The sequence below is a fragment of the Chrysemys picta genome, chromosome 3 (genome assembly GCF_011386835.1).
Source record: "Chrysemys picta bellii isolate R12L10 chromosome 3, ASM1138683v2, whole genome shotgun sequence".
NCBI classification, from domain to species: domain Eukaryota; kingdom Metazoa; phylum Chordata; order Testudines; family Emydidae; genus Chrysemys; species Chrysemys picta.
The window spans coordinates 18,765,667-18,890,715 of NC_088793.1; the positions used below are offsets into that span (position 1 = coordinate 18,765,667).

The 125,049-nt window shown below is 46.1% G+C and overlaps 1 protein-coding gene across 2 annotated transcripts; it reads right to left on the reverse strand.

The window, feature by feature from the left end:
* Nucleotides 1–33,405: 33,405 nt before the first annotated feature.
* TNFRSF21 (TNF receptor superfamily member 21) lies at nucleotides 33,406–100,567 on the reverse strand. Of its 2 annotated transcripts, XM_065587561.1 has the most exons (7): nucleotides 100,302–100,530; nucleotides 80,910–81,564; nucleotides 78,419–78,922; nucleotides 60,371–60,636; nucleotides 35,990–36,218; nucleotides 35,053–35,105; nucleotides 33,406–34,672 (listed from the first exon to the last, which is right to left on the reverse strand). In XM_065587561.1, exons 1-6 carry the CDS (start codon nucleotides 100,380–100,382, stop codon nucleotides 35,095–35,097), a joined length of 1,746 nt encoding a protein of 581 aa, XP_065443633.1. In that variant the 5' UTR covers nucleotides 100,383–100,530; the 3' UTR covers nucleotides 33,406–34,672; nucleotides 35,053–35,094. The 2 variants fall into 2 exon arrangements, with proteins under 2 accessions (XP_065443633.1, XP_005297418.2); XM_005297361.5 differs by lacking the exon at nucleotides 35,053–35,105 and having other exon boundaries at nucleotides 100,302–100,567.
* Between the last annotated feature and the right edge of the window lie 24,482 nt (nucleotides 100,568–125,049).

A 125,049-nucleotide genomic window follows, 5' to 3' on the forward strand; every position in this document is an offset into this window, starting at 1 on the left:
TTTAGTTGCCTGGTAAGCGCTGTTAATGTCGTGACAATTGCATAGGGCTGTCTCCTACTATCAATTTTTAAGCAGAATCTCCCACTGATTTCAATGGGGAGTTCCAGTTAAAAATCCTTAGCACAATAAGATCCCAGGTAGCAGGCTTATTGCTGACTTTTAAATTGGAATGTAGCCATTGGACCAAACCAAGCCATATTCCAGAATCCCATAACTGCCTACTGAAGGATTTCTTGCACCCTCCTCTAAAGCATCTGGTACTAGTCATTGCAGAGACAATATTAGACTGTATGGGGGTATGATCCAATACGGCAATACCTGCGTGTCAAACCTCCTCCCAACTTTTGGGCAGTTCAGATCAGGACTGAACTTTGCATCTGGCTCTTGTCTCTATCCCGAGCTGACTGAGATCCCAAACATGCACAGGACTAGACACTAGATTTAATGCTGCGGTTCAAGCTTCTCTCTAGAACAACCAGGAGTCTGGTGGCACCTTAAAGACTAACAGACTTATTTGGGCATAAGCTTTCGTGGGTAAAAACCTCACTTCTTCGGATGCATAGAGTGAAAGTTACAGATGCAGGCATTATATACTGACAAATGGAGAGAAGGGAGTTACTTCGCAAGTGGAGAACCAGTGTTGACAGGGCCAATTCAATCAGGGTGGATGTAGTCCACTCCCAATAATAGATGAGGAGGTGTCAATTCCAGGAGAGGAAAAGCTGCTTCTGTAATGAGCCAGCCACTCCCAGTCCCTATTCAAGCCCAGATTAATGGTGTTAAATTTGCAAATGAATTTTAGTTCTGCTGTTTCTCTTTGAAGTCTGTTTCTGAAGTTTTTTTGTTCAATGATAGTGACTTTTAAATCTGTAATAGAATGACCAGGGAGATTGAAGTGTTCACTTAATGGCTTTTGTATGTTACCATTCCTGATGTCCGATTTGTGTCCATTTATTCTTTAGCAGAGGGACTGTCAGGTTTGGCCAATGTACATGGCAGAGGGGCATTGCTGGCACATGATGGCATATATAACATTAGTAGATGTGCACGTGAATGAGCCCTTGATGGTGTGGCTGATGTGGTTGGGTCCTCTGATGGTGTCACCAGAGTAGATATGGGGACAGAGTAGGCAATGAGGTTTGCTACAGGGATTGGTTCCTGGGTTGTTGTGTCTGTGGTGTGGTGTGTAGTTGCTGGTGAGTATTTGCTTCAGATTGGGGGGTTGTCTGTTAGTGAGGACTGGCTTGACTCCCAAGGTCTGTGAGAGTGAGGGATCATTTTAACATCGCTGCCCCTTTTGCCCCCCTCAGCCACCAAGGGGGGGAGCAAAAGGAGCAGCTGCCCCGGGGCGGGTGATTTAAAAGGGCCCTTTAAATCACCACTGGCGCCCCAGGTGGCGTGGGCCAGGCAGCATGGAAGGGCTGACTGGGGCACCCTGACTGCCAACCCTGCCCCTTCCGCCCGTGGCCCCAGACCTGTAAGTCTTCAGAGTTACTTTCATCCCTGGAATTCTCACACCTAGTTCCCCCCCCTCAAAGTATTATTTGTGTTTACAGCTATACCCAAAAAGGGTGCAAATGCCACTTTGGAACAAACAAACCATAAACAAACATTTTGCTCCATTAGTAGCACCAGGTTAAGTAGAGCGAGCCAGTGATTATATGACTGTACAATGTTTCTCTAAACAAAGCTCACCGTTGTAATGATTATTGTATTGCCGGTGAGATTTACATGGCTAGGATTTGTAAGCCTCTTAGAACTTCTTAAAGACCTCATTTAAAAAAATCACCTTTAGATTTGGGGAAAAGTGAACTAACAGAGGCAAATCAACAAAATGTTTTGCTTCTTGCAAAACAGGCACTAAAAGTGGCCCTGCAAAGTGCTGCCTGGATATATATTTGCAGAGCCCTAGTGGGAATGAATGACACTGGAAGCTAAATGGTATTTATGAAGGAAAATCCTGTTGATTTTACCAGGTAGAAAAAGATGACAAATTTGGACTTGTTGATCAACTTGGAAACTTCAACATAAAGGGCTCCATCCACCCAGTGTTCCTTACTCGGGTACAACACCCCAAGGCAGTCAATGAGGGCCTTTGTAAGGAGTGCAGGACTAGGCTCACAGGCAGAGCTGCTAAAGATCCTGCAATCTTTCTTTAACAAAAACTCCGTTCCAAACCACGTGGAGGTTCCCATGAAGTCATCAAAACTACAGCCAATAAATTAACTCTCATGAGCCCAAAAGAACTTAGAACTGGAATGAATAGCAAGAGGGAGAGATTTCTCTGCAGAAGATAGTGATTACAAGGAAGGATGATCTTGTAGCTAAAGTACAAGCCTCAGGATGGTCAGGAGATCTGGGCTCTGTATCTAGGTGTGCTGCAGAATTTCTTTGTGGGACTCAGGCCAACATTGTCAAGAGAGAACCCTGATTTGGTGTGTCTCCGTTTTTCAGGGTGCACCTTAAGACACATTAAAGGACCAAGTTTTCAGAGATTTCCCACTCCCCCAAATCCAATTGCAGTCAGGTAGGGACCATCAAATAGTGGAGGTAAATGCGTGGTTATGCAGGTGGTGTCAGAGAGAGGGCTTTGGATTCTTAGACCATGGGATGTTGTTCCAGGAGGAAGGATTGTAGGAAGAGATGGGATCCATCTAACGAAGAGAGAAAAGAGCATCTTCGCAGGCAGGCTTGGTAACCTAGTGAGGAGGGCTTTAAACTAGGTTCGCTGGGGGATGGTGACCTAAGCCTGGAGGAAGTGGGATACCGGGAGGAAACACAAGGAGGAGGGTGCAACAGGGGAGGCCTCCTGATTCATACTGAGAAAGTAGGGCAATTGGCTAGTTATGTTAGATGCCTGTACACAAATGCAAGAAGCCTGGGAAACAAGCAAGAAGAATTGGAAGGCCTGGCACAGTAAAGGAACTATGATGTGATTGGAATAACAGAGACTTGGTGGAGTAACTCACATGACTGGAACACTGTCATGGATGGTTTTAAACTGCTCAGGAAGGACAGGCCGGGGAGAAAAGGTGGAGGAGTTGCACTGTATGTAAGAGTGCAGTATGATTGCTCAGAGCTCCAGTATGAAACTGGAGAAAAGCCTGTAGAGAGTCTTTGGGTTAAGTTTAGAGGCGAGAGCAACAAGGGTGATGTCGTGGTGAGCATCTGCTATAGACCACCAGACCAGGAGGATGAAGTAGACGAAGCTTTCTTCGGACAAGTACAGAAGTTTCCAGATCGCAGGCCCTAGTTCTCATGGGGGACTGACATTTGCTAGGAGAGCAATACAGCAGTGCACAGACAATCCAGGAAGTTTTTGGAGAGTGCGGAATAACTTCCTGGTGCAAGTGCTAGAGGAACCAACTGGGGGCCTTGCTCCTCTTGACCTGCTGCTCACAAACAGGGAAAATTTGGTAGGGGAAGAAGAAGGGGTTGGCAACCTGGGCAGGAGTGACCATGAGATGGTCGAGTTCAGGATCCTGACACGAAGAAAGGAGAGCAGCAGAATATGGACCCTGGACTTCAGAAAAGCAGACTTTGACTCCCTCAGGGAACTGATGGGCAGATCCCCTGGGAGGCTAATATGAGGGGGAAAGGAGTCCAGGAGAGCTGGCTGTATTTTAAAGAAGCCTTATTGAAGGCACAGGAACAAACCATCCCAATGTGCAGAAAGAATAGCAAATATGCCAGGCGACCAGTTTGGCTTAAGAATGAAATCTTCGGTGAGCTAAAACACAAAAAGGAAGCTTACAAGAAGTGGAAACTTGGACAGATGACCAGGGAGGAGTATAAAAATATTGCTTGAGCATGCAGGGGTGTAATCAGGAAGGCCAAAGCACAATTGGAGTTGCAGCTAGCAAGGGATGTGAAGGGTAACAAGAAGGGTTTCTACAGGTACGTTAGCCAGAAGAAGGTGGTCAGGGAAACTGTGGGACCCTTACTGAATGGGGGAGGCAACCTAGTGACAGATGATGTGGAAAAAGCTGAAGTACTCAATGCTTTTTTTCCTTGGTCTTTACAGACAATGTCAGATCCCAGTCTGCTGCACTGGGCAGCACAGTATGAGGAGGAGGTGAGCAGCCCTCAGCAGTGAAAGAACAGGTTAAGGACTATTTAGAAAAGCTGGACATGGACAAGTCCATGGGGCCGGATCTAATGCAGCTGAGGGTACTGAGGGAGTTGGCTGATGTGATTGCAGAGCTATTGGCCATTATCTTTGAAAATTTGTGGTGATCAGGGGAGGTCCCAGATGATTGGAAAAAGGCAAATATAGTGCCCATCTTTAAAAAAGAGAAGAAGAAGAATCCGGGGAACTTCAGACCGGTCAGCCTCACCTCAGTCCCTGGAAAAATCATGAAGCAGGTCCTCAAGGAATCCATTTTGAAGCACTTGGAGGAGAGGAAGGTGATCAGGAACAGTCAACATGGATTCACCAAGGGCAAGTCATGCCTGACCAACCTGATTGCCTTCTATGATGAGATAACTGGCTCTGTGGATATGGAGAAGTGGTGGACGTGTTATTCCTTGACTTTAGCAAAGCTTTTGATACCGTCTCCCACAGTAGTCTTGCCAGCAAGTTACAAAAGTATGCATTGGATGAATGAACTATAAGGTGGATAGAAAGCTGGCTAGATAGTCGGGCTCAATGGGTAGTGATCAACGGCTTGTTGTCTAATTGGCAGCCAGTATCAAGTGGAGTGCCCCAGGGGTCGGTCCTGGGGCCAGTTTTGTTCAACATCTTCATTAATGATCTGGATGATGGGATGGATTGCACCCTCAGCAAGCTCGCGGATGACACTAAACTGGGGGGAAGAGGTAGATACGCTGGCGGGTAGGGAAAGGGTCCAGAGTGACCTAGATAAATTGGAGGATTGGATCAAAAGAAATCTGATGACGTTCAACAAGGACAAGTGCAGAGTCCTGCACTTAGGACGGAAGAATCCCATGCACAGCTACAGGCTGAGCAGCAGTTCTGCAGAAAAGGACCTGGGGATTACAGTGGATGAGAAGCTGGTTATGAGTCAGCAATGTGCCCTTGTTGCCAAGAAGGCTAACCGCATATTGGGCTGCATTAGTAGGAGCATTGCCAGCAGATGGAGGGAAGTGATTATTCCCCTCTATTCAACACTGGTGAGGCCACATTTGGAGTACTGTGTCCAGTTTTGGGCCCCCCACTGCAGAAAGGATGTGGACAAATTGGAGAGAGGGCAACGAAAATGATTAGGGGACTGGGGCACATGACTTAGGAGGAGAGGCTGATGGAACTGGGATTGTTTAGTCTGGAGAAGAGAAGAGTGAGGGGGGATTTGATAGCTGCTTTCAACTACCTGAAGGGGGGTTCCAAAGAGGATGGAGCCCGGCTGTTCTCAGTGGTGGCAGATGACAGAACAAGAAGCAATGGTCTCAAATTGCAGTGGGAGAGGTCTAGGTTGGATATCAGGAAAAACTGTTTCACTAGGAGGGTGGTGAAGCACTGGACTGGGTTACCTAGGGAGGTGGTGGAACTCCTTCCTTAGAGGTTTTTAAGGCCCGGCTTGACAAAGCCCTGGCTAGGATGATTTAGTTGGTGTTGGTCCTGCTTTGAGCAGGGGGTTGGACTAGATGACCTCCTGAGGTCCCTTCCAACCCTATGATTCTATGATTCAATGGAAGCTGTGGGTGGAAACTGGGCCTTTCTAAAGGAAACTGACACAACCAAGATCAACTGCCCCTTCTGAAAATTAGTCTCAACCACTCTGTGCCTCTGTTTCCCCACCTGGAAGCTAGGGATAACAAAACCTGCCTCCTTGCAGGGGTATCAGGAGGTGTTTGTAAGCCCTCGGAGAGCCTTGAGGGCAAGTTATTGCAGAGCTGGGATTTGCAGAATGGCTCAACATTGACTTAACTCTGCTCCCATTGATACCCATGAGAGTTCAGACACGAGAAATCCAAAGTATACTTATTGCTCTTACCTTTCTACATTGGCCGGGATCAATCGAAGCACCCAGGCACCTCTTTCCTATCCTCAGTCGTATCACTGCCTGGGAACAAATCAATCATAGCGGTGAGTTGCCTTTGCTTGGTGACCCACAGATGGTTCAGAGTTCGGGGCAGCTCAGATCCCTACTTGGAAGTTTATTATTAATAAAACCTGGGCCGGACACCTCTAAAGCACACGCCCTTCAGTGGGATTTCCAGCACTCCCTGCTTCTGGCTCAGCCTCTCTTCTGCCGCTTCAGTTCCTACAAGAACCCAACAACTGCAAGAACATGGAAAATAATGGGGATAGCGCAAGACTGGGGCTGATCCAGTTGCCTCCTAGCCTTACTTAACATGTCAGATGCACCTATTCCTCTTCTCTGTGGCAAACCATTCCTAGTTCACTCATATTGAGCCTCCCAAGGCCTGACTTTACAGCAGAGGTGGGCAAACTACAGCCCGCGGGCCACATCTGGCCCGTGGGACCCTCCTGCCCGGCCCCTGAGCTCCTGCCCCGGCAGGCTCGCCCCCGGCCCCTCCCCTGCAGCCTCAGCTCGCCCCCACACCGGCGCAATGCTCTGGGCGGCTGGGCTGTGAGCTCCTGGGGAAGCGCAGCCGCAGAGCTGTGGCCTAAGCCGGTGCTGTGCTGCCTGGTGGAGCGGCTGCCTGTTCTGCTGCTCTGGGTGGCGCGGCTGTAGCGCTGCCAGCCACTGGTGCCTTCAGGCAGTGTGGTAAGGTGGCAGGGAGCAAGGGGGGTTGGGTAAAGGGCAGGGGAATTCGGGGTGGTGGTCAGGGGGCGGGGGTGTGGATGGGGTCGGAGCAGTCAGAGGGCAGGGAACAGGGGGGTTGAATGGGGGCAGGGGTCCCAGGGGGCCGTCAGGAAGGAGAGAGGGGGTTGGATGGGGCAGCGGGAGGCAGTCGGGGCAGGGGTTCCAGGGCAGTCAGGGGACAGGAGAAGGGGTGGTTGGATGGGGCAGGGAGGGGGGGTTGGATGGGGCCCTCAGGCCAAAAAGTTTGCCCACCCCTGCATTACAGACTCGCAGAGCCGTGGATTTTAAGGCCAGAAGGGAACATTAGAACAGTGGTTCTGAGGGTTTTATTGACTTCAGTGGGAACTGGAGGGACTCACATTTAAATCAATCAGTAGGCGCGTCAATATATTTGAGGATCTGGGCCCCGGTGCTTTATAATACCATCCCAAATACGAGAATTGATGTGGTTCTTTGCTTGATCATCAGATACTGAAGACAAACCAATTCATTGCTTTTTTTTTTAATAAAATAATTATCTCTGAACAACTGTTCTCTTCAGACCCGCAAAGAAAAATAGAAGTTTTCAAGGTTGGCCTATTTTAAAAGCTAATGAGGTTGACATGATCTCCAATATCTACAGCTTTGTTTTTCATCCCATCTTTATCTCAGTCTCTTTTGGCACTTGTTATTTTGAACCCATGTTTAGCTACCTAACCCTACCTGCTTATCAGGTTGTTAGATGCTTCAACAACTAAGGCCTGGACCCTGCAAAGAGCTGCACTGGGGCAGTGCTGGGCCCCACCTGCCTGGAGCAGCTTGTAGGATCAGGGCCGTTGATTGATCCCGTAATTATTTGTTTCTGTAAAACTGCAGATGCCAAAGGGGATGCCAGGTTTTAAAAAGCATCTCTTAATGTTCTGGGTCTGTGTAGTGCTCTGGGCTTAGTGTTTTTCATTTTAAATAATTGAATTCAGAAGAAGAAGAACAACAACAAAAAACAGTTAGGGAGGGGTGGGGGAGTTGTTTGTTTGGGGTGGGTGGTTGTTTTTTTTTCTTGAGAAGCCCTTCAGCAAACAATGAATTGCTGACAAGTGTGGCCTGAAAACATTTTTAACCACAGTACGTGACGACTGCACCAGCAAATCTGCTGCATTAAGGAGGATCCAATTTTAGTTGTGCTGCCCATTGTGGAGAACATTTTTGCAAGGCAGGAAGAGGGGGGGAAAGAGCAAGACAGAGCATGCTTTTAAAGTATCCCAAATGGTACAGAGCTTAGGGTGGGATCTAGAAAGGTACCCAAGGTGTAGGTCTACACGGCAATTAAACACCTGCAGCTGGCCCGTGCCAGCTGACTTGGGGTGCCAGGGCTCAGGCTACAGAGCTATTTAATTGTGGTGTACATGCAGGGCCGGCTTTAGGCCAATTCCACCAATTCCCCCGAATTGGGCCCCGCGCTTAAGAGGGCCCCGCGCCCAGTGGCAGGGTCGCCCAGAGTGGGGGGCAAGTGGCAGAGAATCCCTTCCCTGGCTAGAGGCACCTTTTTAATTTTTACTCACCCGGCGGCGCTCCAGGTCTTTGGCAGCGGGTCCTTCACTCGCTCCGGGTCTTTGGCGGCACTCTGGCGGAGGGGCCTTCAGTGCCGCCGAAGACCTGGAGCGAGTGAAGGACCCGCCGCCAAAGACTAGGAGCGCGGCCCGGTGAGTACAAGCCCCCCGTGTTTTTTTTAATGTGTTTTTTTTTTTTTCAGTCATCCCTGTCGGGGCCCTGTCAAAACTGTTCGAATCGGGCCCCGCACTTCCTAAAGCCGGCCCTGTGTACATGTTAGGGCTCAGACTGGAGCCTGGGCTCTAGGACAGGGGAGGGCAAACTTTTTGGCCTAAGGGCCGCATCGGGTTTCTGAAATTGTATGGAGGGCCAGTTAGGGGAGGTTGTGCCTCCCCAGACAGCCAGGCGTGGCCCGGCCCCTGCCCCCTATCTGACCCCCCCCACACTTCTTGCCTCCTGACAGCCCCCCAGGGACCCCTGCCCCATCCACACACACCCCCGCTCTCTATCGCCCTCAACTCCCCTCTCTCTGCCACAGAGACAGGGCCGGCTCTGGCTTTTTTACCGCCCTAGGCAAAAAAGCCACCCGCCGCCCCCCCCCAGCGCGGCAGGGGAGGGTGCCGAGCCCGGCCGCGGGCCCGCAATCCCCAACCGGCCAGAGCCCTGCGGGGAGGGCAGTGAGCCCGCCGCAGCTCTGCTCTCCCCGGCGGCCAGAGCGCCGGGAGGAGGGTGGCGAGCCCGGCCGGGGCTCTCCGCTCTCCCCGGCGGCCAGAGCGCCGGGAGCAGGGCGGCGAGCCCAGTCACAGCCCCGCTCTCGGGTCGGAGCGCCCTGCCACGCCGCCCCCAGCACATGCTTGGTGGGCTGGTGCCTGGAGTCGGCCCTGCACAGGGGGAAGAAAGGGTTTGAATAAGGGTCTCCTACCTCTCAGGAGAGTCCTTTAACCACCAAACTATGGGATATTGGTGTGGGGGGGGGTCTCAATTGCTCCTGTTGAAGCTGTTCCATTATGGTTAAACCATTAAATAGTCATTGAGCTAGAGAGAAAGTTCAAGGGAGTGGGAATGACTGTAGTCCAGTGGTTAGGGCAGTAAGAGCACCCCTCTGGGAGCTGGGAGACCCAGGGTCCTGTCCCCTGCTCCAATCACTCTTTCATTATGTACCCACAGTGAAATGGCTTCAACTGATGGAGGGGCCTTCCCCTCCCTCCCCAATTTTGTGTAGCATGAGGCAGGCACCTAACGCATTCCCTCAAGCACAGGCGCTGACTTTCTCATTTCCCTGGGGCTGCTCGACCCGCTTCACCCAAGCCCCTGCCCCCACTCAGCCTCTTCCCGCCCCATTCCTCCCCCTCCCCCGAGCACATCCCACCCTCTCTCCTCACCCTTACCCCCAGCGCCTCCTGCATGCCGCTAAATAGCTGATCCGCGGCGGGCGGGACGTGCTGGGGGGGGAGGGGCAGGAGCTGATCGCTGGGGCTGCTGGTGGGTGATGAGCATCCCCTATTTTTTTTTCCCGTGGGTGCTCCGGGGCCCTTAAGAAATGCCTAAGCCCTATGGAGTCAGGCAGCAGGTGCCTGTTCATGGGTTGCTATTCGTTAAGCAGAGCTAGGTGCCTATCTCAGAGAGGGGCGGGGCTTAGCACATACCCCTCTCATTGACATCTTCCAGTGGCTTGCTTAAGAGGTTCCCATTTGTGAATCCGATTCGAAGGCACCTACCTCTTCTTGTGCACTGTCTATGGAACCTAGAAACCTAAATTGGCTTTATGGATTACAGTGTTGTTCCTGTGATTTTCTAGGTATCTCATCGTTGCAATGCCTTAGTCCCTTTATAGATCCCACCCTTAAAGCTTCCAGGGGGCTCAGTAGCATCACATATGCAACCATAATTCTCCTTAGTAGCACATCTTTTCACTTGCTTAACGATAGCAAAAATGAATAATTAGCAGACTCATAATGGCATTCAAGGCTGAAAACAATCTGTGTTTGAGAATGAATGTGGAGCGGTAAACCATCAGCCTTAAAGATTAGATAAAGGAGATAAAAAACCCATTAGGTCATAATTCCTCAGGCTTCAATGTAGAATTTTCCCCTTGTCTGGTCCAAACCTGATATCCTGGGAGTGTTGTTGATGGCATGCAGGATAAGATGAGTCACAGCAGCACAACTGTAGAGGCGCAGGTCTAGAAACTGTGGAAGGAGAAAATGGAGAGTGACATCCTACTTCAATCCAATCCAAAGGGGGGAATCTTTTGTTCTCCACATATTTTTGGTCACCAGACCAGACCAATCTGTTAACAGACCAGCTTTTCATCTCTGGAGATAGGGTTTAAACCCCACTTTACGGCACACACAAGATGAGCTTTGGTGGGCTCCACCATATATGTAAGTACTTGCATGGGTCTTGTCTTTGTAGTACAGTAGTCCTTGGTGGACACTGGTCCACACTAAGGCTGGCTGGAAAATGAAGGTTACTTACCTGTAACTGGAGGTGCTGTGCTGTATTAGAAAGTCACTGGGGCTCCTGGCATTGGCCACTGTCAGAAGACAGGATACTGGGCTAGATGGACCTTTGGTCTGACCCACTAGGGCCGTTCTTATGTTCTAAGGTCCAGCAACATATGGATGTTCCTGGTTGGTTGAAGTGAGAGTTTCAACAGATCTGTAAGCCAGTACTGTCTCAGCCAGTTGGAAGCAATCAGAACAACTTGAGCTCTGCCTTGGCAGCTCTTCTGTAGAACTTGTGGTATCAATGAAATGGGAGGGAAGGCATACCCCAAGAGATCCTTCCATGACACCAGTAGGGCATCTCCCATCCAGCCATTGCCCAGGGCTTCTCTGAAGTAGTACAGAGGAAGTTTCCTGATTGCCCATGAACAGAAAAGTCCCAGGCTGGCATTCCCCATGGTGATTTCTGGAAAAATGTCTGCTCAGGCAGTCCACTAGGGAGTTTTGCACCTCTGGTAAATATGGTGTTGCTAAGGAATATAAGAAACATAAGAATTGCCATACTGAGTCGGACCAATGGTCCATATTGTCCAGGATCCTGTCATCTGACGGTGGATGGTGCCAGATGCTTCAGGAACAATGAACAGAACAGGGCAATTATCAAGTGATCCATCCTTTGTCGTCCCGTCTCAGTATCTGGAAGTCAAAAATCATCTCCAGCTGAGGTTCAGGAGACATCAAGTCTGTGGGGATGGGAACCTCCAACTGTTTCTTTGCCAGAATGTCTGCCATTTTGTTGCCCAGTCACCCGTTTTGTGGGATCCTTTTGTAACTGTAACTTTTGTAGAATTAACTCTGAGTAATTTTGCATTGTCTGCAAACTTTGCCACATCACTGTTCACCCCTTTTTCCAGATCATTTATGAATATGTTGAACAGCACAGGTCCCAATACACATCTTTGGGGGACCCCACTATTTACCTCTCTGTGTTATGAAAACATTTATTCTTACCCTTGTTTCCTATCTTTAACCACTTACTGATCTATGATAGGACCTTCCCTCTTATCCTATGACTCCTTACTTTGCTTAAGAGTCTTTGGTGTGGTACCCTGTCAAAGGCTTTCTGAAAGTCCAGGTACACTATCAGCCTTGTCCACATATTTGTAGACTTCAAAGAATTCTAATAGATTGGTGAGGCATGATTTCCCTTTACAAAAGCAGTATTGACTCTTCCCAACAAATTGTGTTCATCTATGTGTCTGATAATTCTGTTCTTTAATATAGTTTCAACCAATTTGCCTGGTACTGCAGTTAGGCTTACTAGCCTGTAATTGACAGTATCGCCTCTAGAGCCTTCTTTAAAAATCAAAGTTACATTAGCTATCCTCCAGTCATCTGGTACAGAGAGTGGTAGGGTTATGCCATGCAGATGCACCAATTCCAGATGGTGACTGCCTCTATGCACAGAGGCAGAGATCTCACTCCCCCTTGCTTGTTTATATAAAATACTGTTGTCATCTTGTCCAACATTATTTGGACATGTCTGGATTGGATGAGTGGGAGGAAGGCATTGCAGACAATAGACTGCCCAGAATTCTAGTAAACTGATATGCATTCTGTACTCCTGTAGGATCCAGATGCCTTATGATTACCCATGGGAGCATCCCAACCCACGAGACAGGCATTGGTAATGATGGTTGTCTTGGGAATTAGTGTGAGGAAAGGGATCCCCACCTGAACCTTCACCAATTTTGTACTCCAGATGAGAGAGTCTAAAACTTTAGGAGGAATTGTCACTTTGCTGTTTATTTTGCCCATCTCTGGTGAGTGCACAGAAAAAAGCCAGACTTGTAGGCAGTGAAATGAAGCCTACCGAACTGCGTCAGGTGTGTGCATGAGGCCACCTCGCTGAGGAGGGAAAGGCAAGTTCTGATTGACGTTCTGGCTCTGACAGTACTCAGAGAGCTCATAGCCTGAAAACTCCTCAGAAGGAGATATGTGCTTGCTGTGGTCAAGACCAACATTGCACCTATAAAATTTTGTGCCTTGCATAGTGACAGGTTTCAGAGTGGTAGCCGTGTTAGTCTGTATCAGCAAAAACAATGAGGAGTCCTTGTGGCACCTTAGAGACTAACAAATTTATTTGGGTATAAGCTTTCGTGGGCTAGAACCCACTTCATCAGATGCATGGAATGGAAAATACAGTAGCAAGTATTATATATATACACACACACACACATATATACACACACACAGTACATGAAAAGATGGGAGTTGCCTTACCAAGTGGAGGGGTCAGTGCTAACGAGACAATTGGTGCTCTCTCTTAAGCCAGGGGTATAAATGCCCAGCTAGCAAAATGTTGTCCTTGAGCTTTGAGGGAGTGGAGAGACTCATCCATCTAACTTGTGGAATAGCTTGATAGTATCGAAGGGCAGATCTTGGATGGAACTCTGCACCTCTGTCTGGAAATCTGAGGGTTGCAACTACGAGTCTCTCCTCATAACAACGGCCACAGCCATCCCCTTAGATACAGTATGTGCTGTGTCCACCGCAGCTTGGAGAGACGTTTCAGCCACCAATCTGCCCTCATCCACTAAAGTCTGGAAGAGAACCTAAGCTGGACCTTAAATACCATAAACCGTATAATTGGTAAAATCATATTTGGCCAAGAGGGCCTAATAATCTGAGATCCTGAACTGGAGGGAGGTAGAAGAGAAGACCTTTCTCACTAGAAGGTTTATTCACTGGTGTACCTTATCCAAGGGAGTAGCCTTTGGCTGCTTTTGCTTGGACCACTCGGTAGCCACCTGAGCCACCAAAGTGCTAGGTGGTGGGTAAGAGAACAAGAAGCTCTGCCCCTCTTGGACAGAACAAAGTACTGCTTCTTGTTCCTCTTAGGAGTGGAGCACAAGAAGCAAACGGTCATTGCCAGGTCCATGATGGTCCTGTTGATTGGGAGGGTCACTCAAATGGAACCAGAAGGCTGAAGAATGTCTAGTAAACTGTGCTGAGGCTCCTGGACTTCCTCAAGCTGAATTTGTAGCTCTACAGTCATCCTGTGCATGAGCTCTTGATATTGATTAAAGTTGTCTGGCAGAGACAGAAGATGGAGTAACCGCCTCATCTGGTGAAGATGATGAGATTGCTCCCAGAACTGTTGGGACTTACAAATTTGGCTCCCTTTCCCCTTCTGAATAAATATTCCAACAGGGCCAGTTGCCAGGGTGATAGCAAATAGGATTTCTGCACTGATCCAGGGTATCTAAAGTAAGGCTCCCTCAGTCCCCAACTTTACCAGCAGGCTGGATCAACTGGTGAAGGATGACAACATGGCATAGGGACCACCTGTCTCTTGGCCAACTGTATCGGATGACAGGCTACACCCGCAGTCTCCTGGGGCTCCTGTCCCCTCTGCTGGATGCCACAGAGAGTCCTTAGGGGCTTCGGACGCATCCAAAGAGAAGGCCATTTCCCTCATCTCCGGCAAAATTGATGGTACCGATGGTTGTGCCTCAAGGTTGGCAGGTGGAATGGGAAAACAACTGTATCATCAGGTTAGTCTCTTCCTGTGGTGTAACATCATCTTGGAATAGCAACAGTCCCAATAGGTAGGGTGAAGTATCAGGGAGTAGCCGTGTTAGTCTGTATCTACAAAAACAACAAGGAGTCTGGTGGCACCTTAAAGACTAACAGATATATTTGGGCATAAGCTTCCGTGGGTAAAAACCTCACTTCTTCAGATGCATAGAGTGAAAGTTACAGAAAGTTCTGTAACTTTCACTCTATGCATCTGAAGAAGTGAGGTTTTTACCCACAGAAGCTTATGCCCAAATATATCTGTTAGTCTTTAAGGTGCCACCTTGTTGTTTTAATAGGTAGGGTGAATGTGGATAGGGAAGAGTAAAGATATTGTCCAGCAAGATGCACCTCTCAGATCACCTTGCGTTGCAAGGAGAGTCCACTGGTAGAGCCATCAGAACCAGATTCTCTTGGTCATCATTGTGGCTAGCTCCCTCTGGGGCTGCGTCGCTACCAGTATTGCATCGGTTTAGAAAAATATTTGAATTTGTTTTTGTTGCACATCAGAACGCAACTGAACTTTCACCAAAAGAGTGGGGGGAAAAGAGCTCCCTGAATCTAGCCAATAGAGCAGTGGAGAGGGCACTCACCTGGGAAGTTCTTGCTCTGCCGGATTCAGAATCTGGCTCTCCTACATTGCAGGACAGGGCTCTAACGACCAGGCTATAGAATCAATCAGGCTCGTTTTCTCACTCTCTCCTGTTGGAGCTGTTCCACTTGGCATAAATAAACAAACAGTCACTGGTCTACAGCGAGAATCCGCAGAGCAGAGACTTGAACCTGGGGGTCTGTCTGTACTGTAAGTGAGAGGTGGGACTGAAGCTCATGTAGACCTACCCAAAATGGAGCAGCAGATGCTTTGGGGGGGGGGGGGGTCTGTACAATCCCACCTGGAACACTGGGTAATTACTCAAGGGAGTAGCCTATGCTGAAGCATGTACTGCTGCAGTTTACCTACTCCACTCTCTGAATTAAAGCTAGCTCTGGTAGGACTACTCAAATTGCCTTCACACTCGATGAATGTCTGCAGATACCCCACGTCTCTGAAATCTTACATGACTGCCCTAACCACTGGGCTATTGGCTGTTCTCAGACTGGTCTCTTTCTCTCATGTCTATATATCTATAGATACATATATAAAATCTCCTGGAGCTGAAAAAACCTTTTGATGGATCAGCATTTTCTGACAGACAAATGATTCATGGATAAATTCACAACCAGCTCTAGTCTGCGTCACAAAGCCTGTGAAGACCGGCTTAGGGCAAGTCAAGGATTGTGCAAGACAACCCTCAGACGGGCATAATGGGAGCTTGTGGTTCAGGAGCGAGGACCATCAGCAGATCTGTGACAGGAAGTTGCATCTGCCAATTAAATTAGTGCCTCAGGAGGAGTGAATTCACCCAACATCGCAAAGGATATAAACTAGACAAGGGAAACAATAGAGACGGAGAAAGGACAGTCACTGGCTAACTAATGAGCCTAAACCCCTTATTCCTTAACATAATTTGACGTTCTCCACCATGACTGTAAAATCACCCCAGCATGGGCCAAACCATTGGGACCTTCAACACTAAAGGAGTGAGGCCCAGATCCTCAAAGATATTTAGACACTCTAGACCCCTAACTCCCACAATGGGACTTGCCTAAATACCTTTGCGGACCTGGGCCTCATCTCTAGCTGGAAGCAGTAGACGACTCATTAACCTCTTGTGTGGATCAGCCACTGGAAGGGGACAAAGGCCTGCATTGTCCTAGTGTGGGTCAGTGATCCATGATTTTCCTACATGACTGACCCTGACATTTCAGCAGCCCTAAGGACAGCGTGAGGAGAAGCCCGTACTGTCTAACATTTGCTCCACTTTCTCCTGAGAAATACTTCTCTGGCCAATTCCCAGACCCTTCCTCCACTACTGGATCTTCCCTAGTGGGAGTGGGTCACTCAGGATATGTCTACACTGCAGCTGGAAGGTGTGATTCCCGATGTGGGTAGACAGCCTCGTACTAGTTCAGCTCGAGCGAGCATGCTAAAAATAGCAGTTTGGCTGTCTTGGCACTGGAAGTGGCTCTGTTGAAACCAATCTAGAGGAACGTCCCCATACCCACATCTGTCATTGGGGTTTGTTGTTAGCCCCTTAAAAAACAACAACTAGGATGTGTGGATGTTAACAACCAAGGTATTTATTAAACCATCGACAGTTCTAATCAAGGTAAACCAGAGGTAAAGCAAATGAATAAGAACACAGGTAAGGCAAGGACCCCCACAGCAGGTAATATAAGGAAAGTAAAGGACCGGCAGTATGCTGACTGTGACTGAGGGTGAGTTCCCTCCCAGGTAAGAGGATGGAGGATCAATGGAGCACTATGATGTCTTGCAGCTCTGGGGATACTCACGATGACAGGACAGCTCCAGACTCCATCCAGGTAAGGAGTGGACCTAAGGATGAGGTGATGACAGCTCTACCCCAGTGATGACTCGGCTTGCACTCCCACTGCGACGTCGTGGGTGTGTGTTTGTCCTCAGTGGAAGAGTGGCAGCTGGTGACACTCTCTGCATGCAAGTGAGAATCACCCTCCCACAACCAGATGAAAGAGCGCATGCTCAGCGTACTCTTCTGAGGCAATCTAGAGAGCTGAGGTGTCGGCTGTGCTTTCCAACATTTGCAGCAGCAGCACCACCAGACTCTGCCACTCAGAAGGGCAGCCCCTTCCCTCTGTTGTGCAGGCCCTTATATGCCCTGCTGTTACTTGGCAGATCATAGGTCACATGGCTTGCTTGGTTTCCCGCCTTTCGGTAGAAAGGGCAGGAAACTACACCTGGGGTGGGGGAAGACGGGCAACCAAGATGGATTCCCAGTTGTTGTTTGGCATTTCAAGATGGCGCACCTAAGATGTTAAGCACCAAAATTTTTCCCCTACAGGTCAGGCTAACTGTCTGAGTCCAAGTCTGCCTGACCCCCCAGGTCCCAGCGCAGGCAGTTAGCCTGAGCTGCTGCCCATGCCGCAATGCCCACACTGCTTTTTTTCGTGTACTCGCTCCCGCTGAGCTAGCACAAGTCTGTCTGCCTGTGCAGGGAATGGCACCTCCAGATGCAGGGTAGAGGACACATACCCCAGAGCCCAGAAGCCTGAGGGGACAAAAGGCCATTTGAGGAGGAGGAACAGCAACAGCTGTAGGCTGAGGGAAATCCAAGAAGAATGGCCTAAGACATATGTTTGCCTGCAACCAGGAACTAGCTGTCTGCATGCAGCTGTGAGCGCCTCACCGTTCCCACCCTGTCTGGATAGCTGAGTTTCTTTACTGTATGAAACAAGCACTAAAATTCTTGAAATGATCTTGTAAATTACTGACAAATACCCAGTTTACACACACAGGGCTCAGTCCTGCAAGGTGCTAAGCATCCTGCATTCCACCCACATCAATGTCACTAAAGCAAGGAAGGCCGAGGAGGACAGAATAAGAGACATGAAGATAACATGAGCTGGGGACACTCAGGCCCAGAGCCTCTAAGCTAGTTGGTGCCTAAATCCCATTGATTTCAATGGGAGTGGGGACCCAGATCCTTAAAGGTATTTAGGCTCCTAACTTCCATTGAAGTCCATGGGAGTTAAAAACCTAAATAGCTTTGTGAATACCACCCTAGGTGCTAAACGATCTGGGTGGGATTAAGTACATTGTAAAATTAAGCCCTTAGTGTGGAATGGTTACATAACTGAAAGTCATTAGCATCTACCCAATAATGGCACTTGAAATGAATAACTATTATTTGCATTACAGTAGCAGGTAGCTACCCCAGTGGAGATCAGGGCCCTACAGTGCAGTGCATTGTACACACACAGTAAGAGAGACCCTGCCCTGAAGCGTTTACAATATAAACAGACAAGGAGCAGAAGAAAGGAAGTATAATTATCCCCATTTACAGAGGGGCAAGGAGGCAGAGAGAAATCAAGTGATTTTCCCAATTTCCCACAGATGGGTTGTGGCAGACCAGGGAATTGAACACTGATCTGCTGACTCCCAGTCCAGTGCCTTAAACATAAGACCATCTTCCTCTGAACTACCACTGGTTTACTGATGGATTTTTAATACCAGTTGTTAGCCACAGGGTCTTGATAAAATTAACATCAAGTCAATGGCTCTCCAAATGTCCACAAGTATCCTGTTGAGAAGCTATTGTTTCTCTCTCCTTTTTGCTTAACTGATAAATGCCTTGTATGGAAACAAGTGCCCTTGTTAAGAATTCATCACCTCACTGCTGTTTCCCTGCTCGAAATCATAATCCTGTTTGTAACAACACAATTAGTTGCTGTGGAAATTATGATGATGTCATAGAGAACTTTGGGTGGTGAATAAACAGATTTTCTCACCCCCCCCCCCAACACCCTCTTCTTTCTGCAAGTCTCCTGATTAATGAAGAATGAGGAAGACCCCTCTGGATTATACAGAAGCAGTAAGGGTATCTTAAAACCACAGTTTCCCATGGAACATAAGCAGCTGTTTTACTGATTGCGAAACTAACAGGTTTTTACATTGGCCTCTGGGTTCATAGGACACTAGTGAACATTAGACAACTCCCAAAAGCTACAGAACATGAGCTTGTCCAATAAAAGGTGTGTTCTCAGCTCTTTTATGCCTGCACATACCTAATGAACTTGGAGAGTGAGCTTTAATACAGGAAGTATATTAGGATAGCGAATGATCCATACATCATTACAGAAAAAGTAAGCACACACTATTCACCACAACCATCTTGAAATCAGAGACTGGGTCCCAAGCCTCAAATCAGCAATCGCTGTGCTTTGGTGCCACTCAGACCCAGACTGGAGCTTGTTTCTCTGGCCCAGGTCTAATTGGAGATTTAAAATTGGAACAAGGTTATCACAGGGCAAGTGACACTTAATTCAAGAGCATTCAGAGTCCCGGGGAAGGAGGAGGCGGCAGCAGAGAGGTTATGGTTTCAAGGAGAGAGTGGAAGAGTTCGCTGTTCAGCAGGGATGCTACTTGTTTCTCAAGACAGCCTGTGCCTTCAACTCTCTCTGACCCAGCCTCAGGCAGTTGTACCAGGCCAGAACTCCCACATGTTGCCACATTCCTTCCAGTCACGTTCACTCTATTCTTTCTACCAGGCCACAAATTTCATTATCCCCGTTAAACCTGTTTGCCATATTTCCAGTGACGGCACAAAGAAGGTCTGTTTTCAATCAGTTATGCTCTTTGTTATGTAAGGCAAACACACACGAGAAGGAAAAAGAAGCGACTTTACAAATTGGAACCAAAGTAACCCTCTCTGTTAGGGCTTCCTTAGGAGGTACAATTACCCTGCCTAGTAGCAGTGCAGTCTAGTGGGTAAAGCACTGGACTGTGAGTTAGGAGACCTGGATTCTGTTCTATTCTACTCCCAGCTCAGTCACTGACCTGGTGGGTGACTTCGAGCCAGAGCCGTAACTAGGGATTTTTGCGCCCAAGGCAAGGGACAGGAGCGGCATGTCCAGCTCTTCGGTGGAAATTCGGCAGCGGGTCCCTCACTCCCTCTCGGAGGGAAGGACCTGCTGCCGAAAGAGAGACTTTCTGCGCCCCTTACCTTCCGCACCTGAGGCAAGTGCCTCACTCGCTTCGTCCTTGTTACGGCACTGCTTCGAGAAACTCACTTGACCTCTCTGTACCTCTGTTCCCCGTCTCCTGTGTGTATCTGTCTTATTTCGGGAGTGACGTCTTCAGGGTAAAGCGTGCCTCTCAATGTGTTTTCATACAGCGCCTGGCACAGAACTCTGAAGGCATGCTATTAAAGTATGCTTGTCTCCATAAGAATTCAATCATTACTGGTGATGCGTCTCTTTAAGTCCATGCACACGGATTTAGGTTTAGACAGCTTGACTATATTCTTCAATGGGCAGAAAGTGCTTCCTTTACTTCTTGTCAAAAAAGACAGTTACCTTTTCCGTAACTAGTGTTCGAGATGTGTTGCTCATGTGTATTCCACAAGAGGTGTGCATGCTCGCCCTGTGCACCGGTGCCGGCAGTTTTCCCCCTAGCAGTACCCATAGGGGAGTGCCCCTAGCGACCCCTGGAGTGGCGCCTCCATGGTGCGGTATAAGGGGTCCTGCGCGCTCCCCCCACCCTCAGTTCCTTCTTCCCAGACAACTCCGACAGTAGGGAAGTGGGGTGGGATGTGGAACAGACATGAGCAACACATCTCGAAGAACACCAGTTACGGAAAAGATAACTTTTTTCTTCTTTGAGTGATTGCTCATGTGTATTCAACAATAGGCGATTCCAAGCTATATCTTTGGATGTGGGTAGGAGTTCAGAAATTCTCGGGACAGAGCACAGCCCTGCTGAACTCGGTGTCTTCCCTGGTCTGGGAGACGATCACATAATGTGAGGTGAACATGTGAACCAAAGACCATGTGGCAGCCCTACAAATGTCCTGAATGGGAACATAGGCTAAAAAGGCTTGCGCCCAGTGTACCCTCACAATTGACGGCGGAGGGAATCCCGCCAGGTGGTAACAGGGACAGATGCACGAGGTGATCCAGTTGGAGAGCCAGTGAGTGGAGATCGGCTGACCCCTCATTCGTTTGGCCGAGGCGATTAAGAGCTGCGAAGACTTCCTGAATGGTTTAGTCTGCTCCAGGTAAAAGGCCAGAGCCCGTCTCACATCCAGCATGTGGAGGTGGCGCTCCTCACTGGACGCATGAGGCTTGGGGCAGAGGACTGGCAGGAAAATGTTCTGACCCATGTGGTAGGTGGAGACTACCTTCGGGAGGAATGAAGGATGTGGGCAGAGCTGGACCTTATCCTTATGGAACACCGTGTATGGGGGCTCAGAGGTCAGGGCCCTGAGTTCCGAGACCTGTCTAGCTGACGTGATCGCCACCAGGAAGGCTACCTTCTACGAGAGGTACGACCAGGAGCATGTAGCTAGCAGCTCAAAGCGGGGAGCCATCAACCGGGCCAGCACCAAGTTCAGGTCCCACTGCGGGACTGGGGGCCTTACGTACAGGAACAGACGATCTAGTCTCTTAAGGAATAGGCCAGTCATAGGATGGGAGAATACTGTGTGCCCCTGCACCGGTGGGTGAAAGGTTGATATGGCCGCCAAGTGCACCTTGACGGACGAGGGCGCCAGGCCTTGGGCTCTAAAGTGAAGGAGGTAGTCTAAAATGAGCTGGATCGGGGCAGCCATGGGGTAAACGCCCTGCTCAGCCACCCACCAGGAAAACCGAGACCACTTTGCCAAGTAGGCTCGACGCATGGGAGGTTACCCGCTTTCCAAGAGGATGCGCTGAACCCCTTCCAAGCATGTCCTTTCCTCCCAGCCTAACCACTGAGCAGCCACGCCATGAGGTGGAGTGCCGCTAGGTTGGGGTGGAGGAGGTGGCCCTGGTCCTGGGAGAGCAGATCTGGGCAGGATGGTAACGGCCACGGCGGGGCAACTGCCAGGCTCATGAGGGTCCCATACCAATGTTGCCTGGGCCACGCCGGGGCAATCAGGAGGCCTTGTCCGTCTTTATCTTTTCCAGGACCTTGCCCATCAGCGGGATTGGGGGGGAAGGCATAGAGAAGCTGGCCCGACCAGGATAGGAGGAAGACATCGGAGGTAGCACCCACTCCCAGCCCCCGCAGAGCAGAACTGGGGAAACCATCCGTTCTGACGAGTCACAAACAGGTCCACCTGGGGAGTTCCCCACTCTTGGAAAAGTCTGTGCACCACCTCTGGGTGTAGAGACCACTCGTGCTGAGAGGAGAAGTCCCAGCTCAGGCAATCCACCTCCGAGTTCCGGGCGCCCGGTAGGTGGTAGGCCCATAGGCAAATGTTGTGGGCTATACAGAAGTCCCACAGCCTGAGGGCTTCCTGGCAGAGGAGCGGGCCCCACGTTGCCTGTTGATGTAAAACGTTGAGGTTGTGTTGTCCATGAGAACCCTGACCACTCTGCCCTCCAGGTGCGAGCAGAAGGCCACGCACGCCAGCCGGACCACCCTGAGTTCCTTGATGTTTATATACAGGGCAAGGTCCTGCGCAGACCGCAGACCACAGACCTTGGGTCTGAACGTCCCCCACATGCGCTCCCCACCCCAAGTTAGATGCGTCAGACACCAGCTCCACTGATGCCCCTGAATGGGACCCCGCGGAGCATATTCCCCAGGGAGGACCACCATTGTAGGGAGTCGATCACCAGCTTGGGCACAGTGAGGACCTTATCCATCCTGTCTCTGGCCTGGGAAACCAGAGCTGTAGGGGCCTCATCCTGAGTCTGGCGTGGTGAACCATGTCTGTGCATGTCAACATGTGACCCAGGAGCTGGAGATTCATAAGGTTTCCCGTAACCACAGCCAGAGTGTCTTTGTCGATGAGCCCTTTCAGGGTCTCGAATCTGTCCAGTGGGAGGGAGGCCCTGGCCAACGTGGCGTCCAGGACTGCCCCGATAAACTCTATGCACTGTACCGAGACTAATGTGGACTTGGTGTCGTCCACCAACAGGCCCAGGGTGGCACACGTGGACAGGAGGAGCGCCACATGGTCCCGCACCTGCGACTGGGAGCTGCCCTTGACCAGCCAGTCGTCCAGATAGGGGAAGATCTGGACCTCACGACATCTGAGGTAGGCCGCCACCACAGACGGCCATGATCATAATGGTCCCTTCTGACCTTAGAGTCTATGAGTCTATGTGCTTTGGAGCAGTAGACAGGCCAAACGGGAAGACCGTAAATTGGTAGTGCTCCTGCCCAACCGTGAAACGGAGGAAGCGCCTGTGCCCCTCGAATATATGAATGTGGAAGTACGCGTCCTGCAGATCGAGGGCAGCATACCAGTCCCTGGGATCCAGGGAGGGGATGATGGAGGCCAGAAAAACCATGCGAAACTTGAGCTTTACCATGTACTGGTTCAGGCCTTGCAGGTCCAGGATGGGCCTGAGCCCCGCTTTGGCTTTCGGGATAAGGAAATAGCGGGAGTAGTACCCCTTGGGTTTGAACTCCGCTGGTACCATTTCCACCGCTCCTAAGACAAGGAGCCGCCCCACCTCCTGCTTGAGCAGGACCTCATGAGAGAGGTCCCCCAGAAGGGGCGGAGGCAGAGGGTGGTTGTGCGGGGTAGAGGTAAACTGGAGGGTGTAGCCCCGGCAGATGGTGTTGAGGACCCAACGGTCTGAAGTCAGCCACGACGACGCCAGGAGAAAAAGCACACAACCGGTTGGAGAAGGGAAGCTTTATTGTGGGTGGATCCCTGGTATGAACTGGTAGGTCGCCCCCAGGCATCTCCTCAAAACACATTTACCCTTGGAGGACCCAGGCTGGGGAGCAGACCTGGACTGCCTCTGCGGGTGTTTCTTATAGTCCCATGACTTTTCATAAGGGGTCTCATATTTAGAGTGGGTGGCCTGGGTGGGAGCCTGCTGAGGCTTAAACTTGGTCCTGGCCGGAGCCGGGACATAGAGGCCAAATGTCTAAAGTGTAGTGCAGGAATCTTTCAGGCTGTGCAGTTTCACGTCCGTCTGTTCTGCAAACAGGGCCTTGCCATCGAACGGGAGGTCCAACAATGAGTTCTGCGCTTCACTGGACGGCCCAGACAGCAGGAGCCGTGACGCCCTCCTCATGGATACTGCAGAGACCGTAGACCTTGCAGCTGTACCCGCAGCATCCGACGCTGCCTGCAGGGTTGCCCTGGCAGCTGCTGTACCCGCCTCCACCAGCGCTTTGAACTCCTCCTTGTCGCGCTCCTGGAGAGAGTCCTCGAATTTGCTTAGAGCGCCCCACAAATTGAACTCATACCGACCCAGGAGAGCCTGATGGTTCGCCACCCTTAACTTGAAACTCGAGGACGAATAAACCTCTCTCTCAAATAAGTCCAGCCTCCTTGAGTCTTTATTTTTCAGAGTAGGGGCTGGTTGGCCCTGCCTCTCCCTGTGGTTGACTGACTCGATCACCAGGGAGTTGGGGGCAGGGTGGGTGTACAGGTATTCATGCCCCTTGGTGGGCACAAAGTACTTCCGTTCTGCCCTCTCAGAGATGGGGGGCAAGGAAGCCGGGGTTTGCCACAAAGCCTTTGAAATTTTTGCCACCCCTTCGTGGAGTGGGAGGGCCACCCTGCTCAGTACTGAGGCCGATAGGACGTTGAAGAGGGAGTCTGAGGGTTCCTCCACCTCCTTGGCCTGAAGGTTGAGGCTTGATGCCATGCTTTTCGATAGCTTCTGGTGGGCTTTAGAGTCCTCCTGCGGGACACATGGAGGAGGGGCCATAATCACCTCATCAGAGGAGGATGAGGAAGTGGGTGCGGTACTCTGCGTACCCACTGGTACCGGAGGTCCCACCACTTGATTGCCCTCCAGGCGCAGAACCGAAGAGGCGTGCCCCACCGACTCCTTTCTGGGAGGCTGGGAAAGGGAGGCCAACCGTCTTTCCGATGCTCCGGCCACCGAACAAGCCCCCATTTGGGTCTGCGTCAGGGGCCACGAGGCCCACTGGTACCACGGTGCCGGCGAAGGAGCCCGGTGCTACTGCACCTGCTGTGGAACCGTCGGAGCAGGCTGTTCAGCCTGACTAGCCTGTCCCATCGACTGATGACTACGAAGGGAGGCGGGGCTGGCATGCGAGCTGCCGCTGTCCCTGGACCGGGAGGAACCGTGATGTCGGGAATGGTGCTGACCAGGAGACCATGAACCCAACATGGATGAACGGTACCACTGGTAGCAGCTGCTCCGCGATCGGCTCCGGTGGGCGGATCCGCGACAGCGAGGTGCTGGCAATCGATGCCTAGGACTGCGGGATTGGTGCTGCGGCAGGGTCCTGGAGCGAGACGAATAACAGGAATGGCGTCGATGCCTGTATTGCAACGGGCTATAGTCGCCTCTCTGAGACGAGAACCTCTGGTGCCGTCTGTCTTGGTCTTGACAGGGCCCACTTCCCTCGCAAAGCCTACGGTCCCTCGAGGTGGAGCAGTGCCTGGATCCTCTGTCAGTCGGAACCCAGCCAGACAACCTGGTGGGGGTCAACGGTGACCGGCATGGACTACACATGGGACAGTTGATGAGTGACGAATGGCGTCAAGAACATTCCCTCGACCGAGAACAGTACCAATCAGGAGGCGACTGCGGAGATCCAAGCAGTGGTTTGCCTCTGGACCGGGGAGCCAATGGTGGCAGTGCCCCTGATACCGGCAGAGACATAACGTCCCGGGCCGCTTGCAGGGCCTCCAGTGTGGCACCTGGACATCCGGGGAAGCCTGCACTGAATGTGCCGGGCTACTCTGCTCAACTTGAGTTGGAGGCCTAGAGGGACCGAGAACTGCCCAACGTGGGTCTAGTCTCTCCCCCAGTCTTACTCCAGTGCCTCGGCGGAGAAGACCTCTTTTTAGGCTTCTTGGTGTGCCCCGTGGATGGGGAGCGGTGCTGACTGGTGGAAGGCACTGAAGGTTCACAGCGCACTGACACCACAGTACCCGGTGCCGACCCGGAGCGGTGCACTGGAGTCGGGGTTAATGCCAACACCATCAGAATGGCTCAGAGCCAAATGTCCCTTTCTTTCTTGGTCTGAGGTTTGAAAGATCTGCAAATCTTGCAGCAATCGCTGAGATGGGTTTCCCCCAGACAGCATAAACAGTCTGTGTGCGAATCGCTCACAGGCATTGGCCGCCTTCAAGTGTCGCACGACAAAGCCCAGGGCATGCCCCGACCCGGACGCACTAAACTAAACTAATGCTAATCTAAACTACTTCAACTACAGGTACTACTAACTATGAACGAACAAGAGTTCAAGAGGAAAGCTGCAGACAAGTTGGAGCAGAGCAATTCCGATGCACCTTCACCTGGCAGCGAGAAGGAACTGAGGATGGGGGGAGCGCGCAGTGCCTCTTATACCGCGCCATGGAGGTGCCACTCCAGCGGTTGCTAGGGGTGTTCCCCTACGGGTACTGCTAAGGGAAAAACTTCCGGCATCGGTGCACGTGGCAAGCACGCACACCTGTTGTGGAAGACATGAGCAATCACTCAAAGAAGAATGACTACTTGCTTGGCCTTTCTCTTCCTGCTCAGCCTTCTTGGTTCATAACCATGCTTCCTCTTTCCTGCTTAATTAGCATATCCACAATCTCTCTCTTACCAGTCTGATCTGCTCCTGTCGAGCTGAGTTTCATTTCCCTTGTAAAACCCCTGACAGTTAGTCAAGCAAGGACTTGTTACAGAGTGCTTCCAATTTTGCCACCACGGAGGGCAAGGATGGGGCACCAAAACCCCTTGACTATCACCCAGGGCCTGATTTTCTGAGGTGCTGAGCACCCACAATAACAAGTGAAGCCAGATGGAGCTACAAGGGCTCAGCCATTCCGGACATCAGGCCCCAGGTATTAAGAATGCTCCATTTTAAAGAAGAACTGCAAAGCAAGCATGAGCTAAATCCAGGTTTTTCCACTAGCAGCTGAAAGACCCATGTATCAGAGGGCATTCAGCAGAAAAATAAGCTTTAACTACCCTTTTTAAAAATCCCCTCAGAATTTCTGTTGGTATGGTCGAATTCACTGTGACATTACAAGTAGCATGGGGTTCAATGGGAGATTAGGCATTTTGGATGTCACAAAGTACCAAGTTCACAAAGGGTTAAATCATTTACAAAAATGAAAGCTTATTTCTGTGTTGAATAGCCCCAACCGCTTGGCCAGCAAGAACGCGGAGTACAGAAAGCTGAGCTCCAATTTTGCTGTGCACCTTGCCTTTCAGACATCGAAACATTAATCTGTTGGCTGAACGCTGGCTTTATTGCCCATGTCTGAATGAAAGGGCAGCAATCAAGGCCCCAGGGAGCCGTTGATTATTATGAAACCAAACCGGTTACAAAGAACTCTAACGCTATTAAAAACACACAAATCACCACACTTCTCAGGCTAAACTGCTCCAAGCCAAACTTGGCTCAAAAAGGCCCATGGTTCTAAAATCTCAGACACATTTCAAATGTTATTTACCTTCAGATAGTGATTGGGATTGACGGTTGTTTTATTATATCATCCAGCCTAACCCCCTGGATCAGGTCTACCTCCTGCACTTTATGTACCACGTCTACACTAGCGAACTTACAGCGCTACAACTTACCAATGCAGCTGTGCCGCTGTAAGATCGCTCGTGTAGCCGCTCCATGCTGACCAGAGAGCTCTCCCGTTGACATAATAAACAAGCATGGGTAGCTATATCGGCAGTAGAAGCTCTCACACCGACATAGCACTGTGCCCAGGAGCGCTTATGCCGGTAAAACTTATGTTGATCAGGGATGTGGTTTTTTTCACACACACCCCCCCCGAGCTAGATAAGTTTTGCCAACGTAAACGGAAGCGTAGACATGGCCTTCCACTCTTCCCCTGAGCCCATGCTCCCCAGTCACATTTTTGAACATCTCAGGCTTGATCTACCCTGGGGAGGGATCGATCTAAGTTACGCAACTTCAGCTACATGAATAACATAGTTGAAGTCGACGTACTTAGATCTACTCACTGTGGTGTTTTCACTGCAGTGAGTCGACTGCTGCCGCTCCCCCGTCAACTCTGCCTGCGCCTCTCACGGCGCTGGAGTACAGGAGTCGATGGGAGAGCATTTGGAGGTTGATTTATCGCGTCTAGAGTAGATGCAATAAATCAAGCCCCGCTGGATTGATCGCTGCCCACCAATCCGGCAGGTAGTTTAGACATATCCTTAGCGATGCCTCATCAGTCACTCAGGTGTGGCCAGAGAGCAGTGAAAAAAAGGCAACAGAGCTGGGTGAATGATTGTTTTTCCATTTTGCTTCCAGTTCTAGGGGGAAAAAACAAAAACAAACAAATGTGGTTCCAGTTGAATTGAATCCCAAACATTGCACAAAGTTTTGGCAATTGAAATAAAAAGTCTGTTCTACTTGACTGGAAATGGACTTTTTTCCCCTGTTATTTTTAAATGGTTGGATTCACAAATGACGACAGCAGCAGCAGGATCCACCCACCTTATGAGTTTCAGCCCAGGGGTTAGGGCACTCACCTGAGATATGGGAGAGCCAATTTCAAGTCCTTGCTCCAAGGACTTATTTATAAAAAGTGGAACAGCTCCAATAGGAGAGCGAGAATGGGAAGTAGGCACCTAAATACCTTTGAAGATCTGGGCCCTAGTGGGATTTTCAAATGTGCCTGGACACTTAACTCCCATTGCATCACTTACCTTTAAAAATCTGGCAGCTAAATCACTTAGATGCTTTTGAAACTTTTACCCAATGATTATTAAGGTCTAGAGTGACTAACGACAAGTCTACACTAGAAAATAAAGTCCATTTAAGTTACGTTGACATACAGCCACTGCAGTAAAATAAAATTGATTTTTCATGGCCGCACTAGGCTCCTTCCATCGGCGATGCGTGTTCTCTCCAGGAGTGCTTCTACCACTTTAAACAGACAGTGTGGGACATTGTTCACTGACAGCCTGAAGCTGCTGACAACTCCCAGCTGTCAGCCTCACTGGCATGGCTCCGGGCTGTCAGCCCCCTGACAGCCAGAACAGTCAACGCAGGGTCTACGCTGACACGGTGTGCTGCCGGAAGTACATCGACCTAAGTGCTATGCCTCTCGCAGAGTGGGAGATATTAGGTCAGTGTAGCGGGCAACTTACAGCTGCAGGAGCAACATTGTAGTGTAGACGCTCACAGAGTTTGGTTGACGTAAACTGCCTTACATCGACTTAACTCTATAGCGTAGACCAGGCCTAAAGCAGAGAAGAAAATACAAGGGTAATAGACTGTAAACAGATTTCATACGTGTGCAAATTCCCTCTTAAGAAGGTGAATGGAAAGCCTGGTACTCCGGCCTGGTTCTGTAACTATGGAGAGAGGTTGTCACCACTAACCAGCTCTTACATCACTAAGTTGTTAGACTTCTGTTTGGGTTTCACCTTCCCGTTTGGTAGCACTAATCCTGGAAACTTCCTCATTATGCCATCAGCAGTAGCAATGATCAACAAGCAAGTGGAAAACCTGAACAAAGCACCAATTCAATGGGATTAATTTAAACAGTCTCAGTAATCTGCCCAATGAGTTCCCCTCATTGCTGGTCAGCCTCACAGTAATTCAAGCCTTCCCTACCCTACCTTGCCATGGCCTTTCCACACCCTGGCAGCAGAATTTGTCTTTCAAAACCTTTCAGGTGATACCCCAGTTCTTCAGCTGCCACAGGGTGGCTCATACAAAGGCAGGGGAGCTAGAAAGAAACAAAAGAAAATGGCACATGCCCAAGGAGCTAAGACTGACCTTGAAAGAGCTTATAAATGATGCACTTATCACAGTGGCTAAAATTGGCACATCCTTTACCCCAGCTGTGAGCAGTGTCTGATACTAGCCCAATGGCATCTATTGCACTGCACAGAAGATTAATCTGAACCACAACTGACTGTAACTGGTGCCAATACTCAGCTGATGTAGCCTGTTGGCCTGTATTAGGATGGTATCTGGGGTACACTATTGTTCTATATGAGCTCAGGGCTCAGACTCTTCTGGAGCCGCATGACGAGAGATGGTCTTGCGACATCAGAGGCTCATCTCCAAGTGGATTCTTCACACAAATACTGTCCATATATAGTTCCCCCTACTCTCTGCACTGTATCCCAAGACTGTGTCATAGTTTTGCATCATCCAATTGTGAATTAGCTAGCTGGAGAGTAAAGAACCTAAGTGACTTTCAATGAGACTTTGGCTCTTCAGTCATTTTAAAAATGCAGCTCGGGCTTTGAAATCACGTAGGCATTTTTAGAAATTTTACTGGAGATCAAATCCCAGCAAAACCAACACCTCATTCATTGGCTGAGGCAGATGCGCCAAGAGTGACAGTACACAAGGCACCGCCATCTTCAGTGGGACGCTGTTGCAGAAGGCTAGTGTGGTACAAAAGGCCACTTGTCAATGTCCTTAACTGAGGCTTGAAACTAGGAGAGCAGTTTTCACTAAAACAGTGAGGTTATCACCAGTTTGGAATATCTTTCAACTGCAGCCTCCTAACCTGTTGAGCTGACAACTCTGATTAGTGTGATGCAATAACCCAGCCACAATGTTACACAAGCAAGTAGTGTGGGCTGGCAAGAAGGCTGTACATTGTGTGTAGCTGCTATAGAGTGCAAAACCTTATTATGGGAGGTGGGCAGAGGGTGATCCTCCTCACAGGCTGTTTGCTCTCTTGCCTGGAGCAACCAGCTCAGAGTAGATTTTTTTTTTTTACGGTTGTAATTCTTAGTGTCTTGTTTACTGGACTAAGTGGAAAGGCAAATACTTAGAGCTTCCCATAAATGCTTCTGGCAGCCCAAGTAAATACAAGCAACTCCAATGGAGCTTGAGCTAGTGAGAAAGTGAAGGCATAGATCATAACCATCACGCAAACTGTGGAGTCAGTCTCTATGACAGTTATCTGGGGAAAGGGCCTAAGGAACCTGGAAGAACTAATGGAAGTTGATGGGAGGAAGGCAACAGGATTAACTTGAAAGCAAAGCTGTTGTAGGAGCTGCCTGAAACCTAAAAAGGCTGGATTTATCAGGAGGGTAATTTCCTACCCAAAGCAAGTGGTTCAAACATTTCAAACTAGATGTCTCAGATGACAAACTAGAGAAATCCAGAACTCAAAATAGGGGGTGGGGTGGAGGCATGCTAGAGAAGAACAAAGACTTTCATAGTAGCTTGTAAAGGGGGATTTGTTTTAGAACGCTAGATGATGCAGGGAATTGGATGTACACTTCTATGTCTCTAGGATGCTGGCTTAAACCTAGTCCCATTTGATAGCAACCAAAGTTGCACCAGCTGATAGTTCTTTGGGATTGGCTTGATTGACTCATTAAGTCTGTCTGTACACAAACCTTCACAAAATACCACCACCACCACCAGCAGAGCAGTGTAGGGAGGTTTGTACTCACTGCGCGCATTGGACTTGGTCTATGGCTAGACAGAGGGCTTCAGTCTCCAAGACTATCAATCCAGCACTAGAATTCACCTTATTCCCCCTCTCCTGCCCCCATAAGGTCCCCTAAAAGATTCCTCATCAAGCTGGTAGCCACAGCTACAGAATTACATCACTTAGATTGCAAACAGGGCATTCTCCCAACTAGTTTGTTAGCTTCTCTGAGGCGGTGCCCCTTATCTCTGCTGGGGGTGGTGTTCAGTACTGGATCAGGTGTATCAATTACAACTTACATGCATGACTGACAAGCTGTTGCCGGGGCTGTTACTTTAACTAGGAAAAACAGTGGCACAATGTGTAGGCACAACAGGAATAATTACACTGTACAGGCCTGGTGCTATCTCCAATGCAACAGAGACTGGACAGCTAAGCTAAGGCAATTCAAGATTGAAGGGTGAAAGGGAAGGACCACAATTTGAAATGGACACACCTCTGTTCTGGCAAAAACAGCCCAGTTCAATTTGTACAGACGCAGATCAACAGGGAGGGGGAAGCCACAAAGCTCTCCTGGTCAGCAGCAGCAGTTTTCGAACAGCTGTTTTGCTATTTCAGTTTTGTCTAAGTTTCACTGGTTTAAGCACAGCTTTGACCACACAGGGCAGTGAAATTTCAAAGTGAAACAGCGAGCAGATTTCTTTCCCATCTCCTTTGTGGTCTAAATATCTGTACTTGACCTACAGGCCCCACAATAATCAGCTGTACCCCATAAAAATGACAGCGTTCCAGCCACGCAGTGTCATTTATATGGATTTTTGGGGCTTCATTTTGTGTCTCCAGGTCAGGAACGAATCAGTCCTACCCAATTGCTTGAGATGGTCTCTACAGACAGAGCTGGGGATGTTTCAGTCTGAAGCTCCCACACACACTATGGTGTGATAAACTGAACATGGACTACCACAAGCACACGCTGGCCACTGACCCATCTCCCCACAACTTAACATTCCAAGTCTCTGATCAGTTCTAATCTGCTTTTAAAAGGCTGCCTAAAAAAAAGGTTTCCTCTTTGTTCCATTTCCCCACCAGAGAGCCTACACTGGTCGAGCTGGGAAATATCCAGTTCTGCACTTCGGACAGGCCTATGGCTCATCAGGTTGGAAAAATAGGGAGGTTTATACCACTGGAAGGAAAGATTCCCAGTTTTCCAGCATTCATCTTATTGTGGGAAAGTCCTTAGTCTGCTTTCAAAGTACTCCATGTATATACGGAGCACCTAATTTAGGTGATAAAGTAAAATGGTGCTATAATTAAGATCTACTAAGCATGTCTCCTCCAACTGAACCCTGGTTTCTCCTAGTACACCCCTACCTACCATGGGGTCCATATACTAGAGTTCCTTAACATGGCTTGATTCAGCGTTTGAAAAACGTAGCCACTTACTAGCAAGAAGCCAACATGAAAAATAAACAGATGCCTCCCACAATTGAGGGGTAACATGGTGAAAAGTCTCCTGCAAACGTGCTGGGAACAAAGAGGATCCTACATTTTGCCAAGGCCAGATGTGTTCACCTCTGCCTTTGTCGTTGACTACGTGCGCTGCACCAGACTCAGCCTTCTAGTGGTGGCAAGTTTTGTTCAGTCTCAGGTAAACAGAGGTGCAGCAACATAACCTGGCGGCATAGATCTTGGCTAGGTTCTTGTTCAAGAGGAAAGTGCGGTTTTCTGGCACAAGGCACCACGCCTCACCTCTGTGGCTGTCCGCATATCCAAAACCATCAACACAAATGAAGAGAAAGTGTGAGCATTCTTGGGTATGAATTTAATGTAACAGTTTCACTTAAGACAATCACCCATTATGCCTAGATCACGTACGCAGAACTTCAAACCAGGCTACATTCTTAGAACTAGTTCAAACGCCCCAGATCAAAACTAGGGCTTACTGAAACATATTCCAATCACCTTATTTATAGCAGTGATTAGGAGACATCCAACCCACACAGCGAAGCATCACAGAAGTTAACACAGAAGCATGTTAAGTAACAAACATCTAGTATTTATTAATAAATTAGTACACTGGAAGGCAATTTTTCCCATATCAGAACCTCCCCCTCCCCTCAACCTTACCCCATCCCAAGGTAGCAAATGCCATCCTTGTATTATAGTTCTTCAAACTGAGCATATTACAGACTGTTCATTACGGGAGCATAACAGTTGCAAATATAACCGGACCATTCTTACAATACAGCCTTTCTAGTTTTTGCTTTTTTTTTTTTTTTTTATTTAATAAAAAGTGAAGTGTGATTTAAGAGACTGCTAAGACCAGGCAAGGTCTTCGGAACCTTACCTATTAGCCAACATCTGTATAAAAAAACCCCCAAACAAACAAGAGACAACTGTAAAAGCATAGCTCAGGAAGTCTTATGATCACAAGGAGAGTGTCACCGCCAGGGCTCTCCCTCACCTTCCACAGTTCAGCACCAGTGCTGACTGAGATGATCTATATGGGGCCTGCTTATCTCCTAAGTTGCAAGGCAAGATACTCCTTGTTGCGTGTGGTACATTCAGCTGCAGGCCAAGTGACTTTGTTATAGTCTTGAAGGCTGGAGGAATTAAGCCATTTATTTTCTTTAAAACATTTCCGCTTTAGCTTAAAGGAGCACAAGTAATCAAGCATTTTATGCATTGTCCAGGTGAAAACCATACAATAAATAACTGTGCTAGTAAAATCTCAGCAAGGAATATGAACTATACAATAGTACATTTTAAAAAAAAGTCAACTCAAGAAAAAAATAAAAGCTAGTTGCATTAGAGTAACAGACAAAACTCAATTCTCATGTTTTCCCATTTTCCACCAAGGAGAAGAGGAGACAAGGGGAAAGAAAGGTTTGTGGAGAGGAAAGCTACTTTGGAATAAGACAGATATGACAAAAACTAAAATGAGTTAAGAACTATTCCAGATTCAACAGGTAAGTTACACCGGATTCGTGGTCTTTCGTTAATGAACTTTGTTTTAAAGTGCATAAAAAGATTGACTGGAATGAAAACAGAAAAATAATTCAGAAGGGGACAGAGGGAACAAAGATTTTAATTCTGCAAGAAAGTTAAGCATGAAAGGGGCAATGTTGGCAAACTGCCCCTTCCAGAAACGAGAGAGAGAGAGAGAGAGACCCTTGAAGAAAATACTGGCCATGTATTCTACAAAAAACCAGCCTGCATATTGTCACTCATCTTTAATGAGTGCCAAGCTAGTACTAGCAAGATTCAGAGTGTGCGGTGGCCAATGTCTACAATAGATCAGGAAGGTGACTATAGACAGAGTCCAGCAGTGTTTGGCTGGCTTCCTGGCTCTTGACTCCAGCAATTTCAAATAGCCTGTCCAGCTTATCCTCTGCCTGTGGAATCTCTTCAATCACATGGAGCTCCTCAGGAGTTAGGATGTGAAGCATGTCGTCAAAGATGGGTTGCAGGTCACAAGGGTCCAACCGCACCTGACGCAGCACTGTGTCTTTCTTTTCTGTGAAGGGAAGAAGGGATTGATGGTTAAGGCACCATTTGTGGCAGAGCATTCTCCCAGAGAGGAGACAACTAAAAAATAAATTCACACCTTGGAAACCTCACTCCCCATTCCCTGCCTCTAGGGAGCAGGCCACAACTTGCGAAGAACATGAAAAACGTGGGTGGGTGTTAGTCACAGAAACTAAAGATGGAGAAAGTCTACTGAGTCACCTAATCCAAACTCTGCCACAGCAGCATTGTTCCCCTACAGCATATTTGCTAGTGCTGAATTACAAATACTGAAAATCCCCGGGAAAGGAGAGAAGCCAAAAGCCAGGGAGTGTTACATTCTGTTGGTTTCATTCGTTTTAATGGGTCAGATTACTTTGTGTACTCAACTGTAGATGACTTCGGTTAGGTTCCAATGAGTCATGCTTCAAATTACAAGTGACCTTAAAAGGAAGTTTTTAAAAAGAAAAAAAGAAAAGAAAAAATGTACAACCTGGAATTCATGCAACAAGGAAGAGGCTCAAGCAAGAAAGTCTCCCTTCCTTGGGATCTTTCAGATGTCAGATCTCCTAATACTGACTAGGAAAGAGGCAAATGCCATGGGAATAAAAAAAAAGTTCAAGGGAAATCACTGTGTTGAAACCTAGTCTGTTTCGAACACAGCAAATTTAAAATAAATTCAGGTACGACCCTGCCAATTCTTATGGTTTTATAGCCACGTTTTCCCCATTTAAAAATCTCTCTCCCCCTATGTGTGAAAAACCTTTACAAAGGGAAGGAAATTCATTGACTGAATACCCAGGGAATACAGTGAAATCGACTGTAATGCTGGACCCAGTGCAACATCAAATAGCATCAATGGGAATTTACCCATTTCCTTTCATGGGAATTTGATCAGGAGCCATGAAGACACTAAAAAGCCATCTCCAATCGGAGAGATCTTAGATGTTTATGTATAGAAATCGTAGACCAAATTTAACAGAAGAGTGATTTTTAGGTTGAGTGTCCCTTTAAAGCACTTTGTCCATTCTACTCAGGTCTTTATACCACGTCCACAACAAAGGTATCTGGTACTTGAATCCCCATATCAAGTGCCTATACTGTCAACTCATAATAGTCTCTCCAATTGATATTCAAATTGTGTTTATTCTAGTGACAACGTACTCCCAATAACTAATTTCTTCTCCACATATCCTGGCTTCCTAGTTTTACTGGATGCAGCAGAGAAGCAGTCTCCCCTCCTATGGTCAGATGTTAGCACTTTCCGCCTTTTATATTGTTCTGAAAACACATTTAAACTTGCAGACTAGCGTGCTGACTTGGGTACCTTTGGTAATAAAAGAGCCTGTTCGGCTGAGTGGAGAGGTGCCGCTGGAAGTCGAATCACAGCGCAGAAGAGGTTCCGATTCATCAACGAAGAAGCCCTTGTTCTTCTCGCAAGGAGACGGTTCTACGGTGAGGATGGTGGCATCAGGAGGATTCGGATTCAGACTCGGACTGGCAATGGGACTGAGAGGGCTGGGGCTCACTGGAAGGGCCAGTTTGTCAGGTTCTAGCTGTGAGGACAAAAGTTGAGTATGATTTGTTATGCAAAACCTAAAGCAAAGTATATATTTAGAACCATTCACATCTCAACTTACCAAACAGGGACAGAGGCTAGGACATTAATATCGCAACTTTAGGTAGACTCTAGCCCCTTCTCAGTGAAATTTAGAGTAAACACGTAATAGCTCCACCTTTTAACAGGGTTCACAATATTCTGATCGACTTCTCCCCAAGGAGAACGGAAAGTGCCTAATGTGAATGTCCTGTTCTCAAAGAAATTTCTCTCACTACAAACCTGCTGTCCCAATAAACAGGGAACAAAGCAGAGAGCTCGAAATGATGGGGTCTAAATTAGCTGTTATCACTCAAGAAAGATCTTGGAGTCATTGTGGATAGTTCTCTGAAAACATCCACTCAATATGCAGCAGTAGTCAAAAAAAGCTAACAGAAGTTTAGGAACAGTAGGAAAGGGATAGATAAGACAGACAATATACTACTACTACTACATAAACCTCTGGTTCACCCACACCTTAAATACTACATCCAGTTCTGGTCACCCCATCTTCAAAAAGATATTAGAATTGGAAAAGGTACAGAGAAGGGCAACAAAAATGATTAGGGATATGGAACAGCTTCCGTATGAGGAGAGATTAAAAAGACTAGGATTTTTCAGCTTGGAAAAGATGACTAACAGGAGATATGACAGAAGTCTATAAAATGATGGTGTGGAAAAAGTGAGTAAGGAAGTGTTATTTACTGCTTCACATAACACAAGAACCAGGGGTCAACCAATGAAATTAATAAGCAGCAGGTTTAAAACAAACAAAAGGAAGTACTTCTTCACACAATGCACAGTTAACGTGGAACTCATTGCCAGGGGATATTGTGAAGGCCAAAACTATAATGAGGTTAAAAAAAAAATTACATAAGTTCACAGAGGATAGGTCCATCAATGGCTATTAGCCAAGAGGGTCAGAGATGCAATCTCATGTCCTAGGTGTCCCTAGCCTCTGTTTTCCAGAAGCTAGGAATGGGCGACGGGATGGCTGACATGACGATTGCCTGTTCTGTTCATTCCCTCTGAAACACCTGACATTAGACGCTGTCGGAAGACAGGATACAAGGCTAGATGGATCACTGGTCTGACCCAGTGTGGCCGTTCTTATGTGGTGGAAAACGTTACCAGTATTTGGTGTACTTACATGCGTGTCCAAGAGAGATCCGTACGTGTGTTAAAAGCAATTACAAATATACTGGCCGTTTAGTATCCCACATACTTATTCAAAGGTGAGTCACTATAACTTATCTTCGTGTTCTTTTCATTCCTTTGTGTGGTGGTTAATGGAAAGAGAGAGTAAAGCCCTAAGGTGGCTTGTTGATACCAAGGGTCAGGATTCCATATCTCAGTGGTAGAACATACAGGCCCCAGTTCCTCTCTATGCCTAAGCTGTGCTGATATACTGGGGAGCAGCAGCTGCAGGGAGCAGGTTGTAACTCCCCAATTCAGGGGAAACTAGCTCTGGTGAGAGGCTCCATACACCACAAAAGGGGGTTCCGGAGTAGCGGAGCTCAACTCTGCCACACTCCCTCATACCAGTCTTAGCAGGTTTGGAGGGGACTTGTGTAGGAGTTGGTGCTATTGCCAGCACCAGTGGAATTATCCACTGGAAACCACTGGCCACTTAGAGCTGCATAGCAAATTGGAGACCCACAGCTATATCTCTAGGACCTCAGAGCATTCAGTGGGGTTGTACAAGTGTAACTTAATGGAACACCATGAACAGTTCTGTTGCTGACGCACCAGAGGATGAGAATCTAGCTCCCTCTCCTACAGCTGCAGATATTTTCATTAAATGAAGTGCAATTTTCAGCTACTTTTCAAAGTTAATCACATTTTAAATTACTCATTTATTTGGCCAAAAACTGTGTCTCCTCCACCAAAATACATACACCTGCTCTAAAAGTTACACCGTATTTAACTCCACTATGGGTTTACTCACAGATCTTAAAGCCAGAAGGAACCATTAAATTATCTACAGTCTGACCTCCTCTAGAGCACAGGCCATTAAAATTCCACCCAGTTATCTCTCTTATTGAGCACAATAACTTGTATTTGGCTAAGGTGTATCTTCCAGAAAGACATCCAGTCTTGGTCCGAAGACATCAACCTATGGAGAAGACACCACTTCCTTGGGTAGGTCATTCCAATGGTTAATCAGCCTGACTGTGCTTATTTCTAATTTGAATGTCTGCTTCCAGCCATCAGTTCTTGTTATGCCATTCTCTGCTAGATTAAAGAGGCCTTGAGTAACCAGTATTTTCTTCCTGTAAAGATGCTTATACACTAATCAAATCACCTCTCAATCTTTTTCATAAGCTAAATATATTGAGCACCTTACATCACACCGTAAAGCATTTTATCGAGTCCTCAAATCATTTTTATAGCTTTTTTTTTTTTGCACACTCTGCAATTTACCAACATCCTTTTAAGATGTGGACACCAGAACTGTACGCAGCGTTTCTGGACTCCCATTTTCCATTATCTAAACCTATAGGTATTGAGAGAGAGATTTAGGCAACAGCACTATTGAGAATATCCCAGGACTGTTAACACTCAGTTCTTGCTGTCTCAAGTCTCATATCCTTACTCATTTCACCTGGTAGCAGAAAGACCAATTTCCAGATGGAGCCAGTTTTATTTAACTTGCGTTCACTGATAGAGAATAGGGAGCATAATACCACATGCAAGGCAATTTATATTCCATGGACTAGCTAGATACACAAGCAATGAAGCCCATTTAACTATTCCACTAGATTAATAATAAAGGCTCAAAATATAGATTTAGACTCCTATGAAGGTAACTTCTTAGCATTGCTAGCCCAATAGCATTTCATAGCCACACCAGAACCCTACTCTCTAGTAGACAAAGGAAGTATGTAACAATGTTTGCGTGCTGTAAGCTCATGCAGATTGTTTCACGCAGCCTAGCTCTGCTAGACATTTTAGCTGTTGTATTAAGTAAGAAGCTTGCTCCAGTCAGCCCTCTGCATATGCTGGAAATGGTAAAATGATGTTTCTGGAATTAGCTCTGTAGCCTGACCCCCTAAGACACATGACACCTGCAGTCACTCCCTCACATTCATACAAATGTCTTATGCACCTAACAGACAAAGAGGTATTTGTGTACACAGTGTGGTTCTCAGGAACTTTGCACTGATCTTTCATACTGTGAATCACATTAACATAATTCTACATGTGCAAAGAATGTACCTCCTACAAATGTCCACTGAGCCGCCCACCTCATTTCCATCAATTCAGGAAATGAACTTTTAATCCCGTTCCACTGTGATAAAAGGACGTCTTTCAGCAGGAGACAGAGGATTGTTCTACTTCAACATATTTTGCAATATATTTACAGTGGTGGTGGATTTTTTTTTTTTTTTTTTTTAAAAGAGAGACTCTAGTCGCCATTAAAATGTCCTGCATGATTCTGCACTATTTGTTCACAAGAGTTAGGCTATTGTTCTTAACTGAGAAAAAGACCACCAGTAGAGAATCAGTGTAGTAAACCTGGATGCTTCCAACACAGCATCCTACAGGATGGGGATTTTACCTTTAAAAATAATTAGACACCGGGGCTAACTCTTCTAAAACGGTACAGGTGCGATTTACCTGCTCAATACCCAGGTGCAAGCCTATTTTTACCCACAGGAGAGGTCTGAAGAACAAGGGGCATGAAGAGACAAGACCAAAAGGATAAGGGATGTTGAATACTTAATGCCTCCTAACACTACTGTAACTAAATACCACAAACAGCTGCTAAAGCATTCAAGAAAGGGTGGTTTCTAGAACATAAAATTCCTCAGAGCCTGACCCGTTTTGAACACACGGTTAGCTTCTTAGGCAAAGTAAACAGGATTCTGGAACATGTGTTAATGTTTAAATGATGAGGAAAAGAAAGCAGAGTGGAGTGACGGTGTTTAGAAGGAGAGTAAAACACTGCTTTGGAGAACTATTAATAGACTGACTAACTTACATGAACCTGCTTGCAAGTCTTATTTTTAAAGCACTAGTCTAGAAAGGTGCTGTCCACTTCCTGACCTAAGCTGGGGTCATAGTGTTGTATCCAGCTGAGTACTGCCCCATGGGTATCTAGGTTTCAGAAGCTGGAAAAACAGTTCCCATACACAGTTTAGCCAGTACCATGGGCTCCTTGGAGAGTGAAGACGCTACTAGACTCTGTGTCCAGCTGATCATAAATAGTCTACTGGGTAAGACACTGGTCTGGGAGTCTGGAGATCTAGATTCTATTCCCAGCTCTGCCCAGGCTTCCAAGACAGCTTCTATGCCTGGGCTACCCCATTTGCGGAAAAAAGGGGGACAATACAACTTACTCACCTCACAATTGGTTAGAGTTTATGGATGCTTAGATAGAAGGCACTGTGGAACTCCTTGGAATTCTCATTCCCTTTTACCTTTCTACAGGGGAGCCTTACATTAGTTATTGCAGTAACCGTCTAATGAGGATAGAAGCAAATATTGTCTGTAAAGTGCAGAAGAGGCAAAGAAGAGCAATCTCACTGCATTGGGAATCACCATGTCTAATAAGAGAGGCATTCACTATCCCTGACGCGCACATTTATCTCACCGAACAGTTACACATTTGTTTTTCATACTGAAACCACTTAACAGCTTTGATGAATCAGTAACCCTCTGCAACGAAACATGATTAAATCGCACCAATTTTTCTAAGTTACTGCAGCTAGAAGTTTGCATTGCACAAAAGTATCTTTCTGCTATTCCAGGCTCTTTAACTTCCAGGCTCCAAGGACTTGAGTGACTGCACCTCCCGCTAGGTCTGCTCAGCCCCTAAACGTAATGTGGCAATGGGAACTGGCGCCAAGACAAAACAGACAACTTCAAGCTCACTGCCCCAGACACTATGGGATTAGTTCCTAGCTGGGAACAGAGAGGCAACAATTTTTTAAAAACCCCTAGAAGGCACTTAAAGTGGCCTGATGAAATACACAGGACTTGATTCCTAAAGGCAGCTGTGAGGGCCTTCTTAAACAACCTTCAGCCAACGACCAGCTGCTGACAGCATCCCTACGGCCTGTATTTTTACAGCTGGTTCTTTATTTTGGCTGAAAATGTTTCTATTGGCTTTATTACACTGCAGTACTGGATAGTCTTCAGTTCAGCTGGCTGATAATACATAAAGATCACAATAACTTAACATCTGTGAATAATATGAATGTACTTATGCTCATTCGTTTAGATCCCCTTCTAGAGCACTCATGGTACCTGAGGGATTCAGCCAGCCGTGTCTGAAGTTCAGTGATCTTAAATACAGGGGGAAGGAAGACTTGTGTCTGAACCACCTCTAAAGTGAACTGTAAAACCAGACCTCAACATCCTGAACATGTACCTGATGTACCTAACATCCTTGCCCTGCCCTCCCATCTACCTGTACCATTACGCAAGTTGTGGGCAACATCCAGATGAAATTGTCAATTCTTTCCCATTCATGATTGCTGCCAAGCTCTTGTTGGTTTATTAATGGTATCCCAGAATTGATCATATTGGCACATCACCAGTGTCTCCAGAGTTACAGAAGACTTAGATTTGCTAGATGGGGAATTTAGCAAACGGTGCTGGACTTCTACTCATTTTAGCTTTGCATCGCTCCTTTGGATTATTCCTTAAATTTAGCAGTAGCTTTTAGAAGCACATGGTGGGACAGAAATTCACCTGACGAGTGCAAGAAAAGCAACTACTTCAGGGCTCTTAACTCTAGCTGGAAAGATTATCGGGTCAGCCTCATGCAATGAACCTTACAGTTTTCTGTGCATGTCAGCAAACTGCCAAGGTCTCTTACATCAATGGTTATTCTATTACAGCCAGGGCCATATGACTCACTGAATACCTTACTTTATAAAAATGGAGGGCTCGGGAAGTTAAGAAAAACACTGGGCTCAGCTAAATTCAATTCACATTTGTACAAAGCTGCAATTCATACTGGGATGTCTGAGGACTCAAGTGAACTCAAATGTGCATTTGCAGCCCCCTCATGGAAGGGAACAGGCAAGGAACACGTTTCGACACAATAGCGGTTTGGATTTTTTCCCGTAAAGGACACGTGTTGCACTCTCTGCATTCCCTCGGCGCGCGTCTAGTTGTGGGCGCTTCGTTAAGGAACGCATCAAGACTCTCTGCTATCGCTTCACCTCACAGAGACCTTCAGACAGCATAATGGGTTTAAAATTTATATGCAGCTCATGAACAAGCATTAACAGATGAATCTGTCTCACTGGAACCAGAACAGCACTTGCATTGTTTTTGTTACTAAACGACAATGAGGGAACTTAAGTGTTTGGACCTGAAGCTTAAAAAGAAGCTGGATGGTAAGTTTTAATTAAATAGTGCATTATACTGGCTAATTGCCTAATGCCAACAAAGAAGCAGCTACCTGTATTTTGGTTAAGCGGCAGTTTTCTTGCCTAACACACACAACTAACGGAACTGCTATTTTTCCGGCCAATTTAGCAGCTGGCTGTAGTCAACGGAGAAAATCTTAGAGACGGAGACTTTGTGGTCATTGGGTCAGGTGACAGCCCAGATTTCACTGCATAAGAGATGAGGGATTTACATTTAGGACGGGGTTGCTGTTTCCCTGCTTCCTTGCATTAAGATTCCACAGCCCTGGAGGAGGGGATGACCTGAATGAAACTGATGAGAGCCCAGTCAGTTCCAAGCTGTGAGGGTGGACATACTCTGCACAAACAGTACAGCAGACTAGACATGCCTCAGCAGGCATTCATTGCAAGCAGGCATGATCTTACCGGAAGGAACAGAAGGCGCAGCAGGTGGGAGGAACAAGACACTGTGCATTGCCGGCCAGACTGCAATTAATAATCTCTCAAAGCACTTAACTCCCATTAAAGCTAATAAGCCCTCCATGCACACATGAGGAAGAGACACCCCAATAAATTGTGTACATGTTCAACTGGCACCAGATTTATCTATTTTACAATCAGCCCCCTAAGTTAAAATTTCCAGATTATCTGCACCGGTGGAGGAAGTTAGGTGGGGTCACTTAATGTCCACAGCTTGGCAGTTTTGATCATTGTTTGGGGTGTAGGGGGTGGGAGCGTACACTGGATTAAGTTCCTGTACAGAATTTCAAAGGAGAAAGACATTTAAATTGCAATTCTCTTTCCAACCCTCTTCAGAGCTCCAAGCTCATTTTTATCAATAGGGGAACTTCACACCATTCCTGCAAGCTACAGTTTTATATATGCATGTTCATTAAGGGGAGAAATTTAATTTCTGAAAGGTCTTTTTAACTCAAAGTCAGTTAACTGCTACCATTAACTGGTCAGCCAGCCGAAAGAGAGCGTTCTGCTGTGTCTACTGAAAGACAAACAATTGGCTTCTCCCTCTTACCACTCTTCCACAATTTTCCTGGCTCGAATTAAGAGACTGGCCATTTTGAAAGAAATTAAAAGTGCCAGGAAGACTCATACAAAAATCTTCACACCTCTCTCCTGCACATAAGAGCCAGAGAGATGACAGAGACTGTGTGCACAATGCCAAACACCTTCGCTCTTAGTTCTCCAGTGTAACACCCTCTTCCCTCAAAAAAAGCCACTTAAAAATCCATGTTTTCCCCATCTCTGATTTCTGAGTGTGGTCAGGCTGTGTGACTACTGTTGAAATGTTAAGCGCTTTGGGGCAAGGGCTGTATTTGTGCCCTGTAGAATGCCAAGAACATCATTAACATCAATAATGATGTTTATCGGGCAATGTCTTCCTGAAGTGTGCATGCAGGACTCAGTTTTAATGGAACTGAGTTTAACGGGGCGCCGGCCATGATTAAGAGTGTTTGTTCCAATACTTTGTCACTACTGTAGACAGGACATACCATGGTTCTAACACCGAATTAGGGATCATCATAGTACAGGTCAAAATCTTGGGGTTTGTCTACATTACAAATATAATCATAGAATATCAGGGTTGGAAGGGACCTCAGGAGGTCATCTAGTGCTGCTCAAAGCAGGACCAATCCCCAACTAAATCCCCAAATCCCTAAACTGCCCCCTCAAGGATTGAACTCAACCCTGGGTTTAGCAGGCCAATGCTCAAACCGCTGAGCTATCCCTCCCCCCCAATCAAATCAGGGCAGGTGGTTACAATTCTTGTTGTATCCTGATAGCCTTGAACTTTCCAAAGATTTTGTAAAAAGACTACATGGGCACTACAGGTGTTAACCACACTAACCAGTGTAGATCCGGAGCAGGATTAGTTTGAGATCTAGGCTCTAACTAACTGTTTCCCTAACATGTTTAGAGAACAGCACTGTCACACCCACACTGCCTTAGTTCTTAGTTCTCCCTTAGTTCATACTAAGTCCTTCAAGGTCTTGTACTCCCACCCCTACTAATTCACTGGAAGCTATATCTGTGTTCAGATAGATTACAAAAACAGATTCCCCAAATCCCAACTGATATTCATCCATAATCAAACACACCCATATCTGATCTAGTTTGATGCACGTTTTCCCTAAACACACATGCCTTAATCTAAATTTAGGTCTCTTTACACTCCACTTTGGTAAATGGGTGGTCAAATAAATTGTATTCCTGAAATCAAGGGAAAAATATGTTTTCACGTACCCTTCTGATTTAATTGCCTGCCTTTGCATTTCAGATATTCACTACACAGACTGACATCTGTGCAGTGTTTAATTCCTCCCCATCTTGAACCTTGCAAGTGAGGCATTTAGCTGTAAAGCCCCATAAAAAAGTGCCCAGTTCTCTGTTTTGCTAAAAGGGGAAATTAAGAAAAGAATTCATGAACCAGGAGTCTGACACAGCAAAAGATTTAGGCTGCATTTGAAAAGAGCAGCTTAAAAGATCCAGCCCAAAGGGTTTTGAGCTCTGATAACAGGAAGTAACAGAACTGAACCTTGGAACAGCTATAGGCTATTTGCAATACTGCTTCATATGGAACTTTCACATCCTCTTTTCCTTCACCATCCCCCAGATGGGGAAAGCTGCAGAGAGACTGAATGTCACATAGCGTGTCAAGGGCTGAGTCAGCAACAGAATCTAGAGCCCGAATACTAGGAAGATTCAGAAATGTGTTTAGATTGATACACTGAACTTCCCTGCACTAGCCACCCCCTTTAAAACAATTGCACCTGGGATAACAAGTAACATGGGCCTCAGCTGACAGGAGTGGCAAAATTTGCAGATGATACAAAATTACTAAAGATAGTTAAGACCCAGGCAGACTGGGAAGAGCTACAAAAGGTTCTCTCAAAACTGGGTGACTGGGCAACAAAATGGCAGATGAAATTCAGCGTTGATAAATGCAAAGTAATGCACATTGGAAAATGTAATCCCAACTGTACATATAAAACAATGGGGTCTAAATTAGCTGTTCCCACTCAAGGACGAGATCTTGGGAGTCATTGAGGATAGTTCTCTGAAAACATCCATTCAATGTGCAGCAGCAGTCAAAAAAGCTAACAGAATGCTGGGAATAATTAAGAAATGGATAGAAAATAGGACAGAAAATATCATGTTGCCTCTGTATAAATCCATGGTACACCCGCATCGTGAATACTGCATGCAGATGTGGTTGCCTCATTAAAAAAAAAAAAAAAAAAAAAAAAATATATATACTGGAATTGGAAAAGGTTCAGAAAAGGGCAACAAAAATGATTAGGGGTATGGAACGGCTTCCTTCTACGGAGAGATTAATAAGACTGGGACTTTTCAGCTTGGAAAAGAGACGGCTAAGGGGAAATATGATTGAGGTCTATAAAATCATGACTGGGTGTAGAGAAAGTAGATAAGGAAGTGTTATTTACTACTTCTCATAACACAAGAACTAGGGGTCACCAAATGAAATGAATATGTAGTAGGTTTAACACAAATAAAAAGTATTCACAAAACACACAGTCAACCTGTGGAACTCCTTGCCAGAGGATGTTCTGAAGGCCAAGACCATAATGGGGTTCAAAAAAGAAGTAAATAAATTCATGGAAGATAGGTCCACCAATTGCTATTAGCCAGGATAGGCAGGAATGGTGTCCCTAGCCTCTGTTTGCCAGAAGCTGGGAATGAGAGAAAGGGGACGGCTCACTTGATGATTACCTGTTCTTTTCATTCCCTCTGGGGCACCTGGCACTGGCCACTGTCAGAAGACAGGATACTGGGCTAGATGGACCTTTGGACTGACCCAGTAGGGCCAGTCCTATGTTCTTATGAGTAACACAAATATTGCTGTCATGAGGATGTTTACTGCCCTTAAGTCAGGGCTCTAAAATACTTCAACTGTATCCAGTAAAGTCACAAAAAAGGTAAATTAGGGATAAGAGTAATAAAAGTAGCAAAAAACCCTAGTGCATAAGAGTGTTCTGGCACTGTTATTTTAGTAAACCGGACATGCTATGCAACACTGCTAGTTACAGTTAGCTACATTCTGCAGCTGGTGTGAAGATATTTACGGTCATGTTGCAAGACAAACTATACTGGCCTATTATCTTTAAGCTGCTAAGCAGATCACTGCAATTGACCTTGTGCTCCAACAGAACCAAGTACAGCTTAAGGTAGGGACACAAATGTTGAGCTTCTACAACTATCCCAGGAATGGAGATTTGCAAGTTATTAGTAATCACAAAGCAAAGCCCTTTGGGCAAAATGCTACTGGGATTCTGGGAAGAGCGAATACTCTACAAAGTGTTTGGATGCAAATAGGCAATAGAGCCCAACGTATGGAAAACGGCCATTAATTTTTCCCCAACAGGACAAGCCTGGAAAGGAGACATTTTGCAGAATGTGCTCTCTTTCTTGCAAACATTGTTCCAATTCGGTGCGTGCTTTTCCAGCTCATCACGGAAGCCAGAGCTCATTAGGATCTGTACATGCTAACACACCTTAAAGTTCTTCCCAGAGCTGTTCTGCTCTTTGCTTATTTTCACAGCAGTCACTGATCCAGAAGACAAAGTGAGCCAGAGGGCTAATCTAGTTTTAACCTAAATTCACTCCGTGTGATGTAAGACTGGCATAACCTTACAGAGTAACAACCCAGCAAGCATTCAGCAGAGAAATTCTCTTGTTATAGGCCATGCTGCTCTCTACAGATGAATGGATTTAAATTAATTCTATGCTTACGCATTAGTAGTAGGAGTAGTAAATATTTATATTATGGTAGTGCCCAAAGACTCCAATCAAGAGTGGGGGCCCCTGTTGTGCTGGACAAATCCCAGAAAGAATTCTTGCCTTGAAGGTAAAACAGATAAAGGGTAAGGGAGGCAGACAAGTAAGTGAATGAGGGCTGGGGAGGATGGTCCAGTGATCGGGGTGCTAGCCTGGCATTCTGGAAACCAGACTTCAATTTGCAGCTCTTGGGTAACCTTGGAGAAAAAGTCTCTTAATTCCTCAGTACCCCATTTACGAAATGTAGATAAGAACTTCCCCACCTCACCAGTGTGTTCCGAGGATAACTTCATTGAAGACTGTGACGTGCTCAGTTACTACAGTGATGGAGGCCATGTAAGTCCCCGAGGTTTAGCATGCTTTATTACATGGGTTCGTAGTGGGGATTTTAAAGCTGTGGATACAAACAGGGAGTAGGAAAAGGAAAGAAGGGGAAGAGGAACAGTCACAGCTAGTCATCTGTCCAGCCACAGTCAGTGAGCTGGGTTTTGTAGGCACTGTGGCAAAGGAGTCTTATGGATGCACTGGAAGAAGGATGGACAAATGAGAGCAACAGAGTTCAGCTTTCAGGTTAATTCTCAAGTCTCTAACATATGCTTCTGTATCTAGGACACAGCAGGGTGCTAGGTGTACACCACTAATTTGAGAGCAGAGCAGAGCATGGCCAGAACAAGCTAAGGGATGGAATGAGAGCCTCTGCAGTAGGGCCACCCATAGCTAGATATTCTGTGGCAGTACAGCTGCTATTGATCTGAAGGGCGACTCCATAAGAAGCCAGTTTGATGGTCTCAGTGGTGGGTACTCATCCAGTGGGAACTGGATTAACTGGCAACCTTTTTGGAAGCCTTGAAACCATGGCTTTGAGGACGAGCTAGTTACAGGTGCAAAGAAATGAATGGTTTCTCATACCTGAAAAGCTTGTATGAGAAGGTTACCGCTTCAGAAGTGTTCGTTGCCAGGCATTGTACTATGTACACAGCGAACTTTCCTGCTTAAAATGAACTGAGAATTTTTAAGGAACAAGCCAGCTTCATCCCAGTGACAGTTACTGGGAAAGCTAAGGGAGGCAAGTCCTACCGTCCAGCTACACCACCACCATCACCAGCAGCAGCAGCACAAGCGTCTCACATTATCACTGCATCTCAACCCTGCTTTGGAGAGGACACCTCTAGGGGAGAAAACAATCCAGACTCCACCCCAGTTTGTTGTGTCTACTTGCATCAAACCTTTAAGGGATGGGTTGCAATGGGGACATTCTCTAGCTTAGGTAAGGTTCATGTACATGTCCCAGAATCTAGTAGGACACTTTCCCCTCACCTGTCTTCTGTGCCTCTCCAGTCACCTCCCCAAAGCTCTCTTCTCCCCACATATCCCTTTCCTTACCTCCATCTTGACATAAATTCCAGAAACTCATTTAGAGAATACTTGGAGGTAAGCGTGTTCAGGCATAGTAGTAATTTGCAGAAATGCACCAGGCTCTAATCTCAAATCCGTACCCTTAGGGCCCTTTTAGCGTTCGTTTAACATGCTGGGTGTTGCCTCAGCATGTTAACTAGCCCTGTACATTCAGTGGATGGATTGGTGTGTGGAACATTTACCAGTAGAGAGACAACATCTGTACAAAAAAGAAGTTGGCCCAATAAGACTACCTCACCCATCCTGTCTCTCTAATATCCTGGAACCAACACGGCTACAATTACACTGCAACCTCCAAAAAAGGAATTCCAGTCAGGGCCGGCTCTGGCTTTTTTGCCGCCCCAGGCAAAAAAGCCTCTCGCTGCCCCCCCGGTGGGGAGCGCGGCCAAGGCCCCGCTCTCCCCGACCAGCCGGAGCGCCGGGGGGAGGGCGGCAAGCCCGGCCGTGGCCCCGCTCTCCCCGGGTGAGCGCCGCCCCCCTCCAGGTGCCGCCCCAAGCACATGCTTGGAGGGCTGGTGCCTGGAGCCGGCCCTGATTCCGGTGCCGTTAGCCTGATAAAATTAACCCCTCTGCTGGAGCTCTTGTAACTGCCACTCAAAAGACAGACGATGACTTGCCACAGAGCAGCAGGGAAAAAGGATTTGGTCTCACATCACACCAGTGAGTGAACTGGAATGGTAAGTCAGATGCCGCATGGTACTAGTGATAGGGCCATATCCAGTCTCCAAGCTAAAGGATGCCCAGAGCTGTGAGCCACTGTGTTACCTCTCTGCCTAGACAAGGGTGAGTTTTACTGACAATTAGATTGTGTGTCAGCCCCCTGCCGCACCAGCCTGTCTTCCTTGCCAGCAAACTCCTCAGGGCACTCCCGGCCCAAACATCGCCTGGCAAGTAACAATCCGTGAACTCTAGCTTCTGAGCTCCTCAGACATATTTCTCTGCTATGTACAGCCCCTACCATGGTACATTCACAGAAGATATTAAGTTTGCTGCTCTGTTAAAGAGTCAATACATCACAGTTTACTAATTTAACTGCGGTGGATACACCCTTCCCTTCAGAGAGAGCCTTAAGATGGTTTACAGTAAAAGTAAAACAAGTTCATTAAAAAAAGAGCAGAGATTAAGTGATACCAAGCAAAAGAGATAAAAGGTAGAGATTAAAACACACATCTTTCAGAAAGGGGGGACAACACAAAAAATGAGGAAGTTCGTTAAACAGAAATTAAAAGGTACAGTGCAAAAAGTGAAATCCCTGCAAGCTGCATGGAAACTTTTTAAAGACACCATAATAGAGGCTCAACCTAAATGTGTACCCCAAATTAAAAAACATAATAGAATCAAAAAAGGTGCCACCGTGGCTAGACAACAAAGTAAAAAAAAAGCAGTGAGGCAAAAAGGCATCCTTTAAAAAGTGGAAGTTAAATCTTAGTGAGAAAAATAGAAAGGAGCATAAACTCTGGCAAATGAATTGTAAAAATATAACCAAGAAGTGCACAAAAGAATTTGAAGAACAGTTAGCCAAAGACTCAAAAAGTAATAGCATTTTTTTTTTAAGTACATCAGAAACAGGAAGCCTGCTAAACAACCAGTGGGTCTACTGGACAATCAAGATGCTAAAGGAGCACTCAAGGACGATAAGGACATTGGGTAGAAGCTAAATGAATTCTTTGCATCTGTCTTAATGGCTGAGGATGTAAGGGAGATTTTCAAACTTGAGCCATTCTTTTTAGATGACAAATCTGAGGAACCGAGTATCAGAGGGGTAGCTGTGTTAGTCTGTATCCATAAGAACAATGAGGAGTCCGGTGGCACCTTAAAGACTAACACATTTATTTGGGCATAAGCTTTTGTGGGTAAAACACCCACTTCTTCAGATGCATGGAGTGAAAATTACAGATGCAGGCATAAATATACTGACACAGGAAGAAAAGGGAGCTACCTTACAAGTGGAGAACCAGCCAAGGCCAATTCAATCAGGGTGCATGTGGTCCACTCCCAATAATTGATGAGAAGTTGCTTTTGTAGTGAGCCAGCCACTCCCAGTCCCTATTCAAGTCCAAATTAATGGTGTTAAATTTGCAAATGAGTTGTAGCTCTGCAGTTTCTCTGAGGTCTGTTTCTGAAGTTTTTTTTGTTGAAGAATGGCTACTTTTAAATCTCTTATTGAATGTCCAGGAAGATTGAAGTATTCTCCTACTGGCTTTTGTATGTTACCAATCCTGATGACTGATTTGTGTCCATTTATTCTTTTACATAGAGACTATCCCAGATTGAGGTGTCATTAGAGGTGGTTTTGGAACAAATTGGTAAACTAAACCAGTCGTTCTCCAAGCCGGTCCGCTGCTTGTTCAGGGAAAGCCCCTGGCAGGCCGGGCCCATTTGTTTACCTGCCGTTCCCTAGGTTCGGCCGATCGCAGCTCCCACTGGCCGCGGTTCGCCGCTCCAAGCCAATGGGGACTGCGGGAAGGGCGGCCAGCACGTCCCTCGGCCCGCGCCACTTCCTGAAGCCCCCATTAGCCTGGAGTGGCAAACTGCGGCCAATGGGAGCCGCGATTGGTTGAACCTGCGGATGCGGCAGGTAAACAACCGGCCTGGCCCACCAGGGGCTTTCCCTGAACAAGTGGCGGACCGGCTTTGAGAACAACTGAACTAAACAGTAATAAGTCACGAGGACCAGATGGTATTCACCCACGAGTTCTGAAGGAACTCAAATGTGAAATTGCAGAACTACTAACTGTAGTCTGTAATCTATCATTTAAATCAGCTTCTGTACCAAATGACTGGAGGATAAATAATGAGACGCCAGTTTTTAAAAAGGGCTCCAGAGCTGATCCCAGCAATTACAGGTCAGTAAGCCTGACTTCAGTACCGGGCAAACTGGTTGAAACTATAGTAAGGAAAAAAGTTGGCAGACACATATATGAACACAATTTATTGGGGAAAGTCAACATGGTTTTTGTAAAGAGAAATCATGCCTCGCCATTTTACTAGAATTCTTTGAGGGGGGTCAACAAGCATGTGGACAAGAGGGATCCAGTGGATATAGTGTAATTAGATTTTGAGAGAGCCTTTGACAAGGTCCTTCACCAAAGAGTCTTAAGCAAGGCAAGCTGTCGTGGGATAACAGGGAAGGTCCCCTCATGGATTAGTCACTGGTTAAAAGATAGCAAACAAAGGGTAGGAATAAATGGTCAGTTTTCAGAATGGAGAGAGGTAAATAATGGTGTCCCCCAGGGATCTGTACTGGGACCCGTCCTATTCAACATATTCATAAATGATCTGGAAACAATGAGGTGACAAAATTTGCAGATAATACAAAACTACTAAGATAGTTAAGTCCCAAGCATACTGCGAAGAACTACAAAAGAATCTCTCAAAACTGGGTGACTGGACAACAAAATGGCAGATGAAATTCAATGCTGATAAATGCAAAGTAATGCACATTGGAAAACAATCCCAACTGTACATACAAAATGATGGGGTCTAAATTAGCTGTTACCACTCAAGAGAGAGATCTTGGAGTCATTGTGGATAGTTCTCTGAAAACATCCACTCAATGTGCAGTGGCAGTCAAAAAAGCGATCAGAATGTTGGGAATCATTAAGAAAGGGTTACATAATAAGACAGAAAATATATTGTCTCTGTATAAATCCGTGGTATGCCCATATCTTGAATAACGCATGCAGATGTGGTTGCCCCATCTCAAAAAAAAAAAAAAAAAAAAAAAAAAAGATATATTGGAATTGTAAAAGGTATAGAATAGGGCAACAAAAATGATTAGGGGTATGGAGCGGCTGCCATATGAGGAGAGATTAATAAGATGGGGACTTTTCAGCTTGGAAAAGACAACTAAGGGGGGATATGATTGAGGTCTATAAAAGCATGACTGGTGTAGAGAAAGTAAATAAGGAACTGTTATTTACTTCTTCTCATAACACAAGAACTAGGGGTCACCCAATAAAATTAAAAAAAAAAAAAGGAAGTATTTCTTCACACAATGCACAGTCAACCTGTGGAACTCCTTGCCAGAGGATGTTCTGAAGACTATAACAGGGTTAAAAAAAGAACTAGATAAGTTCACGGAGGATAGATCCATCAATGGCTATTAGCCAGGATGGGCAGGGATGGTGACCCTAGCCTCTGTCTACCAGAAGCTGGGAATGGGCGACAGGGGATGAATCACTGTTTTGTTCATTCCCTCTGGGGCACCTGGCATTGGCCACTGTTGAAAGACAGTATACAGGGCTAGAGGGACCGTTGGTCTTACCCAGTATGGTTGTTCTTATGTCTAAAAGTCTAAAATTTATTCTAGCACAATGGTTCTCAAACTTTTGTATGGGTGACCCCTTTCACATAGCAAGCTCTGACTGCGATCCCCCTTAAATATATAAAAAAGTGTTTTTAATTTGTAACACCATTATAAATGCTGGAGGCAAAGCAGGGTTTGGGGTGGAGGCTGACAGCTCGCGACCCCCATGTAATAACCTTGCGACCCCCTGAGGGGTCCCAACCCCCAGTTTGAGAACACCTAGCAAGATACAGCCTTTGTTCGAGAAAGTTTCTTTCATCTAGTCTCCTTTCCAGCCTTCTACCAGTCAGGATGCATCACGGAGATCAAATAGACTGTTTTCTTTGTCTCCTACAGTGAAGGATAAAGATGGAGTTTCTCTGTTCCTTATATGCCCCAAATGGATTTCTTTGTCTTACATGTCAGGAAGGCTTCCTGGGGACTCAGTCTCCTGTCCCTCTTTGGGGTGCAGGAGCCCTGTTAATTTTGTCTCTTGAGTTCAGGAACATGACAACACCCACTGGTTTAGCTTGATGGCTTTGTATACTGCTACTATGTAAACTGAGGCAAACCCACATTCCTTTGTCTAGGGGAGACCTGTTTATCACCTCTACCTAGGCTATCTGGTCTTAAACATGTTCTAGTAACATCATACAGAGGAATTCATAACTTCATATATAAGGCTAACACATGCACTTTACAACGATTCTAATGTTACAGGCTTTCTTCTGACACCTCACAAGGCATATTTTGTGCAAAATATCATTGCAGTAGTATGTAGGCTGTGAATACAGGGGTGCCTAGAGTCACAATAGGGGGCTGTTGGAGGAAGCTGATTAGCAATCTGTTTAAGATGAACTGAAATAAAAGTGTCCACAGAGGGGGCTGCACCAGCTGAATTTTTTTTTTTAAATGAACCATTAGAGCAGCACTGATTGAACTCCTGTAGGCAGGCCTAACGCAGCTTGCTGAAGAGATTAGTGACCTAATTTCACTACTTTCCAGGAAAGCAAACCAATGCCACTGCTAGAAAGTGATCGTTAGAGGCTTGAGGGTAGATTGCTAGCCTCCAGATGCCATATGATGTTTGGAAACAGAGAGCACAGCACTTTTTAAAAAGGAATATCTTTCAGAGTTGCTGCTTGGTGATTTTAGCTTGAATCATGTTTTGATATATGGCAAGCTTGTCAAGTCTATTCCTTGGGATTCTCACAGGATTCTGTTCCCTGGCAGTTCAACCCCTTTCCAGTCCCTATGCCATTTCCATTCTTTCCAAGGTACAAGAGCTATGCAAAGAAACAGTGCTGTCAGCCCTGCTATCTTCCACCAACAGGGTGACTGGAGGCATTTCCACAGTCCTTATCAAGCTGCACTGCTTCCCAGGCAACAAGCAGGCTAGTTTCCTGAATACATCCTTACCCTACCACAGGCAGGCAAATGCAGATGGCTAGGCAGGGAAGCAAGGCTTTGCTACTCACTTTTTAAGATGAAATGCATGCAAAGAAGTGTGCGCCTTTATATTACCAATGCATTTGGCTTTAGGCTAAGTCCCACTCACTGGGCATGTGTAATCCCATTGACTTCACTGAGGTTACATGTGGGAGTGATAGGCTCCGACTCCATGGGTGCTTCGGGGCTGGAAAACCCACAGGAAAAAAAATGGTGGGTGCTGAGCACCCACCGGCACGCTCCCCCCTCCCTCCCAGTGCCTTCCACCATCAGCTGTTCTGCAGTATGCAGGAGGTGCTGGAAGGAGTGATGGCAGGCGTGCTCGGGGGAGAAACGGGGCGGTCCCTGGGCCAGAGCCAGGAGTCAAGCACTCCCCAGCACAGTAGAAAGTTGGCACCTCTGGTGGGAGTAGAGCAAGCAGGAACCCACCCACGACATCCTATAAAGGCAACGTGTGGTCTAGTCAGTTTGCACGCTATTGGAGGCAGGGGCCATGTCTTCCTGTGTGTTTGTGGAGTGCGTAGAACAGAGCTCTGAGCCCAACTGGCGCATTTGGATGCCTCCAAAATGGAACTAATAATGGCCAGAACATTAAGGCCTGAAGCTTAGATTTTTGAAGCCACTTGTGAGAATTTGATAACCAATTCCCATTTACAAGAAGTGGGCACCCAAATCTCTTGGGCAGCTGTGAATGTCTCAGCCTGGATCCTTTAAGTTATCAGGTGGTTTTAGATTTGGAAACTGAAGTAGAAACACCTTGATTTTTAAAGGTGCTTAGCATCTACAGTTTCTCCAAACCGGGAGCTGGAGGTAGCTCAGCACTGTAAACACTTTTAAAGCCTCACCATCTGTAAAAAGGTGATGATTCTTGTTTACTTTCAAAAACTTGTTTTGGAAGATTAAGCATGCAGTATTACACATGAAATTGCATGATATGCCGCATGAAATTGCATGATATGCCACATCTACCGTTAATTAAAGACGTGTTTAATCCACCACATGGTCGTCTGCCCTCACATTGCTCTCTGTGGATAGGTTTACCAGATGAGGGATTTACGGTAGAGCAGTGGCTCTCGACCTTTCCAGACTGCTGTCCCCCTTTCAAGAGTCTGATTTGTCATGTGTACCCCAAGTTTCACCTCACTTAAAAACGACTTGCTTACAACATCAGACATAAAAATGCAAAAGTGTTACAGACACACTATTACTGAAAAATCACTGACTTTCTCATTTTTACCATACAATTATAAATTGATTGGAATATAAACATTGTACTTACATTTCAGTGTATGGCATATAGAGCCGTATAAACAAGTCATTGTATGAAATTTTAGTTTGTACTGACCCTGCTAGTGCTTTATACGTAGCCTGTTGTAAAACTAGGCAAGTATCTAGATGAGTTGATGTACCCTCTGAAAGACACCTGTGTACCCACAGGGATACATGTACCCCTGGTTGAGAACCACTGGTTTAAAAGGCCCCTTTATTTAGCCTGCCCCACACCCCATTTATATGCCTCCTGTGTGCTCCACTGAACCGCATTCTAGTCACACAGTCTCTTTTAAAAGGTAGCAGCAGAAAATGTTCCTGGCTTTTAAGTAAAAGCCGATTCCATCTTACAGTTAACGTCCCTGGGTGTTTCTGCTCCTGTGTTCTCCATGAGCTCTGCATTCCCAGGAACACTGAACAACTTATTTGGCAAAGCAGGTATGTGACAATGGCTATGTCCTAACAAGTACAACAGACAGGATTTTTGTGTCCTTTCAAATAGTGTCTCTATCTACACATGGTAGCCAGTTGTAAAATTGGCAAACATCTAGATGAGTTGATGTATCCTGGGAAGACCTCTGTGTATCCCCCAGGGGTACTCACACCCTTGGTTGAGAACCACTGCAGTAGAGGACTTGTGGCGAGTTTCACGGTCCGCAGAGAAAGTGACAAATAATTATCTTGTCTCAGACCCCACTCAATGTCAACCCGGGTTTGATTTACTGCAAAGGCAATGGAGCCTTCTGAACCGGTTTTGTACTGGACATGGAATTTGTGCTGCAGACAGTGCACTATGTGAATGTGGGCAGCCACAAACCAGGACACACATTGTTGAGGACTCAGATAATAACATGACTCAACTTCCTGGAGGTCTTCACACCTTGAACATCGCTGATAAGAACGCTGTGGCTTGGCGTGCGTGACTGGTTTACATATGCTAAATAAATAGTCAGAGTTTGGAATCGCACTGAAAAGGGATGAGAGAAAGATCAGGGCAAATATTGTGAGCAACTCTTGGGATGCCAAATTACCCTTGTTAGGAGGTTACCACCGAGATCTGTGCTTGGAAGCCTCCACTCCACCCATCACTGCATCCACGTTACCCTGACATCCATGCTCCTAAAATTCAGATCACAAATCCCACCAGTTTCTATTTCCTACAAGCGAATAAGTATTGCCCAGGATTCTGCGAGATTTACTCCTGCACTATTTTTAGTAAATCCCTAAGTTCTAACGACTCCAGCCACCTGCCCTAAATGAGTCAGCAAAAAAAAGTTTCTACGTTATCCAATTGGATACCATCCCACCATGCAAAAGCCCAGAGTAAGACACTGAACTAGCACCATACTCCAGAGATGAACACAATCTGGTTACAAACTGCTTAGGAGCAGCAATTCTCACTTGTGTTCAAACAGCGCCCCTTCCCCGTAACGTTAGTTTCTGAGAACAAGCTCTTAGTCGGTCATGATCTTACAGTAAAGAAGTCACTTTGGCAATTCTTTTTGAAAGATGGTATTAAGGCCTAGTCTACACTAGGAGGGTTTGCTATACCAGGAAAAGCACTTTTCGGTTGGTATAACTGTGTCTATGCTAGGGCTTTTACCAGTATACAAATATCAAGAGAGTCATATCCTTAACCAATATTATTGTACCAGCAAATGTTTCAAGTATAGACCTGGCCTAAGGCTACTGAAGAGTTCCCAATGATACAGACCTACTAAGTTTCCTTCGCTGGGAAAATCATGGATTAGTTTTTAAAAGATGACTTGCAATGTTTAAAATTGCATTTGTACTCCCTTTTAGGAGTAGCTTTGAAATATAAGGAACGTCCAGTCTAGTCTTGCTGGAGGTCTCAGATAACGTATATTGTGAGCTTCCATGTTTTAAAAAGGGAAAGAGCCCATTTGGACCACTTAACAGAAGCCATCCTCTCCATAATGGGCATTAGCAGGCACTAGAGTTCACCAAGGGCCCATCTGCTTTTTGCTAACTAAAAATTTCTCCCCCTTAATTGCTTGGCTCTCAGTGTCATCTCTTGTGATGTTCTAATTTTACTAATTTTCTGGCTGAAATCTTCCCTGATTGACAAGATCTGTATTTCTATTGTAAACACTTGGGAAAAAAAATGTTCCTGTTTCCTTTCCACGTTATAAAGCAGCAGCAGAAGGCACAAGCCTATTTCCCCTTTAGAAAGGAACCTTGGAGGTTTTCTCTCGCTTAGGATTTAAAAAGCTGGGTTAGAACATTTTAGCTGACCCATTCCAAACACCTTTAAATCCTAGTTGAGACCAAACTTTTAGGCGGCTTTTTAAAATATCCCTCCTATGAAAGATTTTGCAGTACTCCTAAGCAATAAGTGTCTCAATTTCTTGACTTCAAAGTGAGACAGCCCTATACAGTGCAAGCACATGCTCTCTGCATTGCAATGGGTTTTGCAGAAATCCATTTCCTCACCAAGGTCTAGTTTTTGGAATTAAGCACATGTGCCTTGCTGAACTGAGGCCACTGTTGCTCATTAAACCCAACAGAGAGGAGGGCCTCTCACACAGAAAAACCTTACACATATGGTTGTAACTATAGGCAGTGGGGATTACAACTGAACCAAACCTGTAGTGTAGGAGATTTGTTTTTACTTGTTCTCAGAGACACTAATTCCCTGCTTGTTTTTATAAGTCCTCTTAGAGGAAATGCGATGGTCAAACCGGATATGGATGTATCTTTTGTGTATGCAAGCATCACGTAGTTATTCAGGATATTTACCTCTCAATGTACTGTCTTGCCAGGCTATAAAAACCTAGTCCCTGAGAATTCTTTCAAACAGTGAAGATAAGAATTTAGGGCAGGAGAAAAATGATGTACAGTACCCAATGGTTTTAATTAAGTTACTGACTGTGATGCCTCAACAAGTCCTCCAACAGTGACTAGCTCTGTTCTTGAGCAATCTTTTAATTTTTCTAATTGGATACTGATGATAAATCCAAACCAAATGTCATTTTATCTGATCTCCTAATTCAGGATTTATCATAGGTATTCAATGTCAAAATGTAGCCAGACAAAAAACATAGTTTACTACATACTCAAGGAGACTAGGAAAGTCAGTTTGATATGCTGCACACGCAACAGGAATTTCACGCATGCATACCACAGAGAAAAAAAATATATACACATCTAAGTATGTCAGGACTTGATTTTACATATAATTATGTCTTATGCTTTGCATTTAGGGTTTTAAATCTTGGATGCAAGTAGTCTTGGAGAACAGCATGCAGACCAGACAGTTATATACTTTGGGCTATTTAGATTAAATTAGAATAGAAGCTGTTGCACTGAACACTGCAAGACAAAGCTATTCATTATTTAAACATGGAACAAGAAGCTGCGTTCCATGCACAAATGACTCTGGTAGGGTTACAACTAGGAAGCTCTATACACCCAAGTATCTCTCTTGAAAATTAACTTAAAGCCGAAGCACAAAGTCATTACTAGGAAGTGTAAAAGACCCAGTAACGCGATACATGGTTGCAAGATCAAGCACTCAAACATCAGGGAGCACCCAATTTTGAGGCTGCTCCAGCAACCCTAACTCTTAATGCATACCATAAAGGTATGCATGCTGTTTGCAGTTTACCTTTAACGTGAGACGCGAGAGCTGGCACCTCCATATGCAAAATCCTGGAATAGTTTTAAGAGCTATTTAACCATGAGGCAATCTGAATGACATACAAAACAGTAATAGCAGGCAGCACCACAGGAAAGAGAAATGCTGACTGTGAAAGTCTAAGGAGACCTTCCCCTCACTCCCAACCACCGCCCTAACGAGGGTTCAGGTAGGAGTTCATAAAGACAAGTACCGTTCCTCATGAGCAAAGCTGCACGAGAACTCTGCTCCCGCAAAGCTCAACCGCGCAGGGCAGAAGCCTGAACGTAAGCCCCTGTGCAGTTTAGGGGCCCTACAGAAAGGCTGCACTGATGGAAGCTGCCCTAGGGAGATATTAACCTTCAGTTAACCTGGAGCCTAAACAAGTTCACACTGAAGTAATCAGCAAGACGTCCATGGCAGCTGATCAGAACCCTGGGGCTGCACTGTATACCGGTTCTAGAACCCTGGGGCTGCACTGTATACCAGTTCTAGAGCCCACAAGGTGCTTTGAAATAACCTGTAGGCTTGGTGTCATTCATTTCTTTGGCACTTGTCTTCGTGTACAGTGCTATAGTGAAGACGCTACTTCGCTGATAAGAGAGCTTCTCCCATCAGTATAGTTAATCCACCTCCCTGAGAAGCGGTAGCTATGTCGGCGGGAGAAGCTCTCCAGTCTACACAGGGGGTTAGGTCAGTATAACTGCATTGCACAGGGGTGTGTATTTTTCACATCCCCGAGTGACGTACTTACACTGACATAGGTCTGTCGTGTAGACCTGGCCTTGGAAGGATAGACTAGTGCATATTTCTGTGATGAAGAGTGTAATGAAAAAAATAAAACGAGCTTCCCCTGCAATCAACATACACTTTACCTGGGTTGTGTCTTCCATCAGGCCTCTGATCTTCTCCACGACATCATTACGTCTGTGCTGCCGCAGTGCGCTGATGAGCTGAGCGAGACTGGCTTCAGGGCCTCGGATGGTCCAGTGCTGTAAGGCGGCATAGGCCCTTTCATGGTCGGCAGTGTACCCATTGGAGAAAGCCGCCATCTCACGGTCACTTGCATTGCTCAGAAATTGGTAGATCTCTTTCCACTGGCTTCCAACCTGGGCTGCTACGAGCTTCAGAATGTCAATGCCTGTCAAACAGAAGAGGTGGAGATGAAACAGCAGTTTCCAGCCTTGCAGCCTCTTATCAGTTAAATATCAAACTATTTATGTTTTGTACTAGCAGAAGGGTGGGTCTCTTCCATCTAAGAGATGCATTTAACACCTCTTTAGGTCTTTCATTAGCAATAACGGATGCTTATAATACTGGGTGGCATGCTACTTTCCAGTGTTTTGCTTTAAAAACTCACCTTTGACACTTGTTATGTAAGTAAAGGGTGTAAAATACATAAATACTCTCTGATGCAGAGACATCTTCTAATATTAGCTGCCCTGTTTGAGCAGTGGCTGATATTAACAAGCTTCCTCATTGGTGGTGGCATTACATTATGATACCTGGCCAACTAGCCCTTCACTAGCTGGTTTGATTTGGGGCAGGGGATGTTACACATTTCAGAGTGGATTCTGGTGAGAGGGGCACTTGTTATCCAGCCCGCTGCACTGCAATCTTATCTAGTTCATCCAGTAGTGATGAAATCCAGTTATGCGTTGCATCAGCACTGCTACTCAACTAAAACTGTCTATGGGTTGCTCTGGTGTGAAGAGATCCCTAGTAAAGAAGAGTGATTGAAGTTTTCTACAGCCCTGCACAAAAGCACTGAAGCTGTGACCCAACTACTGACTTGGGTGTGTTAGGGAAAAAGATGTGTCACCTGAACTTTTCTTCACAAGTAACAGTCGCTTTCCCAAATATTAAAGCCCCATAATAGTGCTAGCTACAACCACGTGTAAACTTCTGCTCCACTGTGGAAACACTTGAAAGACCTGTGAAATACTTGAGGTTTAAGAGGCAAAAAGCACAACTCGGTTGCTACATGAAATACTTTACACAAAGTGATCCAAGTTTTCTATTCAAGAGTCTCTCTCCCCTCCCCTCTTCCACCCACCAGGTCTCTCAAACCACTGAGCACAAGAGACTGTTACAAAACTATCAACACAATATCCTCTCACTGTGAAACTTCAGAAGGGATATAATTAAAAGCCAAGTTCATCCATGTAGGGAGAAGGAATCAGCAAGTACAAACCTTCAGATACAAACTACAAGACGACGTTTTGGAGCAAGGAAAGGTTTTTTTTTTTTTTAGGCAAGTAAGCTCAGCAAAATCCACCTTAAGCAGCCACACAAGGGATCCACACAACTGGTTTTCATACAAACAGTTCTCAAGTTTTCACAGGGTGGGTCACATCTGAGGTTTCCTCATGAGCCGTTGCCCTTCATTTCATGATCACACAGACCACTTCCCCACCCATTTGCAGTCACATAACATCTTTGTGGCAACTAAAGCAATAGCTTACAGAGAAATACTGAGAAGGTCTGGGATCTTTCCCAGTGGGATCAGATTTAACAGCCTTGGTAATGCAATTTTTAGACTAAGCAAAAACCCTAGTTACTGCATTTCTACACTCAGGACTGAAAATTCAAGCCAGAAATTATGTAGTCAAATTATGTTAGCAACACTCGACATAAACCCATACATTTCTTAACCAGTATAAAAGTGAAATGGGCTTAAGAGACCATTCTACATAAACTGGTGAAAATTCACTTTTAAACTATACCCTAGCCTAACAGAGCACTTTTCAATATTCCAAGAAACAGGCACCATGTGTATTAAGCCAGTCTAAACTGGCATGTGACCCACTTTCCATTAATCACAGATAATGCCAACTCACATTTTAAATACAACACACGTATTCATATTCTCTCCCACCATAGTCAAATAAGGGAAAGATCCAGTATTACAATTTATGGGCACCAAATTTAGTTGACCATAAATTGGATTAAAATCTGGAGGTTGTTCCCCCCCCATACTGGGCCTAGAATTCTCTTTGAAAAGTCTACTACGTAACGTTTATATACAATTTAGAAATTGGCCCCTCCCCTGGAACGGTCACTATTTTAGTGGTAAAATCCTGGTGCTGCAATCCCTCACTCACACCAACACACTCAGATGCTGAAGAGACAATGCGAGCACTTGTTCAGTGGTGAAATACTTGCACAAGTCTTTACACCATCTTTGCCATCCCTACATTAACAAAACCCACATGGACACGACCCATCGTAGTAGCCGCAGGCAACCCCTGCAATGGCACACAGTGTAGCAGACATACAGACGCCGCCATGTTCCTGATGAAACATTAGCGACACTGGCATGATTTTCATAAGCCAATACCAGGGCGGGGTAGAGCAGCTGCGCTTGTAGGATCTACAGAAACCCACACTGGCTAGAAGCAGCCACCTTTACAACAGCAATGTTTAAATAAGGCCATTTAAGCAAGTGCAAGCAGTCACCAACTATTTAATGACTTAAAATATAGAGGCACAAAGGAAAGGTTAAAGGCATAGTCCCCGAGTTTCTAATCTGCTGGGATGTGCTCCCCCCAGGTCCTGGCCCCACTCCACCACTTCCCCCAAGGCTCCACCCTCACCCGGTTTCTTCCCATCCCCGCCCCTTCCCATCTCTGCCTCTTCCCCACCCAGTTCCGCCCCCTCCTCCGAGCGCGCTGCACCCTCACTCCTTCCCAGTCCCCCCCAGCGCCTCCTGACGCCGCCAAACAGCTGATCAACGGCAGGCACTGGGAAGGAGGCGGAGGCACTGATGGGGGTGGGCGGCTGCCGGCAGGCAGGGTGGCACTGGGGGGAGGTTCTAGTAGGGGGGCTACCGGTGGGTGCTCAGCACCCAGCATTTTTCCCCCCCCCCCAGGGTACTCCAGCCCCAGCGCACCCACGGAGTCGGCACCTATGGTTAAAGACCATATTTAGAAGTATGAAGTGTTGTTGTAGCCGTGTTGGTCCGAGGATATTAGAGAGACAAGATGGGTGAGGTATTATCTTTTATAGGCCCAACTTCTGTTGGTGAGACAAAAGCTTTCGAACTTGTACAGATCTGAACAGCTTTGTGGAAGCTTGAAATCTTGTCTCTCTCACCAACAGAAGTCGGGCCTATAAAAGATAATACCTCACCCACCCTTTCTCTCTAATATTTAGAACGTGTCACAGCAACATGTTCTAAAAGCTACACGTCAGTGAGCTGCTTCTTAAGCTTATTAGGGCTGTCAAACGATTAAATATATAATCGTAATTAATCGTAAGATTTAAAAAATAGTCATGATTAATCACAGTTTTAATCACATTATTAAACAATATAATACTAATTTAAATTTATTATGGATGGTTTTCTACATTTTCCAATATATTGGTTTCAGTTACAACACAGAATACGAAGTGTACAGTGCTCACTTTGTATTTTTTTATTACAAATATATGCACTGTAAAAAAACAAAAAATAGTATTTTTCAATTCACTTCATACAAGTACTGTAGTGCGATCTCTATCGTGAAAGTGCAACTTACAAATGTAGAACTATTATCTTTTACATCACTGCACTCAAAAACAAAACAATGTAAAAAACTTTAGAGCTTACAAGTCAAAGCACGAAGGGGCATACGAATGTTTAGCATACCTGGCACGTAAATACCTTGCAACACCGGCTACAACACTGCCATGTGAATGCCTGTTCTCACTTTCAGGTGAAATTACAAGTAAGAAGTGGGCAGCATTATCTCCCATAAATGTAAACAAACTTGTTTGTCTTAGCAATTGGCTGAACAAGAAGTAGGACTGAGTGGACTTGTATGAGGTGAATTGAAAAATAATTTGCTTTGCATTAATCACATGCATTAACTGCAATTTCCTGTTAGCCCTACTTATAACAAGACCAACAATCCGCAAAATAGAAGGACTATTTCCATTTCTCTTGCTTCTACATAAGTGATGCTAGGAAGATTTGCTTTACCACCACCTTGGAGAAAGTTGCACAATTTGTTGCTCAAAATAATCCAGAGACATGAAGTGTCATGTTCGCAAGCACTAGAGAAGAGATCTGACAAACACTGTTGTACTTTATAACTGTGTCCCATTATCCAAGTCACCATTTGTTTTTTAAAATGGTGGTGCTATGCAATTTCAGTTGCCAAACCATACATGACACTTACAGGAATTGAGAAGCCAGAACAATCAAGTTAACGACTCCAAAATAACTAACTTTTCCAGTTAAGCGGAAGAGCCTCCTAATTTGGGATTAATAAATATATGATCAGTAACATATTTACAACATGAAAACAAAACCTGTAACCACTAGTTGGCTTTATCTTTCCCGTCCTGCCCAGGTAACACATCCTTATGGAATAACCTTACACACAGCAAACTCTAGGGGCATCCAACCCATCTATAGATGGAGATAAGTCTTCCTTAGTGCTTTGGGTTAAAAACAAAAACTAAACAAAAAACCAGCGAGATATCAGGTTCAGAGGGAAAAAAATACAGTCTGTTTTGGAGGTTTAAGCAGAGGAAAGGCTCTTAGAGATCATTGAAAGCAACAATCAGTGCCAAGTATTGTGAATTCTTGTACTTTAGCCATGCCACTCAAGATCGCAAAGCTCCAGGATATGGCTAAAGTCACTCAGACATGTTTTAATCCTACTTTAATCTACTGTTCTCATAAATAGGGCTAAGATTTTGTCATGGTTATTTTTAGTAGAAGTCACGGACCGCTCACGGGCAATAAACAAAAATTCACAGAAGCCGTGACCCATCTGTGACTTTTGCTGCTGCAGCTCCATGACTTCCCCTGCCACTGTGGTGACTGGGAACTGTGGGGTTCCCCCTCTGCCCACGGTGGCTGGGAGCTGCAGGGTGACCATATTTCCCAAAGAGAAAATGGGACACCCCCAGCCGCTTGCCCAAGGTGTCCCCCTCCCCCTGCGCAAGGCTGTCGCCTGTCGCTGGAACCTTGAGGGGGGTCCCCTCAAGAGTCTCTCACCTATCATGGAATCTTGAAGGGGGGCCCTGTCACCTGTCGCTGAAACCCTGCCAGGGTCCCGCTGGCTGCCAGCTCCAGAGTCCTGCAACCCTTGGGACTGAAGCAGAGAATGTTACGGAGGTCTCTGGAAGTCATGGATTCCGTAAATTCTATGACCACCGTGACATAAACGTAGATTTAGTCAGAAATAAGGAAAAGCCCACACAACGTTAGGGTAAAATCTTTTCAAAACAACCCCGCTAAAAACAAATGCATTGTTATAAAAAGACATTAGCCTCAGAGGTGTTCCACTGCGACAAACAGGAAAGGATCAGCTAGCGGTTATAGCACTAGCCTAGGACTCAGGAGAGGTAGGTTCAAGTTCCTGCTCGAATATGGACTTCCTGGATGACCCTGGACAAGTCACTTGCAAAACGGGGATAATAGCATTTCCCTAAGCCACACAAGATGAGGAGAGAGGAAACTAACTAGAAGATATGGTGCTCAGATACTATGGTAATGAGGGCCATATAAAAATTTAAGATGACCTCAGACTGTTTGTTCTAGCTGTACCAGCTGTAGACAAGTACTCAGAGTTCCACAGAATGAGGAATAAGTCCCCCAACTGCAACCAACATTAAACTTGGTGGAAGCTTTGCTAACAGCCTGCTGCTGTAAAAGGGAGTCATCCATACAAGTAATGAAACATAATTGACATTTTATTGTCCTGGAGTATTAGCTATAGGGGTTCACACGTTAAGGCAGTACTCTATTCTGGGCTACCTGTGCCTAACCAGATATAGCAACTTCAAACCTCATTTTCCTCACACGATGAGGTGTGGGGCAGATCTCAGCTGGTACCAGTTTACACAAAGCTATGCTTTTAGCTATTGTGTGCTTGAACAAGACTTTGCTACATAGAACATTTTGTACATTCATACTGATGTTGACAAGTTTAGTAAGCTTATTCACACAGTTTGCTAGTGCTATATTAGTAGTTCTATAAGCTATGCATGCTTGTATCCTCTGGAGAGGTCATTAACCTCTCAGATTAGGCTACAACACCCTGTGCAGGGTTTAATGGTGTATAAACCCTTTAGGAACAATTGTTCCACTGAAGAGTGAGTTGTGAAATTTCAGCCTTATGCTATACCCAAAGGCTTAGACACGTGATTAAAAGTACGTTTTGAAATCTTAGATCGCCCACACGCACTATATTGTGTGAACAAACACGGAAAAGACAGACAGAAAGTACTAATTTGGCTTCAGTCAGCCAGAAGACCATCACGCCCACTGTTCTGAAAAATAAGATTAAAACTATTACATAACAAGTTACTGGTGCATGCTGCCAAGTTGAGATAAATATTATTTGAGCCATTTAGTGCAACTTAATTCACTTGTTTTTTTTTAAAAAAGTTGTTAATGCTCATAATAAGCCTAAATCGTACCATCTTATTTCCAGAAAACATACAAAATTAGCACTAAGCATAGAGGGTTATAGCTTCCTGTTTTAATAAGATCACGCAGTCAGTGATATTATTAGAACTGCTCATTCAAATGTTCACTCAGGTTTTTGGATAGTAAAGAGTTCCATACAGTGGTTACATACTAAAGACATAATTGAAAGTAGAATTCTAGTGGCTAACCCTGCATGCACCGTTTTCTAAAGAATTAGTTGCTACACTAGCATGTCCGTCTAGGTATGACCATCAGGAACAACATTCATCAGGTCCTTTCACTATCTTACAATCACTGTCCCAGTTTTCAAACTGGGTAACACTAGATTTAATACTCTACAGGGATGCCAGGCACCCGCAGCACCCACTGAATGTAATGGAATGGAGGGTGCTAAGCACTTTCGAGATTTGTAATAAGAACTTTGACGCACACTATTTAGCACTGACGCAATTAGGCTGGCCACGGGTTTTAACTCTTACCTAAGGCTAAACCAGCTACGTGTTTGCTAATAGTTTATTTAGGATTTCATCACTTCCATCCCACTCCTTATCCCAAGCCAGACCCAGTGCTTCTGAGCTTCCCCCTTGCTGCTATCTTCTTCACAATGAGGTGAGAGGAAGAGGCAATTGAGCCCTGTACTGGCCCTTTATTCTGTGGCAGATACCAGGGCATGTCACCCCAATCAATCCATCTTTTATGGGCCCTATTAGTTTAGTTTCACTCTCATAGGAAGAGATTGGAACTGGAGCTGCATGACCCTTATTGTGAAACCCAAGGCCACGCAAAATACCCCACTAGTCTTGGGTTCAGACCTGGAAACTAAACTTGAAGTGTTATCTCTAAACATTGTCAGATCCACAACCTTTTGCAGCCTCTGGAGAAGCACACAGGTTATTTTTCTAAGGGGTCAAAGGGATTTAGAACTGGATCGTCCACTAAAAATGGAGCGGAGTTTTGCAATGAAAAATACCAGATAATCACAAGGTATTTCAGCGTTGGGATGTGGGATGACCCGAACCCCACAAAATGGGGCTTTTCAAGCAAAGCAGTTAAATTAGTATTTCATCGTTGTGACTGAATTGGAGCTGATCCAATAAAAGATATTACTTCACCCACAAAAAAAACAGGGGTACTTGTGGCACCTTAGAGACTAACAAATTTAGTTGAACATAAGCTTTCGTGGGCTACAGCCCACTACATCAGATGTATAGAATGGAATATACAGTAAGAAGATCTATTTACATACAGAGAACATGAAAAAGTGGAAGTAGTCATACCAACTGTAAGAAGCTAATTAATTAAGATGAGCTATTATCAACAGGAGAAAAAAAAAACTTTTGTAGTGATAATCCCATGGCTGGGTCATTACACATATTGAATCTATTTACCCATGTTAAGTATCCTCACACCTTCTTGTCAACTGTCTAAAATGGGCCATCTTGATTATCAATACAAAAGTTTTTTTTCCCTCCTGCTGATAATAGCTCATCTTAATTAATTAGCCTCTTACACTTGGTATGGCTACTTCCACTTTTTCATGTTCTCTGTATGTAAATAGATCTTCTTACTGTATGTTCCATTCTATACATCTGATGTAGTGGGCTGTAGCCCACGAAAGCTTATGTTCAACTAAATTTGTTAGTCTCTAAGGTGCCACAAGTACTCCTGTTCTTTTTGCGGATACAGACTAACATGGCTGCTACTCTGAAATCTCACTCACCTTCTTTCTCTAATATCCTGAGACCAACACAGCAACAATAACCTTGCAAACGTATTTAATTAAAAGACACTATAGAATGATGCAGAGTTGAAAAGAGATTCTTACAGTGCTCATCCAAGGAGAGTTGTGAGATTTATGGCACAACTTCAAGTTATTCTCCAGCCATCCAGTGCCTGGTTTTGGTGATTCTACATTCTGTCTAAAGCAGCACTCCCCTTTGGGTAGCTTTCCTGTAAGCACTGTCTCACAGGGTTGACCTGTCTTTCCTTTGTTTGTTTACCTTTGAATAGTGAACTGGAAGTTTTTCCAACTGCTCCAGACATCTTTGCAAGTCTTACCTTACTCTAGAGTGCTCAGCGTTCTCCTTAAATTAAACTTGTATTTTGTTTCAATGCAACAGTTACTCATTCCATTGCTGAAACATACTTAATTGATCATCAAGCAAGTCTGCAGAATGTCTTTGTGTTTTAATGACTCTCTTGATTTATTCTTGGACAACTCTTATCCGTCTCCCATAAGTCTGGTTTTTCAGGTTGGAAGTTAACAGCACACTTTGTTGATTGTTCATGCTCACGGCCAGCTACACCACTGTAGCATTTAATGTAGAACAGTGGTTCTCTACTTATTTATCATTGTGGGCTGCATATGCGGTCCATAATGTGTTACTAGATTGCAGTTTGAGAACCACAGCGCCCTCCCCCAAGACCTCTATGCCCAGAACCCCTTGCCCAGAGACCACTTCACAGAGTGGGGGCAAGAAGCAGAGCCCAGGGTGCAGGGCTGGGCAGCCCTGACCCAGAACCCCGCCAGGCAGCCCGAAACCTGGACCCCGGCAGTAGAACTATGCAGTTCAGGGGTGTGGATACAGACTAACCCCTGAGTGACACAGGCTATGTCTACACTGCGCATCTTTTAGTGACACAGCCATGCCACTAAAAGGTGCGCAGTGTAGCCGCTCTTTGTTGGCAGGAGAAAGCTCTCTCACTGATCAAATAAATCTACCCCCAATGAGAGGCGGAAGCTTTGTCGGCAGTAGAGCGTCTCTCACCAACAAAGCGCTGTCCACACTGGCGCTTTTCGTCGGTAAAACTTTTGTCAGTCAAGGGTGTGTTTTTTTCACACCCCTGAACGACAAGAGTTTTACCAACGAAAGCGCAGTATAGACAAAGCTAGAGTTATAGAGACATAAGTCTGTAGTGTAGACCAGGGCTCAGGCACTTTCTTTTTGGAAAGAGCTGGAGTAATACGAGATCATTTGTCTATTGTCTTTACGTACATGCACCCATTGACATCCACTGTAGGAAGTATGAAATGTTTACTTCTACATAGCTAAGCATTGCATTCAGTATTATAAGAACGCCTTACAAGAGTCAGCAGACAGTCTACGCACAGCAGGGCTTTGTTTTTCCATTCCTGTGGAGACAGGATTTTGGTGTTTTTAATGTTCTTTTCACACTGTTCAGGGCTGAACTGTTCCTGTGACCTTAGTCTCGCCACGGGCACTTCTTTCAACAGACAGGCCTACATCTGCCTTTTCCTCAGAATGAAGTCCATTATTCAGTCCACTTTTGACTGGACTGCCAGGTTACAGCATCTGGTTTTCCCCAATAGGCACTCTATTCCTTCACCTACACCTTTCCTCCCCACCACCCCCAAATATCCCAGGGACTCGCATGGAACACAGTTGCAAGCCTGAGCACTTATTTAAAACACGGTGTTTAACTTTGACAGCACATCGAGAACTTACATTCACACCAAGCCATAATGTGTCAAATCCAAGCCACTTCCCAGGGCATCACAGACAGCATGTGTGTTTTAACAGGGGAACTGAAAATCCCAAACATTTTTACACTCCAAGAACAAAAAACAAACAAAACTGTTGAGGTGGAATTTTCACATTTGAACTAGTTTGGCTTTTGAGCTCAGGTCTCTCCACTCCGCTCCCCCCCCACCCCCCGCCAAAGAAGTTTCAGTTCTCAAAGGACAAACCGGGGGGAAGTTACAGGTGAACAGGATTTGGAGCCAGACGGTGCAGATGGCTGTGTGCCAACAGCAGATTTTACTTTGGAAGAAAGTTTTGCTATTAAACCCTCATATAGATTAATGATGTGCTGCCTGAGAGCAATATTAATTCACAAAGCCACTGAAGGAATTTCTCTTTTCAACCAAAAAAGCCTTGTAAGATGGTAAAGGGACTCATTTAAGATACTGAACAATTCCCATGTGCAAGATGGGAAGTAATAACTCCCCTTATGACCAGTCAAGGAAAGTGTACAGTCAATCATTGTGTGGTTAGCATTCATTGTACCCCAGGACACGTAAGAGTGCAAAAATCAGTGGGGCTGTTACTGCATTTCATTATATAGCAGCTACTGTTCACCATCCCTGACCCTCCCTCACCACATTATCCACCACTGTCAGTGAATACTTAAGAATTATGCTTCCGCTACGCTTTTCTCTGAAAAAACCCTGTGTAGTGCACATCATTTAGTGTATAGGACTGACTTATCTAGTCATCCAGCTGGTTTTCTTTGGTGCAGAAGGAAGTGCATATCCACCCAGACAGTACAGGCACCTTACGGCATTTTTACAGCTTGCACAGAATTAATCTTCACTGTAATTCTGGGCTATGGACTGGTAACTCAGGAGTTCAAACATGCCAACAGCAAATGCAGTATGAACCTATACAGAGAACACAGAGGGACACTGCCAGGCCTGGGCTTTAAACTCCCCCATCACACCAACAAGTCACCCCAAGACCACCACTCTGGATGAAAGGAAAAAAGCTTGGGGGGAAATTTTGGCCTAACTTAGCAGTAGCTACCAAATGGACAATCCCACCTCTACAAGAGAAATTAAACTCCTCTCTCCACTTGCCTGTCACCTCCTGCCCTGTTTCAATTTGTGTGGGAGGCAAGATTCCTCTCAGATCTACCAGACTCCAGGTATAACATCCCCCTCTCTAGCCCACAGCTATTAGCTTACCATGATGTGGCAAATCAAAGTAAGGCACACCCTCTCTAGAGGAGCTAGCTGATTGTCCTGCTACCGGCTGGCATGGCTAACCCTTTAGAGAGGATGCCTCCAATGGGTGGGGCTGGATTTTTTAAAATAAAGATGTGAGCTCACACTAAGCATACAATACATGGATGCTGACCATGTTAAGTCACCCCATTGTCAGCCAAAACTTGGGGCTGTTCCTTCTGAAACCAGATGATTAGAAGAATCTGTCAGTGCTCAGTGGCAAAGGGATCTGCACATACTGCAGTACAGACAGATGTGTTGCACAGCAGGACCTGGTAAGTAACTAAGAACCAGTCTTGAGACATACCAATATAACAGTGCTTGAGAACAAGGATTCCATGACATATGGAACCAACCCCATGTCTTCCTGATTAGGTTTAATCTTACTCCAAAGAAAACTGCCAACTTTTTTCTTCTGTTTGCACTTTCCTCATCTGAATCCCAGAGGAAAACTAAGAAGCAACTCCTGTATGTTCCCTTCAGCATTTAGAGGCTATGCAGTTCAAGCAATGGATGTGGCAAAGGAAAGCTTAAGTGTATGGATGTGGTATTCAGTAAATTTACATTTAAGAAAAAAAGAGATCCCTCCCCACCTTTAAATACAGCCCATCCACATCCAATTTAACTAGATACTGTGCTCCTGAATTCAGGATTGCCCTAAAATATACATAAACCACATCATTAAGGAACCAGTTTGGAAGGAGGTTACATATCCAACTATTTAGTCCACTAAGGAAGGAAAGGAGACTGTCATTTTGTAAACTACAGCTATACTTTCAAAGGGCAACTCCATCTATGGTTATATTATTCTTCAGCCATTCACGTAAAGGTGGATTTAGCGTAGTCTGTATGGAAAGTTAGCAAATAATGCAAAAACGCATGCCCTAATGCAACAGACAACAGAAGTGTTTTAAGGTCAAGAACATGACAGTGCAGTGCACTGATATTATTTGGATGCATGAAACACATACTTGCTTGTTTCTGTGTTTGCAAGTTCCATGTCACTATTCCGCCCCCAGTAAGCTAGCAGGCTGCTAGAAACCTTCATGTAACTTGGGCCACAAGGTAGAAGATGCAAGGCTTTTGGGGAAAGAGGACCTTTTGCTTTCCTCGTTTCAACATTAAATGTAGTCCACTGTTTCAAACTAACCTTTTCAAAGTCAACCCTGTTGATGTAGGAGGTTTACTGGTAAAATGTGTACAACAGTATTCCCACAAAAACACACACACTTAATGGCACTGAACTGACTTCTTCCCTGCCCTGAAGAGATTGAAATTGTAACAGTCATGGGGAGGAAAGCATAATAAAAGCAGAGCGATTGACCACTGTATCTGGAACACATCTGGTAAGATCCAAGGGCTCTGTGTTTAGACTATAGTGTACGGTTAATTAAGGAAATGAGGCCAGGCAACAGAGTAAAGGATAACTGCTAGCAAGTGGTGTAAGATTACCCAAGAGACAAGAGGCTGTACTGCTTGCTATATAACTGCTGAGATGCCAGACACCTACAGTATGTCTACCCTGCTGATGGGAGCGTGCCCCCCAGCCCAGGTAGACACATGCCTAAACTACCATGCTAAAAATAGCAATGTGGATGTTATGGTATAGATTAGCCAGCTAAGTATGGACGTGAGGAAGAGGGGACGAGGGGAAGGGTTTGGCAGACTTGTACTTGGGCAGCTAGCCTGTGCGGCGACATACACACTGCTATCTTTAGCACGCTAGCTCACACAAAGCTAGCGTGTGTCTACCACCCCGGCTGGGGGAGATGTTCCAACGGCAGTACGGACACACCACTAGTGTCAGATGAAGACTGAGGGATGTTCTCTTGATGCACAGCATTTACAGCTGAAGAGGTGCCTCTATAAATAGGCAAAGTCCAATTTCCTAAAATGGAAACAAGAGTACAATTCCTGCATGGTTAGTGCAAGGTTGAGGTACTTTCAATGACCACAAGCCAGGCAATACTATCCAAGCAGGAAATGAAAAATTTTACAAGCACAAGTCAAGGGACACTTCAGCTAAAGCAAACTGGGGGTCAGGACCCTTTAGGGGGTTGTGAGGTCATTACATGGGGGGGGTCCATGAGCGGTCAACCTCCACCCCAAACCCCACTTGCCTACAGCATGTATAATGGTGTTAAATATATTAAAAAGCGTGTTTAATTTATATGGCAGGGGGGGAGGGGTCGCACTCAGAGGCTTGTGATGTGAAAGGGGCCGCCATTAAAAAAGGTTGAGACCCACTGAGCTAAAGCACAAGTAGGAGAACCAGAATGTAGAGAACCCAGGATTTCATAGAGCTATGATTTCATTACTCATCTAGTTTAAAGAAAGACAGCCAAAGCTTAGCAGACCAGAGAGACATCTGCAGATCATTAAGTTGCAGTTGCCAGAGTAGCAACTGCTTTCAAAGCAGCTCTCCGTTTCTCTCGTCTATTTTGGCAGGTAGACAGACATTAATCCCTGTTCTCAGATACTGCCTGCCAGAGACACATTGAGATTTACATGTATCCACGAAGGCTGTTCCTTCACAGACATAACTTCAAGGGCTATATTTTGCCATGTGTGTCTATGCCCTTTAGTGAGGTGCTCCAGACTGTCTGTCAGCAGCTCTCTGAAGAGTATAACCTCGCTCTTGTACATGAGACTATCAGGTCACTCAAAAAAAAAAAAAAAAATTCCAGATACCTCCCATACAGTTTGTGATTCATTGGGTCCCTTTAATACCCCACCAACAAAACGTATGGTAACTGCAAGAAAAGATTACGGCTTTAAATATGTGCACTGGCACTTGTTCAGTGGCCAAATCCCACTTACTCACATGAGTAGCCACAGAAATCAATGTGACTGAGTCAACAGCCAGAATTGAGCCTTGTAATTCTATTAATTCAGATGACCAACCTGTCGGGTAAGCTCAGTGACAAGTGTCACACTGGCATGGCTTGAAACCAAAGCATTAGTATGAATAACTAATGTTTACAGCTAAGATGCTAACTATTCATAGTAGCGTTTCCAATAGCAACCTAATTAGTCCTCTTAATATACTGTTACCTGAATTTTACATTTGTATCTGGACTAAGCTCCTCCAAGCAGGGCCTGTACCTGTGTCATCCTGGTAAGGCACCACATAAGCCTGTGGGGATGTATACAGCAAACTCTATTGCTGGATTGAGTTTATGCACTTGCTGCCTCTCTGTTAAACCCAGGCCCAAGTCTAAGGGATCGGAATGACTTCCTCTTTCACAGAATACTTTCAGACTCAGGAAGAAGAGTGTATTTTGAAGAGACAATAAAAGCAATTTTACTTTGATGGCAAAAAAGGCATAATATGCCCTGATTTTACCTAGTGCAGAATATTTGACTTTTAAAAGCCAATGACAAATCTACAATGGTAAAAGAATCCCTGTGCAAAGTGCACTTTTAATTAGGCATGTTGACATGCACTGACAATAGCAGTTATATTTATCAACATTTTGAAGAGTGATACAAGAAAGGAACGTTTAAAGCACAGGTGTGATCTGATTAGGCAACTATGGAGAAAAGGCACTTACTCAGACCGGATCCCTTTCCAGCCTGCTTACATGGGGAACAGATTTTACGCCAAAGCACTGTCAAGCCAGCACAGCGATGAACAAGCAAGCAGGATGCTGTTCTGGCTCACTATATCAAAGGAAACTCTATCCAAGTCTGAACTACAGAAACGTTATTCCTGGTTTGTGCTACACCAGGAAGAACCCAGCTCGACTTTCCGATTCCAGCTTGAGTTTGCAGGGCTGGCAATTAAGAAAGCATTTATACTTGATAGTGGTTCACATGAGATAGTAATTAAAAATATGGAATACCAATATACCAGATCACACACTGTTACGACTGTGGGGCAGCTGGGCCAAACCTGAGTGGCACTGCAACCTTGTGTGGCTGGTCACAAGACCCAGAGTGGAGAGCCCAGGCCCAGCCTTCTGGGACACGAGCTACTGCTGTGGGGTGGGCTAACTTTCCAATCCCCTCCCTCCAAGGGCCTCCCCCTCCGCACCAGGCCAGGATTAGGGTTGCGATGCCGGGGTGGACAGAGCATACATATAATTGTGGGTTGCAAAAACACACAAAATGCAGTTGGAGTGTCACCTTAGTAAAAAGTTTGGGAAACACTGATCTAACGATCTGAGCACAGAACCGGGAGCCGGGAATAGCAGAGTTCTTTCTAGGCCTCGCTCGGATACTAACCAGCTGCCAGGCCTTGGGCAAACAAAACCATCTGCTTGTCTCCTTGTATCTGTTCCCTAAAATGGAGAGTATTTAACTCTGAAGGGACTTGTAAGGATAAAGACTTTAAAGAACACTTCATTGTCTAAGTGCTGGAAAAAGCACCCTGCAGTAATTGGATTAAAGGATTTTTAAAAAGACAGCTGCTAACAAAGCTACTGAATCTTATACAACTCTTTTCTTACCATTTTAATGAAGCCTCTGAGTTGGAGTGTTGCAGATCTAATTTATCCTTATTTATAAAACCTACTATGGCAGTTTCTCCATAGCACTGAAGTCTCAATACTCCCGTGAGGTGGGGAAGCGCTATAGTTAAACAAACTGAGGTATGATTAAGCAGTTGGCCCAAGATCAGACAGGAAACAGAACCTGGGCTCCTAGGTCTGTCTTGTTCCATAATCAGAAGGCAATCTTTCTTCCCTTGTGCAGAGAATTGGATTTAACTTTGTATAACTGGTTTTAAGATCTGCCGCTAAAGACTGTGTATATAGTATCTAGACTCTCTTGGTGCAGTCTAGATATTGATCTATTTTGATTTTTTCCCCACAATATTCCTTTAATCTTTGCAAGTACATCAATCCCCATCATCCACCACTCCAAAAACAGCATAGCTTGCAAAACCCTCAACAAAAATAGAGAAGTGACGCATATCTTGTGTGGTCCAGATCTTGCAAATGTCAAGTTCTGCACTGAATTTTACAAAGCAAAATTGTAGGTTTGTAAAACACAACATAGCTACACAAGACTTAGACCATCACAACGCTCAACACAATTCAAATTATTAAAACAATCTTATTGTCTGGGACAACCTAGGTTTATAAATTAGTGAAAAGCAATTGTTAGCCAGACAGACTTTAACCTTACCTAACCTTGAGGTGCGGTGATCTACTGTCACGCCCATCCTGAGGCTGAAAATGACAACAAAAGCTCTCTGCCTCACTCTTCTGCCACTCAGTGCTGTTTACAAGAAATGGAAGACCCATACCTCTGGCTTGTTACTTTGAGGTGCCAGTGAAGGCATTTATCATTGTCACTTGGGCCTCACCTCATGCACTCCTCCTAAAATACTGTCTATGCTTCCCTACAAGATGCAACATGGGATGCACCTGCTGTTACTCTTGAAATATCAAATAAAATAAGGAGAGATAGGCGGCTACTTTTCAGCTTCTGGTGTTTTAATGGCAGATCAGCAGCTGATCATTGAGGGACAGACAATCACGAGTTCGTTTTAGAAAAACCTTATACTGGATCCAAAAAAAACCTTGGCCAGACACCCAAATCTGATATGTGGAAAGGATTGGTTATGTGAACTTGGAAAAATTATTTTTCAGTCCTGGTCCAGCTGAGAGTTTCTATAGTTTCATCATTAACCTTCTCTTTTACCAGGCCTTTAGTAGAATAACTGATGCTTCTTCCCAGGCACAGCAGATGATCAAAAGTGATGGGGCATTTAACACTGGCAAAATTTATGAATAGAGTGATGGTGTTACAAATAAAGAATATATCTGCTCCCTTCCCCTCTATCAGCCATTTAGCTGTCTGATTTCAAGTAACATAATGGTGGCTGTATTTAACGGGACCTGAAGGGAACAGGGGTTGAGTGAGCTAGAGTCCCCCTCTTCCCTCCCAGCATGCTCGGCCCGTCCCCAGCTCATTCCACCACGTTTCTGTGATGCCTGTTATATCAATATCTTCATTTAATACCAGGCACTCAAATTCACTCATCTTAGTATTTAAACTTCTAGCATTTGAATACAAGCACATGAGTGGAGTCCTGCAAATCCACGGATCGGATGCAGCTACAAATTTTGAATCTGTGCAGGGCTCTAAATATAGGATCTCAAAGGCAGGAAAGTAGCTGTCATAGCCTATGAGGCTGCTTCCCTGCCTTCGAGATCCTATATTCCTTCTCCGCCCATATACAGAGGGAGGGGAGGTGATAGATCAAGACAGGCAGCAAAATCCCTCATGCTCCTATTGCCGCGGTTTAGGCAGCCAAGCAATTTAGGAAACCTCTCCCGACTTCAATGCCGTACCAGGTGAGTTGGAGAAGGAGGCAGCTGCTTCTGTAAAGCAAGTCAGGAAGCCATACTCAGAAGCGGTCAAAGGATGAGTGACACAGAAGACGTTTCCTCTACCTCCATTTCTGGAGAAACAGAAGAGCGAGTGGAGAAAATGGAAGGGAAGCAGACAACAGAGGGGGAAGAAGCTGGAGGGAAATGTGTAACCTATGGAGGAATATTTAGTGAGGATCAGGAATGTGAAGATTTGGCTTGCTGTTGATGGACACAGTAGGGTAGAAACTTATGACTGACTCACTAAACATGATGGTTGCAGATCAATGGCATCTGCAACCAACATTTTTAACATGGAAGATGCCTTGAGGAGTTCTGCAGGTAATTAATGGAGAAAGCAAGGGACACAATTTATTCCCTGTATAACTGCTGCATTCCACCTGCAGTTAATTTCTCGGTTGCTATTACTCACCATGCCCATTGCAGTAGTAGATCCACTTCTCTCTGTTCTGGGTTGGAGTAACGGATTTTTTCAGAGCAGCCTTTTCCACAATGGCACTGGGATCTTGCCGAGGACCCTTCTTCAGAGTCCGTGAGCTTTTCCGAATGCTGCACACAACTATAACCACGAGAACTAGCAGCAGGAACAGGACGATCATCCACGGTAAGTGTTCATTTATATCAAAATGCTTGTGGGCGTTCTGGCGTGGCGGTCCTCTCTTGGGGGGCACATAGGGGATGCTCGATTTTTCACCGCTTGTCATCTCCAATGCTGGCTGCAGTTTCGGAACTGACTGGCTGTGTTTGTGGTAAAAATTTTGCTGGTGATTGGTAGCCCTGGAGTTTGAGATGGTCACGTTGACACCATCCGTCTCATTATCTGAGGTTTCATTGTAAATGTCTGTTGGGTCGATCGTGCCGTTGTACACATTTGGTCTATGAGAGGCAGCAAAGCTGGAAACTGAAGTGTTGACACCTGTGAACAACAGAGAAATTGAGGACCATGGGGGGGGGGGGTGTGAGGAGGGGTTGTTTCTTTTTTTAAATCTTAAGCCACACAAAAACCCCACAATTGGAATAGTCATAGCATGCTTCCTTTCAAAGTGCAAAAACACAGACTTTGAGGGGCTTCTACTTGTCTAGGACATTGAGATTCAGTTTTAACTACATAAGAAATAAGAACACCACAAAGTTTGTGTCTTACACACCAGTCCGCTCACCTTATCTCGAATTACTTTGGCTTACTTTGTTAGACATTGGATTTGTGGCAACTCCTCATTAAAGACTGCTGGGTGATGAGAGGGATGTTGTCAATTTATATTCAGCCCAAGTTTTAGACTGTTTTTTAGAAACGAAACCATGCAGCTTTTAGAGAGTTTAAGGTCAACAGGAAAGCTTCTAAACCACTAATGCGTTCTCCCATAACGTTTGTAACCCAAATATTGCAGTAGTTAAAATTAAACTGAAACCGACTTAACTGATTTTGGTAAGAGAAATGCAGAAAGTAAAACATCATAAGTAGCTGCAGGAAAATTATCCATTTCAGGAGCCTAGTTGTTCTTATGAGGCTTGAGGTTCCTTGTCCACAAAGTATGACTTTTAAATTGGGTATGTTCCTTTTAGGTGTATTTTCCTTACTCATCTCTCAGTTATTTTTATATCATGAATAGATTTATGCATTAGTGGTAGCCCTAGAGTTTTAGTCAATTTTATGAATAAAAAGCCTTGTAAAAGAAGAGCAAAGACTAGCATAGCAGGGACTGTAGAGTACTCACAAGGCTAGTATTCCTGAAATTGTTTCTATTCCCAGTCCTGCCAGTAACTGGCTGTAACTTTTTGTAGTCATTTAAACTCTGCCTCAGTTTGTCTGCAAACTGGATATGAATCTTGTCCACATTTGAGAGCTACAAATTAAAACCTTCGTAATTATTAAGGATTCAACCGGAGAGAAAATTTAAACATAATGGACAAGGTTTGAGTGTGACGAGCAATTTGGGGTGCGTCAATATGAGAATGTCCAATTTCAGAGCTGTTAACGAGGCCTAACTTTCAGGTAGCACTGAGCACCTACCCTCTAAATATCAGGTCCCTTTAAGGCATCTCAAATTGAGCAGCCCAACCACTGACACCCTCAAAATAATCACTTCTGAAAAGTCTCAGCTAAACGCACTCGGAGTTGAGTTTTTTTGTATATTGCTCAGCTTTCCTCTGCTAAGTCACTGAGGAATTCTTTTGAATATACACCTCTACCCCGATATAACGCGACCCGATATAACACAAATTCGGATATAACGCGGTAAAGCAGCGCTCCGGGGGGGAGGGGGGAGGGGCGGGGCTGCGCACTCCGGCAGATCAAAGCAAGTTCGATATAACACGGTTTCACTTATAACGCGGTAAGATTTTAACTATTTGATAGAGCTTGGGGGCATTTTGTATTGTTGATCATGTTAAAGCAAGTAGAGTGATATAAAATGTGCATTTTCCCTGCCAGCAATGGCTTGTGGAAACCTTAAATAAATAAATAAATAAATAAAAAGATTTAATATAAGGATGTTTCACGCCAGACTTAATGCCCAAACAGCTCATCTTAAGATAGGCCATCACGGTACATATAAAAATACTACTGGAAATGAGATAGTTTCTAGGGTGTTACAGTTTCAAGCTTCCAACTCTCCTGCAGAAACCACTGTTGGAACAAGGTCCTCTCTGTTCTAGCATGTTGGTTTAGTACAGATGGGAGTGAACTGCTTTTTAAGTGTGTTCCCAAACTGTGTTACAGCCTTAAAGAGCAGCAGTGTAGTTTGAGCCCATCAATGGTGCAAGAGCAAGTGCCCTTTTAACAGCATCAAGGAGCCTAGAGTTTTGCAATTCGGTCCCCCCAACTGAAATAGCTGGATTTTTGCTTCACTGCAGCAACATAACAGGCTTAAATTACAGCTATCTTTTTAGTGGGAAAAATCTACCTTCGGGAAGAAAAGTGGTAGACAGAACTTCATAGTTTACATCATCCTCTTCTGGGCTCAGTGAAGACATAACTGTGTTAGGAAGAGATGACGAGAACCCACAGATGTTATCGCTTTCCTTAGTTCCTGTCTTTATCACCACCATATTCTTCCTAAAGCAGTTAGTGAATGTTTTGCATCTTATCACACTGGAAGGCACATCAGAAAAGGTACCACGAGGGCATGGTTTACATCTAACATCTTCAGTCTCCGTTCCTTTCTTTCGCACGCCCCAGCCAACTGGGCAGACTGAATGAGGGACGCAGGTATCATTAAACTGAAAGGTACCAGAGGGGCAAGTGCACTCGCGGTCAGTCAAGGCAGTACAGTGTGTTTTCTCCACCATTGGCAGTTCGCAAGGTTTTCGACAGACGTGGCATCTCTCTATACCATTTTCATGCCTAGTAAAAGTCCCATCTGCACAAGGGCTACACTCTCTTAAGGTTGTCTTTGTACAGTGCTTAGACACATAAGTTCCCGCTGGACATCTGTCACAGATCAGCTCTTTGTTAGTGGCACGGTCTAGGTGGTGATATTTTCCAGAGGAGAGGCTTATGGCATTCTGTTCAGAAGTCAGCTTCGGCTGAGCACCAGTGGTGCCAAGAAACACAAGTACCTGAAAGAGAGAAATATGCAAGATTATTAATAATAAAAAGTAACAGTGAGCCCTATATAAGATCTATCCCTTCACCAACCAGTATTTGGTTAACATTGGAGAGTCAGCCAAGGTAACTTCCTGCTTCTTGTACAGTACTGAGAACAGCCCAGCTGTCCCCAACAACGTTGGGTAGACCGGAGAGGTGGGATAAACCAGGATAAAGTTCTAGTATTCAAGGGAGAAGTGGCCAGTGTGGCTATGGATTTAGCAGAAGGGGATGCAGAGGAGAGAATGGATTTTGAAGATGTAGGATTTAGCCGATGCCTGGATGCAACAAGGAGCGGACTATAGTCATTTTGATGCTTATAGCACCTTACATTTAGTCTATCTGAACAGCACAGTGTAAGCACTACTTCCTGTCCTTGAAGGGATTACAGCTAGCTTGAGAGAAGAGGGATTCCATCAGCACAGCAAACTTTGGGGGGGTGGTGCTCCTACACTGACAGTAAAACTCTTCTGTCAGCATACACTGTGTCTACGCTCTATAGGAAGATGCCAACATAGCTCTGCTGACACAGACGTGCAGGTGTAGTTTCTGAAGTACAGCTATAACTGAAGTTTTAAACAAACTGAACGCCTCTCTACTGGGGGACCATAGCAGATGCTGAGGAAATTGTGCTACGATACAGGTGAGCCCCAAACATAGGGATGGAGAAGTTTACAAACTGATCAGCAATTGGGCCAGAGATTTACATTCATTCATATGCAAGACAGGCAGATCGCCACACTAGAGTGTTTTATAACTGGATTATGTTATTAGGTTTTTCATACTATAGAATAAGACTCCTGCTAGATAATATGGTTTTGTTTACATATGCCACTATATTAGTGTTTTAACCCCATAATCTACTATGTTAGAGGCATTTCATTAAGATATTGATTTTCAGATAGTCTCAAATGCATTGTGAAGATGAAATAATTTTTTGTTTTTAAAGGGAGGAGAAATGTTACGTCTTATATCGTTATTCACATCCTATGTCTTGCTGTAATCCAGTTCAACGGCATATGGGGCATAGGTTCAATTCCACATCCCAGTTCTTTGGGCTGATGTTCAAGTTTTTAAGGCACTGACCTGCCATGCAGCAAACTAGGATTTGATTCTGGCTAAACTGGGATTGTGAATCATTCTTCAATAGCTATTTTCACTTTGTGTCCAGGATTTCTTCCTCTACCCACCCCTAGTTGGCTGCCCCAGTTTTCACTCTTCAAGTGCAGGCGAGTGCCCCAAGTCTCCTATAGATTTCACATAAAAGGTGCCAACGGAATAAAAAAATCCAATTAGAACTGAAAGAATATCAGTAGGGAAGGCTGTTGCAACACCATACCCCACCACAGGGCATCATGCGATATGTGCAGAGTTCTAGAGGACAACTTTCAAATCGTTACAAAATGTAGAAGTTTGATAAATAAATCTACGTCAAAATTACTTCAGAATAAAAAGTCAACCTTTTTCAATTTGCTGATCCCTAAAAAATTTCAAATGGAGGTGCGGACCTCTTTGGAAATCTTAGTGATAGTTTGCAGACCTCCAAGGGTCTGCAGACCACAGGTTGAAAGCCACTGTTTTACGGTAACAACCACCTTTTGTGGACCCCTTAGACATGGTCTTCAGACCGCCAGGGGTTTGCAGACCACAGGTTGAAAACCCCCTCCAGGGGTCTGTTTCAGAAATCAAGTTTGGGAGTTCAGTTATTACACTGAAGATTTAATTAAACACTGAAAGGACTACTGGGATTGAGACTAATAAAACCTATGTATTTTAATCCAACAGCTGGGGAAATACATCACTTTGCTGTACTATTTTGTTACTTGCTCTGCTACCTATTCTGGGAAATCAGCCAAGGAGAAATATTTAAAAACCCAACAAACATGACGCTGCAAAAAGGATACCAGTGGAAGAGCAAATTACACTGCATCATTTTTGGTGCAGTCTCCAGCTTCCTGGAAACTTGTACGCTCAGTCTAGCATATTTACATTTCCCCTGCTAAATAATTTATGGCCAAGGATTTGTACAAAACACATAATATTTTATAAAGGAGCAATTACTTGTGTTCAGAAGTTGACAAGGATGCTTCAGCTGACATGCCAAATATCGTACATCAAACAATTGTTCTGACAGTAAATAAAGGATTGCATAAAATGCTTCTCCCCCTCCCCAATACAGGGGAGGGGGAAAAAAAAGAGGGGGGGGGGCTCTTGCTACAGATTGGGAAACCTCCTGCTTAGGCCAACCTAGCTACGTAGCTCAGGAGTGTGAAAAACCTCACACCTTGAAAGATGTACTTAAGCCGATCTAAACCCTGGTATAAATACCACTAGGTTGATAGAAGAATTCCTCTGTCGATCTAACTACCACCTCTCGAGGGGGTGGATTAAAAACCCCTCCTGTTGCTGTACAAGTATCTACACTACAGCACTACACTGACACAGTTGCAGGTAAACCCTCAGGGTATGTGTCATAACTATAAAGGGAAGGGTGTAACAGTTCTCCTGTGTACAGTACTCTATAAAATCCCTCCTGACCAGAGACTCCAAAATCCTTTTACCTGTAAAGGGTTAAGAAGCTCAGGTAACCTGGCTGACACCTGACCCAAAGGACCAATAAGGGGACAAGATACTTTCAAATCTTGGGGGGGGGGGGGGGGAGGCTTTTGTTTGTGCTCTTTGTTTGGGAGTCGCTCTTGGGACTGAGAGGGACCAGATATCAATCCAGGTTCTCCACATCTTTCTAAACAAGTCTCTCATATTTCAAACTTGTAAGTAAACAGCCAGGTAAGGCGTGTTAGTTTTACTTTGTTTTCTCAACTTGTAAATGTACCTTTTACTAGAGTGTTTATCTCTGTTTGCTGTACTTTGAACCTGAGGCTAGGGGGGGGGGGGGGTCCTCTGAGCTCTTTAAGTTTGATTACCCTGTAAAGTTATTTTCCATACTGATTTTATAGAGATGATTTTTACCTTTTTTCTTTAATTAAAAGCCTTCTTTTTAAGAACCTGATTGATTTTTCCTTGTTTTTAGATCCAAGGGGGTTGGATCTTGATCCACCAGAAGTTGGTGGGAGGAAGGAGGGGGGATGGTTAATTTCTCCTTGTTTTAAGATCCAAGGGGTTTGGATCTGTATTCACCAGGGAATTGGTGAAGAGTTTCTCAAGGCTTCCCAGGGAAGGGAATAAGCTTTGGGAATGGTGGCAGCGGACCAGATCTAAGCTGGTAGTTAAGCTTAGAAGTTTTCATGCAGGCCCCCACATTTGTACCCTAAAGTTCAGAGTGGGGAAGCAGCCTTGACAGTATGTCTACACTATGAAGACTATAAATGCAGCCTACAAGGGGTTTTATCTGTTGGTGAAGGAACTTCCCCGCCCCACAGCTCAACTGGTCCAACCAATATTGATCTGCCTTTGGTTTGTTGCCCTTCTGGCTCCAGCAGGAGGAAAAAGGGTTGCTTAGCTCTTTCAGATTATGTATTTATTAACAGGGTTTGAAATCTGGCTCATCCAGGGAAGAGTTTTGGGCCAGGCACGTGGTGCCAGACTTCTTCCCTGGAGAGAGAAGCAGAGGGGCTGCAGTTTTGCCAGGGGCGGGGGCATGAAGATTTCAGAGTGCTGCAAGACATGCTGTTTCTTTAAGAGAGGGACCAGCTGCAGGTGGTGTCAAGGGCTTTCTACATCTCACACAGCTCTGCTGCGCAGGAGGATAGGGCAGAATTGGGGGTGGGGGGAGGGTGACACATGGAGAGGCTCAGTGGATTTCTTGAGGTGGTGAAGATACATCGTCATCTGTTTTCTAACCCATTCTGATCACTTTAAATGTCTACCATTTTCTCCTCACTGTGGTAATTTTCTATAAAATACTCAGATAATTAAACCCAAATGAACCAACACCGGTAATTTCCAGTAGGAGTTACACTAGGACAACAGGGCAGAATTTGGCTCAGAGCCATTTTGTAACTACTTGTGGTTTAACTATACAGGATTTCATCACATTAGCAGACAGTGAGAGCCTGCCTGACCCCATTAACATCCTACCCCATCAAAGAAGGTGTGGCACTAGCAAACCACAGTAGGTTAAAACCAGCCGGTCAAGTAACCTGTGTGTGACTCTTAAAGGCGCATTACAATTGCAATGCCTCTCAATCAGGACAATTCACATGTGTGTGTGGGCATCAAAGAGATGTTAAAAGGGCTAGGCCCATTCATTTGTGTTGATAAGAGATCAAGGAAGAGGCTGTGCATAGGTTTTCCTCTGTCTATATCCTGTAGCTCTAATTAATCTTAAGATCAAAGATGTGTATATACTGCATGAATCTAATGAATATTACCTACATTGTCTCCAGCTTATCTATCCCTGTTATGAACGATCAGCAATTGCCTTTTGTAAATCAGTGCAGCTGGATTATCTTTGTATGCATAGGAAATAGAATGTTAACTTCAAAGGGTGGGTCCTTCTGGACTCAACAATGAGGAATCCGGACACATGCTGTGCTCAAAACGCTTGGCAGCCTGTTTCAGCTATAAAAGAAAAACCGTGGGCTTGATCTTGCCATCTCTGGTCTGCTGAACTTTAACAGGGAAAGTCTGAGCCATTGGATGGAGAGCTCCAAGTAATTACTTGGGACGCTCTGAGAGCTCCATGGAAAACACGACATCTAAACTGTCATTTGAACTTGGACTCCAATCTTTTGATGAACCAGAGAGACTTATTACAAACTGGCAGATTTAACATCACTGTTATTATCCTGATCTACAAATTCTGAAATCCACTGTAATGTATAGGATTCATTTTAACCTCTTAATAACGGTCTTCCTTTAGCTTCAGAGGGGTAGCCGTATTAGTCTGAATCTGTAAAAAGCAACAGAGGGTCCTGTGGCACCTTTAAGACTAACAGAAGTATTGGAGCATAAGCTTTCATGGGTGAATGCCCGCTTCCTTTAGCTTGTAGTTACTGGCTAGAACTGGCTACCAGCATGGTTTTTGGCTAAGATCTGAAGTATATTTTGATCTGGGGAGTGTGTCTGGCTCTTTGGAACTGGAAGAACCGAATATATGTGATTCTTGGTTTTAATAATCATTTATCACAGAAGTCTGGTTTGTCTGGGCAGTACAAATAAGAGGCTAGAGGGGCTGAAGGGGACTGTCTATGGCTTCATAATAACCAGTACAGTATTTTGGAAGCACACATTTGTTATTGGCTTGGTGAAATCTTATGCTAGAATGTACCACCAGTTTGAGGTACCTGTCCTATTTTTGGCAGTCTGACAAGAGATTGGCACTCTTAGCTGTTTTCCACACCAAGCAGCATGACAGAAGGTCTCCCCTCTCCCCGTTTAATTGCCACTGCAAACAATGGGGTGGGGTGGGGAGGATCCCCAAATGGCAGGTTTGCAGAACTGAGCCTAAGGAAGTATCCATGTCAGGAGGGGCAACAAAAGCAAAATCGTGTTCCAAGCAGACGTGTTTAAAAAATAAATAATTGCTGCTTATAGTTTATCCCAGTGTTAAGAGGTACTTTAGGTTTACCAGATTTTCAGCTCAGTCTCAGGACAGCAGGTTTATAAAATCTCGATCATTAACATTTGTATTGCTTTAGTTAAGGCTACAGTTCCCGTTTTAAGGAGGGACTCTGTCAACATTCATCTGAAGATGCTGTGCCTCCTACAGTAACATTAGTGAATCTCTTTGGTTTTACTTTGTGCATTTGACAGCACTTTTGCATATAATTAGTTTCACTCTCTCCCTGCTGTACAGTGAGCTTCTCCTTTGCTGGAAGTGCCTTAGAAACAGGTAAGAAGAAAAAACCCTTAGAAGTTTTTGGGGGATTTTTTTTTAGAAGTAGGTTCTCAAGACATACAGTTCAGCAGGAGAGATCAGAAATCAGATTTTTTAAAAAGTTTCCAGAAATTTTGAATCATCACAGAATCAGAGTTAGAAGGGGCCGCAAGGTCCTCTAGTCTAACAGTGTCCCTTTAATATACTGTAACCGAGCACCATTTGCTGACAGCTAAAAAAAGGGACAAGAGTTTGAGTCCACTTGAATCGAATCTCTTCGGTTGTTGTCAGATTGCACAGATGCCAAATACAAATTTTGATCATCAGCAATGAATATGCTCAAGTTGATTTGATTTTTTTAATAGGAGTGCATGGTGAGCTTCTAGTTCATATAGTATTTTGAATCTTCCATAGCTTTAATTTCTTTTAATAAGCAGGAGTGTTAAAGCAATGACAACAAGAAGAGCCAAGAATTTCAGAGTTAAGGCTGACTTGAGGCTGTAATTGTCATACCACAGTAAAGACGAGGCAAGAGCAGAACATACCTCTAAACAGTCCTGGGAGTGTCCAGCTTTGACCCGTGTCCCCCCCCCCCAACTCCTCATTCCTGGTTCAAGTGGCTCTTGTCCCATGCAGCTTCGCTGCAATGTTTGAAGTGGGGAGCTGAGATCAACCTGGCTCCTGCTGCATAGGGTCACAACATCACTGAGATTTGGCCCAGCCGCTCCATCCTTAAGTTGCAATGCCACCCCGTGTGCTGGGGTCAGGTTCCAGCACCTGAAGCCAAGCCCAGACAGCCCGCTCCACTGCAGGGTGGGCGCTCTCTCTCTCTCTCTACAACCCCTCCCCTGATTCTCAGGGCAAGACCCATCCTACTTTAGCCAGTGGAAATGTTAGGAGGTATGGCACAATAAGTCCAGGACAGGTGGAGTACCACACTTCACCTGAAATCATGCCTACACAGGGAAAACGCTGTGTTAACATACAATGTTCAACTGACCTCGTCCAGGCTAAGAGACAATACAAGCCTTGGGTTACCTAAAGCTTTATTTTGTGTTTCAACATTAAAAGGCAACTTTTGTATTCTTATTCCAACCTAGAGCCACCCCAAAAACCAGGAGAGATCAACTAGTGTGAGCACAAACAAGAGACTAACAGGACACTTACATATCGTGAAACAAATTGTATCTAAAGTAGGGCTGTCAAATAATCGCAGTTAACGCAAGCGATTAACTCAAAAAATTAATCACAATTAATCGCAGTTTTAAATCGCACTGTTAAACAACAGACTACCAATTTAAATTTATTAAATATTTTTGGATTTTTTCTACATTTTCAAATATATTGATTTCAATTACAACACAGAATAAAAGTGTACACTGCTCACTTTATATTACTTTTGATTATCATTTTTACAGTGCAAATATTTGTAAACAAAAGAAACAGTATTTTTCAATTCACCTCATACAAGTACTGTAAGTGCAATCTCTTTATTGTGAAAGTGCAACTTACAAATGTAGATTTTTTTTTTGTTATATAACTGCATTCAAAAACAAAACAACGCAAAACTTTAGAGCCTACAAATCCACACAGTCCTACTTTTCATTCAGCCAAACAAGTTTGTTTACATTTATGAGAGATAACGCTGTGAACTTCCTATTTACGTCACCATTCCAGAGGACATGCTTCCATGCTGATGACGCTCCTTAAAAAAAAACAATGTGTTAACTAAACTTGTGACTGAACTCCTTGGGAGAGAATTGTATGCAGATAACACAAAGAGCAAAAGACATTCTGCCATATATTTCATATAATAGCAATCTCGGATGTGACTCAGCACATGCTCATTTTAAAAACACTTTCACTGCAGATTTGACAAAATGCAAAGAAGGTACCAATGTGAGATTTTTAAAGATAGCTACAGCACTCAACCCAAGGTTTAAGATTCTGAAGTGCCTTTCAAAGTCTGAGAGGGACGAGATGTGGAGCATGCTTTCAGAAGTCTTAAAAGAGCAACACTCTGATGCTGAAACTACTGCACCCGAACCACCAAAAAAGAAAATCAACCTTGTGCTGGTGGCATCTGACTCAGATTATCAAAATGAACATGCGTCAGTCCGCACTGTTTTGGATTGTTAGTGAGCAGACCCCTCCTCAGCATGAATGCATGTCCCCTGGAATGGTGGTTGAAGCACGAAGGGGCATACGAATGTTTAGCATATCTGGCACGTAAATACCTTGCAATGCTTGCTAGAAGGTATCATGAGAATACCTGTTCTTACTTTCAGGTGACATTGAACAAGAAGCGGGCAGCATTATCGCCTGCAAATGTAAACAAACTTGTTTGTCTGAGCGATTGGCTGAACAAGAAATAGGACTGAGTGGACTTTTAGGATCTAAAGTTATACATTGTTTTGTTTTTGAATGCAGTTTTTTTTGTACATAATTCTACATTTGTAAGTTCAACTTTCATGATAAAGTGATTGCACTACAGTACTTGTAATGGGGAACCTGAAAAATACTATTTCTTTTGGTTTTTTACAGTGCAAATATTTGTAATAAAAAATAAATATAAAGTGAGCACTGTATGCTTTGTATTCTGTGTTATAATTGAAATCAATTTATTTAAAAATGTAAACATCCAAAAATATTTAAATAAATTGTATTTTATTGTTTAATCGCATGCATAATTTCTTTAATCACGTGCTTAATCCCAATTTTAATAGCTTGACAGCCCCAATCTAAAGCCATTAACATCTGAACCCTGTCAACTAGATCAGAACAGACTATTAACTGGCAAAAAACTTTATTAAAGGCAGAGTTAAGGTTACTCAGTGACAGTGCAAGTCCTTCCAGAATGTCGAGTTCAGATGAACTCAAACTTCTGAAAACCATGAAATACAGTATTAAGGTAAACACCCCTACGTCCTTAACACTAGCCTCATGGAGCTGGAAAGAGCCACTGGGAATTATCTGCATCTACTCCAGCTGCATTCACTGTGTTAAGTGTAGTTATATTGAATGGTAGAGGAATTAGTTGGGGCAACTTGGAAGAGCTGTGACATGAGGCTCAGGTGATCAGAAGTCCCGATTTTATAGGGACAGTCCTGATTTTGGGGTCTTTTTCTTACATAGGCTCCTATACCCCCCAACCTGTGTCCTGATTTTTCATACTTGCTGTCTGGTCACCCTACGAGGCGATCTCATAGTGAGGCGGGATACGAGACTAGCCTGTGGTTTTAATAATGGGTAAGGGAAAGTATAGGATTAGATGGTATCCCGTGTGGAAGCCATGAAATGGTTGTTAAATTTTACAAGCATGGTATTCTGACGGGGGAATAGGCTCAGTATTTGAGTGTAGAGCATGTGCGGGTAGCACCTGTCCATTAGTGCCAAGGCAGAGTATGTGTGTGTGTTATGGTCAGATGGGGCAGTACTCAAAGAGGGCAGAGTTAGGGATGTGTAGGCCTACACTTTAGCTCCCTATTTCTTTGTTTTCATCCCTTTCCATATGGGCCATATGGTTGCTATGAGATTCCCTTCTGGTCCTCCCCACCCCCAGTAAATTTTGTTGTAATGGAATGGGGACAAGTCGGGCTCTGAAATGTCTGCAACATGTTAAAAGAGATGGTGAGAGGCAGATTTTTCCCCAAAGGTCCTAGTTCAGTCTCAGATTTCTGCCCAAGGTGGGTTTTAGCCTTCAAAGTTGCAGGCTCAGAGGTGTTAAGTGGCCCATTCATCTCAATGAGATGTTCTCAGCTGAAAGAATATTTGATGGAAATGAACACAGCCTGAAACAGCAGCTCTGAGACATGTGAACTGCTCTGTTCACGTCAGTGAGTGTTCCCTTCTCCTCTTCCCACTGCTGGAGAGTTTCTGATGTGTATGCAGCAGGGCCAGCTTTAGCAGGTGCGGGGCCCCACGCTGGGATGCGAATTGTCTCACGCGCCCCCCCCCCCCTCGCTGTCCCCTTGGATCCCTCTACAAATCCCCACTCCTCAGTCCCGCCCCATTGGATCCCTCCCCAAATCCCTGCCCTGGCCCCGCCTCTTCCCCAAGCACACACATTCCTCCTCCTCACCCCTCCCTCCCAGGCTTGCGCTGATCAGCTGTATGGCGGCACAAGTGCTGGGGGCGGGGGGGGGGGGGAAAGCAGGACTCTGCTTCCCCCCCCCCATCCCGCTCCCCCAGCAGCCCTGGACATTGCAGGGCCCTCTTAGGCGCGGGGCCCCATTCCGGGGAATCGGCTTAAAGCCGGCCCTGGTGTGCAGTATATCAACTCTTCACCCCAATGTCAGCAGTGTGTTCTTGGTGCATGTGTCAAACCTGCCTGCTCTAAGATCCCCACCCAGAGGGGCACAACTTCCCCAGACATCGGTACATACGGAGGGGCTCACACCCAGAAAGACAAGCACACACCTCCCCCCCCCCCCCCCCAACTGAGAACCTGGTTCACATGAAGGAGGCCAGGGATGGGGCTCAGACCCCCACAGATGTGCAGGGCCCCACAGGTCATGGCAGGCACACAGGACAGATAGCAGGCTCGGACAGCACTGGGACAGCAGGGACCCCAGATCCAGCTCACAGAGGGAGATAGGAGTGGGGCTCAGACCCCTGAAAAACAAGCCCTCTCCCCACAGAATTTGACTCTCATTCCCATAGATAGGCAGGGCTCTCCCAGATACTGCTCTACACATGGGGCAGGGAGTGGGGCTCAGACACTCCCAGAAAGGCAAGGCCCCCACATACCAGCTCATATTGGACAGTAAGAGGGGCTCAGACCTCCTGGATCCTGGCGTGCGTGCACGGATTCAGACAAGACACCAGCTGGGCTTGAGCTATCCAGCTGGTGTATAACTCTGAGAGCTAAGAATCCTTAACTCCTCAGCCTGCGCAGGCTTAGCATAAGCTATCAGAAGTGACAACGACCTCACGAACATGTTCCCACGCCCAACCAGAGAAGCAAACTCTTTCAAATAATGTTTGATTTGACTTCCCCCATAGGGCTGGTGTGTGCCATGCACTCTGTTGGGGGTAACCGTCAAGTGTCTGAGATCCTAGTGCAACGATCTGAGCCTTGGTTTGGTCTCTAGCTGGGAGCAAAAATAAAGTGTAAAGAAAAAAAAAAAACTGGTTATTTTTAGGGGCTGTTTCTTTGGAACCCTGGGTCAAGTAGCCCCAAACTTGGATCGCTAACAAAACCCCGTTCACCATGAGACCACTCAGATTGCATTGAAATTTGGTAATCGTCTAGATTTTAGAGCACTCAGAAGAGCCAAGTTTTAAACAGAAAGCTGGTCTTCATGTTCACTAGAGCAGAGCAATTGCTCTACTGTGACAGTGGACTTGCTTAACTTTAAAACGGGGAAGGGAGCACTCCTGTTTCCCCAGATCAAGAGGGAGAAGTTGTGGAGTTGTATACTATCCCTAGTAGGGCCAGCTAGTTCATTTTTTCAACATAGGAGTGCTCTTCTCATGGCACGTTCAGTCTGGTCCAGTGGATAAAACACTAGATTGGAATCCAGGGTCTCTTCTTGGCTCTGCCATCCCTTGCCCAAAGTGACACTTCACCTCTGTGTCCCCTCCCACTCTTATCTTGACAAAGGCCTGGTCTACACTGGACAGCACTAGGTCAACAGAATTCTCCTGGCAAATTAGCTACCTCCTCTGGGTGAGGTACAGCAGATATCCCAACAGCAGAACCCCTCCCATCAGCGTAGGTAGTGTCTTCACTGAAGTGCTAGAGCAGTACCGCTGCAGCATTTTAAGTGTAGACAAGCCCTAATCTTTAGTGGGAGGACTGTCCCCTATGCTACAGAACAGTGGGGCCCAGGTCTCAACTGAGGTCTCTGTGTACTACTGGAATACAAATAATTGGGATACATTAGTAACAATTATTTTGAGCTTGAAGCCTTTGTATAGACAATTACACTTCTGGGGGAAGAAGGAAGCAGCCCCTGTGTACAGCATTTTTTAATCCACATTTAATCTCTAAATTAAAATAGAGCTAGTAAGTATTAGCAGGGAAAGCATACAGCTGGGATTCTGATAACTTGAGCGCTTGTACCAATTTGCCAGACTGAAAACTCAGCTGTATCAGATACTGCCTAGTCTCCCATTCACCTGTGAATGCACTAACTAGCGTGGAGATAAGAACTCTGAATAGCCCACACGCACAGCCAGTTAGAGGTCGGCAGGTGTGTACCAGAGGGAGCATAGGCCACCAGTCACAAAAGCTTGAGGTAATGGTTTGGAAGCCAGGGCTGTACAGGGTGTCCAAAAGTTATTCAGTTTTGTTCTCCACACCGGCCCCCAGTGCACAAAGCTAACAATGCTTGTGTCACTTAGCTTGTGAAAGATTCAAGTGATGACAATGCGACAGCCAGGAACTACAAAAGGACATTAGTTAAAAATTAAGTCAGTGTTGATAACAGATTCCTCATTCCCATGACTTTCCTTAGTAAGGTCAAAACTCAGATCGAAGTAGCTGACCAAGCTAATACTTCTAATATCAACAGCTGCAGGAGCATGGGCAGAAGGTAGAGCTCCCCTTCAGGGAGGCTACCCTCAGCTCCGCCCCTTCCACCCCTTCTCACAGCAGGAGCCCCTCACCCCTGCCTCCTTCATGGCTGGAACCCCAGGCAGGCCCCCTCCCCCGACCTGGAGGAGCCCCAAGCCGGCCGAAGCCCCAAGCACCCCCGACCCACCACCTGCCTGGAGGAGTCCCAAGCCAGCTGCAGCCATGCCGCACCTCCTCTCCCCAGACTCCAAGCCGCCCGGGGAAAAGCATCTCTGTTTGATATGCCCCATGCAAGTCTCAGCCGGCTGATGAGGCTACTCAGGTTCCCGGGTTCATCAGTAATCTCCTTGGAGTCCAGAGGAAGCTGAATAGCACATACCGTCGCCTCAGCTGCCCCGGAACCTGCATGGGTCATAATAAATCAAAAACTTCCCCCCCAAAACTCTGCAACCGGGTGGTCCGGCAGTAGCACCTATTATACCCACTGCCCATGTGCAGGAGCATAGGAATAATTAACTGAAACGTAAAGCATAATCCAATTCATTACGCAAATGCCAAAGAGTGAATTGCATGAAAAAATGAGGGGGGGGGGGGAGAATCTATCTTGTGCAAGATACATCTAGTCAGTATATCGGATTTCAAGTTGTTGCTACAGCACTGTTCTTAATGCCCAATATGCCCACTGAAGTTGCCATAAGCAGTGGAGAAAAGCATTCTGCATCCAGCGTGAATAAGAGCTGACACCCCAATTCTTTCCCCCACAAAAAGAGCTGGTCTACATTTGGGAGAGCAGTTCTCACTCAGTCATAATGCAGTGTGCCAGAACATCTCTCATGTCAAAAGATGCACTTCCATGAGTTTCCAGTCCATTCAAATATTTTAAGGGTTTAAACATCAAGGCAGTAGAGACATTTTGGAGTGCTACAAGGGAGCTTTAACTAGGACAAATTGGGAAAGGGGGAAATTCAGGCTGGCTATCAAAACGTCTCCATCAGCTCTGGCCATGCTACCCTCTATTTGATTCCCTTCACTAGCTCCTGTTTCTTTCCACATCAGTCAAACTTGTCACCCTCATCTTCATCCCACTGTACAACTCCCCATGCCCTCTGCTCAGCCCACTTCTTACCTGGTTCTCTCTCCCACTATGGAGTGTTGCACTGACTCCTACATAAGCCCTCTACTGTTGCTCTCTTGCCCAGATTCCGAAAAAGCACAGGCAACGTAATAAAGCTCGTCGGTCAGAAACCCTAAGAGCTAGCAGTAAAACTGAAATGGCCATGTCCATTACTCATGTGAGCTACCAGAGCTTCCTGATGCTTGTTGTCAACCTCAATCTTCCTTCCGCTTCACCTCCAGGCTGTGTTTGTTACCCGAGGTGTTTTCTTTGTCTCAAATTCAGCCCCAGTTCTGCCAACTGAGCACAGGACTTACCGTGACAAGCAGTCCCACTGTGGCTACTTATGGCAGTAAGCACTAAACCCAACAGTAAGTGTTTACAAAACTGGGCCTTAGTTGGTAAGCTCTCCGGGTCGGAGATACCGTATCTATTGTAAGTACTTGTGGCACCTTAGAGACTAACAAATTTATTAGAGCATAAGCTTTCGTGGACTACAGCCCACTTCTTCGGATGCATCCGAAGAAGTGGGCTGTAGTCCACGAAAGCTTATGCTCTAATAAATTTGTTAGTCTCTAAGGTGCCACAAGTACTCCTGTTCTTCTTTTTGCGGATACAGACTAACACGGCTGTTACTCTGAAACGTATCTATTGTGTCAAGTATCAGGGGGTAGCCGTGTTAGTCTGTATCTACAAAAACAACAAGGAGTCTGGTGGCACCTTAAAGACTAAACAGATTTATTTGGGCATAAGCTTTCGAAGAAGTGAGGTTTTTACTCACGAAAGCTTATGCCCAAATAAATCTGTTAGTCTTTAAGGTGCCACCAGACTCCTCGTATCTATTGCTATACTCATTCCTCCTACAGCTTTGTCATGGTTTGTCCAATTTAGGACCTGATTCACTCCTTGCCCAAGTGAATCTGCTAGTGGTGCCAATGGAAATTTTGGCTGGACAAGTGGTTTGGGACCCTTAGATTCTACGACTCTCAAGACCTCGCTGCATCATCTTATTTCTGTAATGTCACACACACACTCACTCAAAGTTACTAAGGGAAGATCAAGGCACTGGTAAACTTAGGAAAGCGCACGGACAAAAAAAAAATCTGAGTGTGGGTCACATGACAGTAAGTTGGTAGAAACAAGAGCTGACGCGTAGGCAAGGACAGAGTTATAGTTAGCAGTGAACTTTGATGCTACAGCTGTTAGTCTGTGGAATTGCCTCTGGAGGGAAATGGCAAAATCTCACCACCTGGCACACAACTGAACTGGACATCACACTAGTAAATGTATAATGGGGAAAATCCTGTACAAGCAGAGTGAACTCTAGTTCCACTAAGTAAAGTGAGTTTTCACTTGTTAAATAAGCCATATGAGCAGTTTCATTTATGCAAGGATGATCCACTATAATTCATTTTCACTTGTGCTACTAAGTTTTGTTTAAAATCAAGCATAAGTTTTGTCACCTGTATTAAAGTGACAAATAAATGTTTTCCCTTCAGTTATGTACGATCATTGTTTTGGACACTCTTCCTCACTGCTAGTGGTTTTAGCTTTCCTAACTACACCTGCTTTCCTTTAGATTATGGGTCTGAAAAAAGCCACTTGTGCAGAGGACAGGATACCTTCTATCCCAGAGAGTAAAATCTCCAGGTCTGTTTCCATTCTCTCCTCCACCCCCAAGAGACAGGGGAGCAAGGCAACTAAGATAGTCTGGGTCTTAAACAGAGAAGAGAAGAAAATATGCTGCAAGTTATTTATTTTAACTTGAGTTTAATGATGGAGAGGTTCTTAAGGAAAGCAAATGAGTTCTCATTTGTAGAAGTGTTGAAGATATTCTAATTAGGTTTGATTTTTTTAAGGGAATACATGAATTTTGCTCTAACCTACCAATAGCCATTTTTAGGTCTGCATAGAATAATGAAATTTAAGGAACATGCAACCAAATTGTTCCATACTAATAAGCTGAAATAGTAGCAAGGCCTCATTCAGTCCCCACCTAAAGAGACAACGTGGGACATGACCAAGCTATAGGAAAAGCTGTGATGGTTAGTTCCTACCCTAGTACACATGGGAGAAATGAGACAAATGTTAAAAGTGTACACGGGACTACACATTTCTGTAGCACTTTATGAAGAGCAGGCACTGATCCTGTCCCATCATAAATGGCAACACTCTAGCTGACCTCAATAGGAACAGGCTTCCAAGGCCGCTACCCAACAACAAGCAGCACGCTCAAGTCCCCCTGCCTGCCTGAAGAGAAGTAAAGCAACAAGTGGGAGAATTCAAGCAAAAGAGTGTGAAAATTGATCAAGTAAAGGTAGATTAGGCTCCTTTAAAACTCACTGCTTTCAGCAATCTGAAAGAGTCACTGCCTGTTGCATGTTAAATGACCCTGTTAACGAATGATGCGAGGTAAACAGTTATGAACACAAGAAGGTTACATAACGTAATTATTGACTGATCAGATAGCCAGCTGTAGCTTCAGAACCACTACCAAGTTGCACTGTTTGTACCAATGGTAAAAACTATGAACAGGCATTTTATTTTTATACGTGAATCCGTGTAAGTGAATTTATTCTTGAATACAAGCCTCCAAGAAGGTGATAAGGATCATTAACCATTTAGTCTTGTCAGATCAATTAAGTTATCAAGTGATAGCCAGGGAAACACTGTCAGTAAGTTTCAGAGCCTGGGTAGTTTGTTCTCGGTAGTTTTTGCTGTTTAATACAGGGTGGTTTGCTCAATCATTTGTTATGATTGAGAATGAGGCCCTGATACAGACCATATTTTGGCAATTTATGAACCGAATCTGACCTTTTATTTTCTGAAAATCTTTAACATGGTGTCAAAATTAGTGTTCTTATATCTGAAGAAGTAATTCATTCGGTTTTCCATTTAACACCTTTATGACCTTAGTTTACTTTTCTTTATCCAGGGGATTCTTGTAGGGCCAGCAGTGACTTGCCAAGACCCACCCTGATCCAGAGAACAAACACATTCCTTAGCTATACAGTTCACTTGAGTACATAATTTATTTACCATCCACCTGGGTTAATTCTGACATACCAATTTACTGGTGTCTCCCGGGAAGGGAAATGGGGCAGTCTGTGTGTTAAAGCCTTACCTGCAGTGGAGGTAAACATTCAAATGAACTCTGCGCTCAGGCTACAGAACATTTCCATGTGAATATAAGACAGCCAACAGCATTGAGATGTGGTGAGCTTTCACGTCTCTCTCCACAAGGATTACAGCAAAACCTCACATTTCCCCTGTAAGGTGCTGAATACACAGTGCCATAGCAACAGCAATGCTCAGAAAGAGGGAGCTCTCACTCTACCAACCTCAGAAGATTTCTTAAGTCTAGACAGCAAAATTGCTTCCTTATGAATCCAGATTAAAATCAGAAATTCAACTCTCTCACTTGGGTTTATAATACATGCTATTGCAAGTCACCTCCTAAAGCCTTGCACTGGGGCCTTGTACTGATCAACCCTGCAAGAGCCAAGCACAAGATGCAGCCCTGTTAAATATCTTCAAGATGGGGCTGGCAAATAGAGAGGAGGATTCCTGGAATGGTGGGGGATTCATTCATCTGACTTCTATTAACATTTCCCAAAATCTCAGTTGTGTGTTTATTTCTGATGCAATTAGTTGTACAGTAACTGCCACATTTGTGGGTTAAGGGGGTGACATCTATCAGAGATGGCAGAGGTCTAAACAACTGGACAATCTATTTTCCTGTCCATGCAGGACTGTCCCCGACGTTGTCTAGTCTAATATCTTAGAAGTTCAGTTGTTAAAGTCATGAGTCTTGTGGCTGCCACCCCTTCCCTTGGGAAGACAATTCCATGGCCTAACACCTCTCGCTGTCGGGAATGATTCCCCTGATATTGCACCTAGAGGGACCCCCTCTCTATTCCACCCTTTTGATCCTAGTGCCACCACCCTGGGCAGATTTGGGAGGAGGCATGCACAGAAAAAAACAGTGCAAAGCTGCGCAGAGATCCCAGCAGCAACACATCCACCCTCTCCCACCCCCCAATCATCAATATACCCTTCTCACCACCCCAAAAGCAACACATGCACCCCCAGGCGACACCCATTGCCAGGGTGCCTCCTGCTGGGCAGTGGGAGATACCGGCTAGGATCCTGCCCCAGGGAGATGGGGAAAGAGGAGGCAGAGTCCAGGGGATGCAAGAAGAAGCTCCACCTCAATCCTCTTGGCTAGGGCTGAGGGCTTGCAGAAACCACCCCCTGGCTCTGGACACCTGCCCGCGGGTGGGAGCCGGGCCGATGGAGGAGGAAGCAGGGGGAGACGGTGCCCGCTCGGGGTGGGGGTTCCTAGGGTCTCGCCGCAGCCAGCGGCGGCAGCACCGTGCCATGACTCACTGCAGCGACAACAAACGGCTGCGCGGGCCGGGCGAGCGCGGCGCTGAGCCGAGTCGCAGCAGCCGGGCCAGCCCGGACAAAGGGGCCCGCGCGCTGCGGCAGGGGGCCGCGGCCCAGCCCACATGGCCCCCCACCCCAGCCGGCCTCCCTCCCACCCCCAGCCTCTCGGGCAGCGGGCGCCTCGTCCTCCGCGAGCGATGAACAGCCCGCCCCTGAGCCTGCATGAGCAGCCCCACGGTGCCCTGGCCCCCAACCCGCAATGCACAGCCCGTGTGCACTAACCCCGCACTCACCCCCCCAGCCCGGGCCCTCGCGATCCCAGCCCCTAGCCCCCCCATCAACAGCCCCCAGCCCGGGCCCTAACGATCCCAGCCCCTAGCCCCCCATCAACAGCCCCCTACTCCACTTAGCCCCATAAAAAGCCACCCTCATGCCCTAGCGCCCCCTGGTATCTCCATCAGCACCCCCATCCAAACCCTTCCCCATCCTCATATGCCAGTCCCTATCAGCAGCCCCCATCCCCTAGCGCTCCCATTCATCATCAGCAGCACCCGCACCACCCATCAAAACCCTTGCCCTTATCCATGTGCCTAGCCCGCCCCATCCATCCTCATCCCCCCATGTGCCCTACCCCCCCAATCCATGTGCCCTAGCCCGCCCCATCCATCCTCATCCCCCATGTGCCCTACCCCCCCCAATCCATGTGCCCTAGCCCGCCCCATCCATCCTCATCCCCCATGTGCCCTACCCCCCCCAATCCATGCCACGTGCCCTAGCCCTCCCCATCCATCCATCCATCCTCATCCCCCCCCATGTGCCCTAGCCCGCCCCATCCATCCATCTATCCTCATCCCCTCCCATATGCCCTCCCCAATCCATGCCATGCCCCCCCACCCGCAGCACTCACAATGAGAAGGCTGGAGATGGCTGCGGCTCTCCGGCCGGCCTGCGGGAAGGCGGCGGCGCGGCTGCTCGCAGAAGCCCCCATGGCTGGCTGCGGCGGTGCGGCTGGGTGTGGGGATGTCACAGCGCCATGGAGCCGGGGCCGGCCGGCAGCGAGAGCAGAGAGGGGCGCGCCTCGCCCGGCGCCGCAGCGTGCACGGCGGAGGAGCAGCCCATCTAGGCGCGGCGTCCTGGGCTGGTTTGGGGCGCTCAGCGGCGGCCGCTGCTCAACTGCGCGGCGGGGACCCCCGGCTGCGCGGCGCTCCGGCCCTCCGGCCCCAGCAGCGCGGGCTGCAGGCAGCGAGGGAGCAGGGCGAGGCGCCTGCTTCCCATTGCTACCACGGGGCTGTGCCAGCCTCACCGGCCGGCTTCAAACTAACAGCGCGCGGCAGGGCGGAGCGAGTAGGAGCCGCGCGAGGGAGAGGCGTGGCACACACGTGAGCCGGAAAGGGGCGGTGCCTCCCTTTGTTGCGTCAACCGGGGAAGACACAGCGCCCCCCAGCGTTCTGTCTGGGAATGGCATTTGACACTCCCCAAGCCATGGGGGTGGGGGAGCCAAGGGAAAATGCATGAGCTCAAGCCTACTGCAGTCAATGGGAATCTTTTCTATTGGAGAGTCCACTTCCCTGGAGTAACAGAGGGTCCCAATACTTCTGTTAGTCTTAAAGGTGCCACAGGACCCTCTGTTACTTTTTACAGACTCAGACTAACACGGCTACCCCGCTGATACTTCCCTGGAGTAGGGATCCATCCAGGTCAGTAGGCTTCTGGGGAGATCTTTTAGTTGGGATAGTGGATGCTGTCTGTGCCACAAGTAATACTGGAGCAAAGGGTGGGGAGCAGCTGGGGAGAGCGAGCAAGGTGGGGGCCTGGGCAGAGAGCGCCCAGTGGAGGGAGTTGTCTCCAGACACAAGGGCCTTGAAGGCCAAACTTGAGGGGGGCAGAGGGAAATGCGAACCAAGGAGAAGGGCTAATGCTGGGGAGTAGGGTTCTGCCACCTGGAGCCTGAGGGCATGCGGCCACCCCAACAGCAGGGGTCTTACCCAGGGTATCACTGCAGCGCAGCTAAGTCCTGGGAGGGAGGCCTGGGACATGTGAGGAATAGGCTATGACTTTTCTTGAGTTTAGTGGCCAGTGTAGAGAGAGTACCCTGGAGTAGGGACACCCTAGCCCCTCTCCTAAGTGACCATAACAAGACTGGGGGTTAAGGCTCTCAGAAATGCTGAGCCCAGCCTTATCAGGGTTATGAGGACTCTGCCGCATGGGAGAGTGGAAGAGAAGTCCTCAAGGTCAGGCAGGCATCCCGGTAAAGGGAGTAAGAGTGAGGACTCAGATCTTTTTGCTATCCGATTGCGCCGGTGTAGTACAGAAGCCAGGAAAATTCTTCACAATAGCAGGACCAGGCTATTCTGATGCAGAGGAAAGATAAAAAGAGCCACAGGAGGCCAGCGTGGCTACGCAAGGAGCTTTTAGCTATCTACAACCATAAGAGATACATACAGGAAATGGAAGGAGGGGCATGTCACTAAGGGTATGTCTACACTACGAAATTAGGTTGATTTTATAGAAGTCGATTTTTAGAAATCGATTTTATAGTGTCAATTGTGTATGTCCCCACTAAGCACATTAAGTCGGCGGAGTACATCCTCTCTACCGTGGCTAGCATCGACTCATGGTGCGGTGCACTGTGGGAAGCTAGCCCACAGTTCCCGCAGTCTCCGCTACCCATTGGAATTCTGGGTTAAGCTCCCAATGCCTGATGGGGCAAAAACATTGTCGGAGGTGGTTTTGGGTACATGCCGTCAGTCTCCCCTCCCTCTCTCCATGAAAGCAACTCCAGACGATCATTTTGCGCCTTTTTTCCTGGGTTACCCATGCAGACGCCATAGCACGGCAACCATGGAGCCTGCTCAGCTCACCGCTGCTGTTGCGAGCATTGTAAACACCTCGCGCATTATACTGCAGTATGTGCAGAACCTGGCTAATGTGGAGGAAAACAAAGTCCTCACTCTGAGTTTAAAGCAACAAGCCAGAGGCAGCTTTATTATGAGCAATTGCAGTATGCACGGGAGAGTACACACAGGCAGGGGTTCCCCCTCCCGGGGGGCAGGTCTCCGTTAGATAAACAATTAGGGCAAGCATTTATACCTTTTGTTACAGACAATAATGATCAACAACCGCATCTTGTTTATACATATTCCTTCTGATATCTTACTTTTCTCAGCAGTTCCTGCTACAGTCTGTATTCCATTCTTATTTAACACAAGGTCGAAAAACAGTATCTCTTACCATTTTTTTCACTTGCTTTCCACTTGCCCAGGCCCTGCCTTGAAATCTCGCGTTATTAGAGCTAGTGTTAGCCTGACTCGTGCTCTATTCCTAGAAACTAAGATATCTGCGTTCAAATTCCCTTTATCCTTTTCTCTACTTCCACTCTAAGAGATGGCAGCATGAGGACGATTGTGAGGAGGACATGGACACAGACGTTCCTGAAAGCATGGGATGTGGCAATTGGGACATCATGGTGGCAGTGGGGCTGGTTGATACAGTGGAATGCCGATTCTGGGCCTGGCAAACAAGCACAGACTGGTGGGACCCAGTGGGATGAGTCCCAGTGGCTGTGAAACTTTCGCATGCATATGGCCACTTTCCTGGAACTCTGTGAGTTGCTTTCCCCCGCCCTGAAGCGCAGGAATACCAAGATGAGAACTGCCCTGACAGTTGAGAAGCGAGTGGCGATAGCCCTCTGGAAGCTTGCAACGCCTGACTGCTACCGGTCAGTCGGGAATCAATTTGGAGTGGGCAAATCTACTGTGGGGACTGCTGTGATTCAAGTAGCCGATGCAATCACTGACTTTCTGCTATCCAGGGTAGTGACTCTGGGAAATGTGCAGGTCATAGTGTGTGGCTTTGTTGCAATGGGTTTCCCTAACTGTGGTGTGGAGATAGACGGAACGCATATCCCTATCTTGGCACCGGACCACCTTGCCAACCAGTACATAAACCGCAAAGGGTACTTCTCAATGGTGCTGCAAGCACTGGTCGATCACAAGGGACATTTCACCGACATCAACGTGGGATGGCCGGGAAAGGTGCATGATACTCACATCTTTAGGAACTCTGGTCTGTTTAAACAGCTGCAAGAAGGGAATTACTTCCCAGACCAGAAAATTACTGTTGGGGATGTTGAAATGCCAATAGTTATCCTTGGAGACCCAGCCTACCCCTTACTCCCATGGCTCATGAAGCCATACACAGGCAGCCTGGACAGTAGTAAGGAGCAGTTCAATTATAGGCTGAGCAAGTGCAGAATGGTGGTAGTCTAGAATGTGCCTTTGGACGTTTAAAAGCTCACTGGAGCTGTTTGCTGACTAGGTTAGACCTCAGCACAACCAATATTCCCATTGTTATTACTGCTTGCTGTGTGCTCCATAATATCTGTGAGAGTAAGGGGGAGACGTTTATGGCGGGGTGAGAGGTTGAGGCAAATCGCCTGGCTGCCAATTTTGAACAGCCAACACCAGGGCGATTAGAAGAGCACAGGTAGGCGCGCTGCACATCAGAGAGGCTTTGAAAACCAGTTTCATGACTGGCTAGGCTATGGTGTGACAGTTGTGTGTGTTTCTTCTTGATGCAAACCCGCCCCCTTTCTTGATTTTAATTCCCTGTAAGCCAACCACCACCCCTCTTCGATCACAGCTGGCAAAGGAAATAAAGTCACTATTGTTCTGAAACCATGCATTCTTTATTAATTAAAAAAAAGGGAGATAACTGATAAAGTAGCCCGGGTGAGGTAGGGTGGAGTAGTTGAGGAGAGGAGGAGGGAAGGACAAGGCCGCATTGCTTAGTATAGCCACACTACAAATCAAAACTGTTTGAATGATAGCCTTCTGTTGCTTGGGCCATCCTCTGGAGTGGAGTGGCTGGGTGCCCAGAGCCTCCCCACATTGCATTCTTGGGCATCTGGGTGAGGAGAATATGGAACTTGGGGAGGAGGGAAGGTGGTTGTACAGTGGATGCAGCAGCAGTCCGTGCTCTTGTTGGCTTTCCTGCACCCCACCGGACACCTGAGCATGTCCCTTTGCTCCCCCATTAGCCTCAACATTGCATCCTGCTTCTTCTCATTGCACTCATGTAATGCTTTCCTGGACTCTGCCACTGAATGCCTCCATGCATTCAGCTGTGCCCTATCAGTGCGGGAGGACTGCATGAGCTCGGAAAACATGTCATCGCGAGTGCGGTTTTTTCGCCTTCTAATCTGCGATAACTTCAGGGACAGAGATGATAGGGGGAGCATAGAAACATTTGCACCTAAGGGGGGATAAAAAGGGAGAGTAAAATTTAAGATGATACATTTCTGAGAACAACAGGGAGACTCTTTCACAGTGAATCAAGCAATTCACAGCAGACAGCACATGTGCTTTAGGTACAAGGTTGCATTTTGCCTTTTATATTCAGCACCTGCTGGTATGGTGATACATCACACATGGCTGGGCAACAGAATTTGGTTTCCAGGCAGCCATGGTAAGCCAAAGGGTATGCGGGGTTGGCTTCTTCCGCCTTCATAACATGTGGGAATGGTTTCAAACTGCAGCACCCTCCTTTCCCATAGCAAGCAATGCCGGTTGGGTTTGCCATTTAAAAGGAGGGGCTTCAGTTTTCGGTGCAGCACACACACCCCCAGCCTTCCCCAGAAACCTTCTGCAAAGGCTTTCAGAGTACCTCCAGGAGAGCTTCATGGAGATGTCCCTGGAGAATTCCCGCTTCATCCCCAGACACGTTAACAGACTTTTCCAGTAGCTGTACTGGCTGCGAATGCATCCCAAGTCTTCAGAGCAAATCAAACATTAAACACTATTGCTTTTAAACCCCTTACTGTAGTTACAAATGTGCACTCACCAGAGGTGCCTTCTCCGCCTTCAGGGTCCAGGAACCCGCCTTGGGAGGGTATTGGCTCCAGGGTGATGAAAAGGTCCTGGCTGCCGGGGAGAACAGATACACCGCTTGCCTGCTGTGCATCTCCTCCTCCTCCACAAAATCCTCCTCTGTGTTGCGTGAGACTCCCCCTTGCAGGTGTTCACGGACAGTGGTGGGGTAGTGGTAAGGTCCCCCCTAGAATGCCATGCAGCTGATCATAGAAGCAGCATGTATGGGGCTCTGACCCAGAGCGACTGTTTGCCTCCTTTGTCTTTTGGTAGGCTTGCCTTAGCTCCTTGACTTTCACGCTGCACTGCTGTGTGTCCCTGTTGTAGCCTCTGTCCACCATGCCCTGTGTGATTTTGGCACATATATATTAGCATTTCTTCTTTTTGATCAGAGTTCTGTGTGCACAGATTCTTCTCTCCATACAGAAATCAGATCCAGTGTCTCCCGTTTGCTCCATGCTAGAGCTCGTTTGCGATTCTGGGGGGACTGCACGGTCACCTGTGCTGCTGAGCTCGCCATGCTGACCAAACAGGAAATGAAATTCACAAGTTCCCGGGGCTTTTCCTGTGTACCTGGCTAGTGCATCGGAGTTGAAAGTGCTGTCCAGAGCGGTCACATTGGAGCACTCTGGGATAGCTCCCGGAGGCCAATAACGTCGATTTGCTTCTGCACTACCCCAAATTCGACCCAGCAAAGTTGATTTTAGTGCTACTCCCCTCGCCAGGGAGGAGTAAAGAAGTTGATTTTAAGAGCCCTTTAGGTCTACGGAACAGGGTTGTTTGTGTAGACACATTTATTATAAAATCGACCTAACGTGGCTAAATTTGACCTAACCCTGTAGTGTAGATCAGGGCTCAGGAAGTATACATGGGAAAAGCACAAGTGTGTAGGGACAAAAATCAGGAAAGCCAGGGAAAGAATGAGTTACAGTTAGCAAGGAATGTTAGAAACAACAAGAAGGGATTCTTCAACTACGTCAGACAAAAAAGAAAGGGATTGTGTGGGTCCACTGCTCAATGGAGAAGGTAAGCTGGTAACAGAAGATAAGAAGGTGGAACTGCTCACTGCCTGCTTTGCTTCAGTTTTATCACAAAAAATAATATGTGAGCAGACGACTAGCAAAGTTATCATAGACAAAGAGGAAGGGATGCGAATCAGGATATGTAAAGAATGCATCAGAGATCTTCTGACCAATTTGAATGAATTCTAGGCGGCAGGGCCTGATGCTATTCATCCCAAGGTACTGAAGAAATTAGAAGAAAAAATCTTGGAGCCACTGGCCATAATACTTGTAAACTCATGGATGACATGGGAGAGGTCCCAGAAGACTGGAGAAGGGCGAATGTAGTGCCCATCTTTAAAAGGGGTAAAAGGAGGAGCTGGGGAATTATAAACCAGTCAGCCTGACTTTGATACCTGGAAAGCTACTAGAGCTATGTATAAAACATTCAATTTGCAGATACCTGGAGACGAAGAGGTAATTACTAGCAGTCAGCATGGATTACTAAGAATAAATCATGCCAAACCAGCTTAATTTCCTTCTTTGACAAGGTAACTGGTTTTATGGATAGGGGGGATGTGGTAGACATAACATACCTAGACTTCAGCAAGGTTTTTGACACAATGCCACATGACATTTGATAAGTAAGCTGGAGAAATGTGGGCTCTGTGGAACTACCATTAAGTAGATCCATAATTGGTTCAACAACCACAGAGAAAGAGTAACTATTAATGGAATGATGTCAGATTGGAGGGGAGGCGTCTCAAGGGGGGTTCCACAGGGATCTGTTCTGGGTCCACTGTTGTTTAACATCTTTGTTAATGACCTGGATGTTGGAAGACAGAGCAAACTGATCAGATCTACAGGTGACACAACACTTTGGTGATAGAGTTCAGTTTCAAAGGGATCTTGATAAATCGGAGAACTGGCCTATAGACAACAAAATGAAATTAAACAAAGACAAATGTCAGGTGCTACACTTAGGGAAGAAAAAACAAATGCACAAATACAGAATGGGGGATAACTAGCTTGGCAGCAGCACTGCTGAGAAGGATCTGGGAGTAGCGGAATATCAACCTCAACATGAGTCAGCAATGCGATGCTGTTGCAAAAAAACCCAAAACCACAAAGAAAAAAAACCACAAAGAAAAAAACCCCACAAACCCCTAAGTCATAGGAGGGGATAATACTGCTCTACTCGGTGCTAGCTAGGCCTCAGCTGGAGTGCTGTGTCCAATTTTGGTCACCAAGGTAGAGAAAGGATGTAGGGAAGCTGGAAAGGATCCAGAGACAAGTAACAAAGGGATGAATTGCAAGCCATAGGAGCGAAGGCTGAAGAAACTAGGTATGTTTAGTTTGGAAAAGAGATTAAGGGAGGACACGATAGGAGTCTTCAAATACTTGAAAGTCCACCATTAAAAACGCGGGGGAGAAAACTTCTCTTTTGCCACAGAGGGCAGGACAAGAGGCAATGGGCTCAAACTACAGCATATGAGATTTAAGGTTTCAGAGTAGCAGCCGTGTTAGTCTGTATCCGCAAAAAGAAGAACAGGAGGACTTGTGGCACCTTAGAGACTAACAAAGACTAACTAACAAAGACTGCTCTAATAAATTTGTTAGTCTCTAAGGTGCCACAAGTCCTCCTGTTCTTCTATATGAGATTTAGATTCAATCTCAGGAAAAGCTTCCTAATGGTAAAAATAGTAGGACGATGGAACAGACTGCCTAGGGAGTTCTGACAACCTCCAGCAAAGGAGCTTCCAAAAAGAAGGCTGGATGGCCATCTGTCTTGGATGGTTTAGACACAACAAATCCTGCATCTTGGCAGCAGTCCCTTCTAACCCTATGATTTTATGACCATTCCCCTGTTTACATAGGCATACCCTTACTATCATAAGTAGCCCCATGGTCACATAAACCACACCACTGAAATTCAGCTATCTGTGCCGTGAAAGGCAGCAGACATCAAGTGCACAGCTCTTGGCAGGTAGAAAGATATTTGGGCTAAGAACATTCACTGGGGAAATCCTTACATTTTAGTAATTGTACCACGAGATCTCGAATATGCATACAGCGCAGCGTGGCCTCAGCTTTTCAACGACTCATAGCTATATCTCCTTCTGCAGGCTGAAGGGCTGTGTTAAATCTGCTCTGAGTTGAACTTGTGTTTGCAAGGAGTCCAGTTACTGTGTACCTGAGGTGTAGACCATTAATCCAGTCCCTCCTTCCAAAGAGAACGTTAAAGAAAACAAAACCTAAGGGCCAAATACTGGAGTCTTTCCTCAGTTCTTACTCTGGCAAAACTCCTATTGAAGTCAATGGGAGTTTCCCCTAAGTGTAACCCACCAGTGAATGTGTGTTCCAGGTCCCCTTTTGTAGGGATATTAAAGAAGGTACTAACAGTGATTCCCCCAAGTGACAGTGACCCCCTCATAATTTGGCCCCCACACTTTAAAATCCAACAGTTTCACCAAGTACAAAAATCTCTTGGGTCTTCTGTTAAAACTTGTAAGCTACTGTCTGTAGAAACCATTGATTATATCTATCCTGTGAAAGATATTTTACTACTATGTAAAACTTACAAACAAGTTAACTGACTTTGTTCTTGAAGTAATTGATACAATGTAAACAAACACTATAAGCTGTTAAGTGACTTTCACTTCATTCAATGGCTCCTAGGACAGGCCCCCACCCTCTGTGATTAAAGGGCCGGGAGTCTCAAATGAATTAGCACACACTCTGAAAGTGGTGGAGACAGTAAATTAAAATATGGTTAAGGGATGGAATGTATGCTGATGAATGCTTGATATACATGGATGGTTAGGGAGGTGCCAGCCTAGAAAAGGAGTATCCATCGGCCGAAGAATGTGTCAAGTGGATGACCAGAAACCCCGGGAGGGTAAACTGGGACCCACCCCATCACCTGGAAGGATGAGAAACACAAACTTTGGACAGTGTGGAGCCACCAGGAATGTGCCACTTTGGACAGGAATGTGCCATCTGCTGATTGAGTCAGCAACAGCAGGATGAAACAGCTCCCATAGACTAACCTAGGAACTAATTCCTATAAGAATGGACTCTAAAGACTGATGACTTTGAGTCTCTGGTTCTGCTGCCAGCCTCCAGGAGCATCAGGTGCACCTGACACAGACTCGGCTCCAACCTCATGACCAAGATACCTGGCCAGTAACTTGGCATGAGCAACTTCTAGGCTGGTAACTATAACACCTATACAGAACTTGAATTAATGATTGTGTGAATGAATCTCTCTCTCTCTCTCTCTTTCTCTCTCTCTCTATGTATGTGTGTATGTATAAGAAATAAGTAGTCAAACAACGTTGTTTACTTTTATCTTTTGCTTTATCAGTATATTTACAATAAATGTGGCATCTTTGCCTTATCCCTCTTAATAAGATCCTGCTGGTTTTTATTCTATTGGTATAACACTTTTGCCTGACACACGGAGAATAGGAGTTGTTTCAGGCCCCAGTTTTTAGAATTTAGCCTGAAATATTTATAGCTCAGGGTTACTGCTAGTCTGCATCAAATCAGTCAGCTGCAGCCAGAACACCATCTTTTTTAACTGACAGCCCAGTATTATCTGCACTTTTTCATCGCACAAAAGGCCAATAAATCTCCATTAGAAACACAGTCTATGCACCTATATTCTTGTCACCTGTATTTTATAGAGCGTGTGTTCTTGGAATCTGAATGTACTGACCTTTTCCCACAATGCAAAGCTGTTTGTATGCATAGGAGCTACTCCATCATCCGTACATGAAAGAAACTGGCGGTTCCTGCTATTTTCCACAATGCCCTGCTAATTTCAGACCTTAGGATCTTTTACATGGCATCCCTAAACTGGGAGATTCCCATAGTAGAGATGGACCAGGGAGGCAGCCACTTTAATGGGTCCATAAGGACCGTCATGAGAAAGGAAGAGCTGATATGTAGCCCTGGAAGAGCCCCCTGCTGCTGCTATTTGCTGTCCCAAAGATGGAACAGCGGTCTCCACCCCAGCAGCTGTTGCACATGTTGCCAAAGGGATGGAGCAGAGGTCTTGGTGGAACATGAAAAGCAAACCCCTACTGCTGCCTGTGTGGCCGCTGGCTCTGACCGGATATCTGAGATAGCCCTTCCCTATGTGACTTGTCTGCTCCCCAGCCCCTTGGCTTCCCAGCAGAGGAGCCCGCAGGGTCCCAAGAGCCACTTTTTGTCTGGGCTCAGGCCTGTGGTGCTGGAGTTTCCCACTGGGGACTAGTCCAGGGCTCGGCAGCTTGCTGGGCCCTTCTGTCTGATTGCTGGTTCCCCTGGTTGGGCTCTCCCAGGGCCGGCTCCAGGCACCAGCGGAGCAAGCTTGTGCTTGGGGCGGCAAATTCCAAGGGGCGGCATTGCATCTAATCCTTTTCTTTTTTTTTTTTATGCGCTTTGGCCGCCCCTGCAGGTTTTTTCTTTTTGGTTTGCTGCTCCTGCTGCCCTGTAGAGGGCGGCGGCATGGAGGACGGTAGTGCCCTGCAGCAAGCCCGGAGACCAGCCTGCGTCCTTCCCGGCCTGCCGACCGGAGTGGCACGGAGCCCTTCCGGCAGGCGGCGTGCACAAAGGGGCCGCATGGCAGCACCCCGCTTAAGGAAGCCCTGGGGGCCCCCCTTCTCTCTCTGCCCCTGCTAGCCGGGGTGCTTACTCTGCTGCCTGGGGTCTGCAGTGCCGGGAGTCCCGCTGCACCCACGCTCCCGCTGCCCCGCAGGTATTTTGTTTCTGTTTATTCTTTCCATCACCGCTCCGGCCGGCCAGTTTGTTTCCCGCCCCTTCCCCGCTCCGGCTGGGGGCAGGTTTGTTTCCCACCCCCCTTCGCCACTCCGGCCGGCCGGTTTGTCCCCCCCACTTTGCTGCTCCGGCCGGCCGGTTTGTTCTTCCCCTCCCCCGCTGCTCCGGCCAGGGGCAGGTTTGTTTCCCGCCCCCTTCACCGCTCCGGCCGGGGGCAGGTTTGTTTTCCTCCTCCCCTCTCTTCCCCACCTGCCGCCCTTTTCTGCTCTGGCCGGCCCGGCGTTTTTTGCTTGGGGCAGCAAAAAAGCCAGAGCCGGCCCTGGGCTCTCCCTTGAGTCGAGTGGCCTTCTTGGTCTCAGGCAATTGCTCGTGTGAGGCAGTCAGCGCCATCTCTGCTGCTAAATAATTCTCTGTCGGCTGGAGTGCATCAGCTACGAACTCTGGCCAGCATTTGAGCGCTCAGTCCCTACCCCCAGCCGGAAGTATGTGAGGAAGCTGCTCCATCACGCTGAGCTCAGACCTCGTAACTCCCGCCTGAGTCTCCTGCTTTAACCACTTCCAGCACCTTCATTTCTGGGTGACCACATGGGGCCAGGGTCCCCATGGGTGTTTCTCCCCATGGAACCTCGGTCAGAAAGGTTCCACCATGATGCTGAGGTAGTCAAGTATGACTGCTTTCTCCTGCGCGTAGTTGGGCAAACACTGAATCCAGCCCCCAGTATGAGGTCTGCACTGGCCCCGTCATGTGTGATACCAACATGGTGGCCCACTGGTCAGGGGACCACTAGGCTATCATCGCCACTTGCTTAACCATCAAGAAAGCCCCTGGGTTGTCCTCAGGGCCCATCTTTGTGACTTTCACTGGCACTGATGAGGTGCCCGGGCGTATAGCCCCTGGAGGGAAAGTCTCGGGGAGCATCAGGATTAGGCTTTCCCTTCCCTCAGGGAGGGATCTTCAGGCAGTTCCTGCCTTCCCTCAGCCCTTTCCTCAGGAACTGAGTGTTGATGATTTGTTCTCTCCCCTGGTCTGCCCACAAGTGAGCTGTTCTGCTCCCTTTTAACACCAGGGTGGGGTTGGCTGAGCTCAGAGCATCTGCTTAGCCCCGTGTTGTTCAGTGTAAGATTGCATATCCCATCACAAGTGGATATATTGCCACATACTAGCAGCTGGATGTTTCTGATCTACTCAGTCAGCTGTGGTTTGGTAAATGAAATTGAGCATTGGCCTGCTAATCCCAGGGTTGTGAGTTCAATCCTTGAGGGGGCCACTTGGGGATCTGGGGCAAAATCAGTATTTGGTCCGGCTAGTGAAGGCAGGGGGCTGGACTCGATGACCTTTCAAGGTCCCTTCCAGTTCTAGGAGATGGGATATCTCCATTAATTATTTATTTATTTATTTATATTATTATTTAAATCACCATTGTCATTTTTAGGCTTTGTAGTCAACATTCTCCCAATGAGCTGAATGAGTTCACACCTCTTCTGCTGCCGTGGTTCTAGTCCAGCCTCACGTGGCTCTTCGATGTGTTTCCTGCGGCTCTTTGCAGCACAGGATATTAAACCACTGTGTGATTTAATTATGAACCAATCTAAGGCTGTGTCTACACTTGCAGAGTTTTTGCGCTGTCAGTTTCAACGGTGATAGTGAACCGGTGAAAGCAAAGCGCTGGTTTGTGTACTCCCTTCTACGGGCGTCAGAGAGCGTTTACATTTGCAGCACTTCCATCGCCCCGGAGAGCAGCGCACTGAGGGCAGCTATCCCACAGTGCAGCTCTCTCCATTTTGACAATAGGTCTTGTAGGACGGGGTGGGGGTGATCGCAGGGCATCCCAGGTCCCTGCACTGCCTCCTCTCCCCAAACACTGATCAGCTCCAGTAGTTCAGCATTGCTCCAAGCAGGGGATCGTTGACTCCGTGGAGCAGGCATTGTCACCTGGCCAGATAAGTGTGCACTTGCCAAGAAAATACGAAGGGGAGTTTCAAAGTTCCCTGGGCTATACAGGGGGAGGGGTGGATGTCTGTTTACCTGGTGTCAGAGCAGCAGAGCTGCTGGCCAGAGTGGTCACCTCGCCACTCTGGGATATCCTGCGGAGGCTAAAAGCTCTGTAAACAGGAAGAACATGTCTTCACTTGCACATCACTGCAAAAATATCACTGGTAAGAGCCATATGCCTCTCGTGGAGGTGGTTTTCTTTTTGCGGTGAAAGTTCTTGAGTTTCACCACAAAAAGTATAGACACTCCCACGGTTTTTGCGCCAAAAAGGGACTTTTCCCCGCTGTAAGTGGCAAGTGTAGACATGCCGTAAGTTATTAACCAATCAGGATGCTTTTACTATGTTATTAACCAACTATAGTTGATAAAAATTATAATACTTGGTCAGTCATTTTGCTGTGAGAAATATTATATAAATATTTCCCCTGTCAGACTGTTTAAAGTGAATATATAGCACTATCGGAAATGAAACAATGAATTCACACTACTGTGGCTCTTTTGGGTAATGTTGATCGCTAATTTGGCTCCTGGACCACTGAGGTCTGAGTATCACTGTTCTAGTCTGTCTGCCTCTAGAATCAAGACAGCCCAGGCTACATTTCACAGGTTCTCTCTGCAACAAAAGGGATTTGAAAACTAGTGACCAGATTTTCAGAGATTTTGAGCAGCCATAGCTGCCATTCCGCTTAGATTCTGCGCAGAGCTGTGGTAGTTTTTATGGGAATTCATGCGGGAACCTTAAATAACCTCAGGAATTAGCAGATTTCAATGGTAACTGCTCACAGTTCTCTTTGGCACTGATCTGCCAGTCACAAACGGTACCTAATGCTGCTGCTCAAAATTCAAGAGACAACCAACTAAAAATCACAAATTCAGATAAACTTCTGGGCCACGTTCTTCAGTGGAAGAAAACCAGTGTTCTCCCTGGCTGGTACAGTCACCACACGAGGAGCCAGCCAGAAGGCAGCTGAAATGAAAGAAGATTTGAAATGTCTCATTGAAACTCATAGGAAAAACCTTGATCTCGTACATTGTTTAAAAACACTACAAGATGCAAGCCCCAGACAAGTAGATAACACCCCACCTATGCCATGCAGCCCAGATTTTGTAACCAGCTGAGAAGCCAGGACAGGCCTCAGACACTAGAAGATGCTTATGTTTCTAGAGTATCTATTTTCCTTAGACACTATTAATCCTTTCAGCAGCACAGCAAGTGCACGCACCTTGGTCATACCTGGAGCACCCATCAGAAGATGAATGGTTAAGAAATCCAAATTTCTACTGAAGAAACCTGGGTTCAAAAACTGTCTTATGTCACAACCAAGATGGATTTGATGATCTTCACTCCTAAAACCCTTTGGCTCTGGACTTATTTGACTTGAATAAAGGACCAAAGCACAGCTTAAGACAAAGCTGTTTCAGAACTTGCACACAGCTGTCTGAGGAAATGAAGAGAGCAGCAACAGATAACAATGTTAGGTGCACAAGGATGAATTTGATCGAGTACCTGTGGTGACAGTCTGCAAGAAAACTATCAGATAAAATAAGAGAAGGAACTGAGACTGCACAACAAGCACTCCTGTAGCTTCTGCTCCATCCCTTGGCAATAAAAAAAAAAAAAAAGAAAAAAGAGGGATACGTTTGAAAACTGACGTGTCAAATCCTTTTGAGTTGAGTGGCCAGCTGTACAGAGGGCTTCCATTCTCTTCCCCAGCAACAGCACAATAATGCAAATATTCCAAATTGGAACAGTTTACCTCTGTCTGAAAGCAATGGCTGCCTAAAAGCTGCCTTCATGGTCAATTCAGCAGAAGTAGAACTAGCCCAGCCAGAGGCGACCCATGCCCCATCCACAGTGGGTCTCAAATTGAGTACAGGAGCTCAGGCAAGTTCTGCTATCAACTCCAGCCATGCACAAGTGGGGCTCCACAAGTGTAATTTGGGACAGAATTTGGCCTGTTGGGTTTAAAATTAGCTGACAGATAATGGGCTACATTCACCTGCTTTAGCTCGGCTGCTGCTGTGAACCAGGATGCAGGGCCAGGTAGTGGCTTAGAGTGGTTCCTCCCTATCTGAGGGAGGCCACTCCGCCTCTCTATGCCACCTAGCAGCACATACCATGCTAATCCCCTGTCATTTGGCTAAGTGCCAGCAAAGAGTCTAGGACCCTGGCAGGTGGGGTGGGGCAGGGAAATTGGCAGTCTACAGCCCAGCTCTCTGGCTAGAGCAGACAGCAAACTCAATCAGGCTCAAGCCCTCTGGATGGGGCAGAGCAGGAGCAGTCTATAACCCATCTTGCTGGCTGGGGCAGACAGCAAACACAGCTAGGCCATCCAGCCTAAGGTGGGTAGGCTGCCATCTCAGGGGTGGGTTTGGCAGCAGGGGCACCAGGGCCCATCCTATTCCACTGTGTCCCAGCCCAGGGCCCCATCAGTGGCGAGTGGTCCCCCCACTGGGTCAGCGGGTCCGACTGAAACATGCTGACACTGGTTTCAACAACACAACCGGACAAATGTCTGGTTTCTGTGGGCTATTTACTATCCCTACCTGAACTATGGTCAAGTTATAAGCCTGTCAAAAACTGCAGTTTGCACATGCTCAGAGATGTGTTAGAATTTTTGGAGAATTCAGCTGCCAAACTCTATCTCCCCTGGGCACTGGCTGAGCAGGACTTACCCTGCAGTTGCTGCTCTGGGCAGCTCTGGCACTAGGTACAGGAACTGAGAGTAGAGAAATTTCAGAATAGTGGGCTGTAGTCCACGAAAGCTTATGCTCTAATAAATTTGTTAGTCTCTAAGGTGCCACAAGTACTCCTGTTCTTCTTTTAGTAGAGAAATTGTCTCTCTTGTGCTCCCAATGCTCCCCCTGTTGGAGCCTAAGCAGCCAGAAGTAGAACCAGAAGGAGGAAATAGTCTGACTGGAATGCAGAGGGGACAAGAACTGGACCTGGAGGTGGGGGAATAGATTGGGACAAGGATCTGGTGGGGTGGCACCTCAGGTAGGGAAAGAAACAGGGAGAAGAAGGTGTTATTGGGTCTCATCTGACCTGGTATCCGATTCTGCTGTTGCCCCAGTTTCCCCCTCTTGGGGTTCCCTACAATTGTCCCTGACTCTTGTTCAAGTCAAATTACACCCCTTCACGGGGTCTGTTTTTTTCAAACAGTTCAAATGTCACCTTAAACCAAAACAAGTATGCCCCCACCCCCACCCCCAACACACACAGTGGTTTCAGCCTCTTGTTAGGCTCAACGGTTCTTTCCTAATACCCAAGTTTCTGCTGTTTTAGCATTTCCTCAAGCCTCGTCCTCTGAAATCTTCGACTTTTGTCCCTTGCTGCAGGCAGCTCCAGCCAGGGTGGATAACTAGGCAGAGGTGGAGCAGAACCCAGTTCTCTTAAATGGTCAGTTCACCTTGTGACAGGAATAGACTGGGACTAGTGTGCAAGGAGATGGACATAAAGAGCTGGGAGGGAAGATGGGGGAAAACTACACTGAGATTGGATGAGGAGTCAGGAGAAAGGAGAGACTGGAACAGGCAAGGAAACTGGAAGCTGGGAGGAGGGGAGACTGGGACTGACCAGGAAAAGAGACTGGGATGAGAAGCCAAGAAGGGGAGGTATGGTAATGATATGGGAGATGTAATGGTTTTACAGCTTGCACCAGGTTATTATGTCCATTGAACACACAAATATAATCCTGGTCATTCCTGGTAGGGAGAGTTACAAAGATATAATTGTAAGCGGCATGTTCAGAAATGTATCCAGATCCAGTATTTGGAGCTGTGGGGAAGGAGGGTGATCCCGAATCATCTCTGATAATTATGTTGTGTAACCCAGTACAGGCCACTTTAGGACACAAGGGATAATTAACGTGCTCCATTGGGATACAACCCCCTTGCCATATGGTAACTGTGAAGGTGAAGACACAAATAGAGATGCAGTGAAGGCAGAAATGTTCAATAGCTATTTCTGTGCTATATTTGAAGGATGCAGGAGGAGGCGAGACAGCATCTGCTAAAAATCAAACGTTTTCAAATCAATAAGCCTGGATAACTTACCCCCAGGAGTCCCAAAGGAACTAGCCGAGGAGCGCTCTGAACCACTAATGTTAATTTGTAACAAATCACGGGAAAATGGTGACATGCCAAAGGACCGGAGGACTGCCAACTTAATTCCAATATTTTAAAAGGGTAAACGGGGTGATTCAAGTAATTACAGAGTGGTTAGCCTGACGTTGATCTTGGGGAAAATAATGGAACAGTTCATTCAGGCTCTATCAACAAGACATTTGAGTCTAAAAATAAAATGAATACCAGTCAACATGGTTTTATGAAAGGTGGGTCTTGTCAAACAAACTTGTCTCTTTTTGATAAGGTTACAGATCTGGGTGGTAAAGATAACTGTTGATATAATATACAGAACTTGGATTTCTCAAAGGCATTTGACTTAGTTCCACATGATATTTTGATTAAAAACTTGTTTCATATGGAATTAACAGGCACTATTAGATGGATTAAAGTGATTTACAGCTAGATCTCAAAATGTAGTTGTTGATGGGGAGATATCAATGGCCGTTTCCAGCGAGGTCTCCCCTTGGTCCAATGCTATTTAATACTTTTAATCAAGGTTCTAGAGGATATGAAATCTTTACTGGTAAAGTTTGCAGAAGACAACGATTGGAGGAGGACAGTTACTGTTATGGAGTGATCTGAATTACTTGGGTGAAGGGCACAACCCAACAAAATGCATTTTAACACAGCCAAATACATCTAGGACCAAGAACACAGGTTATAGCTAGAGAACAGGAGATTCTGTCTTGGAAAAGCAGTGATTCAGGAGTCACACTAGATAACTATCTCAACCAGAGGTCTCAGTACAATGCAAGTTGTCTGTCCAGCCCAGCAGAGCAATGTTGGGCAAAAAGGGCTAATGCGATCCTTGGATGAACAAAAAGGGGAATATCTAGTAGAAATGGGGAAATGATCATGCCTCTGTACACAGCATAGGTAAGACCACTATTAGAACAGTGCATTCAGGTCTGGTGTTCACACTTTAAGAAGGATGTGGAATTACTGGAGAGAGTTCAAAGGGAGGTCCATAAAAATTATTCAGGGGCTGGAAAACAAATCTTACAATGTGAGGCTTAAGGAACTCAATTGATTCAGCTCCTCGAAGAGACGGCTGAACGGTAACTTGATCACTGCATGTAGGTACTGACACGTGGAAAAGAGATCTGATAGTGAGGGACTTTCAGCCTTGCTAACAAAGGCATAACAAGATCCAGGGGCTGGAAATTGAAGTTAGATACATTCAGCATTGCAATAAGATGCAGTTTCCTAGCAGGGAGGGTGATTAAACATTGAAATAGTTTACCAGGGAGGTGATGGACTCACCATTGCTTGGATTCCTAAAAAGGAGAGTCGATAGCTAAAAGACATGCTTTAATCAAGCTTCTGGGAACAATTCTATGGCCTGTATATACTGGAGATCAGACTAGATGAGCATAGTGATGCATTCTGGCTTTAGTCTGTGAAAAACAAATCCCCGTTATTAATGTACTCAGCCCAGCTCTTTGCTAATCACATCCCCTCTACAACTCCTCCTTAGACTGTAGATTCTCTGTGAGATGGGCTGCATCTCCCTAGATGTGTGCACAGCACCCACACATTAGATTAGGTGTGATTTAGAGCTGACTGGGAATTTTCCTATGAAGCAAGTTTTAGCTGGAAAATGCCGAATTATCAAAATGGAAATGTTTGGTGGAAGCATCTCGGTTGCAACAAACCGTCCGACACCAGGAGAGCTCAGACGCATGTGGTCTGTGGCTCTGAGACAGCCCGACCATACGGTCGGCCACAGAATTGAGAACCCCAATGCTTGCAGAGTCTGTGGCTCTGGGACAGCCCCACTATGTGTGGACTGCCTCAGAGATGGGGACCCGCCTGAGCCTACCAGGTCGCTGGCTCTGGGACAGCCCTACCATCCCTCCTAATTCTGCAACAAGGAGCTCAAAAGCCATGGCTCTAGCCTGGGTTCAGCAGCCCAAGCTGGGGCCCTGAGGGTTTCCAGGCTCCCTGCAACAGAGCTGGGATCCCTAGCTCCCAGTGCTTCCAGGCTCCCAGCTGCCCTTCGCTCTGGCTGACAAGGAGCTGGGAGCCAGATATTAGCCTGGCGCTTTGGAGTTTGGGCTCCCAGGGTCAATTTGGTTTTAGAAATTATCAAAACAAAGTGTTTGGATTCATTTGAGAGATTCCGCCCCCCCCCCCCCCCCATTTCCCTTCTGTGGGAAATTTCAAAAATGATCATTTTGGTTGCAAAACCCAACTCAATTCTTTTTCTGAATTTCCCCCGGAACAAAAATACTGACATTCAACCAGCTCTAATCAGAGCCTGTGGGCACTACTAGAACATTAATCTTACATAGTAAGGCTGAGGTTCCATGGGCACGTGAGGGCAATACTTGACCCACTCTTTACCTCCTTATTGTCCTGGCCTAAGTGCAGTAAAAGTCCTAGCAGCCCATTACATTGCATCACAATGCTAACCTCAGGCATAGGGACGGCATTACGCAAACTGTTAGGGTGTTTATTGACAGGATGGATTGATTAATGACATGGTGCAAGACAAATGTTACTTGTGCCTCCCATGTCCCATCCATCCATGTCACAGTGCAGCAGCAGAATGTTTCTGACCTATCTATGGGATAACAACATGCTGATCCCAGCAGAGGATGCAATTGCTACCTCCCCTCTCTGGCACAACACTGTGCCCTCTCCCACAAGCAGGGCTGCCCAGAGGATTCAGGGGGCCTGGGGAAAAGCAATTTCGGGGGCCCCTTCCATTAAAAAAAAGTTGCAATACTATAGAATACTATATTCTCGTGGGGGCCCCTGCGGGACCCGGGGCCTGGGGCAAATTTCCCCACTTGCCCCCCCCTCTGGGCGGCCCTGCCCACAAGAGCCCCTTCCCCTGGGTGAGATTTAGCAACCCAGGCATGAAGGTCTTGGCCAGCACACCCACGACTAGTTGGTTCATCTGCTGTTCTTGGAATGCTGGGCCCAAAATGAAAAACTGGGGTTAGAGTCACAATAGTAATAAAGATTAACAGAATCCGAGCAAGATGCCACCGGTTGCTGTTACTGAGAAGAAAAATAAAACCTTACCTACAGCTTGCGTCTGTGAGGGTGACAGTGATCAGGCAGGGCATGGAGCGTGGAAGAGTGAGGAGACGTCTGTCTAGGGGCTAGGGCACTAGCCCTTATTTGTGAGACATGGGTTCACATCCCAGCGCTGCAAGAGATTTCTTGTGTGACCTTGGGCAAGTTTTGGGTCAGATTTTTAAAGGTATTTAGGCACCTAAAGATACAGATAGGTGCTTAGTGGGATTTTCAAAAGCACCTAAGCAGATTAGCTGCTTAAGGGCTTGACTACACAAGGGCACTCAGGAAAATTAATCCAAATTAACTTTCAATGTGATTTAGTTAAACTGCATTAAACATCTTTGTGGACTCTTATTCAGAATGAAAGGGGCCTTAATTCAGTTTAGCTTAATTCACTTCCAACATGCATTAAGCTAAACTGAATTAAGTCTACTTTAATTCTGAACAAGGTTATGTCTACACTTAAAACGCTGCAGTGGCACAGTTGCAGCTGTGCTGCTGTAGTGCTTCAGTGTAGCTAATCACCACAGCAACAGGAGGGATCATCTCATTGCCGTAGTTAATCCGTCTCCCCGAAAGGTGGTAGCTAGGTCGAAAGAAGGCTTCTTCCATCAGCCTAACGCCGTCTATGCCAGGGATGAGATCAGTTTAACAGAGTAACTCAGGGGTGTGGAATTTTCACACCCGAGTGATGTAGCTGGGTCAGCCTAACTTTGTAGACCAGCCCAAAAAGTGCCCACAAAGGGGTTTAATTAAGTTTAACTAATCCACTTGAAATTCACACCTTTAGTTAATTCGGATTAACATTCTTCAATGTCCTCGTGGAAACAAGCCCTAAATCCCATTGAAATCAATTGGAGTTAGGATCTGAAACTGTGGATGCACTTTTGAGAATCCCAGTAGGCGCCTATCTGCATCTTTAGGCAACTAAATACCTTTAAAAATCTGGCACTTAGGGCAGGTCTGCATTTAAAATGCTGCAGCAGCGTGGTTGTAGCACTTCAGTGGAGATGCTACCTATACTGATGGGAGAGCCTCTCCCGTTGGCGTCAGTACTCACCTCCCTGAGAAGTGATAGCTGTGTTGACGGAAGAATTCTCCCATCAACCTAGCGCTGGCTACACCGGTGCTAGGTTGCTTTAACTACATCACTCAGGGGTGTGGATTTTTCACCCCCAAGTGACATTTATACCAACCTAATTTCCTCATGTAGACCTGGCCTCAATCTCTCTGTGCCTCAGTTCCCCTTCTGTAAAAGATAATAGCAGTCTTTACCTTGCAGGGATGTTGTGAAGAGAAATACGTTAAAGAGTTAAAGTTACTATGGTAATGGGCACCATAAAAAAGTACCTAAGCTAGATAGTACTGTAATGGAGTCTCAAGTTGACGACTTCCTTACTGCTAGATGCCAGGAAAAGTGGTCTGTGATCTAGTACACTCCTCCTGTATATCCTTGGCCAACAAATGCTTTTGAAAAGTGACTTCCTATTTTGCAGAGAGACCATTACTATGTATATTACAGTAGCACCGAAAAGCCCCAGCTGAGGCTGGGAGGCCATTGTATGAAGCACTGTATGTGGTCAGAGATAATCCCTGCCCCGAAGAGCTTACACTCTAGAGAGACGAGACAGAACAATACTTCCTTTCTCCCCATTTTACAGGTGACAAGGTAAGGTGCAGGGAGATCAACTGACTTGCCTGAGGTCACCCAGGGAATCTGTTGCAGAGTTTGGAATTGTACCCAGGTTGCCTGAGTCTCACTCCAGTACTTAGCCACACAGCCACCCTTCCTTCTCAAACCTTAGAGCAGGGATCGGCAACCTTTGGCATGCGGTCCGTCAGGGAAATCCGCTTGTGGGCCGGGACGGTTTGTTTACCTGCAGCGTCCGCAGGTTCGGCTGATCGCAGCTCCCACTGGCCGCGGTTCGCTGTTCCAGGCCAATGGGGGCTGCGGGAAGTGGTGGCCAGCACATCCCTCAGCCGGCGCAGCTTCCCACAGCCCCCATTGGCCTGGAACGGCAAACTGCGGCCAGTGGCAGCTACGATTGGCCAAACCTGCGGATACTGCAGGTAAACAAATTGTCCTGGCCCGCCAGCGGATTTCCCTGATGGGCTGCGTGCCAAAGGTTGCCGATCCCTGCCTTAGGTCTGGTCTATACTACCCGCCTGAATCAGCGGGTAGAAATCGACCTCTCGGGGATCAATTTATCACGTCCCGTCGGGACGCGACAATCGATCCCCGAATCGGCGCTCTAACTCCACCAGCGGAGGTGGTAGTAAGCGCCGCCGACAAAAAGCGGCAGAAGTCGATTTTGCCGCCGTCCTCACAACGGGGTAAGTCGGCTGCAATACGTCGAATTCAGCTACGCTATTCACGTAGCTGAATTTGCGTATCTTAAATCGACTCCCCGCTGTAGTGTAGATGTACCCTCAGAGCCTTATTCACAGAACCATATTGCACAACTTCCCTGTGACGCTTTCACTCCTGGAACTCAAGCCAAAGACCTTGGCTTTTCCAGACAAGGGCTCTCATTCTTCCCCAACTTAAAACAATAGCCACACACAGGGTCCCACTCATGTTCCTTCTTAAGGACTCTTCAGCCCAGAGTATTTATTGTGGCGCTGACATTCAGAAAGCGAGCTCACTGCTTCCCAGCCTCAGGGGGACCAGCTGCTGAGCTCATCTCTTCCAGACAGAACGGAGCCTGTCAGCACCACAGCTACAGAGCAGCCAGAGCTAATCCACGAGATCCTTCCCCCCCAAGGGTGATAACCACATGGGATAAGTGACTGAAGAAAAGACTGGGTGTCTGGCTTCAGCATCGTTTCTGCTGAGAAAGCAGGATGATGAACCAAAAAGTCCCAAGGCACAGTGGTTTTCCAGCTCCTCCAATCTGCCAACCCTTTCATAAGACATGGACCACTTCCCCTCCCAATCCCCCTGTGCTTTGGCTTCAAGATTTCTTGCTTTTCCCCAGCCTCAACGTTTTTCTCTGTCCCAGGATTTCTCACCCAGGTTCTTTGCCCCCAGGATATTCCTCACCCTCTCCTATAGCCCTTTTCAGGGGTCACCAATGCCAGGCTATTGCTGTGGTCTGTCTCTGCTCTGCTTCCCCTGCCTCTCTGCACCTCTCTGTAGCAAGGCTGGCTGTGACCCTGGAGACACTGGTGAGCCCTATTGCAGTACTGGGAGAAAGGCAGATCAGTTAAATGGTGCTTGAGCAGTTCTCCTGATGCAGCCAACAGGGTAATCCGTGATAAAGTGGCTAACAATGTGGGAAAATAGAATATGTCTATGGAGAATCCCAGAATTCTCAGATTTTGCTTGTATGGGGAGATGTGTGGGCAGAGTATTTATTCTGCACCTTGCCTGATAGACATAGTTAAGCCTATACAATAGGATACACTTAATAGGCTAGGTCTACACTACGGGGGCGGGGGGGAATCGACCTAAGATACGCAACTTCAGCTATGTGAATAGCGTAGCTGAAGTTGCGTATTTTAGGTCGACTTACCTGGCCATGAGGACAGCGGCGAGTCGACCGCTGCCGCGCCACTGTCAACTCCGCTTCCACCTCTTGCCGCAGTGGATTTCCAGAGTCGACGGCAGAGCCATCAGGGATCGATTTTATCGCGTCTTCACTAGACGTGATAAGTCGATCCCCAATAGATCGATTGCTACCCGTCGGATTGGCGGGTAGCAAAGACATGCCCTTAGATACGGTGACATACTGGTTACAGGAGAGATAGGTCCAAGCTGCAAAATTCAGATCTGGATTTAAACAAACTCAAAAGTTGGCAGGGTCCAGCTACAGATGTTGGTTTTATCTCTTTACGGAGATATATCCAGTCATGAAATTCAGATCTGGGCTCTGTATTTACAACCCCACTCCCACCTAAAGTTCTGGAATGTTTGGATCTTGAAGTCTGGTTGTGGCCTGTGATCTTGTAGCCCTTAGTCATCTGGGTCTAGGCTCACTGACGTCAAGGGATCTATTCACATCAGTGTCATGATTATGTTGACGTCACTAGGCCTCACCCTAGGTAACTCAGGAGGATGGAAGGCCACTAAGTGTCAATGAAGCCTTCCTGCACTAGGCCTAAGTGAACCAAACTCTATCCTTCCATGTTTAAACTCTAATCAACCTCAAAAGCCAGGTGCAATTGGAATATGTAAGCAACCAGTTATCTGTGTGCAACCCCCTGCTCAAGCAGTAATAATGAGGTCTGCATGTTTCTGGGAAAAAGGACAAGATAACGGTTTAAAGAAGTTACTAACAAGCTAGGCTTATAGCTGCCAAGAATGACTTAACTATTACCAGGGACGGGAGGGGTAGAGGGAGGAATGGGGGGGAGAAAGGGAGGGCTAGAGGGGAAAGGAAAAGGGGGGTGAGGCTTAACTGCAAAATGTATAAAAGAAGAAAAACTGTTCCTGTTAATGTGCTTGATTTGAGACTTGCCAGTCTCCTTGCACCGCTTTGGGATCCCAAATAAACTTTGTTTGCTTCTCCCCCTGGTGTGTTTATTGGCGCGAAGCACACCGGGCAACGAACCCGCTGTTGCTTTGCCTCGGGCACTCTGTGCTGGCAACAGTTTTATGGACTCAGCCTTTCTTAAACCGGAGGCTTTTAGTAAAGAAAACTGCAGAGAGTCAAAAGTATATCCACACAGTTTGAGTTCTAGCTGTGTCGATGTTGTTTTCCAGGGACCATCCCCTATCTAGACTGCATATAGCACACAATAAGGATTAAGTAATATGCTGCAAGGAAATAGCATTACAGTGAGTAAGGGCTGCAGGATCAAGCTCCTAGTTTTTAAAGAAGCATAAAAGTCCCTGGTGGTTCCTCTGTGCAAATTGCATTTCTTGTTATA

Coding starts and splice junctions, on each gene's coding strand:
- TNFRSF21 (XM_005297361.5), bottom strand. CDS start 100,382: ATGGGGGCTTCTGCGAGCAGCCGCGCCGCCGCCTTCCCGCAGGCCGGC. Junction 78,923..80,909: donor TACCACTTTTCTTCCCGAAG/GTAGATTTTTCC, acceptor TGTTGTTCACAG/GTGTCAACACTTCAGTTTCC. Junction 60,637..78,418: donor CTACTACTGCAATGGGCATG/GTGAGTAATAGC, acceptor TCTGTTTGACAG/GCATTGACATTCTGAAGCTC.